This window comes from Mesoplodon densirostris, chromosome 2, assembly GCF_025265405.1.
Source record: "Mesoplodon densirostris isolate mMesDen1 chromosome 2, mMesDen1 primary haplotype, whole genome shotgun sequence".
Classification (NCBI taxonomy): Eukaryota; Metazoa; Chordata; class Mammalia; order Artiodactyla; family Ziphiidae; genus Mesoplodon; species Mesoplodon densirostris.
This window is the reverse complement of record NC_082662.1, coordinates 39,091,509-39,213,404: the sequence shown is the minus strand read 5'-3', so window position 1 is coordinate 39,213,404 and position 121,896 is coordinate 39,091,509. Positions and strand designations below refer to the sequence as shown.

Sequence of the window (121,896 nt, the reverse complement as noted above, 5' to 3'; positions counted from 1 at the left end):
TGTATATGTGTTTATCTCTACATTTTCCATTATAAGAACACCAGTAATATTACATTACAACCTACCCTTATAATCTCATTTTAACCTTACTGATAACTCTGTAAAGACCCTATCTGTAAGTAAGGCCACATTCTGAGATGCTGTGGATTAGGACTTGAACACACAATTCATAAAAAAATCTTGTAACAGGTGTGTAACAAAGTAAACAAGTTACCCCTCTAGATTATGATCTTTCCACAGCAAGAATCATTAAACTGAAAATTATATGTATATAATTTACTTACAGAATTTAAGTTACCTAATATTCGAATACTTATACAAAGGTAACGTATACCAGATGATACCATTTCCTGATTTAAATTCTTGTAACATTGAAAATGTTTCTTTTTTATGAGACTAAGCATCTCAAAAGACTAAGTTTTAAAGTTAGAATTCAAGGTGTTGCTTTTGCTGTTATAAAAAAGCTTTTGTGTGAGTTGACATGCAAAACTAGATAGAACATTAAGATGTCTCCAGCTTGACTTTTCCTAGTTTGTATGTCCTAGAGGATTTATTCTTTTAACTATTTAACTATTTTTGACCAGCTGGTGTTATGTTTGGAGATAAGTTGCATCTATACTCTGCCAAATATCCTGGTAAAACCTGGAAAATGTGTCTAGCTTTTCTTTGAACATAGTTTTCCCTTGTGACACTGCTCCCTACTGACTTTAGAGCCACGGATCCTTTCAGTTCAAATAACTAGGTTGTGCCAGGTAAAAAGAGCTTGGAAACGCAATTCCCAGGGGCAACTGCAATGAAAACTCCACACTGGAGCCACCTATTTTTCAGACACTCATGGATACGAAGTTTTTCCTCTGAGGGTGTGTGTGTGTGTGTGTGTGTGTTTTCAATGATCCTAAAGCTCTAGCACAAAGGTTTTTCATCTTTTAATTTACATTTTTCAAAACAATTAAAACATTGAAATTTTTAAGTGGATGACTATAAAGTTCATAAAAAGACTGAATGAGAACTATAACCTAATATAACATGAAAAGGACTTAAGGGTTTTCAAGCTGTTTCTCAGTGATTCCTTATAAAATAAAGATTTCTAGAAATGAAAAATAATTTGGGAATAAATCACCACTGGTGGGAAAAAAAGAGCTGAACTGGAGAGGTAGAAAAAGGTGATGCCAAAACACAACCTTACAAGGCTTCTAGCCAACATGCTAACGTCATCTACAGAGTAGTTTTATATTTATTCTACTTGCCTAAGTCTCTTGGGTCCCTTCTCTGGATAAAAATCTTTAACTAGTAAAGTGATTACAAATGAAAAAAAGGCCACTAAAGTGACTACTATCCTCAGGGCTTTGAACCAATTGGGATAATGTGGCAAGAGAAAAAGTTCAGTGTGTAATGCTATCCCCAAACCTATTATTACTGTGACTATAGCTTCACTGAGTCTTTCAGAAACAAAGAACGCAAGCCATGAAAACACAACAGGAGCTGTACTATTAGCTAAATTGAGGAAGTCTGGTTTGGCTGGACTACCTTGTGGCAGAGTAAAACCCCATCTGATCCCTCCCAAGAAAGATAGGAAACTGGCTCCATAAGCCATCTGAGTAAAAGCTAATATGGGAATATAAGTCTTTGTCATCACCATGACCAGTGGTGGAGCAATGAAGGGGATTAGTCCTGCCAGAGTTATGTATAATGCTGGCTTCGGGCTGTCAGGCAGGTAACTGATGGTTTGTGGTGGCCTGGCTGGAAGTACTGCTTGCTCTTGCTTCTTCTTAAAGCTGCATGGGGAAGTGTGATAATATTGTGTCTTGCTCATACACACTGGAAATGATGAGACAAGCCAAGGCCTTGGAAACAAAGGGGAAAAGTTCTGCTGGAGGCATGTTTTGAGAGAAAATGTTTCTATTCTCCTTCTGGCTCCTAGTCTGATTGTGGAAGGGTACTTCAGCATCTATAGGGAAAACAGAACAAGAAGACAAAAAACAGATTTTAAAAAAGGAAATCACCAAATGTTTTAGTCCCAATCTGAGACAATGCAAAAACAAACCGCCTGCTTCCTGTTAGCACATCGAACTTAAAGAAAGGTTGGACTACAGGATGATGTTATTATTGCTGGCAAAGACTATTAAACAGCTATACAACGTGCAAAAGACACTACTGAATAGAAACCAGTGATATATTTTGGCCTACCACTAAACTTATCCCAAGAAAGAAATATCTGAAGGAGGAAGAGCTAAAGACTAGGTCTTTAGTTTTTGACATTCTAAACTGCCTCTTCTATTTATAAATTGCAAAAGAAGCAGCACTAATTACTGTGGAAATGCTATTTTATGTAGAGAAAATTAAGCTTTAGACACTGCATAATTTTCATAGCTTCATGCCTTTCTACATATGTCTGCCTAGTATTCTAGATTACCATTTTTCTATCTAGGGAACTTATCTTTAAAAATTCAGCTTGAAGCTTTCTCCAATCTGATGTAATCCTCCTATAAGTACCATATACACACTTGCATCATAATTCTCACAGTGAATTAAAATCATGTGTTTGTCTGTCTCAGTAGACTTGAGAGCCAGGACCATATATTTTTCTTTGCCTTAAAAAAAAAAATCCCCAGTGCCTTTCATGGTACATGGCCAAAGCAATAACCTCTCTTGCTGATTCCGTGCTTTAGTGAGTAGATTCCATACTTCAACAGTTAAGCAGATCAACATTAACTCAAAAAATGTTGGATTAAAGAAAAAAATGAAAGTTATTTAAGAATCTTGGTGGTTACTCAAAATGCTAGGAATGATTCCATCTTGAGGCTTTTTTTCCCTTTTTGTCTAGAATGTTCTTCCCTGAGGTACCTGCATGGCTCATTGCCTCACTTCTAACCACCCTATTTATAAATGCAATCCTTAAGTCTACTGTCCCTATCCCCCTTCCCTGCTCTATAGTTCTCCACAGCACTTACCACTTGACATATTAGATTTCACTTATTTATATTTTACTCTTTCCCCAATCAACCAGAATATAAGAGGATAAGGATTTTTGTCTTCTTTTTCACTATTGCCTAGCCAAGCAATGCCTGGAAAGTAGTGCTCAAATATTTGCTGAATAAACCAACCTTTGAAGATGCTCGAGAAAACTTCTGGATGAAGTGAACCATGGTGGGCCCCATTGAAAGTCTTGCTTAGGAAGATGCCACACAGTTCTGATTAATGTATTTTTATAGCTCAGTGGAGCATCTGAATCAGAAGCATGTTGCTGTGTACAAAACAAGATGTCATTTAATTTTCTTCACTTTATACATAAGTTTTAAAAAATAGTAATTCGGGGTATTTTCTTCCATATAACAGTTTACTTTGAAAACAATAATTAATGTTTTCAAAAAATCAGTAACATTAAGTAAATAGATCCTTTTCTTCTCTGAACCATTCTTTTAGTTTTTGCTGTTTGGTGTAACAGAAAGAGTAATGCACAGAGACAACAGATCTGGATTTTTACAAATGCCTCCATCATTTCCCAGCTGTGTGACCTTGGGTAAATTGCTTCCTTGAAGTGCCAGCTTTCTTATCTTTAACAGTTAAAGTCATAGCTTGTCTGGTCTATTATCTATTTTGGGACTTAGCTTAAAGTAATGATAGTAGCAATCAATACAATTAGCTGTGAATCAGGCATTGTAACTATGTAATTACTGTAACTATTGAATAACCTCATCAACTTGGTGCTGAAAAGCAGTAATAACCTGTTAAGTTAGAGTGCAGACTTTGGAGTCAAACAATCTGGGTTGGAATCCTGGCTCCACCACGTTTTAGCTATGTGACTTTGGACAAATTATTTAACCTGGCTATGGTGCAGCTCACTCACCTATAAGGCTTATGATAACTACATAGGGTCGTTGTAAAAATTAAGTAAGTTAATACATGTAAAAAGCTGAGAACTGTCCCTAACACAAAGTAGGCACTCAAAAAATACTAGCTATTATTCCCACCTTACACAATGTAAGCAACCAGTAAGTGGCTGAGTGAGAGAGAATATTATGAATCCAGATCTGTCATGTTTACATAAGTCCTATTCTTAACCAAAAGAATAAGGTGTCTAAAAATCTAAAACCCAAGTTGCTGCTTAATTTAAAAACGTAGTGAACTAATTTCTTGATTACAGATATTAGGGCTGGTTCAAGAAATCCTGTATACCAGCCCGTCAATGTCTTCATTCTGTATATATGTGTAAGGAAGCAAGTAGGGAGTTAAGTTATCCCGGGTCTCTGAATAGATGTTAGATGACACCCACATCCACCTACTGACTCCCAGACACACATACCTGCAGGGCCCACACACTCACCTTTGTTCAAAATCACCTTCGTAAGGGATTTCAAAAAGCTCAACGCTCCCTCAACCTTCCAAACTCCCTAGACACTGTGACATGTGCTTTCCAGCTCAAGAGTATGAAACAGAAAAGTGACAGCCTAAAGGCCGGGGACGGCAACTGGTGAGGGGGTTAAGGACAAAGACCCAAGGGTTAATCCGCTCAATTTGGGTGAGAACGCTCAATATTTCCACTGCGCCAAATAAAAGAGTTGCAAACTGCAAGCCTTAGAGCAGACATCAGAGAAAAGGCGACGAAGTCTGGACGCAAAGATCCCCGGGAAACTTTGCCCAATAGTACCCGCGGCTTCAGTTTACTCTGAAGCCTTGGTGCCCCCCTTCCCCAACCTGCACCTGTGACAACAGCCCTACTACTCACTTGCCAGCGTCGCGCGAGGAGGTGGAAAGCTGAACTGCAAGATCCGCTTGGTACTGCGGAAAAGCACTTCCGGCAAGCGAGGTTAGACAACCCTCCCCACTTCCTGAGAAACGAAAAAAATGAGTCCGGGTGCAGACTTGACCAGCGCTAACTGGTTCCTACAGGGGAAAATCTTAGTTCTAGTGGAAGCCAGCTTTTGAAGTCTGTAGGGTACCTGAACGGTCCTTGCCTTTGTATTCCAGGTTTCCCAGCCAGCAGAATCTGCTTCGCAGAGTTCGGGAAGGTAGAGTGCAACCATTACAGAAACCATCTCAGAGTGATGGTGGTGGAGGAAGGTAGGAGAGATTTGGAGTCTAGGCCAAGTATGACTTGGCCAAATTGCTTGCCGTCTCAGGAACTCATTTTTTACTTTGCATAACAACAGGGTTTCTAGGAGCGACGGGGCACATCTCACGCCTCATTAAGGTCCTGAACTACTACTATTTAAGAAAAAAACAAAAACCTGTTTTCACTTCATTTTCTCTGCTGGTAACTAGAAACTTCGTTAAGAAATAAACAGCACAAGGGGCAGGACTTTCATTTCCATGAAAGGTGTGAGGGTAAGAGCCTTTAGGGTGACCCGGAAGTTAGATTCCTTCTGTCACCCTCCGCTTTAACTTTTGTTTGTGGGCTTTGTGACCTTGAGCAAGTCCCTTCCCTTCTCTGGGCCTCCATTTCACAGTCTATCAAAGGAAACACCAGGCAATTTGCGCGTTTATCTGAAAACAACAGGAACGCTAGCCAGTTCCTCCATTCCTCAGGATTCTAGGTAGTCTAGCTTCCTGGTTGCCGACCATCACATGGTTTAGCCTCCCGTGCAGAATGGGCTCAGAGAATTCTTCCTAGTAGTTACACCTTCTAGTCGTGACAGGCTTTCACTTTTATTTCCTTCTCTGCCATGGCAGCGCCACCCCTTCCCGTTGTGCGATACCCAATGAGACTTTGGGCCGGAGAAACAGCTTATCCGCCCTGGCACACGAGCAGGCTCCGGCCAGAAATCCGCCCAGCGCTGGGGCAGGGGCGTGTCGCCAGCGGTCGGGCGGAACTACCACTCCCAGCGGGTAGCGCGTCGGGAACAGCCGCGCAGGCCTCCAGATCCCGGCCGTGCGGCCCGTTGGGGGCTGGAGTCTTAACGGCGCGTGCACGTGAAGGAAGGAAGGAGCAGAAGGTGGGAAGGGGTCGGAAAACACACGAGCCTACGAAACCGGTTTGTTAGTACTTGTAGAGGTAGTTTGGAGATGCGTGCTTGCCGAGAGGTGGGGTGTGGGAGGGTGCAGAATGAAGGGGCGGGGAAAAACGGGTACACACATACCCACCCACTCATTCACACGCGCCCAGGCCCTAGTGTCGGGAGAGGGGATGTGAAGGGGAGTACCAAACCCAGCTGGTCTCCGCCTCTGAGGCGGCGCGAGGAAAGGCAGAGTGTTCAACTCTGCAGAGGGGCGGGGGTTGACCATGCGCCGCCTCGAGCCGCAGTGGAGGGAGCTGGGGGCAGGGCAGGGAATAACCGCCGTTCACGCGGCTAAACGTTGGCAGCTTGGGGCGTCGGGCGGGTCACCCGAACAGGGCTCACGCGCGTGCGCGTGCGCCCTTGTGGGCGGTGCGAGAGGGTGGGCGTGTGTGAGGCGGGGTCAGGTTAGGGGAGGGCCGGGCTGGTCATCGCTCCTCCCCCTCCACCCGCTCTGCCCCTCCTGGGCCGTGTGGGCCGGGCAGCCATTTTGGGAAGAGCTTTGTTATGGTTGTGGACTCTACACCTCTGCCGGATCAGGAAGCTGGGGACGCGCCCTCAGACGCCGCGACTGGTCCCTAGTTGTAGCCCCGCCGCTGCCCGGTGAGTGGGAGTTCCGGACGATGGGGCGGTAGGGGATCTTGAGTGGTCCGGCGCAGGGCTCCGCCCGGTGCCTGACGGGCCGGCTGTTGAAACAAGTTGAAGAAGGCTCTCACACAGGTGGTTGGGTGTAGGTTGGGCCGGGGACCGGGAGCAGAGCTCACGGGTCGTGTGGTTCGGACGGGGCACCTTCCCCCGCGCGTGGAGCTTTGCACATGAGCGTCGCCGCGACTCTGCCGGAGCGCTCCTACTTCAACTTTGGTCTTCGGGCCGGAACGCTCACCTGCGGCTCTCTGGCTCCTCTCCAGGCGTTCCGGCTTGTTGGTGGTTGAATAGCTTGGTTTACGGGTTTCTTTCTCCTTCTTAAATTAGAGCCAAGGGCTTTTGTTTTCCAGTGATGGAAAGTCTAAGGGGAAAAAGCGTGTAAGTCAAATGTGGGGTATCTGAGGGGAAAAGAAGAGCTTTAACTCCCCACCCCTGTACCCAGCATTCCGGTTCCCCCGGTAGCGAGGTGTTTTCGTTGATTTAGATTGTCTATCCAGCACCTACTGACCCCTCCCTCCCTGGAAACAAAAAAGGCTGGTCGATCTTGAAGTGTTTTAGTGAGGATTTTTTTCTGTTTTACATCTACCTCTCCCCACCCCCGTGAAATTCAAAAGAAAGGCTGAATCTAAAATGGCTGTAGCTTGGGGAAGTGCCCTGAGCTTGGTAACTTAAATACGTTAACATGTCTTAAATTCTTAGTTGTTTTTCCTACGGGGACAACAGCTGGATCTTTCATCTTTTTGCAGTTTGTGTCTTATGTTGAAGAGTTCGCTAGGTGAAAACAAAGGTGAGGCTAAAGTAGTTTGCTTACTCCGAAAGTTTACATAAGAGTGGGTGCGGTTTGGGTGGTGGTTTTTTTTGGTAGTTGCTTATAGTTTTGAAATTGTGCTGTGGTGTTAATTTTATCAGCCAAGTTCGTGCTTTGAGATTGGTTTGCCATATTTGTTGAAATACTTGCTCTTAACTTTGATATTTATAGCTTATCTGGAATAAACAAAGTTTATGGTGGCTCATGTTTTAGTTTAGTAATAGAAGTCACATTCTTTGTAAATCCCTTCCAAAAGAAAAGTGATTGGTAGTCTTCAGTACACTTAGATTGATAGTTTGGTCATTGCTGGCCTTTTCTAAGGTCTTTTATGTGTAATACTTGAAAGAGAATCAGAGTGCTGTTAAGTTTGGGACATTTATTAGAAAAGTGTAAGACAACAAGTGAAAACAAATTTTAGATGTGGAGTGCCTGATTGTCGTACCCTTTCAAACAAAAGGCTGTCTTTTTGTTTGTTGCCTTTTTTTTTTTTAAACCTGTAGATCCAGAAGTTTAACGGAAAACAAAAAGGCATAGAATGGAAACCAGAAACAGTTAACTTCAGTATTTGGGAAGATGCTTGAGTTTCAAGTTGCAATCTGTCTAAAAGATAAAATAATAAAATGCTAATTGTGAATGAGAAGTTTGGAATTAATAGTAAAATAAAGTGTCATCTTCCTTCCCTAGGGAGTCAGTTTCAATTTACCTTTCTGCATTCTTTCAGTACAAAAGTTTACTTTTGTCAACTCCCCTAGGATTTGTTGTTGTTCTTAAATTATTTTGGTGGTTTTACAGGACAAACATTTAAAGTGCTTTATAGAAATTACAAGTCAGTTGCTTTGTGTTTTGCTCTTGTTGACTACTGGACCTGTAAACTTGGGTGAGACCTTACTCTAATTTTTTTTCAGGATACTCAAAACAGTTTGTACATATTGATATAAATATTCTTTCAGTTGATTCTGAGTAGTATCTTATCAGAGCTCTTGAAATTTGGTGGTGGTGGTAGGGTGTTAGGAAGCCATTTTTCTTTTGAATGAATTCCATCTTACCAGTTTTTTCGTCAGTGGCTGTTTAGTAGCTTGGCTGAGGAGAGCACATGCAACCATTTTAATAAGTTTGGAATGACAAGAAATCTGGGACACATTTCTGCTTATAATTCATTTTTAAACGCTTAAAGATAAAACCTACAATTCTGAATCATACTTCAGCAGATTGCATATCTTTGTTTTATGATTCAGTGTATATGCACTTAGTAATAACTAATGTACCAGAGGCTGACAGTTGCTCGAAGTGCTTTATATTTATTAACTTGTTTATTTCTGTCAGATAGATATTGTTTTATCCCCATTTTCTAGTTAAGGAAAATAAGTTCAGAGATTCATCCAGCTAGTAGGTTGCAGACCCTGTATTTAAACCTAAGCAATCTGTTTCCAAGTCACTGTGCTTAACCATTATGGTTGCTACCTTTAACCATGAAAATAAAAATAAGACTATTGGAAAGGTGAGACACAACACAGTTTTTTAAATATCCCAACTGAAAAAGTAGTTCATGGAAAAGGCAAATTTTGGTGTATGTATTTATGGTTTTTCAAATAATTGGGGTGGGATGGGATATCTAGGTGATACATAGAAAACATGCTACTTCATAACTGACTGTAGTTACCATTGTCTGCAATTTGATATGTGGTTCTGCTGAGAGCTAGCTGACCAAGTCACTTCAAAATCAGGCTTTGATTTTTATTTCCCACTGAAGTCTGCTCAAAACAAAACTAGCTATAATCAAACTTGAAAAATAGTTCAATGAGATGAGCTGAACTTCTTTTGTCCACAGGTATATATCTTAACTAATGATGTAAGATATTGCTAATGTTATGTAAATTGAATTTTTGTAGGGGATTTAAAATATACGAGGCAAATATTTAAAGGGGTCTAATAGCTGTTTTTCTTTACTAAAGCAAATAAGGAGCCTTTGGGACTTCCTGGCAGTCCAGTGGTTAAGACTGCACTTCCATTGCAGGGGGCGTGGCTTCGATCTCTGGTTGGGGAACTAAGATTCTGCATCCCACATAGGGCGGCCAAAAATAAATAAATAAATAATAAATCATTTTTTAAATAAATAATGATAATCAGCCTTTAATTGATCTGTTGGAAAAATTATTTTTCATTTTTCAGACAAAATGGTTCAAACATTCTTTTAAGAAAGTTTCTTTTAAGAAATGCTAGAGGCTGTACTATTGTACTGTTGTTCCTGCCTGTTAAGGAGTAGGAATACCTAGATGACTATAAAACATTCCTGCCACCCGAGAACTTAGTAGTTTAACAGATAAGCACAAAAATATTCAGAGGATAACAACACAGAAAGCTGTCATTCTTAAAGGAGTTGATTTTTTTTTAACATACTCATTAAGCTTACTTGCCTTTTCTGTAATAAAACTACTTTGCCATATATCAGTCAGATGTCAGGCTAGAGGATCACCAGCATGAACAAAGTTTTAGTGCACTTTTCTGAGCAGCAGGCCTGTATATGCTGAACAAGTTTGTTGTTTTTTTCTTTAAAGAAAAAATTGAATTAATTTAAGTTTGGCTATTCTTTATATTGCAGACTCTTGTTTCTGCTGATTATATGTTTAAATTTCATTATATAAAAAAGTTCTCTTCTGAATTATTGCTATCATTGAAGTTTACAAGTATGTTGAAAAGTTGGTTTGGGAGTTCTTTGGTTAGTTAATTAAAAGGTAGAGCTATTCCAGTGTTCCAGCTATGTGTTTATCAATTATTACCTCTGCTTTTTAATTAGTCTTACCAGGTATGGTGGAAGGATAGTGGGAACCATTTATTGTGGGCTTCATAAGCTAGAGACTTGTAACAGAGTCCAGTCATTATTCCTTAAAACACTTGTTTAACATACTTGATATTAACCCTTCTATAAGTGGGTGTACAGAGGATCCAAGAAGTTAAGTGGTTTATGTAACATAGTGAGATGTGGGGACTCAGCTTTCTCCGATTCCAAAGCTGGGTTTTCACCACATCATGGTAGAGAGATAGTATGGTACGGTAATTAACGGCACCAGCGTTATAGCCTGGGTTTGAACCTCTGCATTGCCACTTACAGCTTTGAGACCTTGGTGGAGTTTTAGTAAGATTTCTGCCTGTTTCTTTCTCTGTTAAATGGGGCTAATAGTACCTCCTCATAGGGTTTCTGTGGTAAACAAATTAAATAATATTTGTAGAGTTTTTAATACAATGCCTGCCCATTGTAAGCACTTCATAATTGTCAAGTAAATTGTTTGAAATTGTCTTTAATGAACATCCTTTTACCAGTTGAGTGAAATTCTGTGAAATCTGAACAGATTGTTGGACGTGGACTTTGGGGTTTTTGTTTTTCCTTTTCTAGGTATTTTCTGTTGACATCTCTTGTTTATTTGAATCAGGATCCAGGTCCCACACACGGCAGTTGACTGATACTCTTTCAAGCCTCTTAGTTTGTATGTTTCTTCTGTTTTTTTCCTTGCACTTTGTTGAAGAAACCAGGTCATTTGTCCTGCAGTTGCCCACATTCTAGATTTTCCTGATTTCCTGTAAAGTGGTAGTTTTTTTTTCTGGTTTGTTCAGTGATTCTCATCTATATCATTTTCTCACAATTTCTCTATTGAGCAGCATAGAATAATTGTATGAGTTATTTATCCTCCTTCAGTATGCTTGTAAAATGGAGTGTTCGGTTTGGTCCTGTGCCCAATTCAGTGTTAACTTTTCTAGGTAGTTTGTTTCCTGTCCTTTTTTTCCCTACATAATATATATTTGTTGTATTATAAAATTGAGTTAAGTATGCTGGGTTTGTAGTGGTTTTGTTTTCTTGTTTTGGTTACTAGTGAATAGTTTCCTCAGCGTATTTAGTCAGAAAATTTCTCTTCTCAAAACTGCGTTTTTTTTTTCTTGTTGTTGTTTATCCCCCCCACCCCCTTAACTATTAATTAAGCATTTTATTATTAACACTTATGGAGTACTCACTATAGACCAGACACTTGGTTTTTTATTTTATTTTCCCTGGGAAAAATATCCAGGCACTATTCTTAACACTTTGCATATATTCACTCATCTAATCATCAACTTTCCAACAATCTCCAAATTACAGGTAATGATTTGAAGCAAAAAGACGTGCCCAACATTGTGTATGGAAAATTTTAGAGGCTCTGGATGACATTGATTTCCTGGAGAGAGGATTTACTTTTCTGTTGGCAGCTACATAAAGTATGGGAATTGATCCAAAAAAAAAAAAAAAGGTGAAGTGACTTCTCCAAAGTCACACAGCTAGTACATGGCAGAGCCAACTAGATCCAGAGTCTGCTCTTCTAACTTAAAAGTAATGTTTGGATTAGAAGCACAGTTTATTCTTGAGAAGAGATTTTTAGATATGCTTGTAAGTAAAATGTGCTTGAAGTAAAACGTATGTTCCGTAATATAGTAGTCACTACTATTAAATGTTTCAATTGTAAAAGACAGTATAGCTTTTTAAAAGTGACAAATAGCCTATTTACTTATATTCATAGGAAATTGAAGCCTTTCAGAGTCAGCATAGCTGCAGATATTTGATAAAAGTTATCACTACTTGAATGACTTGCTGTAGTGTAGTTGATACAGTGACTTTAGATTTTTGGGCGGGGGGGTGGGGACATGCCACTCGGTTTGTGGGATTTTAGTTTCCTAACCAGGGATTGAACCCGGGCTCTCCACATTGAGAGCATGGAGTCCTAACCACTGGACCACCAGGGAAGTCCCAGATAGTAGTGACTTTTGGAGCAAATACTGTAAAAAACATTTTTGCTGTTTTTAAAATCTTATAGTTTCAGATACTTTTCATAAATCTAATCCACTTAGTTATCTGAATCTTACAGCCAGAATTTAATGTGTCAGGTTGCATCAGGTGATAAATGTACTTCTGTAACATACTATGCTTATTTGGAACTGTTGTGATTTAAGTAAACTTCATTTCTGTTAGTGGGATAGTGTATAGGTATGGTTGCAGCAGGTGCTTGTCCCCTTTAAATGACAAAATATTGGAAAGGCGATAACTACCTGAGAAAGTTTATAAATTTTAGTCTTCAAAAATTTTATACTTTGTGAAATTAGTTTCAGGAATGTTTTTTGAAACTGAATTCATTTTCAAAATGTTTTTTGAAAATGACTTGGAAGAAGGCACAATGATTAAAGTTTATTACTAATAGGAAGACTGACAAGATTCCTGTGTTGGACATTCTACTAATTGGGCTTTAAGGTTATCCTTTGTTGTTTCTTCTGTCTGTTTACCATTTTAGCCTTGTTCCAATATTGCCTTTTTGTGAATCTTAGTGGGAGAGGAAGCTGGAAAGGACATGTAACTCGTAACTTGTGTGCATGCACACATACACTTTCTGCCCCTGGTAGCTGTGACCCAAGCTGTGCCTATCAAATACACTTGACTGGGGACTTGAATCTGGAGTGAGAGAGATACACAGGAGCAAGGACAGTTTAGAATTAATTCTGTTGTCTGGTGGCAGTGGCAGAGCTAGCTAGTGGGCAGTTTCCTGAGAGACTGTTCCTGTGATGTGACCATGGTTGGTGGTTTTGACTGCTTAGCTTTACTTGAATTTTTACAGGTTTGCCAAATCATTCATTTTTTTGAACCTCCAATATCCTGCTGATAAATTTCCTTTTCTGCTTAATCTACCTAAATACAGTTTATTTTTTTCAACCAAGGACCCTGATTTGTAAAATTGACTAATATAAGTTACTCCTTCTAAAAGATTTAGTTACTGCCTCTGTTTAGGGTGATCTCTTAACTCATGAAGTGAAAGAACTTCCATGAATGTCTTTTTTAAAGACAAACTTAGAGAAGAATTTTTCCTTTTATCCACTCCCAGTTCTTAAAAGCAGTAGTTCTCAACCATTTAAAATATATCTGGGGCCTCCCTGGTGGCGCAAGTGGTTGAGAGTCCGCCTGCCGATGCAGGGGATACGGGTTCGTGCCCCGGTCTGGGAGGATCCCATATGCCGCGGAGCGGCTGGGCCCGTGAGCCATGGCCGCTGAGCCTGCGCGTCCGGAGCCTGTGCTCCGCAGCGGGGGAGGCCACAACAGTGAGAGGCCCGCATACCGCAAAAAAAAAAAAAAATAAATAAAATAAAATAAAATAAAATATATCTGGGGGGGGCCTCCCTGGTGGCGCAAGTGGTTGAGAGTCCGCCTGCCGATGCAGGGGATACGGGTTCGTGCCCCGGTCTGGGAGGATCCCATATGCCGCGGAGCGGCTGGGCCCGTGAGCCATGGCCGCTGAGCCTGCGCGTCCGGAGCCTGCGCGTCCGGAGCCTGTGCTCCGCGACGGGGGAGGCCACAACAGTGGGAGGCCCGCATACCGCAAAAAAATAAAAAATAAAATAAAATATATCTGGGGTAAGGCCTGGGCACCATTAGTTTATTAAAGCTCCCCATGTAAATCTGTCTTTAAGTAATTCTTTTATTATTACAAAAACAGTGTTGTGATGTGTAGATAATTAGAGTATACAGATATGCGAAAATAAAAACTTGACATTCCTATCATTCAGAAGTCACTACTATTAACAACTTTTGGTGCATTTTTTCCCCAGATCTTTCTCTAAGCACATATGTGTAGGCTTTTATTTTTATTTTACTAAAATGAGATCAGTTTACAACTTGGCTTTTTTTGCTCAGTAATGCCCACAGTCCATGTTCATTTCCTCTAGTATGCAGTTTCTATTATTCAAATTTCCCCAGCTGATCCAGAAAAATGTTTGTTACCGCTGGCTGGCTATCCAAACTGTTGATAGTATCTAAACTAGGACCTTTTCACATATAACACTTTGTTTAGGGAATTCCCTGGCAGTCCAGTGGTTAGGACTCAGTGCTTTCACTGCGTGGCTCGGACTCAATCCCTGGTTGGGGAACTAAGATCCCGCAAGCCTTGCAGCAATCAATCAGTCAGTCCCACTTGTTTAATTTTTTTGTCTCTTTTTTTTTTTTTGGCTGTTTTGGGTCTTCGTTGCTGCACGCGGGCTTTCTCTAGTTGCAGTGAGCAGGGGCTACTCTTCGTTGTGGTGCGCGGGCTTCTCATTGCGGTGGCTTCTCTTGTTATGGAGCATGGCCTCTGGGTGCACAGGCTTCAGTAGTTGTGGCTCGCGGGTTCTAGAGCGCAGGCTCAGTAGTTGTGGCACATGGGCTTAGTTGCTCCACAGCATGTGGGATCTTCCCGGACCAGGGCTCAAACCTGTGTCCCCTGTATTGGCAGGTGGATCCTTAACCAGTGCGCCACCAGGGAAGCCCTCTTTTTGTCTCTTTAATCTAGCTTAGTCCTTATTTTTCAGTGACACTGACTTTGAGACTGGACTGGTTATCCTGAGAATGCTTCTGTACAGTTGCATTCTTGTGGTATCTCTTAGTTTGTTCCTTTCGTTCATGTATTTTTCTCTAAAGTTTACAGCTAAAAGCTTGATGGATTTATATCTAAATACTTTGGCGAGAATACATCATAGTTCTGTCTCATTTTGCGTCATGTCATAAAGCACATAATACCTGGTTGACCTACTTTAGTAATGCTAAGGTTGATCCTCGGATTAAGGTGGTGATAGCTGGGTCCATACATTAAACAGTAAGATTTCCCCCCTTGCATTAAGAAATTAATTTGGGTGGTGCTACTTTGTACTGCGTTCCCAGTTTCTTATCAGTCATTGGCCTAATTTTTTTAAAAACAGCTTTATTGAGATAGAATTTACATAACATAAAATTCACCCACTTTACATGTACAATTTAATGGGGTTTTTTTTTTAGTTTATTCACAGAGTTGTACAACCATTGCTACTATCTAGTTTTAGAACATTTTCATCACCCCAAAAAGAAATTCCATAACCGTTAGCACTCACCTCCTCAACCCTAGGCAGCCATTAATCTCCTTTCTGTCTCTGTGGATTTGCCTATTCTGGACATACCTATAAATAGAATTATACGGTATGTGGTCTTTTGTGTCTGGCTTCCTTCACTTAGCATAATGCTTTTAATGTTCATACCTGTTTTAGTATGTTTCAGTACTCTTTTTTGCCACATAATATTTTGTTGTATGGTTATACCACGTTTTGTCTTTCCATTCATCAGTTGATGGGCATTTGGATTGTTACCTCTTTGCAGCTATTATTAACAATGCTGCTGGGACTTCCCTGGTGGCACAGTGGTTAAGACTCCGTGCTCCCAATGCAGGGGGCCCAGGTTCGATCCCCGGTCAGGGAACTAGATCCCTTGTGCCATAAGGAAGATCCCGCATGCCGCAACTAAGATGCAGTGCAGCCAAATAAATAAATAAAAAATAATGCTGCTGTGAACATTCATGTCTAAGTTTTTGTGTGGATATATGTTTACATCTTTCTTGGATCTTTCTAGGAGTAGAATTGCTGGGTCATAGGGTTAACTCTTTAACTTTTTAAGAAACCATTTTCTGAAGTGACCCTATCATTATACATTCCCACCAGTAGTCAGTGTATGATGGTGTCATCTTTTCCACATCCTCAGCAGCACCTGTTATTGTCTGCCTTTTGATTATAACCATCCTAGTCGGTGTGAAATGGTATCTTATTGTGGGTTTGATTTGCATTTCCCTCACGGCTAATGATGTTAAGCATCTTTTCCTGTACTTATTGGTCTCTTGTGTATCTTGAGAGAAATGTCTATTCCTTTGCCCACTTTATTTATTTATTTTTTGTTGCTGTGTTGGGTCTTCGTTCCTGCACGTGGGGTTTCTCTAGTTGCCGCGAGCGGGGGCTGCTCTTCATTGCGGTACGCGGGCGTCTCATTGCGGTGGCTTCTCTTGTTACGGAGCGCGGGCTCTAGGCACGTGGGCTTCAGTAGTTGTGGCTCGCGGGCTCTAGAGCGCAGGCTCAGTAGCTGTGACGCACGGGCTTTGTTGCTTCGCAGCATGTGGGATCTTCCTGGACCAGAGCTTGAACCCGTGTCCCCTGCATTGGCAGGTGGATTCTTAACCACTGCACCACCAGGGAAGTTCCTTTGCCCACTTTTTAATTGGGTTATCTTTTTATTCTTGAATTGTACAGGTTCTTTTTTAATTTAATTTAGTTGTAATTGACATACGTCTTATTAGTTTCAGGTGTATATGATAATAATTTGATAATTATAGCATATATTGCAGAATAATCAACACAGTAAGTCTTGTTAACATTTGTCACCATATAGTTACAGAAATTTTTTTTCTTGTGATGAGAACTTTTAAGAACTTCTCTCTTAGCAACTTTGAAATATGCACTACAGTATAATTAACTATAGTCACCATGCTACACCTTACATCCTCATAGCTTATTTATTTTATAATTGGAAGTTTGTACCTTTTGACCCCCCTTCACCTATTTGGCCCACCCCACCCCGCCTCTGGCAACCACCAGTCTCTTCTCTGTATTTGAGCTTGGTGTTTTTTTAGATTGCACATATAAATGAGATCATATGGTGTTTGTCTTTGTCTTATTTCACTTAGTATAGTACCTTCAATGTTCGTCCATATTATTGCAAATGGCAAGAATTCATTCTTTCTTATGGCTGAATAATATTCCAGTGTGTGTGTGTGTGTGTATGTGTACATACACACCACATTTTCTTTATCCATTTATTCATCAGTGGACACTTCCTATATCTTGGCTATTATAATAATGTTTCAGTGAACGTGGGAGTGCATATATCTTTTCAAGTTAGTGTTTTCCTTTCCTTTGGATAAACACCCTGAAGTAGAATTGCTGGATCATATGTTAATTCTATTTTTAAATTTTTGAGAAATCTCCATACTGTTTTCCATAGTGGCTGCACCAATTTACATTCACACCAGCAGTGCACAGGGGTTCCCTTTTCTCTACATCCTTGCCAGTACTTATTTCTTGTTTTGTTTTGTTTTGTTTTTGCGGTATGCGGGCCCCTCACTGTCGCGGCCTCTCCCGTTGCAGAGCACAGGCTCAGCGGCCATGGCTCATGGGCCCAGCCGCTCCGCGGCATGTGGGATCCTCCCGGACAGGGGCACAAACCCATGTCCCCTGCATCGGCAGGCGGACTCTCAAGCACTGCGCCACCAGGGAAGCCCCTATTTCTTGTCTTTTTGATAATAGCTATTCTAACAAGTGTGAGGTGATATCTCATTGTGATTTTATTTTGAATACAGTTCCCTTATCAGATATACGATGTGCAGATCTTTTCTCTCAGTCTGGGTTGTCCTTTCACTTCCTTCATGGTGTCCTTTGGAGCACAAACGTTTTATTTTGATGATGAAGTCTAATTTACCATTGCCTAAGCTAAAATCACTCCTGTGTTTACTTTAGCTCTTACACTAAGGCCTTTGATCCACTTGGAGTTAATTTTTGTGTGTGGTGTAAGATATGGTCCACATTCATTGTTGTTGCGAGTGGACATCCAGTGATCGTGGCACCATCTTTTGAAAAGAAAGACCATTTTTTTCCCATTGATATATCTCAGCTTCTTTGTTGAAAGTCAGTTGGCCATACTTACTAGTTTTATTTCTTCATTCTTGGTTCTGCTCCATTAATCTCTATGTCTATCCTTATGCCAGTATGCAGAATTGAAGCCCTTTATATATTCCTTTTTTTTTTTTTTTTTTTTTGCGGTATGCGGGCCTCTTACTGTTGTGGCCTCCCCCGTTGCGGAGCACAGGATCCGGACGCGCAGGCTCCGGACGCGCAGGCTCAGCGGCCATGGCTCACGGGCCCAGCCGCTCCGCGGCATATGGGATCCTCCCAGACCGGGGCACGAACCCGTATCCCCTGCATCGGCAGGCGGACTCTCAACCACTTGCGCCACCAGGGAGGCCCTATATATTCCTTTTTAATTGCATGTCTTTGTGTCTTTCATCCTGAATTTGGTATTGATAATAGGCTTGCATTTTAAAATAATTTTGCTTTATATGACTATATCCCCAAACTATCTAATATTGTTATTCATTTTTTAAAACCTTATATGGTATCGTATAGTTTTTAATTTTTACAACTTTTTTATTCTACTTTGTGAGAGTCACCCATTTTGCTTATACATATCTCTAATGTAATTATTTCCTGCTGTACAGCATTGTACACATATACCACAATTGAATCAGTCTGTTGGTGGATATTTAGGTAATTTAGTTTTTTGTCTACTATATACAATTCTGTAGCAAACATTCTTATATATTTTGTCTTACCTTCATGTGTGATTAAGATTGGTGGGTCACAGCAGTCCCACTCACTGGGTGTATACCCTGAGAAAATCATAATTCAAAAAGAGATATGTACCACAATGTTCATTGCAACACTAGTTACAATAGCCAGGACATGGAAGCAACCTAAGTGTCCATCAACAGTTGAATGGATAAATAAAATATGGCACATATATACAATGGAATATTACTCAGCCATAAAAAGAAACGAAATTGAGTTATTTGTAGTGTGGTGGATGGACCTAGAGTCTGTCATACAGAGTGAAGTAAGTCAGAAAGAGAAAAACAAATACCATATGCTAACACATATATATGGAATCTAAAAAAAAAAAAAAAAGGTTCTGAAGAACCTAGGGGCAGGACAGGAGTAAAGATGCAGACTTAGAGAATGGACTTGAGGACACGGGGATGGGGAATGGTAAGCTGGGACAAAGTGAGAGAGTGACATTGACCTATATGTACTACCAAATGTAAAATAGCTGGTGGGAAGCAGCCACATAGCACAGGGAGATCAGCTCAGGAGATCAGCTCCGTGCTTTGTGACCACCTAGAGGGCTGGGATAAGAAAGGAGGGAGGGAGATGCAAGAGGGAGGGGATATGGGGATATATGTATACGTATAGCTGATTCACTTTGTTATACAGCAGAAACTAACACAATATTGTAAAGCAATTATACTCCAATAAAGATGTTAAAAAAAATCAGAAAACAAAAAAGAAAGATTGGTGGGTCATAGTGGTTTCACAGCTTGAACTTTGTATTTGTCAAACTGTTTTCCAAAATGGTTGTACAAGTTTACGCTCACACCAGCAATATATGAGAATTCCCTGTTGCTTTATATTTTTATCAGCACTTGATAGTTTCAGGATTTTTTTTTTGCCAGTTTGGTGGGTGTGGAATAGTATCTCATAATTTTACTCAGGTTTTAAAAGTATGTATGAGTTTGTGAGTGATTCAGAGTAATATTAAGTGTTTTCTTAACAAAGAATTGTAATGGAAGAAATCTTAAAGGTATATTATATCCTCTTTTGGTTCATTGAAAGACGTGATCAAATTTCATAGCCTTTAGAAATTCTTAGGTACAAATTAATCTCCTGAAATTAAAATAAATAACAAGGTAGAATATGGCTTTGGGCTCTTTTCTGTGATGAAGTATCAGTGTGAAGGTTAAAAATAAACTAAACAAGGCACCAGTAACCCTGGAGTTCTCCTTATTGAGCACTTGGGAGGGAAACTGATGCACAGTTAGGAAATGAGTATAGATTACTGTAGCATTCCTCAGTCCTTTAGAGGCAGTGAGAGTGATAGACATTTAAAACTAAGTAATATTCTTTTCAAATCATGAGATTTGGAAAGGAAATTTTAGGGCCAGTGAATATCTGAATTTATCCAGAGTTAATAATCTTGGACTCTGCAGTTAAAGGAATAAGGAATGTTCAAGGAGAGCTCTTAGGAACAGTTAAAGGAGATACTAATTGATAGAGTTGTCAACATCTCTTAAAGAAATTATTACTTGGGACTTCCCTGGTGGCACAGTCCGCCTGCCAGTGCAGGGGACACGGGTTTGATCCCTGGTCCAGGAAGAGCCCACATGCCACGGAGCAACTAAGCCTGTGCGCCACAACTACTCAGCCTGCACTCTAGAGCCATGCGCCCCAACTACTGAGCCTGTGTGCTCTAGGGCCCGTGCTGTGCAGCAAGAGAAGCCACCTCAATGAGAAGCCTGCGCACCACAACGAAAAGTAGCCCCCACTCACTGCAACTAGAGAAAGTCTGCACGCAGCAACGAAGACCCAACGCAACCAAAAATAGATAAAATTTAGGGGAAAAAAAAGAAAGAAAAAAAAATTATTACTTAATGGTCATCCTGTCTGTAGTAAGAGATTACCCCATTTGCTATTAATTTAATCCCTACCAAGCATAGGGGAAATAAATATGTAAACAGGTAAATATAATGCATTGTGATGGATGCTTGAGTATAGGTATGTGCATGATATAATGCTTCATGAAGTAGAAATTTCATGTGAGAACTGAAGACCTGAAAATGAATGAGATGGTGAAGAGATTACAAAGAAACAAAAGTGCTGCATCAAAGCTTTTAGGTAGCCGTTATATTTACAGAGACAAAAGAAAAGAGAAAAGAAGTAATCAAGGGTAAGAAGACCACCAGGATATCTTGATGCAATGGTTGCCACTCTTGCTGCTCCCTGACAAAGATTATACCGGCCCTTTGTGAATATTATCAGTATAAGGATGCCAACTTTCCTCTTTCCCTTCCTTCCTTCCTTCCAAACATGAGTTGTCCTTTTTCTCAAGATTTTCTTTTACGGCATTATTGCTTTTTCTCTTACGAAATGATAGTATTAGGATATATTTTTTTAATGTTCTACTTATCCAAATAAAATTGCCAACATGTATCAGCCCTTGAAACATATTTTGAAATTTTATGGTTGATGCAGTCCAAGTCTGCAAACTACTGGTCTAATGATGTAATGTCATGGAAACCAGGAGAAGGGTTTTAAGATAGGATTGGCCCAGGAACATGTAAACAGTGTAAGCCATTGTGGGTGGTGATTCATAAGTTACTGACCTTTAAGAGTATATTGGTCAGGGTTCTTTGTTGTAGAAAACTAAAATGTTTAAAAGCATGGTTTTGTGTGTTCTTCAACCGCAATCAGCTTCATGGGTGATGAACGGCATAAGCAACGGTTGGATTTAACTGAGGTGGGACTTTTGGGAGTTGGATACAGGTCATGGAGAGAAGAGCCAGAGTTGAGGGAGTTACAGTGATGGACTGAGTAATTTAAACTATAGAACTCTGCAGACTAGTTTCACTTTAAATTCATGATAACTTACAAGTGTGAACCCTTATTGTGCTGGGAAACTATGGTATCTCCTTTTTCAGCTCCCATTTCGTACCCTAACTCTCCTCAAACCTGTAACTCCCTCCCTTCCCTCACCTACCCATTGTCACTCTTAGCTGAAGACTTTTTACTTTGAGAAGATAAAAGCAATCAGAATAGACATTCTAAGCTCTCATTGCAGCAGTACTCAGGTACTCTGCCTTCCCAACTGTCACCATAAACGAAGTATGTGCAAACCTACTGAAAGCTGATCTTTGCTGATGCATCAGATCCCTCTCCTCTTCACCTCTTCAAGAACATTGTTTCAGCAGTTTTCTGCATCATCAACTGCTTCAGGTTTTTCTTCTTTACTGGGTCATTCCCATCAGTGACCAAAAACAGTTATTTCTTTTGACCACACATCTCCTTCTAGCCGCTACCCCATTTCTTGGTTCTGTAGCAACACTCTTCAAAAGAATTTTCTGTACTTGCAGTCTACAATTCCTTCCTTTTAAACCCCCCGAACCAGGCTCTCACTACTGCCCTTATCCAACATGGTCACTGAGAACTTCCACGTTGCTAAATCCAGTGGTCAGTTCTCAGTCTTCTCATTTAATGGCCTTTGATATAGCTGGTCATTCCTACTTTCTTGAAATACATTTCTGCTGCTTAGCTTGAGTCCCCACACTCTCTTTAAAGTTATAATACACCAAAGTTCCTCTCTGTCTACATTCATTTCTTTGGTGATCTCATCTAGGTCCATGGATTTAAATGAAATTTCTATTTCTAGTGTTTACCTCTACCATGAACTGTAGATTCATATCTGGGTGCCTACTTCACATCTCCACTTAGATGTCTGATAGGTACTGAAAAGTTAACATGTTCGAAAAGAGTTTCTTTGTCATTATTTGTGGAATCTACAAATTAGCAGAATTCCTAAGAGTTTAGCAAAATGGCTTGATGTGATTTATACCAATAGTAAACGGTATTATCATTTAAAGGAAATAACACAATCGCATAAAAGAAATAAAGTATTTAGGAGTAAGCCTACGAAAAAAGGTATGTATGTAAGGTCTTTAGGGAGAAATATTTTGAACTTTATTTGAAGATGTTAAAGAACACCTAATTCGGATATTGACCATGCTCATGATTTAGAAGATTTATCATAAAAATATTCTCCTGTATTGATCTAGATTGGTTCATTGGTATTCCAAGCAGTGTCATAACTAGCCTCCTATCCCCAGTTTGACGTGCTTGTTTTAAATTTTATATGAACGGGCAGAGTGCCAAAATAGCCAAGGCCTTTAAGGTGTATGTTTGTGGGGAGGCTTTGCCGTACTATATACCAAGATATTATTATAAAGCCATAATTTAGTTAAGACACACATGGTTGTAGTATAGGAATAGACAAGTAGACCAATGGAACAGAAGTCTGGAAACAGACCCATACATATATAGAAACAATTTATAATTGAGCTGGCCTTTGGGCAGGGGGTGTGGCTTATAGGATCTCAGTTCCTCGACCAGGGATTGACCAGGGATTGCGCCCGGGCCACGGCAGTGAAAGCCCGGAATCCTAACCACTAGGCCACCAGGGGACTCCCTGAGCTGGCTTTATAAATCAGTGGAGAAAGAATGGTTTGGGACAATTAGTTACTCAGGTGGTAAAAAAGGAAATTGGACCTGGACCTCATACCGGATACAAATCAGTTCCAACTGATTGATGTCTTAAATGTGAAAGGCAAAACTATAAATCTAAGAAGATAATATAGGTAACTTTGAATCTTGGAGAAGAAAGGCTTTTATACATTAGATGCAAAAATACACATCATAGGTACCTCCCTGGCGGTCCAGTGGTTAAGACTCCGTGCTTCTATTGCAGGGGGCACGGGTTCGATCTTTGGCTGGGGAACTAAAATCCCACATACTACCTGACGCAGCCAGAAAAAAAAATCATAGAGGAAATGATCAACAGCTTTGACTACATTTTTTAAAAAATTTTATTGGAGTGTAGTTGATTTACAATGTTGTGTTAGTTTCAGGTGTATCGACTACATTTAAAGTAAGAACTTGTGTTCATCAAAAAAATAAAAAACCACGGGGACTTCCCCAGTGGTCCAGTGGGTAAAACACCATGCTCCCAATGCAGGGGGCGGGGCCCGGGTTTGATTCCCTGGCGGGGGAACTAGATCCCGCATGCCGCAACTAAGACCAGGCGCAGCCTAAATAAAATAAACAAACTAATTAATTAATATTAAAAAATGTTTTTTTAAAAAACCATGAAGTTGGAAAAGATATATGCAACACTATAATCAGAGGATTGGGGTCTATTGTATTCTCTTACTTCAGATAAGAAAAAGATCAGCTACCAAAAGAATGGTAAAATGATAAGCATAGATGTTTTACCAAAAAATGAAACACAAAGAGATGATAAATAGATTAAATGATGCAAACAAAGATTGCGGTAAGTCATCATTTTATACCCACCAGCAGAGTAAAGAATAACTGCCAGTCTGGCCATACCTAACTTTGTGAGGGTGTGGAGCATATGGAAATCTAAAAATAACCACTGCTGGTGGTGTAAACTGGTGACCTGATTGGAAAGCAATATGGCATTACCTTGTGAAGTTGAAGATGTAGTACCTATTAGTCAGCAATTCCTTCATTTATTTATGCATTTATTCAGCAAATATTTATTGAATACCAACTATACAAGACAGTGTTCTTTGTGCCTTGGTTCAATGGGAGACAGTTAAAAATAAATTATTTAGATGATCATTGCTATAGGAAAATGTTACTTAACAGAATGAAAATAGTTCAATATCATGTCACTTCCTGTTTTTCACTTTTATGGATATAAGTTCCAAAAATGCTACATATGGTTTTTTACATCAATGCCACTCAGTTCTTTGAATCCTTTTAGAGTTACTTACCAAAAATCATTAATCCATCATCAAAACTTATTTTTATGATCTATTAGCTGAGAACTAGGTTACATCCTTTTTCAATTCTGTGGTATACACAGATTGTAAACTACCTAATTTATGAGATGATGTTACCTAGTCATTGAATTTCTCACTTTATAGGCGATATGCCAAAAGCCTTTATCAAAGAAGGCTTGTCAAATGACTAAATTATATCTATTACTCTTGTATTTAAAGGCACTTTTTTTATGGAGCCAAAATTAAACAAGATTGGCTAAAAATTAGACACTGCATATTTTGGGGTTTTCCCACAGGTTATTTAAAAAAATATTAGAGCCAAACCTCAGTGGCATTATTAGAGGTAACTTTTGAATTGTTGTATGTAGTATAGATGGAATAGAAGTTTCATTTCATGGTTGAAGGTTATGCTTTTGACAGAATTAAAATGGCATGTCCACATCTGAGAGGGAGAAATTATTTGAATTGAAAGAAGTTTTTTTGTTTGTTTTGTTTTTGTTTTGCTGTTTATAAGTTTAGGCCATTATATCCTAGATTGCATTTCAAGAACATTTGTATTACGTAATCTGTAGATGTAGGTGTTCTGTGTTTAAGAGTGCAATTTATTTTGCTAGGAACTTTGTTTTAAGCAGTAGAACTCTTAAAGAGTCTTCGTAGATTAATCAAATATAAATAGATGGTAGGAAAGAGTAAATGTGCAGTGAAATACTGTTGTATGACAGTGTACAAATGAATATGGATTTATTGTATCAAATCTCACAGCAAAAGTTAATTAAAATGTTTCTTCATGTCTTGAATAACTATTCGACAGAATGTAAGTCCCCAACATATGTGTATTCAAAGATGTAGTGTTGATCTCTTGGAAGTAAATTTTTAGGACCTTTTCACCCTCAACAACTTGGAGTTGTACAAAGCATGTAGCTGGGACACACATTCTTAATGCAGCTAGGACATGATCTTAGGCACAAATGAATGAGTCCTCGCTGAGCTTCACAATAGATTGGTATCTCCCAAAATGCTTTACCAGGAACATTGCTATGATTCTGTCACCTAGGTGAAATAATGCTCTATACATCCTCTGTGCTCTCATCATACTTGCTGACAGAAGCATTCTTTGATGTTAGTAAGGGGACCAAAAAGTGAGGTTGTTAAACAAAAATTGTCATCACTCCTGTCACCACATTCTATAATGAGAACACTCCAACATGAATCAAAAGACTTGTAATTTTTCTTCTTAATCCGCCTGGGATAGCACACCATAGTAAGATGGGTGAGAAGGAGAAGGACACTTATGAACCCATCCATGGGAAAGAAGAATTAACACGATGTCTTGACCACAGGTGCCTTCTTATGCAGATTAGTTTCAGAGAAGCGAGCATATGGCAGTAGAAGGTAGGGAAGTTCCTTTCAAACTCTAAGTCCACTTACCCCTTTTAGCCAAGATCAGTTGGTATAAGTCTGATAACGTTTTGCAGAAAGAACCTCTTGTGGCTTCTTTGCATTCTTTCCCTTGGCTAGCTGTGGATATGACAGCTCCTTGGAACTTCATGGCTCAGCAGTACATGTTCTGAATTATTTTTCCCTATGATGGAGTTGGATTTATGGTCATGTTCTTTAAGGTATTTTCATGGCTAAGGACATGAGATTGCAGTTTTATTGAGATCAGGAACCATGTACATACTAGCCACATTTTATTGTGGTTTTTTTTTCTTACCACAGAAGGGTTTAATTTTTCAAGGCTTTCAGTTTTGCCTGGAAGCCAGCCAGTCTTGGCTAATACAGATAAACAAATAATGAGAGAAATACAAAAAGAAAGGCAAAAAAAAAAAAAAGTGTGTGTATGTAAATTAACATCCCTCTTTAGTTTCTTGCTCCATAAAATTTTAAGGAATTTGTTCTACTTTTCTAACTATTGGAATCATTTCATGACTAGAGAGTAACAACCACAGTGTAATTCAGAAAGCAGTGAAGAAAACTTGTGTTCCAGCCCTCACCCAGCTGCTTATTAGATGTGTTACCTTGGATAAGTCCCTTAACATATTATAGCCTGCCTCAGCTTTTTTTTGTTGTTAATCTCTGAAATGGAGGGCTAACCCAGTGTCAGTGGGAGGAAGGAAGGAAGGATAAAATGTATGTTAGGAGTTGCACAGATCAGTGTTTTAATTAAGAATTCTCCCAGAATAGGACTAAATAATCCATCTGGCTTTGTATTGTTTCACCCACTCTTTGATTAAGAATCAATAAAATAGTAACGTGCTCGTTTATATATTTGTTGGTTTATTAATCTTGAACATGTGAAGTAGCACAACTTTGATTTTAGAGGTAAAGAAACTGGGAGTTACCTATCAAATTTTGGAATTAAAAGGACAGATCAGTGTTCTTTGGAGTTGTGGGAGGAAATTAAATTTGCTGTGGATTGAGAAATTAATGGGGGAGTGAGAAAATGAAGATACTAGGAGTACACTGCTCTCTGTGGAAGTTTTGTTAAGACTGAAGGGAGGGGGACTTCCCTGGTGGTACAGTGGTTAATAATCCGCATGCCAATGCAGGACACACGGGTTCGAGCCCTGTTATGGGAAGATCCCACATGCCATGAGGCAGCTAAGCCCGTGCGCCACAACTACTGAGCCTGTGCTCTAGAGCCCGCGGGCCACGACTACTGAGCTCGCGAGCCGCAACTACTGAGCCCGCACACCTAGAGCCTGTGCTCCACAACAAAAGAAGCCACTGCAATGAGAAGCCAGCGCACCGCAATGAAGAGTAGCCCCCGCTCGCCACAACTAGAGAAAGCCCGTGCACAACAACGAAGACCCAAGGCAGCCAAAAATTGAAAAATAAATAAATAAAAACTAATTGCAAAAAAAAAAGGCTGAAAGGAAATGAACCTAAATACCTAGAGGGATATTCAGACTTGAGGAAGGGGTTTTGTTTTAAGTCAGAGGAGAAGTGGGTGTGTTTTTTTTGGTTAATTGAGTGAAACCAGTGTAGATAGAGGTTGGAGTTACCAGGAGTAGAAGATGGTGACACCATTAGACTGTGGAGAAAATGAAAGTTAATGAGATCTCATGAACACATGTGGAGAGGTAATGAGTGCCTGAAGTAGAGGAGGTTGAGGTAAGGTCCCTGGCAGGGACATCCTCTCTAGCAGCTTAATTACAAGGTATAAAACTAGATCATGTTGTGAAGTATCTTGTAGATTGCTGGGTATATGTGGAATAGCCAGGAAGTCATAGGATTTGTAAAGCTAAGATATTTCACAGATGTTTATGAATGAATGGTTGGATCAAGTATTCACATAGGCAGTTCTGATACATATGTGCAGGGAGAGAGCAAAAGCACTTAGATAAAACCTGAAAAAGAATGGATGATGTAGAGCATTGTTTATATTTAATATTGACTATTTATATTGACTTAACAACTGCTTTATAATACTGTTTTTAATTGTGGCAAAATACACATGAGATTTACCATTGTAACCATTTTTAAATGTACAGTTTGGTGGCATTAAGTACACTCACAGTGTTTTGCAACCATCATTACTGTCCAGAACTTTTTCATTATCCCAAACATAAACCTTGAATGCATTAAGCAGCCACACTTCCCCCCAGCCCCTAATCTGCTCTCTGTGGGTTGGATATTTCATATAAATGGAATCATGTAATATGTGTTGTTTTGTATATTTGGCATCTTTCACTTAGCTTAATGCTTCCAAGGGTCATCCTTGTTGTAGCATGTATCAGTACTTCAGTCCTTTTTATAGCTGAATAATATTCTATTGTATGGATATACCATATTTTACTTATCTGTTCATCTGTTGATAGGCATTTGAGTTGCTTCTTCTTCTGGCTACTGTGAATAAAGCTGCTGTGAACATTAACTTACATATGTTTTCATTTCTCTTGGCTATATACCTAGGAATAGAAATGTTAGATCGTGTGCTAACTCTGTGTTTAACTTTTTGAGGAGCCACCAACTGTTTTCCACAGCATCTGCACCATTTTATATTTCTACCAGCAATGTATAAGGGTTACAGTTTCTCTGCATTCTTGCTTTATCATAATTTGTAAAAATTAGTTCATTAAACCTTTGAATCCTTACTGAGTGCAAGGCACCATGCTAGATGCTATGTGAATTTCAAAGAAGCGCAAGGCAAGATTTTCTAGAAGCAACAGGTTTTGGGCCTGCTGGGAGTTAGAATCAACATTTATAACTGTCCTGGAAGGAGCAAGTGTTAAGTGCTCCTTAACACTTAATTTGAAGGCACAATTAAGGTACCTTGAGGATTTCAGAGAGGGAGTTTACTTGTGGGGAAAGGCTTATTTCTTGACTATCAGAACAAGAAACTTAAATCCTATTCTGTAGGCAGCCAGAAAACTTCTGAGCAGGATAGTGATATAATTTGAACCTGGACTCTGGAAGAGAAATCTAGCAGCCAAGAGTAGAGGCTGAGGTCGAGGATGGAAGAGACTAGTAGTGCCTGTGAAACTAGTGTTTTGTTTATTTATATATATATATATATACACACATATATTTTATTTATTTATTTATGGCTGTGTTGGGTCTTCGTTGCTGTGCATGGGCTTTCTCTAGTTGTGGCAAGCAGGGGCTACTCTTTGTTGCGGTGCTGGGGCTTCGCATTGAAATAGCTTCTCTTGTTGCGGAGCATGGGCTCTAGGCGTGCGGGCTTCAGTAGTTGTGGCTCATGGGCTCTAGAGCACAGGCTCAGTAGTTGTGGCGCACGGGCTTAGTTGCTCCGCGGCATGTGAGATCTTCCCAGACCAGGGCTCGAACCTGGGTCCCCCTCATTGGCAGGCAGATTCTTAACCACTGCACCACCAGGGAAGTCCCCAAAACCAGTTTTTTAACTGAAGAGAAACTTGAACCTGGAGTGACAGATAGAAATGGAAACTAAGGAATGGAATAGATAGGACTTGAAACTCTTATATAAATCTTTAGAGTCTCCTTAGCTCTCATCTCTTCTGATTTTAAACATCATCTACCAAACACTAACAATTCCCAAAATTCTCTCTCCAGAACAGACTTCTCTGTGCTCCAGACCACATACTTGACATTTCATATTTAAATTTTTTTAATCTTGATTCCCCCACCCCCCCACCAGAAGAGTTTTGAGTGATGTATTTTTCTTTCTCAAAATTTCTCGGTAGTAAAACAATTTCCTCCAATTAGTTGCTCTGTAAAAATAGCTACAGCCCCAAAAGGCAGGCATCACCAAATAGCTTCATAAAATTTTATAAAAATTTGCAGAGCAAAGTAATTCATTACAAAAACATTTGACTAAGAAGATAAAACAAAATGCCCATAGTTCCACCCTCCTAGTGAAACCATTATTGGCATTATAGTCTTTTGCTTCTAAAACAGGAATTTCTTTTTCCTTTATCTGTCCTCTTTCTTCATTTCCCATTTGTCGTTCATCTCCTCCCCCCCACATACTCTACACGTACATGCACAGACCACACTCTTACATAGCTTGACATCCTAGTATGTTGGAGATGGATGGTCGGTAAGTAGTTACAGGATATATAACAACTTTAAAACTTTCACACCAGTAGCAAAGCATTGTCAGTTAATATTCCCTCTACAGTCACTGCCTCAACTGAGACTGATAGAGAAATTTGGGACTGAGCGTTGACTGAAAAGATGGTGTGTGTCAATTAGAAGATTGGAATGCATCTAGTGGGGATTGTAAAGGGGAACTGCTTATGTTTAAAATTCAGGCATTTTCCTTCGTGTCTATCAGTTTTATAACCTGACGGATGATTCATCTCACAGAGATTTTCAGGTTCTCTGTGGTTTAAACCACAATTCTTATAATAAAAAAAGAATGCAGCAAACAGTTAATTATGTCTTTTTCAGAAGGAAGCTTTATTTAATTGATATTTTTCTATAAGAATCTATTACAGGGACACTGTCATCATGTACTAGGTATTGCAGGTATAGACCTATATAAAAACAACCCTGAATTATACTGAAGGAACAATAGCCAGTCAGCATTTATTCCTATATCAGTCAATTATGTGATGGTCATTTACCTATTACATAAGCTAGAAATCAAAGTATGAGCCATTATTTCTCCTTTACCCCCACATCCCATCAGTTATGAAGTTCTGCGTATTTTACTTCTTCCTAAATATTTTGTGAATTGGCTTCTTTTAATTTGTTTATATTAAAAGCTGGTTTTCCCCAGTGTGTGTCTTGCAGTCACTCCTGATTTTCAAAATCTCTAGGCTGGACCACAGAACCAATATCAAGGGATTATCCATGAACTAGCTATCTTTGTGCAGGCTGGCCTCTAACTCAAGGCCTGGGCCAAAGTGCTAACCAACCCATCCTGTCCCAGCTCACTAACTAGGCACCTCTTTGCTACCCAAGAGACCAAATTACAGATTGAGTTTTTCTTCTTCACCTGACACCCTTTTGGAGGGGGGGCTTTCTGATTCACATTTAAGTGTCCATGGTGTATGTAATAATATATACAGCTCTGTTCAAGTTTTTTATTACTGTGCCAGTTTTGCCATTTCATAGAAATGTATCTAAGATTCTCATATTTATTAGCATATAATTGCTCATAATTTAGTTTTACTCATGATGTTTCTTTATCTGTTGTGTTTATCTCCTCTTTTTCATGCTATCGTCTTCAAATATTTTTCCCCAAGCAGTTTTACGTGAGTTTGTTTTCTTTCCTTTTTTTTCGTTTATATATTTATTTATTTATTTTTGGCTCTGTTGGGTCTTCATTGCTGTGCGTGGGCTATCTCTAGTTGCAGTGAGCGGGGGCTACTCTTTGTTGTGGTGCGCAGGCTTCTCACTGCGGTGGCTTCTCTTGTTGCAGAGCACAGGCTCTAGGTGCGTGGGCTTCAGTAGTTGTGGCTTGTGGGCTCTAGAGCACAGGCTCAGTAGTTGTGGCGCACGGGCTTATTTGCTCCGCGGCATGTGGGATCTTCCCAGACCAGGGCTCGAACCCATGTCCTCTGCACTGGCAGGCAGATTCTTAACCACTGCGCCACCAGGGAAGTCCCGTGAGTTTGTTTCTTATTAACCTTTTTCAAAAGAATTATCGTTGTTTTTTTTTTTTTTAGAATTATCGTTTTTAAACATCATCTCTACTGACCTTTTTTTGCTTCTCTCCTTTCTGTTTCTTTAGATTTGCTTTGTTGCTCTCTTCCCATTATGATAAAAATGTTGGGAAAAGAGCAATAAAGATCAGTTTGGTTTTAGTCTTTTTTTTTTAAGTTTTTAAAGCTTATTTTCTATTAAGTATTGCTGTAGCTGTTACAGTGCAAATTTATTCATAGTGGTTTTTGTCGTTCTATTTAAGGATTTTGAATTTTTCTTTGTCAGTGTATCATTTCTCTCACAGTAAGAAATCTGACTCCCATTTTTCCTTAATATTTCTTACTTTTGGATCAAATCCCAGTATGTAACCAGCCTCCATTTATCACCTCTTCCCGTGCATGTGTTCCTTCCTAACCACATCTAAGTTGTAACAACTGTGCAAGGCACCTTGCTGCATGGAAGCCCTCAACCTATTTGGCCATGTCCCTCTGCCAGGGTGTCCTCCTCATTCCACTTGAAGCTCTCACACTCTGCATTAGGCTGCCCTCGTACTGGGACACTCACCTTACATTGCCTAATGAGGTCTGACTTCCCACACAGGACTGCTGCCGTAAACACATTTCGCTATCCTTCCACCCCGTGTAGACACCCTGGTTATGCCCCAGCACCCTGCTCTGGCCTTGAGCTCCCCCTTTGAGGACTTTACCTTACCTGACCCCACCTAGTTGCTTTGGACAGGATTTCTTCAAGAAGGGGAAGGAGAGCGGGCACTGCAAGAAAGAGTCGTTTCCTGATTTAACATAGCATAGTTAGAGAACATAGACTGTTTTCTTCTTTGGAACTAATTGCGATTTCTTTTAACTAGTATAAGGTCAGTTTTTAAAACTATTCCATGTGCTCTGAAGGAATATATATACTTTGCATGGTTGATATGTATATATATGTGTATGTATTATAAGTATATAAAAAAATGGAGAGAACAAGTGAATAGTCACATACCCATCATTCAGCTTAATAATGTATTACAGATACAATTGAAGCCCTCCGGAACCTTTTTTTGATTCCTTTCCCATTGTTTCCCCAAAGAGTTACTTACTATTCTGAATTTAGTATTTCTTAAACATGAATTAATTATATGAGAAATACTCTATAAACTAGAATTTACCAGTGTAGACCAGAATTGTCCACAGATGCAAGCATTCTCTCATATCAGAAAACTTTCTAGGGACTTCCCTGGTGGTCCAGTGGTTAAGAATTCACCTTCCAATGCAGGGGACACGGGTTTGATCCCTGGTTGGGGAAGTAAGATCCCACATGCCATGGGGCAACTAGTCCTGTGTGCTGCAACTACTGAGCCTGCTCTGGAGCCGGTGTGCCACAGCGAAGAGCCCACACACTGCAACAAAAGATCCCACATGCTGCAGTGAAGATCCTGCGTGCCATAACTAAGACCTGATGCAGCCAAATAAATAAATATTTTTTTTAGATCTATTACAAAAAAGAAAGAAAGAAAACTTCCTAGCCTTTGGAAGAATGTTGGGAATTTGCCAAAGAAGTATTTTGTGTCACCTCTTACTGCATATTTTAAGTCAGAGCATAAGCACTTAAGTCTCTTAATTGATAAGTAGGTATCTAAAAATATGTAAATACATGAGGAATGCTATGACAGATGTCTTGTTTTTAAGCATCTGGCTGTGGTTAGTACTAAACAATTAGATAGTTGACTGTGGTAATAACCAGTAAGTTATGACTCTTTGACCACTTATGGCAAGTTATTCCATATATGAGAGTAAATCTAACAGACTCTAATTTGCATGTCTGAATTACCTTTGATAGCTAACTGGAGAAATTGTTATTTAAAAAGTATATTTTTTCAGATGACTTTTCTAAAATCCTTTAAAAATCTTTAAAATAATTTTAGCCAGTTATGTTGTTGCTATAGATTAATGTCTAAATTGGGCTTAAGAGTTTTGTCTCCTAGACCTTTGTCTCTGAGATCGATCATTTGACCATGTCTCACTTTAGCATTTATATATAGTAATTTTGCCTCTTGTGATATATGTTGTTTTGTTTTTTCATTTATAGTGATAGATCCCTGTGGCCTTTAAAATGATTGAATAACGATGGACATGGATGCAAAGTGACTTCTCTACTGAAGCAGAAGATTCTTATTACCTTCCATTAACTCAGTTTAGTCTTCAAGAAGGGGCAGAACGAGTGAAATACAAAAAACTGAAGAGAAGAAAACCTCACTTTGGAACTTTCTCCATGACTGTTCCTTAAGCCCTATCTTTCTACTTGTTTTAATTTTGCTGTGAATTTATAAATAGTGAAGACCAAAGAAATAGAAGAAACATTTGAGAGCTTTATACCAAGAAATTTGCCTTGAGAGCTGCTATTCTTAGGAGGGAAAAGCATATCAAGTTCCTGTCTGATTTTTTTGTTTTGTTTTTAAACAGGTTTCTTATGTCCTTAGATTTTGAAGGATAAGCCAAATATAAATACATACCTGCACACTATTTTTAGCAGCTGTGTAAGAATAATGAAATTTGTAAATTAAGGGCTTTGTAATGTGGATGTTTTGCTACTAGAGTTGACTACTCAGAAGATCTTTTATAGCTCTTCAGTGTTTTATTTTTGATTTATCACTTCAATGACATTATTTGCCCAAACAAAAGTCCATCTGTCTTTCTAAGCTATGACCTTTTTGTGAACAGTGTTTGCATTCAATGTGCAAATGTCCATGTATTATCTATTTAAGCAACATCATAGGGCCATCACTCAAGGAAGTTGAATGAGGTGAACATTGATATAGCTCTTTCCCCTTCCCCCTATTTTTTAAATGTAACAAATACTTTTTATGTTCCCCTCCCCCTTCCCCTTTCCCCTTTCCCCTTTTAACGAGTCAGGATCTAGATAGTTTAAGATGAGCAATTGAGGGGACTGAGAAATTGATCCACACAGAGCCTGGCTTCTTTGTGCTTCATCATAAGGTGTGCTGCCAGCCAGCCTAATTTTAAGTACCCTTTTAACAAGAGAACCTCGTGGAAATCCAGCCGGCAGACTCAAGGAGTTCAGGAAACAGGACCGCAGAGGTTACGCTCTGGGGTGAGTATTCTGTGTCTAACTTGGTATGTATATGTATCATGGAAAATATCTACTGCTTTCTTACGTATTATACTTTGGAGACTATCATCAGTGGGGTGGTTTGGAGACACCAACAGATGGATCTCTCAGGAAAACTGATTCTAACTGATGTTTTGAAGAAATTAATGTGAACTAAATAGAAAAACTCTTGAGAGGTTGTATCCTCCTTCTCTAGGAAGATCTTTTCTACTGCTTTTGCCTGAAGTTACCTGAAGCAGATTAATCTTTTTTCATAAGTATCTATAGTTTTAAGTAGTTGTTTATTCTTAAGGTTCTTCTGCTATAACACAAGAATTCATTAGCTTCTGTCATATAACTTGCAGGTCTCTGACCCACTTTTCTGTTTGTGTTTTTCATGGTTATATATTCACAGACTGTTGTTTTTGTTTAGAACTTCTCTGATGTATGGGGCCTGATGAATAGTCTAGAAAGGCTCAGAGAGCAAGTCTTTCTGTAAAAGGGGGACCTTAAAGTAATCACAGACTCTGTACTTGATATCAGGTTCTTGCAAGAATAAGTGATTTCAGTTTTCTCATTTTCAGATCCTGGCCATGAGGTTGGATGCCTCACCTTGTTGAAAAGAGACACTGGACCTAAATGGCGCAGCATGACTTTGTTCCTGCTTGGCTAAATTTCTCAACACCACAGTCAGCTAAGGTACTGTTCTCCATTCTGGTAACTAACCAAATACCAGTTCTTTTCATCCCCATCTTGTCTGTGGCCTCTGTTTTACAATCTAGTTGTTTTTTTGTGTATTCAGCCTTGCCTGGGGATTTTACATACGTTTTCAATAAACTTAACTATCTTTCTTTTAATAGGGTATAAATAATTAGGCAGTGCAAGTCAGTGTGTACCCTGCTACTGCCAGGTGTCCTGTTTATTTCATTATGTGTTAAGCTTTTCTTATTGTGTGGCACACTTAAGACTTCCTATATTAGCTGCAGGAACACTTCAGTTTGGGAGGAAATGGATCTTCAGGATGAATGCACATTTGTCTAAAGTAGTAGATGAGGAGGAAAAAGGATAGACAGTGATTGACTACTACATGGCTCTCAGATTAAATCCTAGAAATTCTGTTTTAGAGACAATAATCTACTTAATGATTTCAGGGAAAATGTATGTTGCATTAAGGATAAAGACAAATGGAATATGTTATTGTTAAAGGAAACCTTTGGGAAGCTAGTAAACTTAAAAATGCTTCCCATTTTGCCAACTAATAGAGGAGGGAGAAAGTTGATAGGTAGTCTTACAAAAAAGAGCATACCTTCCCTATTTTTAGATGTGAATTTTGGGAAGATGTTCCTGGTCTGTCTAGACCTACAACCCTTTGCTCTAATGTTCATTTTGAATTGCCCTTGTGAAATTCCCCAAATGTCATAATTGACATAATCTGACCCAAGCGTTGGGGGTGGTGGGCCTGAGGGATTTGGTGTGGGATCCTAGGAAAGCGTTTAAAAATATGCACATCTGGGCTTCCCTGGTGGCGCAGTGGTTGAGAGTCCACCTGCCGATGCAGGGGACACGGGTTCATGCCCCGATCCGGGAAGATCCCACATACCGCAGAGCGGCTGGGCCCGTGAGCCGTGGCCGCTGAGCCTGCGCAAACGGGAGGGGCCCACGTACCGCAAAAAAAAAAAGTATACACATCTTATACCTGCAAAGGATAATTGATTTAGCACAATGAACAATTGATTTAGCACAGTGAACTCAGTAAAAAGAATTAGGAAATATGATTTAAATATTTCCATTTTACAATAAGCAAATTTGTGTGGTATTAGCATAAGGATAGACAGATAAAGCAATGGAATAGGATAGACAATTCAAAAATAGTCCTATACATATAGTCAGTTGATTTTTGACTAAAGTGCCAAGGTAATTCAATGCAGAAGTGATAGTCTTTTTAACAAGTGGTTCTAGAACTGGATATCTATGTGGGGGTGGGAGGGAGAGCCTCAACCTTTACTTCATATCATACATAAAAATAAACTTGAGGGCTTCCCTGGTGGCGCAGTGGCTGAGAGTCCGCCTGCCAATGCAGGGGACATGGGTTCGTGCCCCGGTCTGGGAAGATCCCACATGCCGCGGAGCGGCTAGGCCCATGAGCCATGGCCGCTGAGCCTGCGCGTCCGGAGCCTGTGCTCCGCAACGGGAGAGGCCACAACAGTGAGAGGCCCACGTACCGCAAAAAAAAAAAAAAAAAAAAAAATTAACTTGAAATGGATTATAACCTAAATTAAAGAGCTGAAATCCATAAAACTTTCAGAAGAAAGAAGAAAATCTTTGTAACCCACTAGAATGGCTGAAATAAAAAAGACTGACAGACCACGTGTTAGTGAGGATATTAATAATAAGGAAATAGATGTGAAGATGTCTCTGCCCCAACCTATAGTTCTCCTGTAAGCCCTTGTCAAATGTATCCATACTTTTCATGGTTTTTTTAGACTTTAGTTTCTATCATATGAGACTAAAGACTGTTACAGAATGCAACTATTTGGAATAGGAAGGAACATCAGAATTCATCTATAATAGTGTTTCTCAAAGTGCTCCTTTTTAGTTGTGTAACCTCAGAGACTTATTCTCCCTGACCTCTTTCCACATATGGAAATAGTAAAATGGGGATGATGCCAAATTATAGTCTTGTTATGAGTATTAATGTTTGGAAGTAAGTGTTTTATAAAACTATAAAAACTCCTGTGGGGTTGTTAATGGCCCGCCAAGGTGGGATTTAACTGTTCCTTTGTCTTCAGTTCGAGAGTAATTTACACAAATAATAAATCTATTTAGAGCGAACATCTTGCTTTTCCTTTCAAGATTAACAACATTTTTAAGTGTAAGTTTTGGAGCTTATTCTTTTGGATATTGACAGGGTTTTTTTCCCCTCTTTCATGCAAATAATTGAAGTAGCTGCTTTTTCTCCCTATTAATTCAGTTAATGATTGAATATGTAACATAGGGCTTCTCTAACTCAGAGGACTGCAGTACCCTTAACTGTGTCCCATGTGCTCAAAATAGGGGTTTCTGCCATCAATATTACCTGTTTTCTAAAAACCCGATGCAAAACTTAAGATACTGAAAGAGACTGATATGTACTTACCTGTTTGCTTCTCTGTACTTTATCATCTTAGTCACCTACAGCCACCTTCGAAAAACACGGAGAGCACCTACCCCGAGGAGATGGTAGATTTGGAGTAAGCCGTCGTCGACATAATTCCTCTGATGGCTTTTTTAACAATGGACCTCTACGAACGACAGGAGGTAAGACATACCCAACTTCCATGACTCTATATAAGCTACTCAGAGCAAGCCCAGGCTGAGGGTGCATGTCCATAATCTTGGAATAATGATCTTTTGTAAACATAATACTCAATTAGATCCTCCAGTAGTCATTACTCAACATTATTGGCTTTCTAAGTCTAACATTCTTAGGTTCTCTTAAGTCATTTATTCAGTTGAAGAACTCATATAGAAACTACATTAAAACAAAAAGTTGTATCTTGTGCCTTTTTTGTATGTGGACTTACTCTTTTATTAAAAAGGTCCCCCGAAGGGCTTTGGCAATACCTTAAATTATATCAGGAAGCATCTGGCCCAGTTGTTCCTGAATTTTCAGGAAGCAAACACTCTAATGTGTTACTTTTCCTTACTATTTCAGATTCCTGGCACCAGCCCTCCCTGTTCCGGCACGATTCCGTGGACTCTGGTGTCTCTAAGGGAGCATATGCTGGAATCACAGGGAACCTGTCTGGTTGGCACGGCTCTTCCCGAGGTCACGATGGCATGAGCCAGCGTAGTGGGGGTGGCACAGGGAACCATCGCCACTGGAATGGCAGCTTCCACTCCCGGAAAGGCTGTGCCTTTCAGGAAAAGCCACCTACAGAGATTAGGGAAGAGAAGAAAGATGATAAGGTAGAAAAGTTGCAGTTTGAAGAAGATGACTTTGTAAGTATGAATATTTAGTTGTATACCTAAAACCTGACAAATGATTCTTATATATAAAACCATGTTAGTAATGAGAACATTTCAGAAGGTACTAAAAAGGGAGTCCCTAAGTTTAGACTTTTAGTGTTTTTAGGAAGGAAAGGAAGGAGCTGGTTAGTATGACGATGATGACCAAAATTCCTGTGTACTTTTAGCAAATCTTCATATTTTTTCATCTTTTTGCCTTTGGAATTCTTATTTTTCTTTAAGCTTTATAAGGTTCAGTATTCAGATATATTTATGTAAAACTGTATTCTTGAATGTTAAATTGCTTTCTCCAACTATCATAAGAGGGGGTTTTTTGTCTTGATTTTGCCCTCTTCTATAAAACAATTGTGGTAAGTTCAGAAACATAGTAAGGAGTATTTTAGCTGTTGCCTGTACATCCAGTAAAACTTGATGCTATTGTGTGTTGAATTATATGCCTTTTTTTTGAATTATATGCCTTTTGACCTCTAAAAATAAACCAAAAGTAGAGTTTTTGTGCACCTTAAAAAAGTTTAATAATATATTTTACTTAACCAAATATGTCCAAATTATTATTATTCTAACCTGTAGTCATTATCTTTAAATTAATGAGATAATTAACATTATTTGTTGTAATACATCTTCAAAATCCTTTGTGCATTTTATAATTGCAGCACATCTTAATACAGATGGCACACGTTCCAAGTGCCCAGCAACCACACGTGGCTAGTGGCAATCCTATTAGGTAGTGCAACTCGTTATTTTTAAGTAGCACATTAGATAAGCCAGTCACTTTTATGACAGCCATTTTATGTTATCAAAGCCAACTAAAGAGTAAAATTAGGCATCAGCCCCTCTTCTCCCAAGTCTAGCAAGTGACCTGGGGGCTCTTAATTTAAATGTCATTTATCAAAGTAAATTCCTATCCCCAGGTGCCTATCCTTTAAAACTTCATTCATGGAGAAGTCTGTAATACACCAATATATTAAATATTTGTCCAGAATGTCCTAAGTACTCAGTAGTCGAAAAATGACTACAACACTAAATTATAACATGGATTATTTATTCAGTAAACTTATAAGTTATCAGTTCTGTGGCATTCCCAGTGGGAAATTAATTGACAATGGAAAGAAAAATGTTAAGGCAGCATTATCCACCTGCTAAGTGATCTAAAGGGAAGTTTGCTGTCACATCAAACCTGAACAAGGTCATTAAGGGCAAGTTTATTTTGTGTTTATGCTTTTTAAAATATTTATTTGTTTGTTTTTTTGTTTATGGCTAAGTTGGGTACTTGTTGCTGCGCACGGGCTTTCTCTAGTTGCAGAGAGCGGGGCCTACTCTTTGTTGCAGTGCACAGGCTTCTTGTTGCGGTGGCTTCTCTTGTTGCGGAACACGGGCTCTAGGCGCGCGGGCTTCAGTAGTTGTGGCTCGCGGGCTCGAGAGCGCAGACTCACTGGTTGTGGTGCACCGGCTTAGCTGCTCCGCGGCATGTGGGATCTTCCCAGAGCAGGGCTCGAACCCATGTCCCCTGCACTGGCAGGTGGACTCCCAAACAGTGGGTCACCAGGGAAGCCTTGTGTTTATGCTTTTATGAAACATTCTAAGTGTACATAAAAGTCTGGAGAAAACAGTCAAGTACGCACACAACCTAGCTTTGTGAAATATTGACATTTTGCCCAGTATGCTCTAGACCATTCTTCTACAAAAGAGGCAAGATATCATAGATACAGTTAAAGCTTTCCTAATCATATTCTCCTAACGTTCCCCTAGAGGTAATCACCATTTTGATTTTAACGTTTTATCATCTTCATGTATGTTTTGATAAATTTTTACTATATGAATGTATCCGTAGACAATCTGTAATATCATTTTGCCTGATTTTGATCTTTATATGAATACTGTCATATTGTAGTTCTCCTTTATTTTCTTAAAACTGTTTGAGATTTGTCTGTATTGATACATAGGGCTCTAGATCAGTGGTTCTCAATCCAGGAGCAAGTTTGCCTCCTTCTCAGGGCACATTTGGCAATATCTAGAGAAATTTTGGTTGTCACACCTGGGGATAGTCCTATTAGCATCTAGTATGTAGAGATCAGAGATGTTGCTAAACTTCCTGCAATGCACAGGACAGCCCCATAAGAGAGAACCAGCCTAAAATGTCAGTAGTGCCATGGTTGAGAAACCCTGCTCTATATCTTTCTCACTGCTGTATAGTAAATATTTCTGTGGTGTGAATATACTAGGTTTATTTATGCATTTTCCTGTTGACAGACATTTAGGTTGTTAAAGATCTTGTTCTGGAGATAAATCTAAAGGATAGGAACCATGGCATTGTAACTAGAGAAGGAAGGGGCAAAAATAAGATTTTTATCCATGATGAATAATAAGCAAGTACTTTGAAAAGGAAAAACAGGAGGAGCAGAATTGGAGGACAGAATATAAAGACGTCTTGGTACCAAAGAGATGGGTGAGATCAACCGGGGGTGTGCACATGGAAACAGAGATAGTAGTTGAGGTTTATGGTTGGACAGAATCACCCAAGGAAAGTAATATATTCAGAGAGGAAGCTTAGAGCAGAACCTGTGGAATAGCAGTAAGGGAGATTAAGAAGTGATTGGTTGGGGCTTCCCTGGTGGCGCAGTGGTTGAGAGTCTGCCTGCCAATGCAAGGGACACAGGTTCGTGCCCCGGTCTGGGAGGATCCCACATGCCGCGGAGCGGCTGGGCCCGTGAGCCATGGCCGCTGAGCCTGCGCGTCCGGAGCCTGTGCTCCGCAACGGGAGAGGCCACAGCAGTGAGAGGCCCGCGTACTGCAAAAAAAAAAAAAAAAAAAGAATGGGGTGTATCAAGAAAGAGTAGTTAGTCAAAAATAACAAAAAGTATTTGAGGACCTAATTGTTTACAGTAGGTTTTCTATGTTTCTTGTTTTTTCCCCATACTCTCTACATTGTATAATTAGCAAGTTATTTTTTGTTTTAAAATAGTATTAGTTTAATGTAATTAACAGTCCTATATTTGTACCTTGGACAAGTAATAACCCTAATTTCCCCTGAGTTGTTGGATGGTAATGTCTACCTTCCAACACTGTAGTAAGGAATAAAGATCACATATGTTGGGACTTCCTGGTGGCACAGTGGTTGGGAATCCACCTGCCGGTGTCGGGGACATAGGTTCGATCCCTGGTCTGGGAAGATCCCACATGCCACAGAGCAACTAGGCCCGTGTGCCACAACTGTTGAGCCTGTGTGCCACAACTACTGAAGCCCGTGAGCCTAGAGCCCATGCTCCGCAACAAGAGAAGCCACTGAAATGAGAAGCCCGCGACCGCAATGAAGAGTAGCCCCCGCTCGCCACAACTAGAGAAAGCCCACGCGCAGCAACAAAGACCCAACACAGCCAAAGATAAATAAATTAATTAATTTTTTTTTAAAAGATCATATATGTTGAATGATGTATGCGAAACATTTAGCACAGACCTTGACAGACAGAGTTGTTTTTTGTTTTTATTTGGCTTTGCCAGGTCTTAGTTGCGGCATGTGGGATCTTTAGTTGCTACACGCACAATCTTTTTAGTTGCGGTATGTGAACTCTTAGTTGTGGCATGTGGGATCTTGTTCCCTGACCAGGGATTGAACCTGGGCCCCCTGCATTGGGAGCGTGGTGTCTTAGCCACTGTACCAACCAGGGAAGTCCAGGGTTTTTAGTATTTTTATTTATTATTATTATTTTTTTTTAAATGGCCACTCTGGGAGGCATGCAGGATCCTAGTTCCCCAAACAGGGATCAAACCTGAGCCCCCTGTAGTCAAAGTGTGGAGTTTTAACCATTGGACCACCAGGGAATTCTGACACATAGGTGTGTTTTTTGTTCTTTGGGTTTTTGTGGGGGGGTTTTGCTTTTTGTGTTTGTTTTTGGGGGTGTTTTTTTTTTTTTTTTTTTTTGGAGTCTTTATTGAATTTGTCACAGTATTGCTTCGTTTCATGTTTTGGTTTTTTGGCCTTGAGGCATGTGGGATCTTAGCTCCCCAACCAGGGATCAAACCCACACCCCCTGTACTGGAAGGTGAAGTCTTAACCACTGGACTGCCAGGGAAGTCCCATGACACATAGGTTTTTATTTTTTATTTTATTTTTTATTTTTTATTTTTTTTGCGGTACGCGGGCCTCTCACCGCTGTGGCCTCTCCCGCTGTGGAGCACAGGCTCCGGACACACAGGCCCAGCGGCCATGGTGCGCAGGCCCAGCCGCTCCATGGCACATGGGATCCCCCCGGACCGGGGCACGAACCCGTGCCCCCTGCATCGGCAGGCGGACTCTCAACCATTGCACCATCAGGGAAGCCCCAACACATAGGTTTTTTAATGGTAGCTATTATTAAATGTGGATGAGAGCCTTGTATTTGGCAGTTTGATATGCCCTCCCAAGAATTAGAGAATGAATTGGTGATGAGTGGTACACTGTTCCTTGGAGAAGGAGGAGCCAGGAGTGAGGGTAGAGTCTTGTAGGATTGAAGCTTTAATGTGTATGCAATCTGAGGAGTCAGAAATTTGTGGAGAGAAGGGATTCTGAAAAGGTAGCAACAGTGTAGCCATAGCTTTGAGTCTTCCCAAGTTCTCCTGTAAATATCAGGAGCAGTATTAGGATGTTTACTCTCACTACTTATGTTTAGCACTGTACTGGAGATCCTAGCAAGTGCAATAAGGCAAGAAAAAGAAATAAAATACGTACAAATTAAAAGGAAGAAATAAAAGTTTCTATTCACAGGTGACATGATTGCTTACATAGAAACTCCTAAGGACTCTATAAAGAATTAACAAGGTTTTAGGATACAAAGTCAATATTTTTGAAAAAGTCACTTGTGTTTTTATATACAGTTGACCCTTGAACAACATGTTGTTCAAGGATTTGAACTGAGCATGTCCACTTGTATGCAGATTTTTTTTTGGTAGTATATACTACAGTATGATCTGCAGTTGACTGAATCCACAGATGCAGAACCCAACAGCTTATATGTATACAGAGGGCTTACTGTAAGTTATACTTGGATTTTCCACTGTGCTGAGTGAGGGTTGGCGCCCCTAACCCCTGCATTGTTTGATGGTCAACTGTGCTAGAAATAAGTATTTTATAAAATGAAGTTTTATAAAATGCTTTTTATAAAATTTTTAAAAATCTTTTAAAAACTGCTTAGGAATAAATTTAACAGAAGATGTGAGAGACATCAATACTGAACCGCAAAATATTGCCAAGAGAAATTAAAGATCTAAATAAAAGGCGAGGGCTTCCCTAGTGACGCAGTGGTTGAGAGTCTGCCTGCTGATGCAGGGGACACGGGTTCGTGCCCCAGTCCGGGAAGATCCCACATGCAGCGGAGCAGCTAGGCCCATGAGCCATGGCCGCTGAGCCTGTGCGTCCGGAGCCTGTGCTCCGCAAGGGGAGAGGCCACAAGAGTGAGAGGCCCGCGTACTGCTAAAAAAAAAAAAAAAAAGGAGAGATACATTTTGAATGGAAGGCTTTGAATTGGAAGACTCAATGATTAGGACATCAATTTTACAGATTCTGCACAAGCCCAACGAGCATGCTTTCTTACATAAAGTGGCAAATTTTTTCTGAAATTTATATTGAAATGAAAAGACCTAGAATATCTAAAGCAATCTTGAAAAAGAACAGTCGGAGGATTTATATTCCCTAACTTTAAGACTTCATATAAAGCTACAGTAATCAAAATAATGTGACATTATTATGAGGACAGAGTGATAATAGGGCAGAATAGAGAGCCCAGAAATAAACGTACATTTATATGATCATTTGATTTTCAACAGAGGTACCAAAGCAGGCTAATGGAGAAAGAAATGGGTTTTAACAAACTGCTGGAACTATATCTATAGATATAGATACATGTGTGTGTGTGTGTGTGTATGTGTGTGTGTGTGTGTATATATATATATATTCTCTACCCCTACCACCTAGCATACAAAAAAATGAATTTGAGATGAATTATAGACCTAAATGTAAGGCCTGAAACTAAGAAAACTTAGGAGAATATCTTTCTCACATAGGGGATTTAAAAAAAAGAGATTTCTTTGGACCCAGGGAGCAATAACCATAAAGGGGAAAACATTGATAAATGCGGCTTCATCAAAATTGAAAACTTCTGGACTTCCCTGGTGGCACAGTGGTTGAGAGTTCGCCTGCTGATGCAGGGGTTATGGGTTCGTGCCCCGGTCCGGGAGGATCCCACATGCTGTGGAGCAGCTGGGCCCGTGAGCCATGGCCGCTGAGCCTGCGCGTCCGGAGACTGTGCTCCGTGATGGGAGAGGCCATGGCAGTGAGAGGCCCGTGTACCGCAAAAAAAAAAAAAAAATTAAAACTTCTGCTTATTTCACAGACTCAGAGAAAATATTTGCACATAGGTTTGAAAAGGGGCCTGTTCCCATAATGTGAATAACTCCTACAACTCAAATTTTTTTTAAAACATAAACAAGATTTGAACAGATGCTTCACAAAGGAAGATAGATGAATGGCCAGTAGGCACATGAAAAAACTGGTCAGTGTCATTAGTCATAAGGGAAATGTGGAAATTCAAATTAAGACCACTATGAGATACTGCTACACACCCACCAGGATAGCTAATATTTAAAAGTCTGAAAATACTAAATTTGGTGACATTTTTGAGCACTTGGAAGTCTCATACATTGTTAGCAGGAGTGTATAGTAGTACAACCATTTTGCGAAAAGGAAGGTCTGACAGTTTCTTATAAAACTAAGCATAAACCTTACCCTGTGACCCAATACTTCCATTTCTAGGTATTTGCTAAAGAGAAATGAAAACCTGTGTACATTTATTGTAATTTTATTCATAGTAACACAAGACTGGGATTTTTTTTTTTTTTTTTTTTTTTTTTGCTGCCGTGCTGCGTGGCTTGTGGGATCTTAGTTCCCTGACCAGAGATTGAACCCGGGCCCTCAGCAGTGAAACCACAGAGTCCTAACCACTGGACCGCCAGGGAATTCCCAGGAAATAATTTAAATGTCTGTCAAAACAGGAATAGAAAAATTGTGGTATAATCATGTAATGGGCTACTTATGCAGTAATAAAAAAGAATGACTGATAAAACAACATGATGAATCTCAGTGAAGCTTTTACACAATAAGGTACATACTGTATGATTCCATTTATATGACATTCTAGAATAGGCAAATAATCTATGGTGAGAAAGAAAAACAGTGGTTGCCTGTGTGGAGTGGAGATTGGGGAAGGGCATTAGGAAACTTTCTGGTTGTAGAAAGTAGCTTTATCTTTATAGATTTGGGGGAGGTATAAGTATTTTTCAAAACTCATGGAATGGTCTACTTGGTGCATTTCATTGTGTGTAAATGTTATTTGATTAAAAAATAGATTTATGTCACTGGTCATGGAACAAACATAACACAAGCCTCCTGATGTGATTCACCTGAGGAGTGCCCTCCAAAAATTCATAACCTGAATCTAACCATGAGGAAAAATCACACAAACTCAAATTGAGGTTTCTATAAAAGAATTTTAAAAGATTCTACAAAAGAACTAGGCTGGGGCCTCCCTGGTGGCGCAAGTGGTTGGGAGTCCGCCTGCCGATGCGGGGGATACGGGTTCGTGCCCCGGTCTGGGAGGATCCTGTATGCCGCGGAGCGGCTGGGCCCTTGAGCCATGGCCGCTGAGCCTGCGCGTCCGGAGCCTGCGCGTCCGGAGCCTGTGCTCCGCAACGGGGGAGGCCACAGCAGTGAGAGGCCCGCATACCGCAAAAAAAAAAAAAAAAAAGAACTAGGCTGAGTACTCTTTTAAAAAGTTATGGTCATGGTGGGGAAAGTTCCAGATTAAAGAAGACTAAAGAGATAGGACAATTAAAGGCAACATTTAAACCTAGACTGGATACTGGATGAGGGAAAAACAGTGATTTTAAACTTTGTTTTCCGGTAAAAGTATCAGTGTTACAGTTTGAATAAGAGTTGTAGATTAGATAATAGTATTTATCAATGTAAATTTCCTGATTGTTATAATTGTATTATGATTATGTAAGAGAATATCCTTCAAGTCCTTCAACCTGCAGATAGTTCAGGAAAAATATATATTTACAGAGAATTGTGGAACAAATGTGGTAAAATGTTGACATGAGACTGTAGATGCACGATATATAGGAATTCTTTGTATTATATTTGCAACATTTTTGTAAGTCTGAAATTAAGGAATAAGTTAAGAAAGAACACAAAGCAACTAGGATTGAAGAACCAAAAAAATCCATGGACAGGGACTTCCCTGGTGGTCCAGTGGTTAAGAATCAGTCTTGCAATGCAGGGGACACCAGTTCGATCCCCGGTCAGAGAACTAAGATGCCACATGCTGCAGGGCAACTAAGCCCGAGCGCCACAACTAGAGAGCCCGCATGCTCTGGAGCCCGCACATCACAACTAGAGAGAAGCCCACGCACTGCATTGAAGAGCCCCTGAGCCACAACAAAAGATCCCACGTGCCACAATTAAAACCCAACACAGCCAAATAAAAGATAGATTAGGTAAGTAGGTAGGTAGGTAGATAGAAGATAGATAGATAGATTTTTTAAATTATACTCAAAAAATCCATGGATATCATCTACAACAAAATAAAGTGAGGTATCACAACATAGAGACAAACCACTAAAAGCTATAAAATCTGACTGGTATTGTGTTAGCAGTTGTGCAGGAGAAATTGAAGGAAGCAACAGGGCATCTGACAACCCCAGGATTTCCAGAAGAGCCAGTAATTGTTCTAGAAAGCTTAGAGAACATTTGAGAAGAGCAGCTAAAAATGAGGAGTGGTTTTCCATATTTCCAAAACTAGTAAATACAGAGATGTTCTGGGATAAGGTATAAAGGGTCTGACTGGACCAATCAGTAGAGAGAAATCACACAATAATTCGAACAAGGAAAGTTAATATAAAGAATTATTAACTGTAACAGGATGGGGTAATGAGTGATTGGCTAGTAAATAGTAAAGAGAACGCTAAAGAATATAAAGAACTTATAAAGAATATAGAGTTCTAAAAAACTATAAAGAATTGGCAGATACAAGGAGCAGCCACGAACCCTCGGACTAAGACAGAGTGCCCAGGGAAGAGTACCCTGTTGCTCCATCACCACCCCAGGATTGAGATCCAGACCTTATCGGAAAGGCCTTAGCTGTGGCTCACTGAATGGCAGAGCAGCTGCTAAGGTGCTTCTCCAGGGAACATGCTGGAAATCTGCCCTCTAGAGTACCTCGTAAAGCTGTTCATGGGATATGTCACTGCTACAAAACCACTCAAGTCAGCGCTCACTTGTACTTTAGAACCTGGCTTAGCAGGAGCAGAGTGCTGCAGGAACCTGCTGAGTAAGCACACAGGAACAAGAAGCAAAAGTCTCTCCTTGCGCTCTACTGACAAAATTAACATTCCAGCAAATTAACAAAGGGAAAGTTTTTAAAGTGCCCAGATACATTTACACAGAGCAAGCAGAAAGGATGACTTTGGAACCAAGAGACAATAAAGTTCAGCACAGAGTTCTATCACATTTAATACTAACTAGCCAATATTCCCATCCAGAACAAAGCCCCTCACTGAGGACAAAACTGTTGGAAATAGAATCCAGACTGAGCTGCAGGGACAGAGACAATAGAGACAAAGGGAAGAGAAGGTTCAGGTACAAGGCATGGGGAGGAGGAGGTGAGCCGGGACATCAAAGAAAGTGTGCCATCTTTTTGAGCACTCCATGAAGACAACAGAAGAGAGCTATAAAGTGTGATGTTAGAAAGCTATCTTGATCCACATTCACAAAAATTGATCACATAAAAATGAACAACATAAAAGGATCAAGAGAATAAGGAACAGAGTAACATTTCTACAGACAATGCAAATTACACCTGTAAGATGTGCACAAAACGGATAAGAACCATAACCTGTTATTTTAAAAATTGAACAAATGGTACAAGAACGACATAACCAGAAAATTTCACAGTGCTAGAACTTGGGAAAGAAGTTAGAAGAGATTTCAGAAAAAAGACTAAACAAGAAGAAGCACAAGACAGTAAACACTAGTGTTTTTCAAGAATTAGACAAAGGAAGCTTTTTTTTTTTTTTTTTGCTGTACGCGGGCCTCTCACTGCTGTGGCCTCTCCCGTTGCGGAGCACAGGCTCCGGACACACAGGCTCCGCGGCCATGGCTCGCGGGCCCAGCCGCTCCGCGGCATGTGGGATCTTCCGGGATCGGGGCACGAACCCGTGTCCCCTGCATCGGCAGGCGGACTCTCAACCACTGCGCCACCAGGGAAGCCCAAAGGAAGCTTTTTAAATGAAGAAAAAACAATAGATTAAAATTAAGAATTGAAAAAAAAAAGATACAGAAATTTGGCAAAAAAAAAAATCCAAAAGATCTCCCCTGCAAAAAATAATATAATGATAATAATATAAAATAACAAAAGTGAATAGCTTAAGTGCTAAAAAGTATAATTCAAGAATAATTTCAGGGGCTTCCCTGGTGGTGCAGTGGTTAAGAATCCACCTGCCAATGCAGGGGACATGGGTTCGAGCCCTGGTCTGGGAAGATCCCACATGCCGTGGAGCAACTAAGCCCATGCGCCCCAACTACTGAAGCCTGCACTCTAGAGCCCGTGAGCCACAGCTACTGGAGCCCGTGCTCCGCAACAAGAGAAGCCACTGCAATGAAAAACCCGTGCACTGCAATGAAGAGTAGCCCCCACTCGCCACAACCAGAGGAAAGCCCACGTGCAGCAATGAAGACTCAACGCAGCCAAAAAATAAAATAAAATAATAAAATAAATTTATTTTTTAAAAAAGAATAATTTCATGAAATACAGTAAGACTTGAAACTACAAATTGAAAGGACAGCCAGAACAGCCAACACTTAGAAGAAAAATATCCTTGGGACATGCAGACGTAAAGAACAAGTCACTTACAAAAGAAAGAAAATCAGACACAATTTGACAACAAAGCTTTATAACACAAGTCAATGGTGTAACAATTAGAATACTCAAGCAAAGAAAATGTGAGCCAAGGATTTTTTACTCTGTCACAATTTATTCATCTAGACTCCTTTTGCCTTTACTATTCCATCCAGAAGAGTGTATTTACCTGTCCATATTCTGTCTGATTTGCCCCTTTGTATACTGAATTAACAGTTCAGATTGTATCCGTACTTGCTCTATGCTAGTGGGTCTCCTCTTGACAGGTTGAAAGTATACCCCTGCTGGGGCCCCACTTCTGGAGGTTTTGATTCAGAAGCTCTGCAGTCGAGTCTGTGCATCTATTTCTTGTTTAATGTCCCATGGTCATTTGTGCTGAAAAGCCATTTTCCTACTCTGTACCAGATTGTAAAGTTTGGGTTTGGGCACCAGTGTCATCCTCACACCCCCATACAATTCGTTACTAAGTTGAGTCTGTTACTCTTAACACTTCTCGATCCTTCCCATCATCTCTTCCCCTACTCCTGTCCCCTTCACACTTTCCTGTACTAGGAAACTGGTCTCCTAATAGTCTCCTAGTTGTTTATAGCCCTAAAATAAATCCTTCAAGCTGCTACCAGACTTGTAAACTAATGATTGGATCATGTTAACTGCATGAGAGATGGATTCCCATCCCTAAAGAATAAAATTCAATCTCCCTTAAAAATACTCCACAATCTGGCTCTTACCTACTTTGCCAGACATCTCTTTCCCCAAAGAAAGGTCCTCTCATTCCCTAGCACTAATGCTGAACTATTTGCAGATCTCTTTTTCATGTTTTTCCTGTCTTGGTGTTCATTCAGCATTCTGTTCCTGGAATCATCCACTTTCCAGCTTTGGAATTCATCATTAAGGACTCTTCTTAGTCTCCTCTAATGAAACCTTTTCTGATAGCACTTCTCTTTCTAGTGGAATTGACTATTCCTTCCTTAGTACTCCTTCTTCCCTAATGTGAATTTTTATCATAGTCCCTATAATCTTTTTTTTTTTTTTGATGTGGACCATTTTTAAAGTCTTTATTGAATTTGTTACAATACTGCTTCTGTTTTATGTTTTGGCTTTTTGTCCGTGAGGCATGTGGGATCTTAGCTCCCTGACCAGGGATCAAACCTGCACCCCCCTGCATTGGAAGGTGAGGTCTTAACCACTGGACTGCCAGGGAAGTCCCCCCATAACCTTTTATTATACTTACTTGTCTACAAGTTTATCTTTGTAGTAAGACTGTGACCCTTGTGGGGATAAGGATTCTTCTTAATTGTCTTAATTGCCTTTGTATTCCTAGCACATGGTGTGCCTCTGCCCTAAAGCAGTCTCATTAGAAATGCTATGAATACTCACATTTCACTGACCAGATTATGCTCCTTAAATCTGAGAAAAGGGATTCACTTTCTTGTTCATTTAGCTTTCTGTGCCTCCTTAGTTGGCATACATATCCTACAGGAAGATGAGAACTTGCACACTTACTCTGTTTATTTTTATTTTATTTTATTTTATTTATTTATTTATTTTTTTGCGGTACACGGGCCTCTCACTGCTGCGGCCTCTCCCGTTGCGGAGCACAGGCTCCGGACGCACAGGCCCAGCGGCCATGGCTCACGGGCCCAGCCGCTCCGCGGCATCTGGGATCCTCCCAGACCGGGGCACGAAACCGCGTCCCCTGCATCGGCAGGCAGACTCCCAACCACTGCACCACCAGGGAAGCCCCACTCTGTTTATTTTTAAAAAAACAATTTAATCCTCTTCTATTAAAGGAAATGAAAGCCAAGAGAGCCTGAGATTGATTTTGCATTTCAACATCGTCTGTTTATTTGTTAATTCTGAATACACTGTTAGAGTGTTGCTGAAATATAGTTATCAATATTTGATAGGTTCCTTGGTGAATGCTACTTTTCAAAAAGTGCTGAAATGATTAGTTTTCTGTATCAACCATTAACACCCCTTTTTTCCTAGCCTTCTTTGAATCCAGAAGCTGGCAAACAGAATCAGCCATGCAGACCTATTGGGACCCCTTCTGGAGTGTGGGGTAGGTAGATTTTGCCATTTTTAAATGCACAACTTTAAATTTTTCTTAGCAGGGAGAGGAGAAAAAATTCTGTATCTGTTTTTTTATTCGTTTGTTTCTTTATCTCTGGTTTCTCACCTCATCCATTTGCACATGGTAACTAACTCTGCCTAGCTCTTACTCTGCCCCCCAAAATACCGTTGAGATGTAATGGTAGTAGAGTCAGAATACAGACAATTGAGAGCTTGTAGAGCCCTGAATTTGAAAGCAGATTTTAAGCAAAGGGAGAATAATATAATATGCTCATAAGAAGTAATTTTTAATGTTGCTAATTTGCTTATAACAATTAAATTGAATTTTAATGTATTATAGTTGTCTCCTTAATATTTGGTAGACAACTATATTCTAACCATTCTTTCATATTACTAAATACTCTTCTAAAGTGTTCTTTGAAAGGCTAAATAATACCACGTCCCAGAGAACATTTTGTTCAACCAGGTTCCGTTAGTTGAGTGGGGTGTTGTTTTTGTTTTTGGCAATTACCAATGATGTTTGTTGTATAGGGCAGGGGGAAACCTATAAATACACACATTTGTATGTATATGTTCCTAATAACTAGCCTTATAAAAAGTTAGTAGAAAAATCAGTGTATTTCAAACCAAACCTGATCCTGTGGCATTGGGATCTTTGGCATTTACAAATTGTACTCTCCTAGTTCCTACATTAGATATGTTCAGTAGCCAGGCATCTTATTAGGAAGGCTTTAGTGTGTCTAAATACTGGGTTTGGATCTTGAGTTACAGGATTAAGGGCAATTGCTGTACCATTTCCCCTTTGTTAATGTATTGCTTTGCTCCAGTTTGCCTCATCAGAAGGTCCCATAGCAGACTCCTTTCTCCCAATTTCCTCATCTCTCTGTGTTCTCATGCTGACAGGAGTAGCTACCCTTGGATATATTCTTGTTTGGTCTATGCCTGAGTGATCACACCGTGCATGAGGCATGTTATACCCTGAAAGACTTCTAACATCTTTGGGCTTTTTGGTTGATTATGAATTTAGAATCAAGTGTTTTCTTATGCTGCCTTTTTTCCTATGGTTCCTGGGTAAGTGTCACTTTTGAGAGTATCTGTTAAGTGCACACCAGGAAATGTTTGTCACTTAGTCTCAACTGTCAGCTCTTTGTTCAAAGTGAGGCCTTTGTTTGAACTATGCTTCGTGTTAACCAATAGGTTTGACATTCTTTTGTCTCTCCACTATTGTATTTCACAGAAAACCCACCTAGTGCCAAGCAGCCCTCCAAAATGCTAGTCATCAAAAAAGTTTCCAAAGAAGATCCTGCTGCTGCCTTCTCTGCTGCATTCACCTCACCAGGATCTCACCATGCAAATGGAAACAAATTGTCAACCATGGTTCCAAGTGTCTATAAGAACCTGGTTCCTAAGCCTGTACCACCTCCATCCAAGGTATGATTTGGAATCAGTGTAAGAACCTTATACAGCAGAGGTGGGAGAATAAATAAGAAAAAAAATTAGTAAATTTATTTTTTCCTGTTGAGTCACTCACCAGATGATTCATTTGGTGCCATTAAGTTATATGTATAGTATTTTACTGTCTCCAAACTCTCTTCTGCTGCCAACTACATTTTTAGTAGGCCTCTCATACTCACTAGCTTCATCTCATAAACCTGCTTCTCTTGATTTGCTGTTTTCATTAATAACACCAACATTCATCTGGTCACATAGCTGAGTATCATGGCTCCTGCTTTCTTCCTCCTGCTTACTCATTCCCCTCTCCCAAGCAGTTATAAAATCCCCATCAGTTTTTTCCTCTATGATATGCCCTTGTCATCTCACATTTACTGTTGTAGTGTACTCTTCTATTTCCTCATTTCTCTGTATTTTTTCTTCCACAGAACTGCCAGAATGATTATCCTAAAACAGTTTGAATATATCACATCCCCTCCCATTAAGTCCCTTTAGTGATTCCAAACCATCTATATAGCAGGGGTTGGTAAACTTTATCTGTAAAGGGTCAGATGATAGATATTTTAGGCTTTGTTGGTCACATATGACATATGGTCTTTTTGTAATATATTCTTTTCTTTTTCTTTTTTCAACCATTTAAAAATGTAAAAAACATTATTAGCTCATGGACCATACAAAAATAGGCCTCAGGCCAGTTTTGACCCAAGGGTCATGACTTAGCAACCCATGATGTTATAATACAGTGTCCAGACTCCTGAGCACTGGTGTGTATAATTCTATATAGCCTAAGCCTAATCTATCTTTTACTGCCCTTTCTTTTCTTACCTGGGAGATTTTCCTTCATGTTTATGTCATCCTCTCTGTGAATCCTTTTCTATCACATACATCTAAAGATCTAATTAAGCCTTGTATCTGACTGAATAGCACTCTGTCTCTAATCACAATATTTATTGCATCTACTTTTTCATTTAGTTGTAATCTCCTTAAAGGCTTCAGGTCTTTTTCATATTTGTATCCCTAGCACCCTCACAAAAGCACACAATAATTGCTTGAATGAATTCCAGCCACTGTAAGGAAACAATTAGATTTACTGTGTTATTGAGAGAAAAAAACAGTGAGCATTAATTCACTTTTCTGTGTGTGCAAGCACTTGTTTGGTGCTTAAGAGCAACACAAAGTACAACATTGGTCCTCACCCTCCATGGGCTAAAAGTCTAATAGGGATGACAAGATATAATAATATAAGGTCATGTGATTGTATATGAAATAAAATAACAACAAATCCTAAAAACAAATCTTAAACAGTTTGGGATAACTAAATTAATTAAGCACTATTTACTTATTTACACAGTTCAGAGGAGCAAGGTTCAGCTTAGACTCTGACCATCAAGGGAAATTTTACTGAAAAACTAATTTGAACAGATCTTTGGAGGATGGTCCAGATTTGAATAGTCAGGGAAAGTCTGGAGAGTATTACAGATTAGAAGAGGTGGTTAAATAAAATGTTCTGAAAATAGAAAACACTGGGCATATATGAGGGATAGGGAATGAACCATTCTGATTACCTGGTAGCACTGGAAAAATACCAGGACTGAGGGTCATTATCCTAGTGTTAATGAAGCTTTCAGGGTGGATAAGATCTCTGAGGGAAAGAGGATAGAAGAAGAGTAAAGAATGGGACAATAAGACTTGGGGAAATACTTAATATTTCATAAATATTAGGAAAATAACAACATAGTCAACAGGATTAAGAAATTGTAATTCAGACATAGAAGAAATCGTATGCTGTCACACATCTGGGTGGGTGAATTTAAGATGGCAGCCGGGGTCGTCAGCACTTGTCAATTGCTGCCAATAGGTTGAGGGAAATAACTGAAAAGGGGATTTGGACCTTAGCAGTTGGAAAGCTTTTGGTGACCTTTGAGTTGAGGTTTTAGGAGAGTAGTGTAAGGCTGAAAAACAAGATTTCAGAGGATTCTGGAATTACGTGAGTGGAAGTGGAGGTAGTGGCACCTTTGAGACTTGACAGTAAAAGGAAGCAGAATATAGGTGGTGGTAAGTTTAAGTGAAAGGGTGAAGAAACTCTGTAGGAAGAAGTCGCTGGGGACAACTTGAAATATACTTGAAAGGTCATTAAAGGATCATGGCCCAAGAAGAAATGAATGGGAATAAACTGATTGACACGTGGAATTATTTTTGAAAGGGGTTTAGGATACTTGCTCCTCTGATGTAGAAGGAAAAGAATATGAATTGAGTCAAGAGAGCAACTCCTATAAAGAAAGAAACTGGTGCTTCCCTGGTGGCACAGTGGTTGAGAGTCCGCCTGCCGATGCAGGGGACACAGGTTCGTGCCCCGGTCCGGGAAGATCCCACATGCTGCGGAGCGGCTGGGCCCATGAGTCATGGCCGCTGAGCCTGCGCGTCCAGAGCCTGTGCTCCGCAACGGGAGAGGCCACAACAGTAAGAGGCCCGCGTACCGCAAAAAAAAAAAAAAAAAAAAAGAAAGAAAGAAAAACTGTAGCATGCAAATTAACAGCAGGGCTTTGAAGTAGACAGATGACACTTTGCTCCTTTGTGATACAACCTTGGACAAGTTTCTAACGTTCTGAATCTCAATGTCATCGTATAAAATGGAGGTAGTAGTGCCTGTCTTTTAAGGGTTTTTTGAGGAGAAAATGCGGTACTTGTAAGTGGTAATAAGTGGTAGCTATTATTATCAGCATGACAGCATACCTTTTGTTTGTTCCATTCCTTTAGAGTTTATAAAGTTTTCGTAAGTGTTAACTTCATGTGAAATGTCTGCAAGCATTCTGTTAGGCAATAGAAGAAGAGTATAATAATGAGTGAGACAAAGTCATGTCCTCAAGGATCTTAGAAGTCTTTTGGGGGAGAAGAAGTGACAAGGATAAAAGTCATAACACAGAGCTTAAGATCAGTTTAGCCCTGTTGTGTAGAACTGAGTTGAGGATAGAATGAAGATAGGAAAACTAAAGTAAAGTCTACTGTTAACTATCCTTGCAAAAGGTTAGTGAAGCCTGAACAGGGATGATGCAAGTGAGCAGAGAAGGGAGATGGTGATGGCACACAGTGGGAAGCAAATCAGAGGAGGAAAACAGGACACTGAGCATTCATCTCCAGGAAACTGGGATAACTGTGGAACCATTTCACTGAAGTTAGAGAAGAGAGAAAGCAGAGTTTTCAGGAAAAGTTGATGAGAGTGGTTCTGGGACCCTTGAATGTGAGATGTTAGAGGAAGGCAGAGATGAGATAACTAGTAGGTAGATGTGGATTTATCCATTCATTCATTTTCTCTACACGTTCAACAGTTATTAAACATCGAGTATTTGTGTATATAAAAGCTATATGCCACTAGAGTCAGAAAAATAATCTCAAAGAGTTGCTGTCTAGTGAAGAGACACATATAAAAAATAATTGTACTGCCCTGCCTGGAGAGGGTCCTCAGAGCCTTTACAGATGAGGCCATATTTGAACTGGGTTTTGAAGTGGCAAAGGAAAGAGAACTACCATTCGTTGACATCTTACTATGTTCCAGGAATTCACTAGGCCTTTTACATATAACATTTACTTTAATTCTAGGATGTAGAAAATTATGTAATATATGAGGTTACATTGCTAATAAAATTATGGAGTTTGGGACTGTAAAACAAGGTTTGTCTAACTTAAACTAGGGCTCTTTCCACTGCCCGAGAATGCTTCCCATCTTGAAGGATAAAAAGGAGAGAGGAGGATGAGAATTCTGGTTTTAGAGTGAGACTTCACGCCACTCTAAATACTTGGAATATAGTACTGACATATCCTAACTAGTCAACAAATGGTAGTTTTAAAACAGTAGGAGAGGGACTTCCCTGGTGGTCCAGTGGTTGGGAATCCACCTTCCAATGCAGGGGATGTGGGTTTGATCCATGGTCGGGGAACTAAGATCCCACATGCCACAGGGCAACTAAGCCCACGCACAGCAACTAGAGAGAAGCCTGCGCGCTGCAACGAAGACCCAGAGCAGCCAAAAGAAAAACCAGTAGGAGTTTGTTAGGGAGCAAGTAGGTGGGGCATTCCAGGCAGAGGAACTATTTGTTACCAAAAAGGGTGGGGGGGGCGGCTTCCTTGGTGCTCAGTGGTTAAGAATCCGCCTGCCAGTGCAGGGGACACAGGTTCGAGCCCTGGTCTGGGAAGATCCCACATGCCACGGGGCAACAAAGCCTGTGCGCCAGAACTACTGAGCCTGCGCTCTAGAGCCTGCGAGCCACGACTACTGAGCCCGCGTGCCACAACTACTGAAACTCGCATGCCTAGAGCCCGTGCTCTGCACAGGAGAAGCCACCGCAGTGAGAAGCCCGCACACTGCACGGAAGAGTAGCCCCCGCTCACCGCAACTAGAGAAAGCCCGCGCGCAGCAATGAAGACCCAGCACAGCCAAAAATAAATTAAATTAAATTAAATTAATATATATAAAAAAAGGAGGCAAAACATGCCATGTCTGGGAAAAGACAAGTGGATGGCTGGTAGTTGGGAAGTGGTGGGGAGAAGTAAGACTAAAGCCAAATGATGGAAGTCTTTATAAAAGCTCAAGTGAGAGTTTAGGGGTCATATTAGCTCCATGATTTTAACAATTTGAATGATTAAACAAATAACTAGTTTTTCTAATGAAGTTCACCTAGGAACAGATTGCAGTAGAAGAGCACTGAGTATGCCTACATCCACTGAATAGACTGAAAGGAATTCAGGAGGCGAGAAGAGAATGAAGCGTCAGGGAATTGAGAAGGGAAAGAGGGACAGGTTCAGAAAAGATAGGTAACAAGTAATCTCTCCGTCTACAAAAACATATTTTAAAGCTGGCCATTGAATGTAATATGAAGACAAGATTTTTGCTTATTTATTGAAAGAGCTGTTTCATTAAAATGGGGATAGAGTTGAGTGTTGCAGGGAATTAAATAGTAAGAATGAACAAGTGAAAGACAGCAGATACTGACTTATGCAGAAAAGTTTGGAAATAAAAGGATTGTAGTAAAAGGGAAAATACATCTTTGTTTTTTTCCCCTTCACTTCAGTAAGGTGGCTTAGCATGTTTGTAGATAAAATAGAAGAACTTACTAGAGAGAAAGAGATTAAAGATACAAAGGAGAAATAATTGATAATTTCATAAAGGAATGAGAACAAATGGATGTAGAATGGTAGAAAGGGAGGGGGACCTGTCAAAGGAACTTGAGATGCAAAGGAGAGAACTGGGGAGAGTTTGGATCCAGTGACGAAATTTTTTTTTAATAACTTTATTTTTTAATTTATTTTTGGCTGCATTGGGTCTTCATTGCTGCACGTGGGCTTTCTCTAGTTGCGGCAAGTAGGGGCTACTCTTCTTTGCGGTGCGCGGGCTTCTCTTTGCAGTGGCTTCTCTTGTCGCGGAGCACAGGCTCTAGGCGCGCGGGCTTCAGTAGTTGTGGCTCACAGGCTCTAGAGCGCAGGCTCAGTTGTTGTGGCACACGGGCTTAGTTGCTCCATGACATGTGGGATCTTCCCAGGCCAGGGATCAAACCCACGTACCCCACATTGGCAGGCGGATTCTTAACCACTGCGCCACCAGGGAAGCCCCGGATCCAGTGACTTCTGATGTCAGTCCAGTAGGAGAAGACAGGATCATTTGAGGTGGAGAGTTGAGGTTGATTTGGAGTTAGGAGAAAAGGAGAGGATATTTTAAAAAGAAAACAGCAGCTGATAATGTGATTCACTTTAGTGGATTCCTTCTTTTTTCCTTCCTTTATTGATTGAAGTGTGGTTGATGTACAATATATAAGTTACAGGTGTACAATATAGTGATTCATAATTTTTAAAGGTTATACTCCATTATTCCTCGTGTTGTACAATATATCCTTGTAGCTTATTTTATACGTAATAGTTTGTGCCTCACCTCAGTGGATTTCTACATATATAATTCCTCTAATAAAGGGGGTACAGGGCATAATGGTTTTCTCTAGTGAGCAGCCAAACATATATAGTGTTTGAATTACTGAAAATTAAGTTGGAATAAAGTTGGACAGAGATGTCAGTATCCTGTTGCACGTAACACTGTCTGGTAAAACTATCGTACTACTGTGGCAGACACTCATCTGTTTCTGTGCCCTGAGGTGGCAATATTAAAAGAAAGAAAAGGCATCTGGTGACCCTGTGCAACTCTGGGAAACTTGTCTTTGATATTTAGCCTGAATAAGCAGCCATCTTTAGATTTTCATCAGTGCAAGAAAAAAATTAATTTCCATTCCAGTTAGGTCGTTGTCTCTTTTATCTGCTGGCATGCTCTTTTTGGAGGCATTGTGGAAAACCATATTGTATCCTAGTTGAGTAACCTCGGACAAATTACATAACTTTCTTAATGTCAGTGTAATCCTCTATAAAAATTTGACATAATTATACCTGATTGGGTTAAGAATTAAATAAAATAGATCAAGCATCTGGTACATAGTAGATAACTCTGTTAAGTTTATTCCTTTCTTTAGCCTATATTATCTTCTTTAATAACAAGAAAGAAATCCTTTTCACTCAGACCCTTCCTTTGTCCTAGAGATCTCTTGGTTCTAACTGTTTCATTTTGGAAAAACAGACTTTTTAACTTTCTTTAGCCTCACTCCATTGATGTGCCTCAGACAAGAGTGATTGACTCAGGAAAAATGGAGTATTCCGTCTACACTATGCTGCCATCATAGTTGGGGTCAGGGCCAGAGTGACAGAATGGGCCCAGACCCCACAAGACTGAGCAAAAGAAGGACCTCTGGACTAAACCAGGATTGTCCAGCCATTTATATTGCCCACCCTGGCCTGTAACTAGCCTCCTGCCATCAGTGTTCCTAGAAAACATCATTTTTCTGATGTGCTCTTTGGAGGCAGGGGTTGTCAGGATTACACCAGAGGTTAACAAACAGCACACTATAAAAGAAAACATTTGGGGGGGTCAAATAAGTTTAGAAAATGCTGTGTAGTATATCTGCCTCTCAATTCACATATATAGTTAAGTGCTTTGAGAAACAGCACAGTAAAAGAAACCTGTTGTTGAACTATATTCAGCCTAGCATCTCCCAGGCTTATTGGACTAGGGCTCTGTTTTTGAGAAATACCTGTTAATATCCCATGGCTTTTCTGGTTCCTGTCTGTCTTTTTCCTTCAAGGTTATATACCTCCCAATCGTGTTGAGACAGGATAACTCTTGGAATTCATGTTTGCACATAACATTTCACTCCTTATGATCTTACAGGCTGAGCTTCTGTCTGCATGCTGTTCTGACTGATTTGTTCTCTCTTCCCGTGTAGCCCAGTGCATGGAAAGCTAACAGAATGGAACACAAATCAGGATCCCTTTCCTCTAGCCGGGAGTCTGCTTTTACCAGTCCAATCTCTGTTACCAAACCAGTAGTACTGGCTGGTGGTATAGTTTTAAGCTCTCCCAAAGAGGTGAGTGAGAATAAAGCTAAGCAGCCTTTTCTAAAGTTGCCATTTCCCATTTACTTAAACTGAGGTAAGTGTTGTGACATGTACAGCTCTAACTCCATTTCCTTTGTAGTTATGCTTAGCTCAAAGTCATTTTTTTACTGGTGATTCCCATTAGCATCCAAAGATGGGCAGCAGCTGGGTGGGGTCATTGCCCTTTGGTAAACCAGGGATGGCCTGTGTTTGACTGGCGTTATGCTGGCATCTGGAGAAAGATTGGAGAGGTGCTATTTAAACCATCTGGTTTTAACTGTAAGAACTCTGCAGAGCTGAAGTCTGTTTAAATGAAAAGGATAGTTTATTTTTGGTAAAAGAGTGATAAATAGGCTACCAGATTCTGGAAAGCAATACCATGTAGAAGTGACCTAGAGAATCCCAGTACTTACTCTTTGCTGTCAAGAGCAACCTATTTGTGGTATTTGCCCAGAGCCCCGCCAGCACCACTCCTCCAATTGAGATCAGCTCCTCTCGTCTGACCAAGTTGACCCGCCGAACTACTGACAGGAAGAGCGAGTTCCTGAAGACTCTGAAGGATGACCGGAATGGAGACTTCTCAGAGAGCAGAGACTGTGAGAAGCTGGAGGATGTAAGAGCAAAGGGTTTTTCTGGGGCAACATAAGTGTTTTTCTATGTTATACATGTACTTTTTGTTCTTAAGCGAGACAGATGTGTTACATTTTTTAAATGACAGAGATTTGCCTGGAGGAGTAACAGTCTATAATAAAGTGAGTTCAGTTCTTTGTTCAGCATATTTCAAATTAGGGCTCATTTCAGTGATAGCTGCCTTGGGACTTAGTGCTCTTAAACAGGGCAGCACTGCTTAAGCCTCGAATTGAAGTTGGTAAGAAGTTGGTAAATTATAGAAGCTTTTTTAAGGATTATATATATATACTTTTTTTTTTTTTTTGGCTGCTCCAGGTCTTAGTTGCAGCATGCAGACTTCTTAGTTGCGGCATGCATGCAGGTCTAGTTCCCTGACCGGGATTGAACCCGGGCCCCCTGCATTGGGAGCACAGAGTCTTACTCACTGGACCACCAGGGAAGTCCCTTTAAGGATTATATTTAATTCTAATATAAGAAAATCTGACGAATAGAACCGTAAAACAAGAGGGTTTCTTTTTGGTATCCTGCAACAGGAAGGTTAGAGTTCCCTGTCCAAGAGGGTAATGGCAGTTCATTCGTATTATCAGGAAACTTGTAAGCTTTGGTCGCCTTGGAACTAGGGTAGTTGTGCTCCCATCCACATTCTAGTTAGGGAAAGGACAGAGCCAAACACCTGAAAAGGGATGTCTGTCCCTTTTTTAAATGCTTTCTTAAAAGCCACCCCTGCAATTTCTATTTTATTGGCCAACTGTCAAATAGCCACTCCTAGCTGCAAGGGAGCCTAGGAAAGTGAACTTTTTAAAAGCTGAGTGCATTGGTTCCTTAGTCCAAATCAGTAAGGAAGAATAGAAAATTGATATTGCATAGGCATCTAATAGCTTCTGCCACAGTTGACATAACCTGAAGTTAAGATGGTAGCCAGTTAGTATCCTTTGGAAATCTTATTAGCAAGATGAGCAAGTTCTCGTTTTTAAGTGGGAAAAACCTACTGGATGAGATCCTCTTCTAGAAAGCATTTTCCTGGGTTCTGACTTCTTAATCTCTTAGATTGCTTATCTTGCCCCAAAGGGGTATTAAACCAAATATGTTCTTCCTTTCCTTATTGCAGTCAGAGGACAACAGCACACCTGAACCAAAAGAAAATGGAGAAGAAGGCTGTCATCAGAATGGTCTTGCTCTCCCCGTAGAAGACGAAGGGGAGGTCCTCTCTCACTCTTTGGAAGCAGAGCACAGGTAAGTGAGGGTCAGATCACAAGGCATGCTGTGTATGGCCTACAAGGAGTTTCAACATACTTAAGACATTTCAGAGTCCAGTACAGAGAGAAGTGCCCCCAGCACCACACCTTGTTCTCTCTGTGTGCCGCAGGTCGGCCTGTTGCCCACTGGGTATTCCTTTACAGACTCAGCTAGCATTTTCACACCCTCCTCTCCAAGGCTTTCTTGTAGTTTCGTTTCAGACTCAGTTTACGGCTCCAGTTGGAAGGGGTGGAGTGGGGTGAGACCTGTTTCCTGGTGCTGTTGTGGTGGCCCCTTGGCCCCTCCTGGCCCAAGTGAGTAGTTACCACAATACCCCTTTAAGGGGCCTTGGGATTCATGAGGCCCGAGGTAATGGAGCTTGTTCTTCAAATGAGGGCCTTGAACACAGAGCCAGCCAAGCTGTGTGGGCAACTGGATGGCAGATGGGGCCTGCCAAGTACCTTCCTGGAAAGGGGCTCCTGTCCAGAGGAACTTCAAAAGGGGTCAACAAGATCACAAGGTTATGGAGTCCACAGTGCCATGAAATTAAAAGAGAACTTAGGTACATGTGGCTATGTGCTAATTTGCTCACAGGAGACAAAGTGAGATTTCTTCTGTTTCGTCTGTGGGATAGTTTGACTCTATACTGCTACTTCTACCATCTCTTCTCTATAGCTCTTATGCTCTCCAAAGAGCAACTATGGAGATCCTCCATCTAATTCCAAGCACCTAAGTAGTCATAATTAAAGCTTATCCTACTGGGAAGAAAAGAAAAACCCAAGTTTCTTCTCTAACATCTAAGTGGGTACCATTGCCCCTGGGCTGGAAAGTTGTGGACTTCCTACTTATGCTTAAAGGTATATTTTTTTTTTGCCTGACCTGCCTCTACAAGGTTATTGAAAGCAATGGGATGGCAGGAGTATCCTGAAAATGATGAGAATTGCCTTCCCCTCACAGAGGATGAGCTCAAAGAGTTCCACATGAAGACAGAGGAGGTATGTCATCAACTTTTGCTGGAGACCAGTTAATGGCTAGGAGAGAAAGGAGATAGGACAATTAGCAGATTTCAGAAAGCAGTATGTTATTTCATCCTGGAATCTCTAACTCCTTATCAGAACCACAAGGCTGTATTCCCGAGGTTATGGGCTGAGCCCTTGGTCTCTGGCTAAGCAGGCTAATAACCCTCTGCTTCCAGTGCTGTGGTTTACCTCTGGTACTCCAGCCAGAGCCAAGAAGCCAAACAGCCTATCTGAATTTCTTCAACAAATGCCTGGATTCTTTTTCTGAGTAAAACACTGCCAGGTCTCTACAAACTTCATGAAACTTACGTTCCGGTGGTATATGTTTAAAGCATAAATAACAGTGGTGTTAAAATCCTATAAAGAAAAGTATAGGTTGACATAAAGACTTTGCTACTCAGAACTCTGTTCCCCTGTCATTGTCATCACCTGAGAGCTTGTCGAAATAGGAAATCTCAAACTGTACCCCAGACATACTGAATCAGTCTGCATTTTAAAGAGATCCTTAGGTGATTCATTGGCACATTACAGTTTGAAAAGCACTGCTATAAGAAATCTTCAGTCTCTTAGAAGGGTCCCCCTCTACATTCTGCCTAGAATTGAATTGAGGCCTGGCCTTTCCCAGGTCCCATGGGCCAGTGTAGTTACTGATGGTTGTCTTTTTCTTTCTTTCCCATGCCAACCACAGCTGAGAAGAAATGGCTTTGGGAAGAATGGCTTCTTGCAGAGCCGAAGTTCTAGCCTATTCTCCCCTTGGAGAAACACTTATAAAGCAGAGTTTGAGGACTCAGACACGGAAACAAGTAGCAGTGAAACATCTGATGACGATGCCTGGAAGTAGGCATATAAATGCTTACTGTTAAATCTGACCCAGTAAACTCAGCTTGTGTGTTTAGGGGTTATACAGAAGAAATCGTTCTTTTCCTTTTCCTTTTCTTATGTTGTTGTTGAATACTTCGTGCACAAGGGAAATAATCATATCCCAAAGAGAGAGCGAGCGATTGGCTTGTTTAGCTTTTGTTGTTGTTCTTCCCTGTTATCTGCTTAATAGAACTTCGTGTGGTGGGAAAGATTTTTAAAACACATACACATACACACAGTATATATGGGGCGATGCACAGGTGGGAGCTGGCAGGGCAGAGAGGAGGAGACACTGGTCTGCAGCAGCAGCTTCTACTACCAGCCCTTGGGGCACTCACCCCTGTGCTCAAGCAATCATTGTCAATGACAAAGTGACTATTGAAGTTATAATTGTATTAAATTAATGCTAATAATTTGGATATTTTATTTTATTTCTGGCTGCTCGGGTAACATTAGCCCTTAACCCAGCATATATGGTTTTTTCACTTTTTTTTTTTCTTTCTGGGTACAGCTGTAAAATATTTGGATATAGGAAATGTTGTGTTATTCTTGCAGCCTTGATATTCAGGGTGGATTGTAAAATATACATTTTTGTGAGATTTCAAAGATTAAGATTATTTTGATAACATTATTTACAGATTTAAAAGATGTGGTTATCACAAGTCTGTTGAGGGGGAAAACTACTGCATAAAATAACTAACTTGGAATAAATATTTTGCATCAGTTTGGATTGTCCTGTGTAAGAAGTATATTTTCTTTAAAATTAGATGAGTGGATTCTTTTTTAGGGGAAATACTACTTTTAGAGGTCTGAGGGAAATCTGAATTCAGACACACCTGTTTCTCCTTTTAGCAGATATGTTTTTGATGCAGAAAAACCTGTGCAATAAACTACCAGTAATAAAATCAGAAACCCAAGTTTCCTTTCTGAAACTTTTTCACTGCCCATGTATTTACCAGTGTGCCTATTTTAAGGAAGTCTGTGCCTCAATTTTTCTGCTAAATAAGAACATAGGGTGTCCCGGGCATTGTGCAAGGCCCTGGGAATGCAAGGAGCACCCAGCTCAGTAGGGTTACATAAAAAATGGAACCTTAGGCCAAGATCTGATGGACAATTAGGAGTTAAACTAAACCACAGATACTGAAACTGGCACTCTTTGGCCAGCCCTCCAGCACATGGTCCCTAGTGGATAGAGAGGCCCGAGATCATGCTCTAATGGGAGACAAGCAAAGGAAGAACAGGCCTGACCACTTGTTAGAAGGGTAAAACTAACTTGTAGTGTAGGCTGCAGAAGGGGTAGAGAAGAGAGGTAGAGAAACCAGCATAATTGCTAGATTCTAAAGGCTAGGAAGGCAGAGACCTTATGTGCCATAACGTACTGTAGTCTCTCCTGCTAGTAGTATAAGCAGTCCACATGTGAACTGTGGAAATGGTGGCTGAGATAGAACAGAAAGAACTATATATCATATTTCATTGAGTATATCTATTTTAAGACATTTTATGTACTAACAAGAAAACTTGCCAGTTATGACACTCCGTTAATTGTGAATCCTGATTTGTGTTAAAATATGAAAAAAGTGTGCATTGTAGGATCAGTGAAATACTGTAAAATGAGCTATAAATTGGAAATGAGAAGTAGGTTGACATAGAGATATCCTGTATGTTTGGTCTTCGGCTTTGCCACTTAGCTTTCTCAGAACAAATTTCTAAAAATGTACCTCTTTTCCACTTGGAATTGAGCTGGACAATTGAGATTACATACTCTGAAACACTTTGTAACCTGCTGCTAGTCATAGCTTGGCCTTACATACCTGGGAGAGGGGGGCACCACTACCTGCCTTGTTTAGAAACATGGGGCTAGGTCAGAGCTCCTGCCTCTGTTGGATTCATATATTTGGGGGAGGGGTGCGGGTGGCAGGGAAATCTAGTCAGCAGGAACGGGGCCTGTGTGGCCCCTGGCTAGTCCTGAGTGAAGAGTTACCTTTCTGTATTTGATTCCCTCTTCTGATTCATTGTGTTCTCCCAGAACTTTCATTCCTTCGGCTGTATTGATAATCTTGGGGGGGCGGCACGGCGGCGCCTAGGGGCAGGAACTAGGAGTTAGGGGGCCTTGGTGTGACTTGGTTATGCAAAAGATGTTACTTCCAGAGAGGCACCGTGCAAGGAAAAGCCTTTTTTTTTTTTTTTTTGGCGGTACACGGGCCTCTCACTGCTGTGGCCTCTCCCGTGTGGAGCACAGGCTCTGGACGCGTAGGCTCAGCGGCCATGGCTTACGGGCCCAGCCGCTCCGCAGCATGTGGGATCTTCCCGGACTGGGGCACGAACCCATGTCCCCCTGCATCGGCAGGCGGACTCTCAACCACTGCGCCACCAGGGAAGCCCAAGGAAAGCTTTTAGTCTACAGGAAAGACATGGTTTCCAGGCAGAATGCCTCCTCTCTCAGGTATTCCTTGGAATGGAGAATGACACTAACTTGGGTTACATCCACTTGGGCAAAACTAGAACAAACAAGGTGACACTTCCCTGCCAGAGGCTATTAAATAACCAAGACGGAGTATGTGATATGGGCTCAGCTATTTTAGGAGACAGCTCTTTGCTCCCCTTTATTAATATAGGCAAGAAAACCAAGGTGTGCTGTTGGAGACTTGCCCATAATCATGCAATGAGGTGGAACAGATTTTATGATATCTTTTTCAAGCCAGGGGCTCCTCCCTAAGGTGACCAAGCCTTCCCGCTCACTCTCCAGACCTGCCCAGACCTGAGGTGGTTGCCCAGGGAGCTTTAGCTCCTCCCCAAACATAAACTTGAACCGGTAAACCTGGCCTTTCCTCTCTGCCTTTGGCTATTTCATCCTCCTTTCCCTTTCCCCTGCCCCTCTGTCCTGTCTTCTGCAGGTCTTGGCTGGTATCAGGAAAGGAGTCACATCCTATGGCCTCCCACTCCGGGGAGCCAGGGCTCCTGCCCTGTGGGTCCTGTGACATGGTTTTCCGTTCCTGGGCCCTGCTGGCCACCCACACTCAGCGCTTCTGCATTGGCCGTCAGCCCCGGGAGCTGACAGTTGGAGAACAGCCCCCAATAGCCACTGAACCACGGGTACCCAGGGTAAGGGCCTCCTCCATGGCCATGAGAGGGTACTGAAGTGACTGTAACTCTCAGAGGATTCCTCACCCCACACCCTGTACCCAGGTTGTGCCACAAGAACACCAGGGCCTCCCAGACCAGGAGGCCAGCAAATCGGCTCTGAAGAGGCTAACAGATGAGGTACACCTGGATTTCCCCACTGAGCATTCCCCCCAAACCTATAGATCACGCGTGGGTCAGATTACCCCAACATGGAGATTGCGGGTTACCTCCAGGTGCAGCGGCTGTGGCTGTATCTGCAGGAAATGCGACCCAGCATAACAGAGGTCCCCAGCGGGTCACAGGGGCCCTGGAGGCGGTCAGAGGCACCGACTCAGGGTCCCAACTACGAGGCTGCTGGGAGCCCCGGCGAGCGGCTGAGGGCGCTGCACCGGACTCACGCAAGGCGCTTGGCAGAGACCAAGGCACAGAGCTGTGCCCTGGAGCGACGCGGCGAGGGTAAGGGAAAAGAGGGGGACTAGGGCCCACCCTCCCCCTTGGCTTGAGGTCGCCCGACCCGTTCTGATTTGATCTCTTACCCCCTCAGAACTGAGCCGGCACCTCCAAGGTTTGGCTTGGACCCGGGACGGGAAATCACGCATATTCAGCCTGGAGCGGGAGCTTCGAGAACTCCGGGCAGAAGCCGGGCGAACGCGGGGTGCTCTAGAGGAGTTAGGGGCGCACGTTCAGCAGCTACAGGCTAACCCCGGGTGAGGCCGACGAGCCGGATTCCGGGAGCTCCGAGTCACCGGCAGGCGGGGGGGGGCGGGGCCGGAGCGGGGGGGCGGGGCCTGGCCCGGCTGGTCGCGCGAGATATGCGCCCGGAGTCGGCTGGAAGGCCGCGCGAGTGAGGTCGGGAAGGGGCGGCGCTGCCGGAGGCCCGGGGTCTGGGTCCTTGATTCCACCGCCGCGCCGGCCGTCCTCCACCCCAGGACCCGGCTGAACGCCTTACGAGAGGCAGAACTCTGTGGTCCGGTGCTACAGGCAAACCCAGGGACTCTGGCTGCGGAGATCGGGTAAGATCCGGGCCCCGAGGAGGGCACGGGGCAAAGCGCTGATCGATCCTGGAAAAACGCTTCTGCCTTCTTGTCGCCTACTCCCTAGGGCCCTGCGTGAGGCCTACATTCGAGGCGGGGGCCGGGACACCGGCGTTTTGGGCTGGATATGGCAGTTACAGGTGGAGGCGTCAGCTCTGGAGCTTCGGCGGTCGCGGACCCGCAGGGGTGAACATGAGGGGGCCAGGCCAGCCAGGAGGGCCTTAGCCCTGGGGAGAGAAAAGGGTGATGAGGGAGGACGTCTTTGGCTTGGGAACCACTTGAGCAAAAACCCAAGGTAGAACACCTGTCTTTGCGGGGGTGCTGGAATGTTAACCGACAAGTCCAGCCTTGTCCAGAGAGTCCTAAGGCTGGAGAGCTGCTCAGAGCAGCTGGTCACCAGCTGTCAGAGGTGACAGGTCAAACTTGTTCAATCGCAGGAAGACAGGCAGGTGCCGCATTCAAGGAGCTTCTAGCAGTGGAGGCTGAAAATCGGCGCCTGGAGGCAGAAATCCTGGCTTTGCAGATGCAGAGGGGTGCAGGCCGGGTGCCCTGGGGTCAGTGAGCACCCAATTCCACCCCGCCTAGCCCTCCCCAGCAGGCCAGGCTCAGAGGAAGGGGTTAGAGGCACCATGCACGGGAAATAAGACCTGTGTCTGAGCCCCATCAGTCTGTGTCTATGCCAATCTCCAGGTGTCCGTATGGGTTTGGCTCTTGGGGGAGGGGTACCTCAGCCCAGTTACTTGCTGCGTCCTGCTCAAGGGCGCCCTACTCTTCCCCTGCACCTAGGGCACAGGGAGCCGAGACTTGTGGCCAATCCCAGCCCATGCCTGAGAAGGAGGGAAGATCCCCCAAGCCTCCCGCCTCCAGTGGCTCCCCCGCTGCCGCTGCTTCCACACTCCACAGGCGTCCTATTCTTGGGTGGCGCCGAAAAGGCTGTGAGGACCCAGGGGTTGGGACGGGGGCAGTTCTGCTCTGTGCAGTTGGGGGAGCATAGAACACCTAGGAGGCTTTCTGGAGGAATTGACTCTTCCCCTGCAGTCGCAGCTTCCTGGAACCATGACCAGGAACCTGGGCCTGGATCCATACTTCCTCCTGCCCACAACTGACGTTCTGGGCCCTGCACCCTACGACCCTGGGTGAGGCCTGCTCCCTCCTTTGACATCCTCTGTGATTGGTCACCACTGCTGGTTAAGGAGACACACTAGGGCCAGCTAGGGTGGGGGGACTGGCTGGGGGTTGGGAGGGTGAGAGGAGGACTTGGGTGTGTGTGCACTTGAGGCCTGTGTTTCCTAGGGCTGGCCTTGTCATTTTCTATGACTTCCTGCGGGGCCTTGAGGCTTCATGGATTTGGGTACAACTATTGACTGGCTTGGCCCGAGATGGACAGGATACAGGAGGGACCACAGCGTTGCCCCCAGCCCTTTGCTTGCCCCCACCTCCAGCTCCTGGGCCCATGGGCAACTGTGCCATCCTTGCCAGCAGGCAACCTATACCCAGGTCAGTAGGTGGGGATTTATGATGTTGGTGCTTTTTGCCGCAACTGAGGCTTGTCCCTCATTCTGCTACATTTTCTCATCTGTATACAGGGCCACTGGCCCTCAGGGCCAAGTCCTAGGAAGGGAGCAGAGCCACTTCTGGCTCCTGACACCTGTTTTTGGTTGCTCTAGACTACCACCCTCACCACCAGTATCCCTGGTCTGTGAGCTGCAGGCCTGGCAGGGGCTGGCATGGGCTAAGGCACCACTGCCAAAAGCCTGGGCCTCACTGGCGCTATTTGACCGGGATCAGAGGGTCCTAAGTGGTCGTTGGCGTCTCCCACTTCGGACCCTTCCTCTGGACCCCAGCCTTAGCCGTGGGCAGCTGAATGGGATTCCCCAGGTGAGTGTGGAGGATGGGGACTGGGTCCTCCATGGTACAGATGCAGTACCATTTCACCTCTTCCCAGGTAGGTCAGGCCGAGCTCTTTCTGCGGCTGGTGAATGCAAGAGATGCAGATGTCCAGACACTGGCAGAGATCAATCCAGCAAGTGCCCATGAGTACCAGTACCCACCTCTGGTGAGGGCCCAACTATAGCTGGGGACTCCACAGGTGTGGCTGATGTGGTTAATAACCAGCATTTGTTGACCACTATGTATGTGCCGACCCACTACTAAATATTTTCTGTGAATTAACTCATGTGACCCTCACATATCCTATTAGGTATGTACTACTGTGTAAACAAGTAAGAAAATCAGAGCACAAGGTTAACTTGGTTCACAGTTGACTCTAAGGTGGTCTGACGCCAGAACCTGTGCTGTTAACCTCTACATAAACCTTTTGCTAAAGATCTACCTTCTCCTTGTTCCACAGGTGCCCAACTCACCTTCACTGGAGGCCAGCTCCCTGGCCCCAACAGCCGGCTTTGTTGACCCCCCTCCTCCTGAAGACCCCCACCAGCGGCAGAGTCAAGCAGAGAGGAGGGTTTGGGCCCTCAGCACAGCTTTGACCCACCCCCACTGGCTTTCTGAGTCCAGAAGAATGGGCGTATGAGTAGCTTCGCAGGCACAGGACTGGGGCCTAGACTGAGGCCTGTTCTCCCATCTGCAGCTTTACTGTTCCGTGTTCTGACAGAGTGTCTGGAAGCAAATACAGATGTGAACACACAACATGAGCTCCAATCACAGCTCTACCACCTTCCACAAGTACTTGGCCTTTCTTATTATCCTTTTGTAAAAAAGATTGATGTGAGGATTAAACAGATATGTCAGGTATTTACAGTATTGCCTGGCATATAAGAAAATTCTCTGAAAGGTGACTAGGAGACAGTCTTTCAGCCAGCTAAAGGAACCTGACCAATTCATTCCTGTTTTTTTTTGCTAAAGCCAGTCTTACCACCCACTTCTTTATCCACATCCAAGCTTCTTCAGGACATCGTCCAGGAAGCCTTCCAGGTTCTCAAGGTCACCATGAAACAGGGAGCTCCTGTAGCCGTATATACTTACAGAAAGACAACCCAGTCATATTCCTCCCAAGTTGGCGGCAGCAGGGATGGTCACAAGTAAAACCTGAATTGTTATAGTGGGCGTGGCCCCAGACCCCAGTGTCAGCCAAAGGTCAAAGGCCTGGTAGTCAAGAGCTCCCTCCGCCTCCAACATTGGATATTCAAACTACAGGTTCTAACCTGCTGTCTGTACAGTGCAGCAAAGTAGCCCTATGAATGCTGGAAATACTAAACCCCTTAGGTAGTAGAGGGCAGGCACTGTTTGGAATTCAGATCCAAATACTGCCTGGTGTATAGCGATTTCTTAAAGGTCAGGTCAGAGGCAGCTGCGTCATGGGTCTCACACTAGCCCTGCACCCTGGACATCAGCAAGGGCCCAATGGGATGGCTTTAGTAACAGTGCCCTAAGCACCAGCACCCTTACACTGGGCAGCCAGAATTACTGACCGATTATCCACCTTTCAACCCCACATCCCACTGAAATGCTCCAGGCAGCCCAGGATCCCACTCTAAGATCTTTAAACACAAGTCCAGAGACCAAGAGCCTTTTAGCATCTTTATTTAAGAAGTCAAAACTGTGGACAGGTAACAATTCCAACTGTTGATATTTTGTTATAACAAATAATAACTCAACCAGCCAGTTCTCCCCACAGATTCCTTCTTCCAACCACATCCAGAGTGTCCATCAGTCAGTCAGTCCCTTAGTCACTTTCAAACCAGAAAGCCCAATTTTCTACAATTAGCACACCAGTTTCCTCAAGGATCACTCCCCGCTCCCCAGCCCCACGTTTTTCTTCAGTTCTTTTTTCCAGGACAGGATTATGGCCCCAGTTGGAGACGAGGTGGGTAAGACAGGTGCCACCTAAGGCCTGGCTTAGAAGCTGTTAGCAGTTCACAGTCAAAATCCATCAAACAGTATCAACACCAAAGAGCAAGATCTTCACCAAGTCTTGTTTTTTATAGCCCCTGTCCAGGGAGAGCACCATTCAAAGTTCACAAGACAGCTGGGTTCAGAGTATTTATGATGGAAAAAATATAGCACCATTGGAAGATAAGGGCCTACAGCCACACTTGATTTCATCACCTCAACATCAGACAGAAAGGAATCTGGATTAGAACTTCCAACACAGAGATTGGTACAGAGGAGGAAAAAAAAAAACCCACAAAAACCTTTGGCCACCATATAAAACCCAGAGTGCTCCAAGGCACACATTTAGCCAATATTTAAGGGAAAAAAAAACCATCATCAAAGCCTCAACCTTTGCTTACAATCTTTATTGAAGTTATACAAAAAGAATCCCCCAAAAGTGAAAAAATACATTATATACAAAAACACTTTCCATTGGGAGGAAGGCTCTGCTCCCTCTCTTAACATGCAGTGCTTTCAACTGTAGCTCCAGCCTCCACTGTCCCCTCCACTGCTGCCCGGCTTTCAGCCTGATTCTCAGCCTGGAAGATAAACAGGGACCCTGGGCATAAGTGACCCTACTTTAAGCCATTCTTTCTTACACAACTGAGCAGACCTCAGTCAGAGGAAATAAACACAGGTCCCTTAAATTCTGCTTTGCTCTCTACACTAAAAGGGCAATGACCACAAGGTATAAGGCCATTTCCTAAATTCTCTGTAATAGGGCTGACAGAGCCAGTGTTCATATATTAGAAAGAAGAGCAAAAAAAGACGGAATGGTATTGCCAATTGTCTTATCATACATTCATTAGAGTGGGACCAGTAGTATGTATATAGGTTCCATTTGTCAATGAGACGTACTATATTTTGTAACCAAACTGTTTCCCGCATGACCTCATTGTTTTTATGAGGGTTGCACTCAAGTAATCCAAACAGGCTCAAGTTGGGGAACATGCACTTAGGAGGACTGGTTTCCCCAGGCCCTGAGAACAAGGGGAAATGAGGCAAGTGTCCAAACCCTGCTTAACTGCCCACCTCCTCCTCCATGTTTTCCGAAACTTCAGCTCCACTGGAGACAGCATCCCCACTGCCTCCATTCACCTCTGGCTCTTGTTTGGCTTTCTTTGCATCATCTTTCCGGGGGCTCTCTTCCTCCGGTTTTCTCTAAAGATATAATTAATTGTGAAGGCTTCACAAGTGTGCTTAATGTTTTCAAAAGGACACCTGTAAAACAATTCCTTAACGCCCCCCTCTTCCCTATGGTGCAAAGATCCCAACACCAGGATTCACGGCTCTAAGGGTCTCCCTAGCCACAACCTGTCCTCTGCAGAAATAGACTGGTCTGCCCAAACATACCAATTCAGCCTCTCTAATGGAAGAGTCGGGTGGGGATGAGGAATAGATCTGAACAGTAACCAACCCACAAATTTGAATTCCTACATTTGAGTCAGGAAACAAAGCAAGAGTTCAGGCTCTTCCACAAGAGAAAAAAATTACTGGAACCGGCAGAAGGCAGACTCACACAAGTTTAAGTATCAAGAGATCTGCTGCTGAATGACTACTGTAAACCTGCCAGCTTCCTAAGATGGGCCGATCTGACCAGTCCTCCTCATCACCTTTCCTGATAGCCCTTGGGCTAAAAACCAGGAAAGTTTTGCTAGAAGACATATTCAGTCAAGACCGATCTTCATTCAAATCCTCGCCCATTTTTGCAAAACGAATGTCTTATTGCACCTAGTATGTGGGGTGCTTATAGGAAAGGTAGTCCTCATGTATCATTTGGAGGGGGAAAAAATGCAGAGTGAGAAGAAGACAGAAAAGAAATGACCACATATAGATTTACCTTCTTTCTGACAAGGTGAGAAATATCAGTCACACAATTTGATGAGGAAGCACCATCTGTTGGCTTTCTACAGGCGATCTGGCAATAAGAAACCTTTGTTAGCAATGTACTCCTAGACAAACACTGAGGTCTAATATTAAGTGACAAAAACCACCTGAATACCCACCATGGAGACTGAAGAGCCTCCTCCACTAGGAGTGAAACCTGAAGTAGAGCTCTCCACCTGTGTGAGAGATGACAAACCCAAGTGCGTCCCAGGATAAGAGCCCACCAGGTCACCCACCTACAAGCAGTAGCAACATCACTCACCTCCTCTACTCATCATACCCATGGTCACACATAGTAAATAGCTGAGATAGAATTCAAACCCACACAGTCTGCCTCCAGAGCATATTGTCTTAAGCATTAATATTTACTATTTGAGAGGAACAGTATATGAGTTCTCACACTCCCTCTGACCTCCAACTCCCTGGAAACCAAGTCATAAGTAAGATTCTTAAGCAAATGGCACGCTAATACCATGATAAAGGGCCTTCAACAATATCGAATATACTATTATCAAAACTTTAAAAGGAAACCAAACGAACCAGAGTTGCTTTCAGAGCCAATTCAGCTACATTCCCACTACGCTGGGACTCCTTTGCGTCTTCTATCTTCTCTCTAATTTCAGGTAGCAGCTCCTTCAGCTCCTCAATTTCTTTCTCATATTCAGTAGGTGATCCTTCAGCCTCCTTCATATGCTCATTAAGTACAGCTAGGAAGAACAGGCTAAAGTGATCAGTAATAGATAACACAAAAGAAGCCTTTTTTTTTTTTTAAACTGTCAATACTGGATCCATCAAAATCATTGTGGGGGGCTTCCCTGGTGGCGCAGTGGTTGAGAGTCCACCTGCCGAATCAGGGGACACGGGTTCATGCCCCGGTCCGGGAAGATCCCACGTGCTGCAGAGTGGCTAGGCCCATGAGCCATGGCCGCTGGGCCTGCGCGTCCGGAGCCTGCGCTCCGCAACGGGAGAGGCCACAACAGTGAGAGGCCCGCGTACCGCAAAAAAAAAAAAAAAATCATTGTGGGCTTCCCTGGTGGCGCAGTGGTTGAGAGTCCACCTGCCGAATCAGGGGACACGGGTTCATGCCCTGGTCCGGGAAAATCCCACGTGCTGCAGAGCGGCTAGGCCCATGAGCCATGGCCGCTGGGCCTGCGCGTCCGGAGCCTGCGCTCTGCAACGGGAGAGGCCACAACAGTGAGAGGCCCGTGTACCGCAAAAAAAAAAAAAAAAAAAAATCATTGTGGAAACAGCTGATGCTTACTCACCCATTCTCTTCTCAATGACTTCAATAGATTTGCTGAACTGTGCCACTGCTTCATCATACTGAGAGTTGTACCCATAGGCCAAGCCCAGCTGGTAGTGGGTCTCTGCAAGGAGCCTATCATGGGCTTCCAGGTACTGCTCCTGCAGGTTTAGGCAAGCCTGGAACTCCTCCACAGCTTGGATGTAATTCTCTAACGAAGAGAAAAACAGCAAGCAAATGGACATTTAATACATAGTACTTCTAAAATTTCAGACCATGCTGCAGGAATGTGCTCCCATCTTATATTTCATTTTTCTTTGTAGCATCTCCAGGACCCTTGACTAAAATCCATCAAAATGACTTTAAAAAACCTACTGAGGTGCTTCCCTGGTGGTGCAGTGGTTAAGAATCCACCTGCCAATGCAGGGGACACAGGTTTGAGCCCTGGTCCGGGAAGATCCCACATGCCACGGAGCAACTAAGCCCGTGTGCCACAACTACTGAGCCCGCGCTCTAGAGCTTGTGAGCCACAACTACTGAAGACTGCGCGCCTAGAACCCATCTCCGCAACAAGAGAAGCCACCGCAATGAGAAGCCCGTGCACCGCAACGAAGAGGGGCCCCCTCTCACCCCAACTAGAGAAAGCCGTGCACAGCAAGGAAGACCCAACGCAGCCATAACTTAAAAAAAAAAAAAAAAAAAAAACCCTACTGAGAAGGACCTCCCTGGCGGTCCAGTGGTTAGGACTCCGCACTCCCAATGCAGGGGGCACGGGTTCAATCCCTGGCTGGGGAACTAAGATCCCACATGCTGCATGATACGGCCAAAAAGAAAAACAAAAAACAACCCTACTGGGAGACTTTCAGTTAGAGTACCATTTAGAAGACTGTTCGTTGTTCTGGGACCCATAGAGAACCCAAAAAGCCTACTGTCCTTTTAAAGCTAATTGCCCACAATTTATGATCAATTGAGCTAGATTTTAAGGAATTAGAGGAAGATTAAGGCAGGGGCAAGGGATGTGTTAGAGAAGAGAGTAAAATGGAAAATGTATTACCAGATTCAACACTAACTTCTCCAAGTTTAAGATGTGCCTGTGCAGCATAAAGCTGAGCTTCTTTCGTGTCTTGCCTAAAAGAAGGAAAGATGGTCAGAAACCTTAATAGCATCTGTCGAACCCTAACTGCTTTGTTTTCAACCACCAAGCTCCCAACCTAAGCCTAGAAGCACCAAGAGTTTTACCTTTTAAAAATGATCTTTGCTAAATCCAGCATATCCCAGGCAAGCTCTAGGTTCCCAATCTCCTCTTCTTCATTTTCTTGAAGAGACTGAAGTATATCCAAATCATTAGTATTAGGCAGAAGTACAAGACAGGCATCATTTGATTACAAATCTAAATGTACAGTTTAGTATAGTTTGGGGGTGTGGGATGGGGATAGACTGATATAGGATTCAAAGTTCATGTTTTTCTCCCTAAACCTACAGAATGGACCCCTACAAAGTCTACCCCATATCACCTATGTCAGTGATAGTTAGCAGTGATATGTTGGGTCAGGTCCTAACTGACGGGACCCCCTGGGTTCAAATGGATGTCTATTTCCACCATGAATAAAGGGTCACCAATCCCTAACCAAGAAACAGCTACCTATAATAATCATGCCTTCACTAGTAAACCAAAGTCCCACAATAAGAAAGTAGACAATGATACTGAACAAATAATTCACCTTGTTTTCAAGAAGTGAATCATTTGGTGTTTCTTCAGCCTTGTCATTTTCTTTATCCTCCTCTTCTGAGCCCTCGGTTTCTGCAAGTAAAAATTCTTCAGTTTTGAGAATACTAAGGATCTGACAAGTCAAAAATTCCAATAAACATTTGTCAAATAACCTATATTCTGAGGTAGGACAGGCCAAATACTAAGCCAAATCAGTTAATATCTGAACTGGATATAAATAATAAAGCCAGTGGTTAACAGTCTAATTCAAGTATAATCCAGACTTAGACTGTATAATCTTATAGTGTCTATGGTTCAGAGCTTCAGTGATCAACAGGCTGTGTTTCTCTTCTAAAAGTCAACCTGGACCGTTCAGATCAAAACAGATTAGCTGACTTTTATTCATGGGCTTAGAAGCTCCCATCTACTCAACCAGAATCAGTTGGAGGCCTCAGCCAGTATTCCCGGCATCTTTAAGCCAATTGTCGGTTAATACTAATAAGGCCAAGAAAATACCAAAAGTTAAATTACTCCAGTCCATTCAAAGCAAGAATACTCAAGAGACTAGCTTTCCCACAACAGAACTGTGGACGGAAAAGCATAGCCCTTACCAACTCTCACCAATGAACATGCCACACACTCCAGCCAGCTCTAGCATGTACAGAATTTGAGTGAGCAGTACCATGTTAAAATTTCCAGGCATATCAACACCATATTTCACCATATTAACAAACACTCACAAGTTAACTGCCTGTAAGGACAGGCTGCTGATAAATAGCTGTACACATCACTTAAGGTTCAAAATGTCACGTGATTAATAAGTGAACCTTTGGGGGTTCACAATTCATGAAATGGGTATAATGTGCCTATCTCTGCCATCTTTCATTAAGCATTTAACACCAGCAGAAAAGCTCAAATACTGTCTCCTAACTAAAAACTAGGCCTTAGAGCCATGAAGTCAGGTTAAAGGACTTTTATCTAACAATACTGCTTCAGGATGGGAATAGGCACAGAAAAGTCCTATCAATTAGGACAAACTAAAGCCCTCTAAGAACCAGTTAAAAGTTACAAGCTAATTATAGTTAACCTCTACAGCAAACAAACCCTGTTTTATCAAGTGCCTCCCTTTTCTCCTGTTGACTATGTAATTTGGTGCTTCTGAAATATAAGTAAGTACCCACACCACCATACACCATTATATTTCCATGCCCAAATTTTGAAGTGGTTTGTGCACTTAGATCCCTGATGTTAGACTAGATGGGTGGTTTTATTGACTATGACAATGAAGCCCATCCTCCACCAGAATATATGACAGGTGAAGCAGATCTTTGTATTTCTCACAATACTAAAAAAACCCAAACACCTTACCTTCCCAATTTGTAGGAAATTTTGACAAAATGTTGTTGTTATTCTATATTCTTATTTATCTGGTATCTGTTCCACTCATACCAAAATGCTAAAAGCTGACGTCTAATTTGGCATAAAATATCTAGTTATTTGGAGTTTTCCATCAAATTTTTAAATTAAAATTCTTATAATGGTCTGAGAAAAATATTGGTTTCTCTTGAGGAATCTGCACTACCTTCATGGAATGGTGGAGAGGGAGCTAGGTTAATGAGAAAGCCATTACTTTAAAATAACACTTTCCAACCTGGTAACCTGTACCCACATTATTACTAGGAATGCAATGAAGGCCTCAGTAAAGAGATCTGTTAAAATATTTTCTAAGCTTCTTTGAAAATGGAGTCTTTTTTGTGGTATGCCATCCTCAGAGAAAGGGAAACAATGTTTCATAACATACCATTTCTCTGATCTTGTAGCATCTTCAAAACAGTATGGGCAGAGAGTTGTACAAACCAGAAGAATGACTCTCAAAGGCCAAGTAAAGGCAATCTGCTGATTCTCTGGTTATTCTAGCATTCCCAAAGGATAGTCAGCAAACACTACAAATTGACCGGTACAAAACTGACCGGTACAGTCTATCTGAGCATGGCCAAGCTTTATGCCTACAACATTAAAATTTTGTTCACTTACCAATCATATCTAGTGTGACAATTAGAAAAGAATAGGCTTATTATCTTTTCTTTTTTAGGGATATAGAGAGCCCAAGAGATGGCAGGAAATGGAGGTTTTAAGAGAAAACCTCTTGTAAGATTTCTGCAGGCTAGTGTTACCACGTAAATTTCTGACAAGAGGTGGGTTAAGAGAAGGGATGCAAGTTGCCCTCCTCAGTGTGAGGTATCCTGGGAAGAACAATACATTCAAATCAGATCTAGGGTCAGATTCCAGTACTATGATGTACTGTTTGACCTAAACAAGTCACGTAACCCCTAAGCCTCAGCTTCCTCATCACTATAACTGGAGTAATACTACCTACTACACAGTACTGTATTTTGGAATCAGAAGTAATGTATGTGAGAGAGCTCTAACAATGTTACTTGTGAGACTCAACTGAATAGTTTTTGAACTGTGGAGAAATATGACATCTCTACTGTAGCTTATTATTCAAAGTCCAACTTCAGAGAGCCAGCAGAGCTTTTTACTACTCTAGCTAATTATCATTAAAGATTAAGACATGGGAGGTTTTTTTAAATTGAGGAATTCAGTTCTGTGCTTTTTCCATAGATATCTCCTAAAGCCCAATAAGCAGCCCAATGGTTCTACCATTTAGCCAATTCACTACTGGTTACCATGCCTGTGCTGGCTGGAGTACAGGGACCTGCACATAGGTAGGAGGAAGTTTACCAGAATTAGCTACACATATTGATAATGGGTCTTTGAACATCTAAAACTTAAGAGAACTCGAAGTAGTCTGTCAATTATATAAGTAATATATATGTGTAATAATGATTAATTGGAATATACCTATGGTTATTAATAACAACGTTAGATAAATCTTATGGACAGTAGAATCCTCAAATGATAGTATAACTCAAGTCAGACGTGCCAGTTATGGAGTTGCTAATTAGAGGCTTATACATCTTAATGAAACTGAATCACAATTAGACCAATAATACTATATAAAGCATCCACACTTTATAATGTTCTAAGTAACAAAAAATTCAGTTTAGCAGCCAAAGCAAGCATGAAATGAGGGGGGAAAGCAGCAAGAGGGCTTAATGGTTAGGTTTTCTGTTAACTTTGGAGGGGGCTAATTTAACTAATGTGAATAAGCCTCTAAACACTTACTGAAGACTAAAAGTAAAGATTACCAGAGTTCTTCCACTCTGGCGATAGAATATTCAAGGGTTAACTGCCTTCATTTAAATGGCATGCCTGCTTAAGTGTATCAATTCAGTGGATTCTACTGCTCTAATCCTGATTCCTAAAGCAGAGAAAAAGGAACCAAGTGAACAGTAAATTTAAAAATCAAGAGGCATGCAAGTGAACATCCATTCAGCATTCTCTGCCAGCCTAGCCCACTATTTCCCTATCTACCCCACTTCCCACCCACCTTTTATTGGCTAGTATGGTACAAGTTACTGATAGCTAGCCAAGTCTCAGATATCACAGAAAGGCCTACTTTGCAGTTAGTAAAGCGTTAGTTTATAAGCCAGCTAAAGAAGACTTGCTTTAACTTGCTCAACTTATACCACCTTCTTAAACTATCCCCATTTTCACTTAGCCCTTTCCTAATCCAAAGGCAGACGGAAAATCCTGAATGGAAGGCTGACTTTTACCCATGATTAGTGAGTCAAATCCAGAATGTACTCCACCCACTGCAGCTCTTGCATGTCCCGGTTACCTTCACCCTCTTTCATCTGTTCTTCTTTGTCTTGTGTTTCTTCATTAGCAGCTATCTTAACTTTGTCTTCAGGGGATTTCTCAGTAGCCCCCTGGGCTACCTTAGTCTCAACCCCATCTCCAGCTGCCTCAGACTCTTCTATAGACAGCTTAGTCTCCTCCTGGCTAGGAACCAACTCTGCCCTGACCTTCTCCTCTAGTCCTGAGCCATCTTTTGTTTCTGTCCGTCCTTCTGCATTAGTCTTCGGTTCATTGGGAGTGTGATCCCCTGCAGCTGATAGTCCATTGACTGCACCATCCTTAGGGAGAACTGGGTCCTCCTGCCCAGGCTTCTCAGAGGCTTCTGATCCAGCTTCTGCAGCTGAGGCCTCTGCAGCCTGTGCTGTCACCTCTGGTGACTCTTCAGCAGGAGGCAATTCTTGTCCTACCAACTGCTCAAGAACAGCCTTTCCTGGCTCACTTGCAGAGACAGCTACCTGCTCCTTTGGCTCATCCCCACCCACATCCACTGGCTTGACTGCTTCTATCTCCACTGCAGTGCCCTGCTTTTCTAGAGTCACAACAGGTTGCTCTTCTGAAGCTTCTTTTTGTTTCTCCTCTATGCTTGCAATTACTTCTCCCTGACCTCCTTTTTCTCTGAACTCTTCTTGTACGTCAGTTCCAGAAACTGATTTTCCTTCCTCAGCATCTGGTGTTTCATGTTCTGGCTTCTTAGAAGTGACTTCAGCTTCATTCAGTCCTTCTGGTGCTGCTGTTCCTTTTCCCTCTTTAGTGGTTTCAGTTAACTGATCTGGAGTTGATTCAACTTTTTCCTGTAGTTCCCCTGCAGGCTCACTTATATCCATATCTTCTCTTCCACCCTTCTCCATACCAGTTTCCTGTTCTTTATCCGTTTCAGGCTTTACCAGAGACTTGTCTTCTGTTTTTTTGGCTTCTTTTTCTCCCATGGCGTCATAAACCTGTTCTCTCAACTCTTCCCTTGCTTCCTCTACATGGTTAAAGAACATGAAGCATAAACATGTCTTCGAGTTTAATGATAAAGGCATAAATGGAAACTAAAAATACATTCCCTTTAAACCCTCAAACAGCCTGGCTTATGTTTTAGCAGATGGCCTGCAAATTATTTGCCCCCTTGAGAAAAGCAAAGGGAAACTCCCAGCTAGCAGAGCAACTTACTGCAAAAGAAACCCAAGCTCCTTAAATTAGATATTATTTTACTTGAGCATTCTGATATCAGTTAGGTAAGAGATGCCAAGCTTTACATTCCCTTCTAAACATTATATAGACCTCCATCTGATATGTAAAATTCTAGCAGCCAAACTCAAGTTCGAAATTAACATTTAATTTTCTTAGACAAAAAAATGTAAAAGGGCTCCAAAAGCACAGCCATTAAAATAACTGAGCTGCAAAGACTTTTTAAAAGTCACATCAGAAAAATATTTAAGGTTCTTTTAATACTTAAAACATCAATTTAAATCACCAGATTTGGGCCTCCCTGGTGGCGCAGTGGTTAAGAGTCCGCCTGCCAATGCAGGGGATACGGGTTCGTGCCCCGGTCTGGGAGGATCCCATATGCCGCGGAGCGGCTGGGCCCGTGAGCCATGGCCGCTGGGCCTGCGCATCCGGAGCCTGTGCTCCGCAACGGGAGAGGCCACAACAGTGAGAGGCCCACATACCGCAAAAAGAAAAAAAATAAATAAATAAATAAATCACCAGATTTATTTGGGAAATTAAGTTATCCCCTTACAAAAGCCTGCTATCAGTTTCAGTAATCAGCCACCTCCCCTGCAGTCTCTACCAGATGCAGGTGTCACCCCAGGAGAGACCATTCAGGATAAGGAGAGCCCTATTTCCATCACTTGTACACAAGAAATAAACGTCGCATCTCTTGAATGTCACATGCAACTCCACATACCATCTATGTTATCATTATTTTCTACCAGAATTTCTTCTTCTGTTTTTTCTCCTTCCTCCTCTTCCACATGCACACCTTCCAGGGCATTTCCCAACACACCATTCTCCATTCTAGCAGAACAAAAGGAGAAAGCATTAAAGGTATGATGGCTAGAACCTAACAGTCTTTGTAAGACAGAAACTGTAGTCCTGTATTATAAAAGCAACCGAAGAGTAAGCAAGTACAGAGACTATAAACTATAAGCACTCATGAAAGAAATGCAATGATCAAAACTTCTAATGTAAATTAAGGTTGTAAGAGCGCTGAAAGAAATAAACATACCCTTTTTATCCAGCCACCTGAAAAAGCACTGATGACTCCTATCAAAAGGGCCATATTTCCCAAACTTCTCATCCACCTACATTTCTCTAGATGGCCAAAAACATTCTGACAAGGTTTTCATGACAAATCCTTAGAATGCTCTACAAAATTAGAAAACTTAGCAGAACTGATATTAAATAGATTACAGAATATTTGCTACTCTGTGTACCCTCAATATATTTTATTCTGCTTAATAAATTCTGGTGGAAAATACACAACTTTCCAACAGTTAAGACTACTTTTGAGACTTTTTAAGACATTTTCACACGCCAGTGTTTTCAAATTGTCCTTCATTCAGTCCTTCTTATGGATGACTGTTTTGGGCTAGCTGAGAGTGCTTTCAAAGGTTCTCTCTCTAAATTGGACTTTGATAAATTACTGACTATTCACTAATGGAAAGACCTCTGCTTCTAATTACTGCAAAAGTCAAAACCTAAGTATAGCTTTACTCTTTGTATCAAGTGCCTTTCAAAACTCCCATCAAGGGAATTCTCTGGCGGTCCAGTGATTAGGACTCCGCGCCTTCACTGCTGGGGGTGCGAGCTCAATCCCTGGCCGGGGAACTAATATCCCACAAGCCCACGGCAGGCCCCCCTCCAAAGAAAAACTTCCATCAATCTTTCATGCTCCTTCTAAACCCCTCCAGTAAAACCAGTCCCACTTAGCTCATGTGAAATCTCAAAGCTAGTAAACAATCTTAGCAAACAAAGAAGCAAGTTTTTAAATAGACTACTATGATACAAAACGTATTACTTAAAGACTTGGCTTGAGGGCTTCCCTGGTGATGCAGTGGTTGAGAGTCCGCCTGCCGATGCAGGGGACACAGGTTCGTGCCCCAGTCTGGGAAGATCCCACATGCCACGGAGCGGCTGAGCCCGTGAGCCATGGCCGCTGAGCCTGCGCGTCCGGAGCCTGTGCTCCACAACGGGAGAGGCCACAACAGTGAGAGGCCCGCGTATCGCACAAAAAAAAAAAAAAAAAAAGACTTGGCTTGAAAGACATACCTTGCCAACTCCAGAAGCGATTTCCCATAGAAAAAGAAGGCTTCTCCACATTCATTAGCTGTCTCTCCATACTTCTTACCTCTACAAAGAGAATAACAGCTAAGATCTGAATTAACATCTAGTCTAAAATTTTTTTCCCCTAGTTCTTTAGCTATAATATGACATTTCTTCTGTAACACATCCTTCTAGGAAACCAATGCTCCACTCCTCTTGCTTTGAAGTCAAGGTCCAAGGGACTTTAAGAATGAATTAATTAATGTTGCCTGTTCTTCATCTATATAGTATATAATTACAAATTTAGATATATAATATACATTATATAATTAGAATATAATATATACTCTAAAAGACATCCATTTGCTACAGTTATACTATATAATCTAAGAGCCAAATTACATTAATAGGCGTTTCTCCTGGTATAAGATAGGGGTCAATACGGGCCAGAATACTGTTAGAGTTAGAGGGCCTTTGGCTGGGACCTAAAGCATGAATAAGGTCCATGGAAAGGCATGATGATAAAGAGTTAAGAGCATGTTCTCTGGAGCCTGACTGCCTAGGTTCAAATCCTGCCTCTAACTTTTAACCTTAGTCAAGTTACTTAATCTCACAGTACCTTAGTTTTCTCATCTGTAAAATGGAAATGTTAACAACCAGTCAGAGCTATTGCAAGAACTAATTAAGTTAATGTATATAAAATCATTTAAAATAATGCTCAGAAATACAGATAGCACTATATATACAAATTTAAGCTATTAATATCTAGATAGGGAAGAAGAAGAGGAAAATAATCACAAGTGTGATAAATGGTAAGGAGGAGGTACTTTATGTGGAGTAAGGAGACCAGCTTTCGTGAGGTAAAGGATTGACAGAAATCATGCTAAGTCAGGCCAACTAATAGCCTAAGAGATTAGTGAGAATAAACAGTGCAACTAAACAAAGAAACTATTGTGATGAAGGTCATGTCTAAGGGTAGTCTACTAGATTAGAATAATGCATCTCAAATTTTCCTCCTAAATACCCTTAATGGCAGGACAGTGCAAATACTGAACTTTCCAGGAATAAGGAATAAGCTAAGAAGCGTGTTTCTATGTGCTTAACCTGAAAAACTTAGATTTCAACACTTTCATTGTAAGATAACCACATACTTTTATATAAAAATACCTAAATACTCAGCATCAGATGAAATCTGGGCCCTACCCTTAGCACACCACTGAATACCAGAACCTCAGCTCTTCAGCCTAAGGCGATGATGAAGAGGCCAGAGGCCAATAATCTGACAAGATTATTGCAGATATCCAGGAATAAGATCTGTCCTAGAGGGAGTAAGGGTTGTGGAAAAAAATGGACAAATATGACCCTGAACCAAAACCAGGACAAGTTAGTTAGTTAGTTAGTGATGAACAGAAAACAAATTACCTTAACTCAGGAAAATCAAAGGCTGAAATTGGTCAGTGATACATACGTTTTATAGTTATAGGAATAAATTTACACATGAAAAATAATCAAAGCTTCTTAAACTCTTGCTCTTTATTCTTTTTATCCCATTAAACAACTTTCTATGATTCAAGTTTATTAGGAACACAACATCTCATCATAGCAAAACACAGTACTTACAAAAGACTAGCTGCTTCCTGGAAGGCATTGACAGCTGCTGGAATATCCGCCATCACCAGATGTTTCTGTCCTAAACCCAGTAGTTTCTTAGCTTCACTATCCACATCCAGACTGCAAGAGAAAGATTTTTTTCAAACGTCAAATACTTTTAGAACCAACATTTTTGGAATACCTGCTACATTTAAACCATAATACTTTAATTTCTTTAAACCTCTGAACTACTCTGACAAGGCTTAGGTAACCCACACTTACCTATCACTAAAAAAGTTCACTACTAAGATATATGAATGGTAAATAAGCACATAAAAGACGCTCAACAACATCAGTCATTTGAGAAATGCAAATTAAACTCATAATGAGATACTATTATACTCCCACTAGAATGGCGAAAATGTAAAGACTGACCACATCAAGCGTTGGCAAAGATGTAGAGCAACTAGAACTCTCATATTCTGCTGACAGGAACGTAAAATGGGAGAGTCACTTTAGGAAACAGCTGGAGAGTTTCTTAAAGTTAGATAGGGCCTCCCTGGTGGCGCAGTGGTTGAGAGTCCGCCTGCCGATGCAGGGGATACGGGTTCGTGCCCCGGTCTGGGAGGATCCCATGTGCCGCGGAGCGGCTGGGCCCGTGAGCCATGGCCGCTGAGCCTGCGCTCCGCAACGGGAGAGGCCACAACAGTGAGAGGCCCGCATACCGCAAAAAAAAAAAAAAAAAGAAAGAAAGAAAAAAAAAAAGTTAGATATATACCCACCATATGATATCTAGCCAATCCATTCCTAGGTATTAACCCAAGAGAAATGAAAGTATATGCCCATAAAAAGACACGTACACAAATATTCATAGCAGCTTTATCTGCAGTAGCCAAAAACCAGAAACCCAAAAGGATAAACTGTGATATATCCATTGGAATATCAATAAAACGGAATGAACTGTTGCAACATATAACATGGATGAATCTTAATTATGCTGAATCAAAGATGCCATACCAAAAAAAAAGTACATACAGTATGATTCGATTTAGATAATATTCTACAAAATGCAAACTCATCTACCACGAAAGAAAGTAGATTAGTGGTTGCCTAGAGTGGCAATGAAGTACAAAGGAGCATAAAGAAATTCTGAGATGATAAATATGTCATTATCTTATGATATTGGTCTACAGGTATATACACATGTAAAAGCTCATCAAATTGCTCACTTCAAAAATGTGCAGTTTAGGGGACTTCCCTGGTGGCGCAGTGGTTAAGAATCCGCCTGCCAATGTAGCGGACACGGGTTCAAGCCCTGGTCCGGGAAGATTCCACTTGCCATGGAGCAACTAAGCTCGTGTGTCACAAATACTGAGCCTGCGCTCTAGAGCCCATGAGCCACAACTACTGAGCCTACATGCCACAACTACTGAAGCCAGCACGCCTACAGCCTGTGTTCCACAACAAGAGAAGCCACCGCAATGAGAAGCCCGCGCACCACAACGAAGAGCAGCCCCCCCCACTCGCCACAACTAGAGAAAGCCCACGCACAGACCCAACACAACCAGAAAAAAAAAAATAACAGAAGGAGAAGACTACTTAGAAAGAATCTAGGCTAAGACTGGGGAAATAGTAGAAATGGTTAGATTCTCAATATACTTATTTTGGAATCTGCTAATGTACTGGATACATAATTTCTTGAATGAAAAAGTGATAAAACCAATGCTTTCTGGCCTGAGCAACTGTAATAACAATGGACACTTACTATGTGCCATGTGATAATTATACCTATATTTACATTTAATCTTGGTATCCACTTCGTAAGGCTGTAACTTATCTCCATTTTACAGACGTGAAAACTGAGAATTAGTGGCAGGGACCATCTAGATCTCTAGATCATATAGACCATCTAGATCAAGATTTATACAACATTGCCATTTACTGAGATAGTCAACTGAGGGAAAAGCAGGTGAGGGGCAGGGTAATCTAGTTTTGGACATGTTAATTTTAAGATGCCTACTGAACCTCCAAGATATTGAAAGCAAGAGATTCAGGAAACATGTAGGGACTAGAGATACAAATGGGGTGTCATGCGCTTAAAGCCACAGGCCTGAGCTAAACTGGGGGAGATTACCTAGGGAGTGACTATTAATAAAGAAGTCATAGGACTGAGCCCTGAGAGCATTCCTACATCAGAGGCAGGGGAAATGGGGAAGAACAAGCCCCTTGTCACTCCCCCTACTGAAAAAAGAATAGCTAGTAAGGGAAAAAAATACAGTATCCCTGAAGCCAAATGAAGACATGTAAAGAAAGAAGTGATCCACTGGATCAAATGTTACTGACAAGATTAACTAATCACTAGATTAAAGAATAATATAGGGCCTCCCTGGTGGCGCAGTGGTTGAGAGTCCGCCTGCCGATGCAGAGGACACGGGTTCGTGCCCCGATCCCGGAGGATCCCACATGCCGCGGAGCGGCTGGGCCCGCGAGCCATGGCCGCGGGGCCTGTGTGTCCGGAGCCTGTGCTCCGCAACGGGAGAGGCCACAGCAGTGAGAGGCCCGCGTACAGCAAAAAAAAAAAAAAAAAAAAAAAAAGAATAATATAGATGGCATTAATGACCATTAAGCAAGACCATTTTATTACCTTTTTTTTTTTTTTTTTGCGATACGCAGGCCTCTCACTGTTGTGGAGGACAGGCTCCGGACGCGCAGGCTCAGCAGCCATGGCTCACGGGCCTAGCCACTCCGCGGCATGTGGGATCTTCCCGGACCGGGGCATGAACCCGTGTCCCCTGCATCGGTAGGCGGACTCTCAACCACTGCGCCACCAGGGAAGCCCAAGACCATTTTAGAATGGTGAAAGAAAAACTTGAAGAATGTTCAGGAAATAAAAAAGGGGAAGTAAAGAAACAAAGTAAAGACAACTCTTTCATGTTTTCTTGTCCAAGAAACAGAAATGAAGTAATAGGTAGAAGGGGATGTGGGGGATCAATGAAGGGTTAAAAATAGGAATACAGGGCTTCCCTGGTGGTGCAGTGGTTGAGAATCTGCCTGCTAATGCAGGGGACACGGGTTTGAGCCCTGGTCTGGGAGGATCCCACATGCCACGAAGCAACTAGTCCCGTGTGCCACAACTACTGAGCCTGCGCGTCTGGAGCCTGTGCTCCACAACAAGAGAGGCCGCGATAGTGAGAGGCCCGCGCGCCGCGATGAAGAGCGGCCCCCGCTTGCCACAACTAGAGAAAGCCCACACACAGAAATGAAGACCCAACGCAGCCAAAAATAAATAAATTCATTAACTCCTACCCCCAACATCTTTAAAAAAAAAAAAAAAAAAAAGGAGTACAGTTGGCCCTCCTCATCAACCAAGGATTAAAAATACTTGGTGGGGGGAGGGGACGGTGTGTGGTAATTCCAGAACGTTCCAAAAAGCAAAACTTGAATTTGCTGTACATTGGCCAACTATTTACATAGCATTTTCATAACATTTACAACTATTTACGTTGTACTAGGTAGTATTAAGTAATCTAGAGACAATTTAAAGAGTATGTGTTTGGTTATATGCAAATACTATGCCATTTTATATAAGGGACTTGAGAATTTGGTAATGGGGGATTTTGGTAATGGGGGCGGGGGGCAGGGGTATCCTGGAACCAATCCCCCATAAATACCAAGGGAAGACTATGCGATACTTAGTAGGTCGGTACAAATAACCTCATAGGAGAGGAATGTAGTACTGCTGGATAGAGAACTACAAGAGCTCTGTTCTTGAGTAGATGACTGAGGATGGGATCCACTGAACAAACAAGTGGAAATGTTGGTCTTTATATAGAAAAGCAATGGGGACTTCCCTGGTGGTGCAGTGGTTAAGAATCCACCTGCCAATGCAGGAGACACAGGTTTGAGCCCTGGTCCGGGAAGATCCCACATGCTGCAGAGCAACTAAGCCCATGCGCCACAGCTACTGAGCCTGCGCTCTAGAGCCCACAAGCCACAACTACTGAAACCCGTGCACCTGGAGGCTGTGCTCTGCAACAAGAGGAGCCACCGCGATGAGGAGCCTGCACACCACAACAAAGACCCAACACAGACAAAAATTAATTAATTAATTTTTTAAAAAGGAGAGCAATGGCTCTCAAACTTTTTGGTCTCCACACTCTTTACACTATCAAATTACAGAAGGCCCTTGAAGAGCCTTTGAGTATGTGAGTAATATCTATTTGTATTTACCATATTGAAATTAAAACTAAAAAAAATTTTAAATATTTTAAAATGTTACATGTTAACATGACTTCTATGAAACAATGATTATATTTCCCAAACATAAAAAATTTAGTGAGAAGCACTATTGAACATTTTTACAAATCTCTTCAATGTCTGGCTTAATAGAAAAGCTGGATTGTCATATTCACTTTTCTGCATTTAACCCATTGGGATTTGTTTTCATTGAAGTATAAAATACCTGACCTCACACTGATACCTGTTTGGAAAAGGGAGTACTTTAATAACCTTTTTAAATTTTTTTGTGGGATCTTAGTTGCCCAACCAGGGATCGAATCCAGACTCCTGGCAGTGGAAGCGCGGAGTCCTAACCACTGCACCACCAGGGAATTCCCGTGAATAATCTTGTAAATGGCTGTGGATATTCTTCTTTGATACTACACCAAAACTCAATGAGTGGTAGTTCCTTAAAGGTTATCTGCAATGCAGAATCTGAAAATGTATTGACGAACTTTTCATACTGCTACATTAAAAATCATTGTTCTGGGACTTCCCTGATAGTGCAGTGGTTAAGAATCCGCCTGCCAATGCAGGGGACAGGGGTTCGAGCCCTGGTCCAGGAAGATCCCACATGCCGTGGAGCAACTAAGCCCATGCGCCACAACTACTGAGCCTGCACTCTAGAGCCTGCGAGCCACAACTACTGAGCCCGTGTGCCACAACTACTGAAGCCCACACGCATAGAGCCTGTGCTCTGCAACGAGAAGCCACCGTAATGAGAAGCCTGCACACCGCAATGAAGAGAAGCCCCGCTCACTGCAACTAGAGAAAGTCCCCGCAACAATGAAGACCCAATGCAACAAAAAATAAATACATTTATTTAAATAAAATAAAATAAAAATCATTGTTCTATCTTGTACTCTGAATAGATCTCCTATTCATGAATGATTTTGTACTCATGTACAAAGCAGCATTATTCACAATAGCCAAAAGGTGAAATCAACTCAAGTATCCATTGATAGATGAATGGATAAACAAAATGTGGTCTATACATACAATGGCTTATTATTCGGCCTCAAAAAGAGAACTCTGACAGATGCTATAACATGGATTAACCCTGAAGACATTATGCTAAGTTAAATAAGCCAGTCATAAAAAGACAAATGATGTAAGATTTCATTTATATAAGGTACCTAGAGTAGTCAAATTCACAGAGACAGAAAGTAGGATGGTGGCTGCCAGGGGCTGGGGGGAAGAGATGGGACGTTGTTTAATGGGTAGAGTTTCAGTTGGGAAAGATGAAAATGTTCTGGAGATGGATGGTGGAGACTTTCAGTTCTGCAAGAAGGGACTGGCTCCACAGTAACGTACATGTACTTAACATTACTGATCTGTACACTTAAAAACGGTTATGATGCTAATATTTTTTTAATATTTATTTATTTATTAGGCTGCATCAGGTCTTAGTTGTGGAAGGCAGGATCTTCGCTGCAGAGCGCGGGCTCTAGAGCGCGTGGACTTCGTTGCCCTGTGGCATGTGGGATCTTAGTTCCCCGACCAGGGATCGAACCCAAGTCCCCTGCATCGGAAAGCAGATTCTTAACCACTGGACCACCAGGGAAGTCCCTATGATGGTAAATTTTATGTTATATGCATTACACCACAATAAAAAACAACCACCACCACCACCAATTTCATCAGAAGAGTCTTGAAATATTGAGACTACATGAGTCAGGCTCACGGTAGTCAATACAACTTCTAAGATCTTAATTTATTTTCATTTGAAAGCTCAAATTCTATCACTGACAAAAGATATTCTCAGTTGCTTCCCTTAAAGTGACAGCCTCACTTTATTAATTTTTGAGAAACTGTCTGCCACACACCCAAGTCTGAGTAATCAGTCTGAGGGTTATCCTTTCAAATCCAGAATTCCATGAAAAATTTAATTCTTAATTCAAACAGTCACACAAACGCTTTTCCTAAAGACAACCATCTTACCTACCTATTTCAGGGTGCAGAATTAGCATTCCTATTTCCCATTTTGTCACACAGAATATTCTAAAACCATGTAGTGAAGGACTGAGAATAAATTTATTAGTTTCTATTGCTTCATCATGGAAGCAACAGAAGTGAAACTGGGAGTGAACTACTTGTACTGCCTTGACCTATGTTAAATAAAGGGCCAGCAGGTTTACCCACCATTGCTTTTGCACCATTAGTGCCAATGTCCACCAGTGAAAACGGCAAATGGTCTACTAATTATGAAAAATTTTGAACTTGTGCAATCTCTGAAAGGGTCTTGGGGATCCCAGGGGCATACAGACTGCACCTTGAGAACCTCTGAATAAGAGCATGGACCCACATCCAGAAGAAAGGAATGTGGGACCTCCCTGGTGGCGCAGTGGATAAGACTCCGTGCAGCCAATGCAGAGGCCCCGGGTTCGATTCCTGGTCAGGGAACTAGATCCCACCACAACTAAGAGTTCACGTACCGCAACTAAGGAGAGCCCGCTGGCTGCAACAAAGACCGAGAGCAAACAAATAAATAAAAAAGAAAAAAGAAAAAAGAAAGAAAAGAATGTGTGGGTACAGATTTAAGACAGAGTGATTATAAGAAACTCCTCTTCCTAACTGCTTATTACTGATCAAATTTTTTATAAATTTATTTATGTATTTCTGGCTGCTTTGGGTCTTCATTGCTGCATGCAGGCTTTCTCAGAAGTTGCACGCAGGCAACTTCTTCGTTGCGGTGCATGGGCTTCTCATTGCAGTGGCCTCTTGTTGCGGAGCATGGGCTCAGCCACGTGGACTTCAGTAGTTGTGGCACGTGGGCTTAGCAGTTGTGGCTCACGGGCTCTAGAGCGCCGGCTCAGTAGTTGTGGCACACAGGCTTAGTTGCTCCGCGGCATGTGGGATTTTCCCAGACCAGGGCTCGAACCCGTGTCCCCTGCATTGGCAGGCAGATTCTTAACCACTGTGCCACCAGGAAGTCCCCAATCAAATTGTTTTAAAAAGTAAAATCATCAAGTAAGAGCAAGAAGACAGGTGACGGTACTGAATGTTAAGAAGTTACTCAGCAGAATGGGAGAACAACTTGGCCAGGGAAACATGCTATAGTTGCCAGGCAGTACTAAATAACCATTTCAGATCAGCTGTTACAAATTTATGAGACTAGTCATGTTTTTTCCAACGATCCTTCCAAGTTTCTCTCAGAATCAGATTATCATGCTCCTCAAAAGATCATCAATGCTTAGAATATTAATAATCACATGTCAGCAGTGTTCCAGGGGTCAAGTAGCCTAGCTACATTTATACCTTATTCTCAGTCCAGAAATATAGTACTATGGTATATACCAAGACTCTAAAAAGGTTACACGAATGTGTATTTAGGACCAATCCTGAGCAGTACTCCTTCCACCCCAAAACGAGACTGACTCACAAATCAGTAGGTAGTATTTGTAAAACACATGGTTTAAATAACCAAGATAGGGCTTCCCTGGTGGTGCAGTGGTTCAGAGTCCGCCTGCCGATGCAGGGGACGCGAGTTCATGCCCCGGTCCGGGAAGATCCCACATACCGCGGAGCGGCTGGGCCCGTGAGCCATGGCCGCTTGGCCTGCGTGTCGGGAGCCTGTGCTCCGCAACGGGAGAGGCCACAGCAGTGAGAGGCCCACGTACCGCAAAAAATTAAAAAAAAAAAAAAAAAAACAAGATAACAACGGAATTTAAGACCACAATGTGAAATGATGAAACAAATGAAAAACTTAAAGAGTCTTAAAAAAAAAAGTGCAGATATTTTGCAAAAAGGACTAAACAGAATTTAGAACAGTAATTTTCAACCTAAGTGAGCTTAAGATTTAACAGGAAGCTTTTCCAAAACACTCATACACTCAAAGCTTAACAAATGAAATCTCTATGAATGCAACCCAGGCATTTACCTTTTGGATAAGCTTTCTAGTTAATTAATTATTATGCTCACCTCTGGTTAAAAACCACGGTCACATCCAGATGGGGAAGTTACATGGAAGTACATGTGAGCTCAATATAAAATTTAAAACTTTCAACCAGAATAACAACAAAGTTGAAAATGGCAACCTTACAAAACAGAGATCTAAATCAGTAGAAGTATTCAAAGAAAGAATAAGTGAGGGACTTCCCTGCTGGTCCAGTGGTTAAGAATCTGCCTTCCAATGCAGGGGACATGGGCTCGATCCCTGGTCGGAGAACTAAGATCCCACATGCTGTGAGGCAAATAAGCCCATGTGCCACAACCAGAGAGCCCGCACACCACAACTACAGAGTAGCCTGTGCACCACAACTAGAGAGAGGTCTGCACTGCAACTAAGATCTGACACAGCCAATAAATAAATAAATAAATATTTTTTAAAGCAAAGAATAAGTTAGGGACTTCCCTGGTGGCACAGTGGTTAAGAATCCACCTGCCAATGCAGGGGACACGGGTTCGAGCCCTGGTCTGCAAAGATCCCACATGCTGCAGAGAAACTGAGCCCGTGCGCCACAGCTACTGAGCCTGCATGCCACAACAACAGAAAAATAAGTTAGCATTTGCCAGGCATGTTGTGTACTAAGTAAGAAGAATTAAACAACTTTTTCAATTCTAATATTTTAATCAAATACAAAAAAACCTGACGACGTCATTGTCAGGACTTCATACTTTAAACTAGACAGGTACTTTAACATTCAGTCTTATTCGTTACCTATTGAAAATAATGAAACAAACTGCCCTCAAGTTATATAGCTCTTAGTCTATGTTCCAGATATAAATCTAATTGCACCATGTAAATAATCTTACCTCTCCACTTTATCTGTAGAGGTAGAAGGAGCAGGGGCATCTTCTTCAATTCTGTAATGAAAAATTAAGGGGAAAAAAGTAAAAATGAAGGCTATTTTCAGACTAGAAATTAAACAAATTAAGAAAATATGGGGACTTCGCTGGTGGTGCAGTGGTTAAGCATCCGCCTGCCAATGCAGGGGACACGGGTTTGAGCCCTGATCTGGGAAGATGCCACATGCCATGGAGCAGCTAAGCCCGTGCACCACAACTACTGAGCCTGAGCTCTAGAGCCCGTGAGCCACAACTACTGAGCCCTCGTGCTACAACTACTGAAGTCCGCGCGCCTAGAGCCCGTGTTCCACAACAAGAAGCCCGCGCACACAATGAAGAGTAGCCCCCCCTTGCCGCAACTAGAGAAACCCCACACACAGCAATGAAGACCCAATGCAGCCAAAAATAAATAAATAAATAAACTTTATAAAAAAGAAAATATAAAACCATAAAAAGAGTGATTTATTAAATGCCCAAAATATTAAGGTTTTACATAATATTTATTTACATTATCAAGTTTAATCCTTACTCATTCAAATAACCGTTGTATGCTTATTTGCTACACATAAAGTATACTACAGTGAACAAGACAGTTACATCCTAGATTTGAGTTTACGATCAGACAGAAGAGAATGCAGTATGTTATAACCCAGTATGTGCAATCCTGAAAATTTCACATTCTGCAACTGCTCACTAAAAATAAGTTTTTTTTTAAAAAAAGGAAGAAGCAGTTTCCCAGAACATTCATTTTTTTGAAAAGTACTAATAAATATCTTAAAAATATTTCATAGTTGTGTTTACTAAAAGTCTAGAAATAATGACCAACTCAGCAGCAATGAGTAACCTCCCTAGCACCTAGACTGTGCTCCTGAAAATCCATTTCCTGCTAAAAATAACCAAGACTCCACTGAGAAATAATTGATTCTAAGCCAGGGCAGGGGAAGTACATAGGTGAATCTGGGACAATTTCATGCCAGAAAGCAACGAAACTATATCTAATATTATTTAGGGTCATATCTACTTATGGTCATGCTAAAAGGAATTACAAAGGAAAGGTAGGAATCCAGGGTAAAGCATGGGAAGAGTTCTTTGTACTATTTTTTCACTTTTCTATAAATTTGATGTTTCATATTTACAAAAATATTACAAAAGCACACTTAGGAGCCAACCTCAATAAAATCTCACTGGCCAGAAGAAGGGACAATATGAGCATCAACAAAGGTAATAATTGCATAACCAACAAGGACCTACTGTATAGCACAGGGAACTCTGCTCAGTATACTGTAAAAACCTAAATGGGAAAAGAACTTGAAAAACAATAGACACATATATATGTATAACTGAATCACGTTGCTGTACACCTGAAACCAACACAACATTGTTAATCAACTATACTCCAATATAAAATAAAAAAATTTTTAAAGATAATAATTACAATTGATTGAAAAACTCCAAATATGTCTAAATACATGAGTTCACAATGACACAAACAAAAAACAAACAACTCATTAGTCATTTTTAGAGACTGATAGAAGGCCACTGCATTATTTTGAAAATTGATAAATAATGGGAAAGAATTTATCCTTTCTTTACAATAAAGTTATACCTTAGGTAGGTTTCAAGACAGGGTCGACTTAAGTTATTACTTAGGAACCCTACAGATTGACACCATTCACTTGGTATTAATTTAAATCCTTGTCTCTTTTACCTGCCCCATCATCAGTTTTCACCTATATGCCAAAGGCAACATTCAGCTAAGTAAAGGCATATTATCGTTTATAAATGTGCCCCCAAACCACACCATGAGAGCTGAGAATGCTGTTAGCTGTGGTGAAATGGAAAAAAGAAAGAACAGTGGGAAAACAGGAAACTTTACTACTGAGTACTAACACCTCAGGAGCAATAAATTAGAATTGAAGTATGTACAGCAAGAAACAGTAGAAGTATGAGAGAACACAAGAAGCTGTAGGAGAGAAAAAGGCTTTCCTATATAGACATTACTGAAAACTCCTCCAAAGGTTAAAACATACATATAAATAGAACTGAGTCAACTAATTTTTCACACCTGGACTTTCTTGTTTAGCGATAACAAATTTATTAAAATAGCAGTATAATATACACAGTATGGATGAAACAAATGAACAATTTTAAAAGCTTGCTCAATTCAATAAATAAATATACTAATTCAAAAAATTACATTTAATAGACATTTTAGTACCCACTATATGCTAAGCATCGGACACAGTGTCCAACAAAAGTTAAAGCAGAGGAGACAAGGAATTCCCTGGTGGTCCAGTGGTTAGGACTCCTCGCTCTCACTGACGAAGGCCTGGGTTGGGGAACTAAAATCCCACAAGGCGCAGGGCGCCGCCAGAAAAAAAAAAAAAAAAGCAGAGGGGACAACTTGAGAAAGGCAGAAGAGATTAAATGACAGGCAGGGACTAACTATATTGGAGTCTGAGTCCTAGAAAATGCTTTAGAGATGAAAAGGTGTCAGTTACTTTCAGCAGGATCCAAAATCTTTGCTCCTAACTCCTAATCCTTTTGAGAATGTTATATTGGTCTACAAATTTGATGAAAAGCCCTGGGGGAGGGGAGGCAGGGAAATGGGGTTGAAAATAATCAAAGACTTCACCGTTATGGTGACAGGAATGAAGCACAATTTAAATGCTTTCAGCTGCAAGGTAAGCAAGCAGATAATCTGACCAGAACTGCTGGAATGGCCTTGGATCCTTATCTCCTAAACACCTCCTGTCATAGCTAATTATGTTCAAATAGTTTAACTAAGGGATCATTCTGGCCAAATTCTAGCACAGAGCTTCTCAAATTACCTGTGATTGAAGGACCAGACTTTTAATTTCAATGTGTAAGACATGGGTTTTTTTTTTTTTTTTTTTTGCTGTACGCGGGCCTCTCACTGCTGTGGCCTCTCCCGTTGCGGAGCACAGGCTCCGGACACACAGGCTCCGCGGCCATGGCTCGCGGGCCCAGCCGCTCCGCGGCATGTGGGATCTTCCGGGATCGGGGCACGAACCCGTGTCCCCTGCATCGGCAGGCGGACTCTCAACCACTGCGCCACCAGGGAAGCCCCAAGACATGGGTTTTTATAAAGTATTAACAGAAATGTCAGAGTAACGTCAAATTTCTTTGTTCCCAAATGTTTACTCCCAATTTTTATACATACACACAGCATGGTTTGTGGGATCTTAGTTCCCCAACCAGGGACTGAACCGGGAGCCACAGTAGTGAAAGTGTGGAGTCCTGACCACTGGACCACCAGGAAATTCCCTATACTTGTATCTTTGTATACCAGTAACAAACAGTTCACAAACCAATACCAGTCTGTGGCACACACAAAGTGATAGTAACACAAACGTCCAGAGTATGAGTACTAAAAACAAACACATTAACCCTGTACATACAGGCTACATTAAGGCACCAGTAGCAACAATAATACACAAAATGTTTTGCACCCCACATAGGTGACAGATGAAGTGCAATACTATTAAACTTTCAAGGTTAGCCATAATGGAAGTTAACAGGCACCAGATTCAAACAACTCAAACTACTAAAAAACAAACAGCCAAAATACACGAAACATCAGTTTTACAGTAGTAGCACAAGACAGTAAATCCGAGAGAAGGGAAACAAATGAGGTGAGTCCTATGAGTAACCCCATTTACTATCTGGAGAGATTTGTCCACAGGACAGAGAAGGACCCTGAACAAAGTCCATCTCACAGAATTGAGAAGACAGAATTTGAGGTTTGGGATGGCCTAGGTAGCTAGAATTTACAGGACTAGAGAGAGCTGTAGAGAAAGCAAGCCAGAGATCTGTAGACGCTTCCCCCCAGTCTTTTAAGTGCTGATCAACTTATGCATGAGAAAACTACTGAGACCCGGGAAAGAACGACCCAGAAAGGAATAGGCAAAATAATCCTTGGAAATCACACTGGGTCTAGAATAAATAACTCCCATCAGCCAGTCTGTAATTTAAAACACGGAGTCCTGATAATGTTATCTTCAGGTTTTTTGTATTTGATTAAAATATTAGAATTAAAAGTTACTTAATTCTGCTCCTTAGTACACAACATGCCTGGCAAAGGCTAACCTAGTCTTTCTTTGAATACCTCTACTGATTTAGATCTCTGTTTTGTAAGGTTGCCATTTTCAATTTTGTTGTTATTCTGGTTGAAAGTTTTAAATTTTACATTGAGCTCACACGTACTTCCATGTAACCTCCCCATCTTGATGTGACCATGGCTCTTAACCGGAGGTGAGCATAATAATTAATTCACTAGAAAGCTTATCCAAAAGATAGATGCCTGGGTTGCACCCCTAGAGATTTTATTTGTTAAACTTGAGATAGAATTCATGTTTGTTTTGGAAAAGCTCCCTGATAATGTCATAAATAAGGCAACTGTCAAAGTGTCAATCTCTGTATCGTTATTAAAACTTAATTCCTCTCTACTTTGGAGAATACCTCCTTAAACTATAATGTAAATTCCAAGACTAGAATTTACTTTTTTTTGGCCACGCCCCACAGCATGCAGGATCTTCCCCTACGAAGGATCCAACCCGTGGCCCTCTGTAGTGGAAGTGTGGAGTCCTAACCACTGGGCTGCCAGGGAATTCCCTGGACTTTACCATTGTAACTTTCCTTCACCCCACTTTCCATGTCCCCACTTCCTAGACAAGGCTGGAACCAGGTCATTTAGGTTTTTTCTTAAGGTTTTGTTGTTGTTGTTGTTTTGTTTTGAAGTTTTGGCCGCACTGTGCAGCATGTGGGATCTTAAGTTCCCCAATGAGGGACTGAACCCATGACCCCTGCACTGGAAGGCAAAGCTTTAACCACTGGACTACCGGGGAAGTCCCAGATCGTTCAGTTTTGATGCCAACCTATGGCTTTAAATTTGTATCCTTAAGTTGAGGCACTGAAGGTGTAATATGATCAAATTTACCTTTTATATACTCAGTGGTACAAAAGTTTCAAGTGGACAAAATGAGGAAAAAAGCATATCAGTTGAAGATACTATTAAACAGCACTGTAAAGCACTCAGCAGTGATAAACTTACTTCCATTCTTATTTAGTGGCCTAGACAAAAAAGGCATGTACTAGCACAGTCAGAAGAAAAGATGGATTAAAGCAGTGGTTCTCAAACTTCAATCTACACGAATCACTTGGAGCTCATGTTAGAACACGTTGTTGAGCCCCAACCCTAGAGCTCTGGTTCAGTAGGTCTATTATGAGGTCCAGGAATTTGCATTTCTAACAACTTTCTAGGTGATGCTGCTACTGCTGGTTTGGGGACCACACTGTAACAAACACCAGATTAGAAAAAAAATTATAAACTGATGTTCATGTCCTATCTGAGCCATAGACATGTTTATCCACACTTATTTTTTAAATGTTAATTATGGTAGTTACTACATTTAAAACTATGAAGATATCACATAAAAATCTGGATTTCTGCTTCTCTTGAAAAATCATTATGTAAACTCTGAAACCAGAAAAGTACTAAAGAAAACCACAGGCGAATTACATTGTAACTCATCGGGAGAAGGCCTTTCATATTCAGAAATCATGTAAGACTGATAAATTCTACTCCATCTAATTCACTTCACAAAAGGTTAACTTAGTGAATATATACAGAATATTAAATCAACAGGCAAAAAGGTCCAACAGGAAAAGATTAAAGGATATAAACACATTCATAGAAAATGCAACACAAATACCTCAAACATTTAAATATATGCTCACACTCATTCTTCAGAGAAACACAAAATTATAGTGAGAAATCAGTTTTTACCCATCAAATAGTCAAAGACAAGAATGTAAGAGTAACAGGTGTTCACATATATTGCTAATATAAGTTTAAATTCACAAAACTTCTATGAAGGTCTATTTGGCAATATCTATCAAAAACAACAAATGAACACTATTTGATCCAGCAGTTCCACTTGTAGAAATGTATCCTATAGATACATGAGTCCAGGGTTACACGGTTATTCACTAGAGCACAATTTGTAACAATTAAATTCTGGAAAGAATTCAAATGTCCATCAGTAGGAAACTCATTATGAGACAGCCACAGAATAGAATACAATGCAGCCATTAAAAAAAAGAAAGAAAGAAGGAAAGAAAGAAAGAAAGAAACTATGCCCTAATGAGGAATCATCTCCAAGATATACTGCTAAGTGCTCAGAAATGTGTGCAGTATGCTACCATTTACACAATAATACAGAATTAATAACTACATACAATCTGCTTGTATATGCATAAGGTATCATTGAGGGATACATAATAAATTACTAACACTGGTGGACTCTGAGGAGAAAACCTATGTGATTAGAGAATAAGGGTTGGAGGGACATTTCACTGTGTACTTCCCCTTCTGGATTTAGAACCAGAAATGTATTTCCTAGTCAAAGAAATAATTACAATATTCTTTAAATATCAGAAATACCTGCCACTATGGCATACATTCTCCCCAATCAGCTGAAGTTGAACAATGACCTAGCCCTTTAAGGAGGAATTCACTTCAATCCCCACCACCACTTCACTTTTTCCTATCTGGCCCTCTAGGCTTTACATTTCTAAGCCCTGTTACAGACTACCAAACTGCTAAATATTGGTAACTGTTTAGAAATTGAAAAAGGAGGGAGGGGGAATCTAGAATTTTTATTTCTGGGAGAGGGAAACTGAGTGCTATCCAACCAAAATAAGGTACAAGAGCAAGATTATTAGTGAAAATTGGGGTGTACATACTGAGTTGGTTTTGAGGTGCTTATGGAACACCTAAATGGATAGCATTCAGGGACTTCCCTGGTGGTCCAGTGGCTAAGACTCTGGGCTCCCAATGCAGGGGGCCGGGGTTTGATCCCTGGTCAGGGAACTAGATCCCACATGCCGCAACTAAAGATCCCGCCTGCTGCAACTCAGACCCAGCGCAGCCAAATAAATCTTTTTAAAATAATAAATAAATGGATAACATTCAATAGGCAATTCAGAGCAAACATCTGTCAGACATAGCAGTGCCTACTACATTCTCATTTAATCCTCTCACAAAAAACCTTGTGGCAGGTGGCAATATCCTATTTTCCAGAGAAGTAACTTACCCAGTTACACGACCCCATCATAACTCATTCTGTACTCCGATTGCCTACTGACTTTCTGTATTCCCCATCAGGATTAAGATCTAAGAAACCATGTCTATCTTATCCTAAACTGTATCCTAGCACCAAGCACAAAGCCTGGAATCTAATTAATATTTGTTAAAGTGACCAATTCAGAATCACTAGGGTAGGATTAACAAGTGCCTTTGCCACTTACCATGTGAAGTACCTCAGTTTCCTCAACTATTAACAGTACCTATCTCACAGGACGTGTTTTGAAAATTAATGAGAAAGTTCACAAAGTGCTTAGTTCGATGCTTGGCACATAAGGAATCAAAAGATTCTAGCTATCGTTAACAATGAAAGAACAGAAAGATAGGAAGAAATGGAGGCAGCATCAAAAGAAGACAAACTTAAGGAGGGAGTGTCTGGTACCAGAGGCAGCAAAGAGGTGCCCAAAAGGCAGCAAAAAGAACTCGTTAGAAAGCTAAGAATAAGGACTATTTTAGCATTCAGACAATCCATGATCACCTTTAGCAATGCTGTTTAAATGACATGAAGAAGCCAGATCGAGACAGGTTGAACAAATGTGTATATTCTCAGAACACACCTGTCCAATGAGATTGTGATCTGATGACCAGCAACTGATACCTTATTCATCTTTGTGTCTCTAAAACCTGACACATTAAAATATATATTGAATACATTTGTTAAATGTATAAGCAAACAGAAGGGAGAAAAAAATGGACACTAGAAATGCAGGCTCTTCTCTAAAGAAGCCTAGCTATGAAGGGAAGAAGCAAAGAAAGCAACTGAACGCATATATCACAGAGAAAATGTTTTTAAAAACATCCATCTTGGGACGTTTGAATGCAGAGATGGTGCTATCTAAGGGGAAGGAAAGGAAGCACCAAGAGACCAAATAGGTAGTTGCTGGCAGACAACCAGACATGAAAGAAAAACCCACAAATCTCCAGTTGTTTTATCTTAAAGATTTTTTTTCTTTAACATAAACCCTCAGCCTGTGAAGAAGTCTTTTCTTCTGGCAAACTTTTAAGTTCCACAAGAGGTCTTAACCCTCTAGCCATCTATTCTGTGTCTGCTACAGCAGAGAAGCTGAACTTTTAAGAAACAGCACTGACTGCCCTCTCTCTTTAAATTCTTGGCCCCAAATCTGAAACAAGGAAAACATTGGCAATCCTACCACATTCCCTAGAATATGTCTTCCAAGTCTCCAACATTACTATCTCTCCTCAAATCTCCTACATCCTAATCCATTCCCCCTTACTTCTAAGCAGATCTTCCTTCACACCCCATTGAGCAAATAGAAACCATTAGACAGGAAGTCTCCCTTCCTCAACCACCAAAACTACCAACCTGCTTGCCTCTGTATCCACATTCTCTGCTATCCCTATTTCTATGAAGGAAGTTTCCCTGTTAGAAACTTCATATAGCTGGCCCCTTGTCATTCATCTCATTGTGGCCATCCCTGATCGCCCAATCTAAAATAACCACCCAGGGCTTCTCTGATGGTGCAGTGGTTAAGAATCCGCCTGCAAATGCAGGGGACACGGGTTCGAGCCTTGGTCCGGGAAGATCCCACATGCCGTGGATCAACTAAGCCCATGTGCCACAACTACTAAGCCTGCGCTCAAGAGCCTGTGAGCCACCACTACCGAGCCTGTGTGCCACAACTACTGAGCCTGCGCTCTAGAGCCCACAAGCCACAACTACTGAAGCCTGTGTGCCATGACTACTGAAGCCCGCGTGCCTAGAGCCCATGCTCCGCAAAGAGAAGCCACCACAGTAAGAAGCCACGCCCCGCAACGAAAAGTAGCCCCCACTCTTGCTGCAAATAGAGAAAGCCCATGCGCAGCAACGAAGACCCGGTGCAGCCAAAAATAAATAAGTTAATTAATTAATTAATTAAAAATAAATAAATAAACACCCAGTTACCTCACATCACCTTAAAACCAGGGTAATTCTTTGCATAGCACTTTATCACTGATATTCTCTAATCTATATATTCATGGTCTCTATCCCAGTCGTCGAAGCTCCATTTGAAAGCAGAGATCTTTTCTGTCTCCTTAACCACAGCGCCTCCACTAAATAAGACAAATGCTCAATAAATATAGGGAAAACACGCCAATAAGTAGGAGGAAAGAAAACTGCTTCACAAGATTTTCCTGAAAAAAAATTTCCTTGTAGAATCTCCCCACTACTGCCTCCATTTAACAAATGGGAAAACTGAGGTCCACCGCAGCAGCAGCCAGAAACAGAACCCAGTTTTCCTGGCTCCCAGTCATCATAGAAATTTAGCATCATCTGTCATCCTCCCTATAAAGTTTTTTGGGTTTTTTTTGGCTGTGCCACACAGCATGCAGGATCTTAGTTCCCCGACCAAGGATCGAACCTGCACCCCCTGAAGTGGAAGCGCAGAGTCTTAACCACTGGACCACCACCCTATAAAGTTTTATGGTACCTTACAAATAAATACAAGTTCAACATCCACCTATGACACTGTAATGTTAGAAGTCAGAAGAGCTAGGCTTGATGGGAGGAGTATGACTAAAAAGGTTGGGGGGGAGGTTTCCATATAATGTTTTGTTTCTAATTTCCCTTTGTGAAAATTCACTCAACTGTACATTTACCATTTGTGCATTTTGTAGTATGCTGTACTTCAATAAAATGTACCGAAAAACTGGCAGGGAATTTTTTTTTTTTTAAGCCGCGCTGAGAGGCTTGCAGGATCTTAGTTCCCCAACCAGGGACTGAACCTGGACCATGGCAATAAAAGCACCGAGTGCTAACCACTGGACTATCAGGGAATTCCCATGGAGCTTTTAACTTATGCTTTCTTCTGGGAGATTTATAGTTTCAGGTCTTACATTTAGGTCTTTAATCCATTTTCGGCTCATTTTTGTATACGGTGTAAAATAAGAATCTAACTTCATTCTCTTGCGTGTGCATATCCCGTTTTCCCAACACCATCTGTTGAAAAGAATATCCTGGGACTTCCCTGGTGGCCCAGTGGTTAAGAATCCGCCTGCCAATGCAGGGGACATGGCTTCGAGCCCTGGTCCGGCAAGATCCCACATGCCACGGAACAACAAAGCCCGCACACCTAGAGCCCGTGCTCCGCAACAAGAGAAGCCACCGCAATGAGAAGCCCGCCCACCACAACGAAGAGTAGCCCGACTGAGCACCGCGGCTAGAGAAAGCCCGCGTGCAGCAACTAAGACCCAATGCAGCCCAAAATAAATAAATAAATTTAAAAAGAAAAAAAAAGAATGTCCTTTCTTCATTGAGTGGTCTTGGCATCCTTACCAAAGATCATTTGACCATATGCAAGGATTTATTTTTGGGCTTTCTATTACATTCTATTGTTCTATTTGTCTATCTTTATGCCAGTAGCACAATGTTTTGATATCAGCAAGTAAGACCTACACTTTGTTCTTTTTCAAAACTGTTTTGGCAGGGAATTTCCTGGCGGTCCAGTGGTTAGGACCCCAGTTCAATCCCTGGTCAAGGAACTAAAATCCCACAAGCCTCGAGGTGTGGCCAAAACCAAACAAACAAAAGAAACTGTTTTGGCTATTTGGGACCCCTTGAGATTTCTTATGAATTTTAGAATGCATTTTTCTACTTCTGCAAAAAATGCCATTGGCATTTTAACAAAGACTGTGTTGTATCCATAGATCTCTGGGTAGTATGAACATCTTAACAATATTAAGCATTCCAACATAAGATATCTTTTTTTTGTGGAACCTTTAGGGTGAACCTCAGTGTTTTTTTTTTTTTTGAAGGGGGTGTAATGTTTAATTGGCATCCAAAGGTAATCAGCTAGATGTTAAAAAATAATGTACATCTCACAAAAAATTACATTGTCCTTGACTTCTGCATCTCTCTGATCCATGTTATTAATAGATCATACTACAATACATATGCCACATACTGAAACTGTCCCAAAGCATCTAGATATATGAAAGGAGACATTAACATTCATTGAGTCATTTAATTTTGTCATGAGCTGACAATTATTAAGTGCATTTATCAAGCCTCATAAGATTTATACAAACTGGGTCATTTTACCCTACTGTCATAGCCCAAGATACAGTGTATGTTTAAAGCCCAAATTGTAAAATTGCAATTAATCTTACTGTTTTGGGGCATTTTTATTTTTTTTTTTACAACTGTGAGTTTGTCTTTTTATTTCTGCATTGTTCTATATTTTTTTTTCAGTTTTATTTTTTTATACAGCAGGTTCTTATTACTTATCTATTTTACACATATTAGTGTATATATGTCAATCCCAATCTCTCAATTCATTCCACCACCACCACCACCCCTCAGGTTTTTTTTTTTTTAACCAATTTTTTTTTTTTGGCCAAGCTGTGTGGCTTTCGGGATCTTAGGTCCCTGACCAGGAATTGAACCCAGGCCCTCTACATTAGGAGCACAGAGTCTTAACCGCTGGACCACCAAGGAAGTCCCTCCCTGAGCCTCAGTTATTTAAAGTGGTAAGTGAAGAATACTTTCCGACAAGCATATAAAGATTTCCAAAGTTAATGGATGTGATGAGTAAATTGTCTTAAGAGTACAAGGTCAGGGACTTCCCTGGTGGTCCAGTGGTTAAGACTCCGTGCTTCCAATGCAGAGGGTGTGGGTTCAATCCCTGGGAGGGGGGAACTAAGATTGTATAATGCCGCGTGGCACAACTGGAAAAAAAAAATTTTTTTTTTAATCTTCTGAAAATAGTTTTGTTTTTTTTTGCAGGTCCACCAAGAGAGACTCTTTTCTCATTTACACATTTGAGCTAATATACTGAACATAACTCCTCCACCCCACCAAAATACAGGTACACAGGTACGTTAGCTAAATCTTTCACACAAATATATTCTAATTACAGTGACATTAATTCATCATAAAACTAACTTACAAGAGGTTATCCATCTCATTTTAAACAGCCAAATACTAAGCACCAAAATAAGCCCCACACCAACACAGATGAACCTTCCACTTATGGAAATAGGAAAGACAAACCCCAGAACTTTAAGGATTACTGAGCTAAACCACTGATTTTTACTTTGACATCTCTCATCTAAAGGTACGAATAAGTAGCTCAGAAATTATAAGACAGTTAAAGTAAAATTCAATGCATCACATAAGACTTCCTCTTTCTAAGCTTTCTCATTCCTCCTTACCGCTATAGTACAAACTGCTAAATTCTTTTGTAACATAAACAAAAACGTTAACAACTACTTAGAACTATTTAGAAAGCTAATAAGGACAAAGACTGATTTAACATTTAGACAACCACTGATAACCTTTAGCAACGTTGTTTAATGGCATGAGGGGAGAGAAGCCAAATTGTAGCTTTTTACAGCTGACAAAACTGTAGCCCAACATTCACCACTTAAGCAATGAAAGCGGTATCAAAATCAACTCTGAATTGTGGTTTATTTATCATTCCATTTTCTCTCTCTACTGGTTTGGAAGTTAAACATGTTTTTATTATTTCAATGGTTATACTGGAATTATAATGTGCATTCTTAGTAGTCTATTAAACTCACGTAGGGATTCCCTGGTGGCGCAGTGGTTGAGAGTCCGCTTGCCGATGCAGGGGACACGGGTTCGTGCCCCGGTCCGGGAAGATCCCACATGCCGTGGAGCGGCTGGGCCCGTGAGCCATGGCCGCTGAGCCTGCGCGTCCGGAGCCTGTGCTCCGCAACGGGAGAGGCCAAAACAGTGAGAGGCCCGCGTACAGCAAAAAACAAAAAAACAAAAAACTCACGTAAATTTTCTTTACCCTCCCCCTTAAACGCCTGAAACGCTTTACCCCTGAATTGCCCCAGGAACTTACTTAACTAAAGAATGATGCCTTTATTGTTCTCTCCAACAAGCTAATTAGATTTTCATGCAATTTCCTCTCAAGCTTTGGGGATGGGGGAAAGGATGAGTAATGAGGGAATAAAAACTTTAAATACTAGGGTTTAACCTAGAGTCTGCCACTTAATAATTTGGGTTATTTCTTGTTTCTTCGAATAACGGCCTGTTTCCCTTCACTGTTCAAAAAATACCTTTATGTCTGAGTGGCACTGTGTCGTTTTCATAGCAATCATATCTTCTATCATTCCCTCCAGTCCTTCTGTTACACTCTGCGCTTAAAACTGCCCATTCTCCAAGCAACCAAACACTGCTAGAAGTGAAAAGACCTCGACGCAGCGCTAGAAGATGCTTCGCCTCCCGATAAAATCCCCCAGAAGCAGCCAAGTCCCCCGCCAACGTTCCCAAAATCTAAAAGAACCACGATGCTCTCCACCACAGACAAAAGAAATGGGCCTTGCTGAGGGCAGGAGGGTACCAGGAGAGCGAGGAGACTGAGGGGAACGAGCCTCACCGCGTCCCACGGCGGAAGTCCGCGGCGTTCGGGAGCCGCAGCCCCAAACAATGGAGTTTTCCCGCCTCCTCAGGGCCCCGCCCCCTGCTCCAGAGCCGGCGGAGGGAAGCGAACGCACGAGCGCACGACCCCGCCCCCGAGAGACCCCGCCCATCCCGACCCACCGGTCCAGCCTCCTCCCTCGTGCAGGGTTTTTTTTTTTTTTTTTTTTGGCGCCAAATCTCTGTTGGTTATCTTCGCGATGTGTTTGCGGATCATACCGGAGGCGCACGCCAGGAGTGCGGGGACAGCAAGGACGTGAAGGTACACTGCCGCGCCGGGGCCCCGCCTCCCCGCCGATAGCCCCGGGCCTGGGGAGGAAGGAGAGGGGCAGGCGATGGAGACAGCCGCCGCTGCCCCCGGCAAGATGGCGACCGCGAAAAGCGGGGCAGGGGGCGCCAGCCGACCGGCGTTACTGCCAGTGAGCGAGGCTCTCTGCAAGAAGTGGGCTTCTCCAGTGTCCGGACCTCCCCGAACAGCGACGGTTGTTCACTGGAAGGAAAGTCCTCCCACCCTCCGGTCTGTCTCTCCCGGGGAGCCTCCGTCCACCACCCCCTCCCTGCGGACTGGCCAGTGCCTCAAGCTCTCCACGGTCCAGCTTACTTGTCGGCGGAAACTAGCTCCGCGGTGATGGCGGCACTGGCTGTGGACTCTGCGGCCATCGTTCCCCTGAGGTGGTGGACCCGCGGACGGGATAGTGCCTGTGAGAAAAACAGAGAGAATTTGGAAAGCCAGAGACTTATTCGTGGACAGAAAATGGCAGATTGGAGACCCCGCGCGGCTCGGCCCTCTTATAAACCAGGGCCCTTCGCCCCGCCCATCCACTTCCGGATCCTCCCCCTCGAGTTTAAAGGGCCAGGACCCAGCCCCAATCCTGCCCAAGGACATCTCCCACCCGCGCCACCTGGTTCTGCGCTATACCTTTCCTCCCTGGCTTCCGCGAAAAAAGCAACTTTTTGCTTCTCTAGCAAGTCGCGTAAGAACTAGAATCTTGGTACTACTACTCCTGACTGGACGGCGGCCAGCGACTTCCAGAGAAGGGGAAGCTGGGGCTGCCCTACCTGTTCGGAGCGAGTAGCCGAGAGTCTCTTTACAGGCCGGATACTCAGGAAGTTAACTGAGATTTTCTGTCGGTCCGCTCAGTCGTAACGGATGGACACGCAAGAGCCGAGCACGTGTATACCAGCAACGGCTAGAACAGATATAGGTGAGAGACGCGTGGCTCTGAACCTCAGCAACAACTGACGCAAGGAAATGCTGTCGTAGGATTGGCCACCGCCTGAAACTACCGCGCTTGATTCAAAGCTGGGGACTGCGGCGGGACGCGGCTGGCTCCTCCCTCTGGGCCCGCCCCCTTCGGCTGGCCCAATCTGCTGAAGCCATGCTCTTAGGCCCTACCCAGACTCCCAAATCTGACTAGCTTAATGCTCCCAGCTCTTTTCGTCCACTCCAAGCTACAGTTTATACTTTGTCCGCTATGTCCGGGGGCACTGTGCTTAGACATTCTAAAGCTATTAGCTGTCTTACTTAATCTTAACAGCAACGCTACTACAACGGTGTTATCCGTCCCATTTGGTAGAAATAGAAACCAAGGTTCAAAGAAGGTATGACTAGCTCAGAAGGTTGCAAGACAAGTCATTTATGGGAAGCAGTGTGCCTCATTTCCTGCAACTCGCTGAGTGGAAGATAACTGCACTTCTTCACATCTGGAGCATAATCCATTGCCTTCCACCATGGCCTTGCCTACAAATGTCAGAACAGGAATTTTATTTCCGTCCAGGTTCAGACATACTGAGAAAGATTCTTGGGGAGAATTCTTATTCCACTCTGTCAAGACTCAGGCAGTTTGAAATCTTTAGGGATAAAGACCTGGACCTGCGGGCTTCCCTGGTGGCACAGTTAAGAATCCGCCTGCCAATGCAGGGGACACAGGTTCGATCCCTGGTCCGGGAAGATCCCGCATGCTGCGGAGCAACTAAGCCCCTGCGCGCCACAGCTACTGAGCCCGCGCTCTAGAGCCTGCGTGCCACAACTACTGAAGCCTCCTTGCCTAGAGCCCGTGCTCCCCAACAAGAGAAGCCACCACAATGAGAAGCCCGTGCAATGCAATGAAGAGTAGCCCCCGCTCGCGGCAACTAGAGAAAGCCCATGTGCAGCAACGCAGCCAAAAATAAATACATAAATAAGTTAATTTAAAAAAATAAAATGCAGTTAGACCTTCTAAATCATCTTCCCCAGGTCAATGGAAAACTGGAAGTTTATTTTTTGGAGAGGGTAAAACAAAAAGGAGGTTGAACTGAGAGAAAGTTGAGGGTAGAAGAAGTATATGGAAAAGACGGATTAAATGAATGATTACATACAAAACACTGAGATCTTGTGATAGACTCCTAGTTGTCTTCCAATATCGATTTTTCTCTCCTATAGTAGTAATAGAACCCTGATTTTTATTTATTTATGCACTTATTTTAGTGCATAACCCCCAGAATAAAAACCAAAATTGTCAATGTCCCCTGGAACTAGAAGTGCTCACATGATGACACTCTGGTCAATGAAAAGTGAACAAAAGCAATGTGTGCATCTTCCATATAGCGACATCAAAGGGAAGGGGCTTCCCTTTTCAGAAGGTGAGGTGGTGAACTAACTTGGACCAAGTCAATCAGGGCCATGCACCAGGAATGACAAATTAGTAAGATGCCTAGGTTCCTAGCATCACGGAGCCACCATACAAGCTCTGGGCTGCTTACTCCAAAAATGTTATATAAGAGCGAAATAAACTTCTTAGATATATCCATCATATATTAAGCAACAACTATAAGAATTGCAGAAGAAATAGAGATAAGTCAACAATTGTAGCTGAAATTGTTAACTCATGTCACTCAGAAACAAGCAGACGAAAAAGTAAGCAGAGATAAAGACATGACTAATATTATTAATATGCTCTAGTGACTAAATATATAGAAATCTATGCTCAAAAATCAGCAAATACACATTACATTCAAACATCATAGATCACTTACAGAAATGGACCATTATTAGGCCACAAAGAAAGCCTCAATACATTCTAAAGAATCATTATCATTTTCATATAGACCATATTCTCTAACCACAAGCTTTATTGCACTGCAAATTAACATTTATATATTGTATAAATAAATAGCCCTTGGGTTAAAAAAATCATGAAGGAAGTTAAACACTTAGAGCTGAATGACAATAAATACACTACACGTTAAAATTCATAGGACAAAAGAAAATTCATAGGACACAGATTGTATTTTGATGAATTATAGCTTTCAAAGATTTTATCAGGAAACAAATAGAAAAATTGCTCAAAGAATTCAACTCATGAAGTTAGAAGAAGAGCAAGAGAGAAATCTCAAACAAGAGGGGAAGTACATAAGGAAGATAGGGCAGAAATCAAGAGAGAAATAAAAGATTAACTAGAAACTGGTTCTTTGAAAAAATAAAAATATATAGATAGAAAAATATAGATAGCAAATGCAAAAAAGAAAATGCAGAAGAAATAACTACAGAAATCATAGACACAATGGAAAGATAATTGTATTAAGAATAATTATATGCTGGGACTTCCCTGGTGGTGCAGTGGATAAGACTCTGTGCTCCCAATGCAGGGGGCCTGGGGTTCGATCCCTGGTCAGTGAACTAGATTCCACATGCATGCCACAACTAAGACCCAGTGCGAACAAATGAATAAATAAATATTGAAAAAAAAGAATAATTATATGCTAATAAATTTGAAAACCTAATGGAGTGATCCTAGAAATAAACAAAGTGTCAAAATTGGCACAAGAAAAACCAGAGCTTAAGTTGATCAATAAATAATAAACATTTGAAAATGGTAATCAGATGTCCTACCATTCCCCCCAAATGCCCAGATGGTTTTATAGGTGAGGTTAACACATTTTCAAGAAACATTTCCATACGTAGAAAAAAAGCAAAAACTTTTCTAGGATAATAATAGAACTCTGGTTTTTATTAATAAGATTTAGGGAAGACTTTCAGTTAAAGATGGTGGGTTGAACACATGCATTTATGTATAGCAAAAAAGAAAAAAAAAGAAAGAAATGTTAATGTAGTCTTTTTTTAAATTTATTTAATTTGTTTTATTTTTGGCTGCATTGGGTCTTTGTTGCTGTGCGCAGGCTTCCGCTAGCTTCGGCGAGCGGGGGCTACTCTTCCTTGCGGTGCGCGAGCTTCTCATTGCGGTGGCTTCTCTTGTGGAGCACGGGCTCTAGGCATGCGGGCTTCAGTAGTTGCGGCACGCGGGCTCAGTAGTTGTGGCACATGGGCTCTAGAGAGCAGGCTCAGTAGTTGTGGCGCATGGGCTTAGTTGCTCCACGGCATGTGGGATCTTCCTGGACCGGGGCTCGAACCCATGTCCCCTACATTGGCAGGCGGATTCTTAACCACTGCGCCACCAGGGAAGTCCCAATGTAGTCTTTTTTATTTTTTTAGGCCATGCAGTACAGCATGTGGGATCTTAGTTCCCTGACCAGGGATTGAACCCATGCTCCTGCAGTGAAAGCACAGACTGTTAACCCCTGGAACTCCAGGGAATTCCCAAAGGTAATGTAGTCTTGATTCCAGAAATAGGAAAATATAAAAAATAAAATTGTAAGCCCCTTTGACTTATGAATGTCACTGCATACATCATAAATAAAATATTAGCTAACTGTACTAATTAAGATGGGGTAGGGACTTCCCTGGTGGCCCAGTGGGTAAGACGCCACACTTCCAAGGCAGGGGGCCCAGTTTCCATCCCTGGTCCGGGAACTAGATCCCACATGCACGCCGCAACTAAGAAGTTTGCATGTTGCAGCTAAGAATCCCAAATGCTGCAACTAAGACCCGGCACAGCCAAAATAAATAAATAAATATTTTTTTAATTAAGGAAAAAAAAGGTAGATTTTGCTGCGGTGGCAAGTAAACCCAAAACTTCAATGGCTTCATTCAATAAGATTCAGTTTCCACTCTTACTATATTTTCATCTCAGGTCAGCTGGAGGCTTTGCTCTGTGTCATCCTCATTCTGGGTCTCAGGCTGCTGGAACAGCGAACATAAATAATATAGAGTATTGCTTGTCACTGTTTCAGAGGGTAAGAGAGAATATGTTGGAACTCACACTTGCTCTTAAAGCTCTCACCCGAAACCAACACATAATCACTTTTTTTTCCCATTGGCCAGCACAAGTCATGTTAATATCTCTGGAATACTAGAGTAAAGCTTTAATGCAAAAAATGACACCCTGGATCTCCACAAATAGAAGTATCATCTACCTCTGTTGTGGCAGAATTGAATGGCTCTTGACCTCATGATCATAGCTCAAGGTGATGTTTACACTGTTGTCAACACAAGTTATTAAACTATAAAGTCAATTAGAAAGAAACATCCCTAAAATTAAAGAAACAATCTTGGTTCTCCACTCCATTGAGAGAAAAACAACTCTTTAATTAATTCAGGTAGATCCTGGATGTAGGGAAATGAAACAGAATGATATTTAAATGTAATTAAATGTGGATTAACTATCCTGGCAAAAATATATGTTCTCCATGTATTCATTATACTAGCTCAGGTTTGCTTGTCATGTTGTATAAAGCAACCTATTAAAACCTCAAAAGGCCAAAGGCCCAAGAGGTAGTGAAACAAAACAAAGACACATCTGGACAGGCATATTTATAGCTTTATGAATATACAGATGTCAAAGTGCAGATGATCCTCAAAGAGGAAAATCAACAGAACTTGTCATGAACATTCTAGAAGTTAACATCTCAAACCAATAAAGTGATTTTCAATGTTTTAATTCTTTGGACAAATATCAGGACTCCTTCATAGATCACATTTTCCTGGACAAATACTGTGACCTCTTTCATATGTATGTTATCAGTCCCCTTTCACCAAGTATTCTTTTTTGGTTTGCCAGACTTTTTTTTTTTTTTAGTATAGTTGATTTACAATGGTGTGCCAATCTCTGCTGTACAGCAAATGACTCAGTTATACACACATATACATTCTTTTTTTTACATTCTTTTCTATTATGGTTTATCACAGGATATTGAATATAGTTCCCTGTGCTATACAGTTGGACCTTGTTGTTTATCTGTTAGTTTGCCAGACTTTGACTACAAGGTTCATATTCTCTCTCCTACAGAATGTCACAAGGTCTCAGTTTTCCTACCTGACTGTGAGATATCCCCTCCTCCCTGCAGACCGCAGGGCAGTTTCTGAAAGGGGTCTTAGATTGTACTTGTGTATAAAAAATTCTGATGTAAGGAAATGGAGTGTGGTGGTGCTAGCCTCTGGCTGGTAAGCACTCCCTTCCTCTAGAATATAGTCTTATAAAGGCAAATCTCATTTTAAAATCTGAGTTTGTGGTCTTTTACTCAAAACAATCATATAAAGAATCCTTTTTGCAAAAATACTTAAGGACTTCATAGCTTTCCCAAAGGCCTTCCTTAATACTTTGATAAGCCAAACATCCTCTTTTGAAGTCTAGTGTCTTCATCTTTGATTTTCTTTCCCAATTAACTGTCAGATCCTCACTTTTCAATAGCTTTGGGTATGATGTGTTAAGTTTCCAACATCACTTCCATTGCTTCATAAGGTACTGTTAACTTTTGCAAGACTTGCAATTTCACTTTTCAGTGGATGTGCGCTGTACTGCCCAGTGATTTAGACAAAGATGTCAACAGAGAAATGCTAATGTTAAGCAGGGTGAGATGTTTGAGTTAAGAATAATTTCTAAGTAGTCAACTTATTAGTGAATAATTTGATGTTATGACAACTTTCACTTCCTGATATGAGCTGAATTGTGTCCTCCCTCCTCAAAATCATATACTTAAGTACTAACCCCTAGTACCTCAGAATGTAACTGTATATGGAGACAGGGTCTTCAGTTAAAATAAGATCATTAGGATGGGCCCTCATCCAATATGACAGCCTTATAAGAAATTTGGGCACAGGGAATTCCCTAGCAGTCCAGCGGTTAGGACTCCACGCTTTCACTGCTGGGGCCCAGGTTCGATCCCCGGTCAGGGAACTAAGATCCCGCAAGCCATGTGGTGCAGCCAAAAAACAAAACAAAACAAAGAAACAAAAAAAGAAATTTGGACACAGATGTGCACAGAGGGAAGACAATGTAAAGACACAGGAAGAAGATGTGCATCTACAGGCCAAAGAGAGAGGCCTGGAACAAACCTTTCCCTTATGTCACTCAGAAGGAACCAATCCTGCTGATGCTTTGATCTCAGATTTCTAATTTCCAGAACTGTAAGAAAACAAATTTCTGTTGTTTAAATCACCCACTCTGTGGTACTGTTATGGCAGCCCCAACAAACTAATACATTTCAAACTCTGCTACCTCATAACTGTGGAAAGTTGGATCGTGAAAGGGTATAAGGGAGCTATGGAATCATATAGCAAGCTACCTGGGGAGGGTGAGATCAGCAAAGATGTCCCAGAGGAAGTAACAGCTAAACTGAATGTTTAAGTAATAGATGTTCATCCAACTGTAGGCTAACAGGTGGATTGTTCCAGGTAGAAAGGACCAGAGACAAAAGACTAATTTCTCGGGTTGGTAGATGCAAACTATTACATTTAGAATTGATAAACAACAAGGTCCTAATGTATAGCACAGGGAATTTTATTCAATATCCTGTGATAAACCATAATGGAAAAGAATATTAAAAAAATAGTGTATGTGTATAACTGAGTCACTTTGCTGTACAGCAGAGACTGGCACAACATTGTAAATCAACTATATTTCAATAAAATAAAATAAAATAAAAAGACTAACTTCCAACATGCCTCCCTACAACCACTTGGCCTCTCCCATTGCGGAGCACAGGCTCTGGACGCGCAGGCTCAGCAGCCATGGCTCACGGGCCCAGCTGCTCTGCAGCATGTGGGATCCTCCCGGATCGGGGCATGAACCCATGTCCCCTGCATCGGCAGGCGGACTCTCAACCACTGCGCCACCAGGGAAGCCCCCCTACAACCACTTTTTATCCCACTAATCCATTTTCCCCACTGCACTAGCACTGTATTTCTAAAACACAAATCATGCCATGTTATTCCTGCTCAAAACTCTTACATGGCTTCCTGCTTCATTCAGGATTAAAAAGCCTAAAGTCTTGGACTTCCCTGGTGGCACAGTGGTTAAGAATCCACCTGCCAGTACAGGGGACGCGGGTTTGAGCCCTAGTCCGGGAAGATCCCACATGTCACGGAGCAACTAACCCCGTGTGCCGCAACTACTGAGCCTGTACTCTAGAGCCCACAAGCCACAGCTACTGAAGCCCGCGCGCCTAGAGCCCGTGCTCCACGAGAAGCCACCACAATGAGAAGCCCGCACACGGCAACGAAGAATAGACCCCGCTCTCTGACACTAGAGAAAACCCGCGCAGCAACAAAGACCCAACGCAGCCAAAAATAAATTAATAAAGGTATAAATGTATTAAATAAATAAAATTAAAAACCTAAAGTCTTAACCCAGTCTCCTAGGCCTTACATCACCAGGCCCCTACCTTATTCCAGCATTATTTCATGCTATTCCACCCCTGCTCACTTTCAGTTTGTCACAGACTTCTTTCTTTAGGTTTTTCAAACAACTTCTTTCAGTTTCAAGGCTATCCAATTTGCATGGAACACTATTACCACCCTCACCTCTTTTAACTAATTATTCCCTACTCATCCTTCAGATCTCAGCCGATTAAATCAGTAAGCTTCTCACTCTGCGCTTTTTCATAGCACTTCTTCCAACTGTAATTAAACTAATTACGCAATTAGTCTGTCTCACGTAAACTGTAGGGACCTATGTGTCTTGATTATAGCTATATCCCCAGGGTCTCACATCGTGCCTAAGTACTCCATAAATATTTTCTGAATGAAGAGCAATGGTTCAACTAGAAAACTAAAATGAGTTTTGTGTGACCGGAGTTTAGAGGGATTTTCCAAAAACCCTGCTAAAAACCCAAAACCTCAGTCTCTGGTGGTACCACAAAATATGTAAGATAGGACCTTAGGTACAGTGACAAACTGGTGCTCACTCTGCCTCCTTCAGGTAGCCTATGCACACCGACTATAGTGTTATAGAGAAAAAGACCATGTCCCTAGTTTTCCTGATTTTCCAAGCTGGGATTCCCAAACTTCAGAATGTAAGTTTTGTTGGCTCTTCATATTCTTAAATCTAGGCACTGACTAGATGGGTGGGCGGGATGCAGGAACTCAAGACCTATGCCCAGAAGTGTGAAGAAACCACAGTATTCTCGATGCCCTGATCTCAGTCCATAAGTGACCAACTTTTGGCATTCTCACTAAGACTACACTGGGATGGCATGTAGTGCTAAGAGATGCCTTTAGGTGGCGCTACTCCACTAATATACCTTATAATTTATGAAGGCGGACATGGAATTCAGCTGCACACTGGTTTCTCCAGAATCAAGAAAGATAAGAGAGTTTGGACTCATGGCAGGTCACACCCAGCATCCCTAAAAGAAACTGTTTCCATATCAGGTCTGACCAGACAAATAAGACAAGCAAGTATCATGGATGGATACTCCAATGGCTTTATTAACTCCTTCTTTCTGGGGATGGCAGGACGTTATAGCTGGAGAGATGAAAAGGAAGCCAGGAAGTTGTGGTCTCAATATGGGTCACTGAAGGGGTACAGAGGGTGACCTGCATCTCTCGGGACCCTCTTCCCATCCACCTGGAAAGAGAGACAGATGACTCCATTAGTAGGAGCTGACATTCCGAAGACCCAGAACATCTTTTCCCAAGAATCTTACTCAACAGCCACACCTGCGTACAGCACTATGACAGATGGCACTGACTGGCCTCAGAGAATGCGACAGTGCCAAGGGCATTCCAGCACCAAATCCACAGCCTGGTACGTGGCTGACCCTGCCCCTAAGAGTTTGCAGTCTCAGCTGGGATAAGGAACTCTTTATTTCCCTATGTGCAACAGGGAAACCTCTAACAAGGTTGAGAATGTCCCATTTATATCATTTATATCATTTACTGGGTTATTGTTATGTGTCAGGAACTGGGATCTTTTTACACATAGGAAGCTGAAGGTTGGAGAAGTTAAATAACTTGTTCTAGGTTACAAGGTATCGAGATGCAGGACTGGAACTCACAGGCTACATGCCTTATCCCTCACCCAGACTACTTCGCGGAGCTCAGAAAAGAAAAAAGAGCCCATTGTGTCCAGGACAGCAATCCTACCAACAACATCCTGCCAAGCCTGTGACCATCAAGGTTGAGGCCGGACTTAGGGCAGAATCCTGTCCCAAATCTCATATTCCCTGACTCTGGGGGGTGATACACACTCACCGTAAGCATGGGCACGATGAATCGCAAATTTTTATTCAGGGCATCCAGCTGTTTCATCTCCTCCAGGCTAAAAGTGAAGTCAAACACCTGGGGATGGGAGCAGGGTGGGGGGCGGGGGGGGGTCAGTCAGGAAAGCCAGTTTTGTGAGTGGAAGTTGGGGTTCCAGAACAATGCCTTCTTAGCCAAACAGAGTCAGGGCCAGACTGTGTCCCAATGGACTAAAGAAGACAGGACAGACACATCACCAAGTACCTGGATGTTCTGAAGGATATGGGAAGGTGTGACACTCTTGGGGATGCAGCTCACTTTCCGCTGGACCTGCCACCTGAGTGGGGGATTGAGGTATAGATGAGGAGGTGGAGTCAGTACACATAAGCACTTTTTTTTTTTTTTGGTCCTCCATGCAGCCTTCTCTGAGCTCCTGGAACCCCTGAGCCTCATAGTAATAGGGAACATGCCTCAGAGTGGCCTCTCCCCAGATGACACGGCAGGATTCTCAGCCTCATCAAGGCATTTGGATAAGGAACCCCTCAACCCTTGCCTCCCAACCCAGAAGCCTTCTCCCTAACCTGACTGTCTTTCCCCAAGATTGCTTGTACCTGAGCAAGATCTGAGCTGGAGATCGGCCATGCTTTTCAGCCAGTGCCAGGACCACTGGCTCCTCAAGCAGGACAGGCTCATCAGGATCACGCCAAGCACGATCAGAGGAGCCCAGAGGGCTATAAGCAGTCACCTCCAGGCCGCGTGCTTGGCAGTGGGCAATCAGCTCATTCTGAGCCAGGTATGGGTGGCATTCCACCTGAGCCAAGAAACAACCTATCATCACGAGGTGGCCACAGCCAGCTTGCTGGCCCCACCCAGACATGCACATCGTGACCAACCCTGCATCACTGACCCCCTGCTTCCCCTCAACCTGCTTTTCTCAATCTCTAGACAGTTTTCCGCTGTTTCATTCTCTTCCCACACTTCAATGCCCTTCCTTAAGCAGAGGATTTCTGCACCACACTTCTGACAACTTTCTAGCCATCTCTCTGAAGTAGAGCCATCATCTGCTCACTCATGCTCATTTACATACACACACACACAGACACACATAGACACACACACACACACACACACACACTGCCCCCAAACCAAATGATCTTTGCTGTGTTCACCTGCAGGACAGCTGGGCGCACAGAGGCCACACTGAGCACATCATCGATCTGCCGACTGCTGAAGTTGGACAGGCCCAGTGCCCGCACCAGCCCCTTAGCCACCAGTGCCTCCAGAGCCTTCCAGGTCTCCTTGTAGTGGGTGGAGTCATAGCGTATAGTCCCATCAGCATTCTTAGGAAAGGGGTTGTCTCCCCGCCTGAGTGAAAGACGGCCCCCTCGGTGTGGGCACAAATGCCAGGCTCCTGCCTACCTGCCCGTCTAGCCACGCTACATCCCATAATCCAAGCCCAGAAAGGGTAAAGGGCCAAGAATGAGAAACAAGCATGGTTTTTCACCTTTCCAGGTCATAACCCAAGTGTTAACTCTATATGGAATGCCCATCCCCCCTCTTCTTCTTCCTAGACACATTGTATCTCCTCTCCTCTGGAAAGTCTTCCTTAACTCCTTTCACCTTGGGGAGTTGCATGCCCCTGCAGCCTTCTTCAAGCACAGAGCACAGAGCTGATGGTCGGCTCCTCTCACACCCTCTGTGGGAGCTTACTCTTCTACAACCCCAGGGCCTAGGTCAGCAGAAGCTAGTACATTTCCCGAATGTACAAAGGCAGCAGGAGGGACCACCCATGCACACCCTAGGATACACACCATGTGAGGCTGCACTCCTTTTTTGTAGTTAAACTGTAGCAGAAAAGGCTGAGTGTTCCTCTCCTGTTCTGCTACTGTGACTTACAAAAAGTTACTAACATGACTCCGCCAACCCCTGATTCCCTGGATGAAGACTCTGGCAAGGCTCACTCAAAGGCATAAGGCCAGTGCATCAGGTACAGGTCCAAATACTCCAGCTGGAGGTCAGCGAGTGTCTTCCGGAGGGCAGGCTCCACATCCTCGGGGTGGTGCTTCGTGTTCCACAGTTTGGAAGTCACAAACAGCTCCTCCCGAGGCACCAACTAGCATAGGGGGCAGGGTCCATAGTTAGAAGAGCCAAGGGCACCCAATCTCACCCACCCTCACCTCTGGGAGAGGAATTAGAAGGAAGCTGATGCCAGATCCCTCTCGCCAGGCCTCAGCCCCAGCCTCTGAGTTTTCTCACCCCACCCCTCTGTAGCCCCAGTCCTCACCTTGCCAGGTCCCACATTCTCCTTCAGGGCCTCCCCAATCTCAGTCTCATTGCCGTAGATAGCAGCACAGTCAATGTGGCGGTAGCCTATACTCAAGGCATACTTAATCACTGCTTTTACCTGCCAGGTGAGAAAAGCAGAAGTTTTAGCTCTGTTGGTCTGGACCAGAAACTGCCCTCCTGAGGGACACTGATGCGGGGAGGGGGCAGGAATTTACCACTGCAGTCATCCATGCAGTGGAAGTGAGAAGATGGCTCTAGTCTCGGGGACCAGAAGTCTCTTCAGAGACCCCAAACCCTTTGTCCCCACCCCACTAACCTCCAAGGTTTCTTCCAAGCAATCTCAGCAGGGCCCAGCTAAAACAAACAATGTGTTCTCAGCTAGATGCTCAGAAGGTGGATGGATACATTGACACAGGACAGAAGGCAGAAGTGTAGTCATGGAGACAGGTCCCCAGCCCTGGGGAGCTGGTTAGGGAAACATGATACACAGGTAAATAGTTCCCAGGGCAAGGCCACATGGAGAGAGACCCTTAGGAAGCCATGTAGACCAAGAGAACTCAGGCGAGCAGAAGAGGTGATTGGGGAGAAAATGAAGGAAGGCAGAGAAGTGAGATGGAAGCTGGGCCCAGAGTCCCCCACCAGAAGAGAAGAAAGCAGACACCAAGGAGGAGGACAGGTCAGTCAATTTGTTAAAAACCAGACTAACATGGCATTAGGAGCAGAACCAAGGGTGTCAGGCCCCTGCCACTCAAGATCCCCATTTGGGTGTAGCTCTTACTATGCCCCTCACACCTGACCCTACTCCCACCGCTCCATACCCTTCCCCAT

General features: G+C 41.9%; 5 protein-coding genes across 13 annotated transcripts in view; 2 read left to right on the top strand and 3 right to left on the bottom strand.

Annotated features, from left to right (window-relative positions):
• Positions 1-911: 911 nt before the first annotated feature.
• TMEM69 (transmembrane protein 69) lies at positions 912-4,834 on the bottom strand. Its single transcript, XM_060089736.1, has 3 exons — positions 4,727-4,834; positions 3,105-3,244; positions 912-1,948 (listed from the first exon to the last, which is right to left on the bottom strand). The coding sequence occupies exons 2-3, from the start codon at positions 3,156-3,158 to the stop codon at positions 1,235-1,237; spliced, it is 768 nt and encodes a 255-aa protein (XP_059945719.1). The 5' UTR covers positions 3,159-3,244; positions 4,727-4,834; the 3' UTR covers positions 912-1,234.
• Positions 4,835-4,904: 70 nt separating this feature from the next.
• GPBP1L1 (GC-rich promoter binding protein 1 like 1) lies at positions 4,905-65,251 on the top strand. 4 transcript variants are annotated; one of them, XM_060089735.1, is made up of 12 exons: positions 4,905-5,061; positions 33,624-34,646; positions 35,228-35,342; positions 37,811-37,940; positions 38,338-38,624; positions 51,587-51,659; positions 52,908-53,101; positions 60,436-60,576; positions 61,040-61,198; positions 62,324-62,448; positions 63,344-63,446; positions 64,159-65,251. In XM_060089735.1, the coding sequence occupies exons 3-12, from the start codon at positions 35,283-35,285 to the stop codon at positions 64,309-64,311; spliced, it is 1,425 nt and encodes a 474-aa protein (XP_059945718.1). In that variant the 5' UTR covers positions 4,905-5,061; positions 33,624-34,646; positions 35,228-35,282; the 3' UTR covers positions 64,312-65,251. The 4 variants fall into 4 exon arrangements, with proteins under 4 accessions (XP_059945718.1, XP_059945717.1, XP_059945715.1 ...); XM_060089734.1 differs by lacking the exon at positions 4,905-5,061 and adding an exon at positions 5,803-5,933; XM_060089732.1 differs by lacking the exon at positions 4,905-5,061 and adding an exon at positions 5,803-5,972.
• A 2,008-nt stretch (positions 65,252-67,259) lies between these two features.
• CCDC17 (coiled-coil domain containing 17) lies at positions 67,260-71,257 on the top strand. The gene is given in 14 exon segments (XM_060083149.1): positions 67,260-67,424; positions 67,488-67,592; positions 67,688-67,910; positions 67,999-68,161; positions 68,384-68,467; positions 68,556-68,674; positions 68,926-69,042; positions 69,275-69,393; positions 69,527-69,624; positions 69,782-69,985; positions 70,156-70,366; positions 70,434-70,544; positions 70,839-70,914; positions 70,917-71,257. Coding segments are annotated over 14 exon segments (1,875 nt in total). The 3' UTR covers positions 70,997-71,257.
• Positions 71,258-72,725: 1,468 nt separating this feature from the next.
• Positions 72,726-109,627, bottom strand: NASP (nuclear autoantigenic sperm protein). 6 transcript variants are annotated; one of them, XM_060089723.1, is made up of 17 exons: positions 109,506-109,627; positions 109,048-109,145; positions 108,666-108,755; positions 94,858-94,908; positions 85,855-85,965; positions 84,241-84,321; positions 82,877-82,986; positions 80,963-81,949; positions 77,231-77,310; positions 76,749-76,834; positions 76,564-76,637; positions 75,532-75,720; positions 74,807-74,973; positions 74,386-74,442; positions 74,220-74,297; positions 73,412-73,540; positions 72,726-72,918 (listed from the first exon to the last, which is right to left on the bottom strand). In XM_060089723.1, exons 2-17 carry the CDS (start codon positions 109,104-109,106, stop codon positions 72,838-72,840), a joined length of 2,430 nt encoding a protein of 809 aa, XP_059945706.1. In that variant the 5' UTR covers positions 109,107-109,145; positions 109,506-109,627; the 3' UTR covers positions 72,726-72,837. The 6 variants fall into 6 exon arrangements, with proteins under 6 accessions (XP_059945706.1, XP_059945705.1, XP_059945708.1 ...); XM_060089722.1 differs by lacking the exon at positions 109,506-109,627 and having other exon boundaries at positions 109,048-109,232; XM_060089725.1 differs by lacking the exons at positions 74,386-74,442; positions 109,506-109,627 and having other exon boundaries at positions 109,048-109,232.
• An 8,375-nt stretch (positions 109,628-118,002) lies between these two features.
• AKR1A1 (aldo-keto reductase family 1 member A1) overlaps positions 118,003-121,896 on the bottom strand; it is a 10,358-nt gene continuing 6,464 nt past the window's right edge. The window contains exons 3-9 of the mRNA XM_060083144.1: positions 121,067-121,186; positions 120,744-120,895; positions 119,952-120,147; positions 119,394-119,593; positions 119,047-119,119; positions 118,795-118,881; positions 118,003-118,168 (exon numbers count right to left, since the gene is read on the bottom strand). Of these exons, the coding sequence (XP_059939127.1) occupies positions 118,103-118,168; positions 118,795-118,881; positions 119,047-119,119; positions 119,394-119,593; positions 119,952-120,147; positions 120,744-120,895; positions 121,067-121,186 (894 nt within the window). The 3' untranslated portion in view covers positions 118,003-118,102. The remainder of the gene's footprint in view (positions 118,169-118,794; positions 118,882-119,046; positions 119,120-119,393; positions 119,594-119,951; positions 120,148-120,743; positions 120,896-121,066; positions 121,187-121,896) is intronic.

Excerpts from the sequence above, each read along its gene's own strand:
- TMEM69 (XM_060089736.1), bottom strand. The coding sequence starts at position 3,158 with ATGGGGCCCACCATGGTTCACTTCATCCAGAAGTTTTCTCGAGCATCT. Across the intron at positions 1,949-3,104 it reads TTTCTCGAGCATCTTCAAAG|ATGCTGAAGTACCCTTCCAC; the intron begins GTTGGTTTATTC and ends TTTTCCCTATAG.
- GPBP1L1 (XM_060089735.1), top strand. The coding sequence starts at position 35,283 with ATGGCGCAGCATGACTTTGTTCCTGCTTGGCTAAATTTCTCAACACCA. Across the intron at positions 51,660-52,907 it reads GACCCCTTCTGGAGTGTGGG|AAAACCCACCTAGTGCCAAG; the intron begins GTAGGTAGATTT and ends TGTATTTCACAG. Across the intron at positions 63,447-64,158 it reads TCCACATGAAGACAGAGGAG|CTGAGAAGAAATGGCTTTGG; the intron begins GTATGTCATCAA and ends TGCCAACCACAG.
- NASP (XM_060089723.1), bottom strand. The coding sequence starts at position 109,106 with ATGGCCGCAGAGTCCACAGCCAGTGCCGCCATCACCGCGGAGCTAGTT. Across the intron at positions 84,322-85,854 it reads CAGGAAGCAGCTAGTCTTTT|AGGTAAGAAGTATGGAGAGA; the intron begins GTAAGTACTGTG and ends TTCTCTTTGTAG. Across the intron at positions 76,638-76,748 it reads GCAAAGATCATTTTTAAAAG|GCAAGACACGAAAGAAGCTC; the intron begins GTAAAACTCTTG and ends TCCTTCTTTTAG.